Source organism: Globicephala melas, chromosome 18 (genome assembly GCF_963455315.2).
Source record: "Globicephala melas chromosome 18, mGloMel1.2, whole genome shotgun sequence".
Lineage (NCBI taxonomy): Eukaryota > Metazoa > Chordata > Mammalia > Artiodactyla > Delphinidae > Globicephala > Globicephala melas.
Genome location: NC_083331.1, coordinates 7,272,672 through 7,416,850, shown reverse-complemented (window position 1 = coordinate 7,416,850; position 144,179 = coordinate 7,272,672). Strand labels below are relative to the sequence as shown.

General features: G+C 47.5%; 1 protein-coding gene, 1 long non-coding RNA gene and 1 other non-coding gene across 3 annotated transcripts; 1 reads left to right on the top strand and 2 right to left on the bottom strand.

Annotated features, from left to right (window-relative positions):
- Positions 1-40,251: 40,251 nt before the first annotated feature.
- Positions 40,252-137,634, bottom strand: LOC138842408 (uncharacterized). The gene is made up of 4 exons (XR_011376893.1): positions 137,450-137,634; positions 134,112-134,209; positions 55,963-56,150; positions 40,252-40,346 (listed from the first exon to the last, which is right to left on the bottom strand). It is a non-coding gene; the product is annotated as an uncharacterized lncRNA (long non-coding RNA).
- Positions 64,778-95,252, bottom strand: ALOX5AP (arachidonate 5-lipoxygenase activating protein). The gene is made up of 5 exons (XM_030882566.2): positions 95,183-95,252; positions 88,121-88,220; positions 74,035-74,105; positions 70,338-70,419; positions 64,778-65,227 (listed from the first exon to the last, which is right to left on the bottom strand). Exons 1-5 carry the CDS (start codon positions 95,250-95,252, stop codon positions 65,065-65,067), a joined length of 486 nt encoding a protein of 161 aa, XP_030738426.1. The 3' UTR covers positions 64,778-65,064.
- Positions 137,635-137,804: 170 nt separating the features above from the next.
- TRNAN-GUU (transfer RNA asparagine (anticodon GUU)) lies at positions 137,805-137,878 on the top strand. The gene has a single exon. It is a non-coding gene; the product is annotated as a tRNA-Asn (tRNA).
- Positions 137,879-144,179: the final 6,301 nt, after the last annotated feature.

Below are 144,179 nucleotides of genomic sequence, written 5' to 3'. Positions count from 1 at the left end.
CCTAGGTATCTCTACCTGCACTGTACATCAGTAGAGCTCTTCCCGACACAGACACAGACACACACACACACACACACACACACACACACACACACACACACACACACACACAGAATCTACTCCTCCCACAGCCTCCCTGCCTTCACACACGACATCTCCATTAAGTTGCTTAAGTCAGAAAATTTGCTGTCATCCTTGACCCTTCTTCTCGCTCCATTCCAATCCATCACCCAACTTCATCAATTCTACCCCCAAGACATCTCTCAATTATACCGTTTCTCTCCACCTCTACTATCCTGCTCTAAGCCACCATCCTTTCTAGCCTGCACTATTTCAATGGCCTCTTCATCCATTTCTCCATACAATAATGCAAACCACCTTTTTAAACAATAAATTATACAGCCCTTGCTTTAAAGCCTTCAATTGTACAGAACAGCACAGAATAGGATATGACAGAACACATAACCCTCCCCGCACACGATCTGAGCCCTGACCACCACTTTAATCAACTCTCACCACGTTACCTCTGCCCACTTCCCTCCCTCCGCCCCACCCCCATCCTCACCCCCATTTCTGAGCTCTTTTCCCCTCTGGAATGCCCTTCTCCCCACTCTTGGCCAGAGCAGAGAGGGTGGACGTTACTAGCACTCACCAAGATTTCTCGTTCTCTCTCCTGGGCTCATGTCCCCTTGAAGTTAGGCCTGGCTGTGCTATTTGCTGTGGCCAGTGCAGTGCCGGGGAAGTGACACGCGTCACCCCCAGCAGGCGCATTAAGAGCGGGAGTGCATTCCTGCACGCTCTGCTCCCTGCCACGCTGCTCTCGGGAGACAAGTTAATGGGGAGGTGCCGTCAGATCAAAGCCTCCTGGACCTTGAGCCCCATGTGCAAGGCAGCTGTCCTAGAGCTGCGCAGACCCTCAGCTGATCTAATGTGAGTGAAGAGTAACATTTTAATGGGCTACACCACAGAGATTTGGGGGTTGCTTGTTACCACCTATTTTGCCCAGAGCAGCCTGGCTGAGAGATTGTCAACCTTCCATGAAGAAGTCTTCCTCGGCTTTGCTTACATACATACACACACACGCTCGCGCACACACACACACACACACACACACACACGCCTAAATTCAGTCCCCCTTGTTACTCTCTCACAGCCTCCTTTACTTCCTTCACCGCCCTTATCACAATTTGTAATTATATATTTAATTTGTATTTATTTGCTCCTTGTTTGCCTCACCTACCGGACTGTAAACTCCAGCTGGGTAGGGACCGTGTCTGACTTATCAGGGAACCTGCACTGAGCCTGCGCACAGAGCCTGCACTCAAGGAATACTTCTTGAATGAACGAACGCTTGAATGAATGAGTGAACACCCTGATGAAACAAACGCCACCTATGGCCTGCCCCCCCATCCCCACCTCCATCCTCCCCCTCTTCCTCTCCTGTCTCCCTTCCGCCTTTACCCTCCCGCCCCATGTCTTTCCTCCACTTTCCTTCCGCTGTCCCTGCCTAGGACGGTGATGCTCACAGCTAAGGAGCTTGCTCACCCAGGCCGTGGAGACCAAGGGCTGGGGTTGCCTACTTGCCGTCTTAACTAGCCAGAAGGGAAATTGTTGACTCCTAGATGGGTGCAAAAAGAAAAGAGCGAGCCCTCTGTGTTATCGTTATCCGCCTCGGGGCTCTGAAGGAGTTTCTCTGCATTCTGCGCGTGGGTACCACAGAGGCACAACCCAGGGCAGGCAGCCTGCTTCCCTCCACCTTCTCCATCTCACAGTGGCAGGACCATCTGTATGGTGGTCAAGCTAGAATTCTGACTGTTATCTCAGACTCTTCCCCCTTTCACGCCATGTCTCATCTGTCATCTAGTCCTGTGCTTCCCATCCCCAAAGCACGTCTGCTGTGTGTCCCTTTCTCTCCACTCCCATCGCCCCAGCTCCAGCCCACTTGTCCCTGAACTCATTGCATCCCCTCCTCTTTGGCCTCCCAGGCGCTCAACTCACCCCATCGTGACCTCTGACCCAGCCTGACTGTGCTCAGGTCCGTGGCCCCTCTGACTCCAAGAAGGAGGGTACATGTCAGATCCTGGTGTGTAGGGCCTCGCTGGGTGCCGCTCACCTTCCCAGCCTGGTCTCTTGCCTCCTTCCCCTCAGCCCCAACTCTCCGGCCATACTAGAGCCAAGCTGTTTTCAAAACTGTGTGGTGCCCATCCTGCTAAGAAACTTCTGTTAAAGCCATTCCTCTTGAGAGGAGAACTGCCTACACAGAGCAAAATACTAGAAAAATACCAGGTCAACTGCCTTGGGATAGAAGACGGGGCTCTCAGACCTGGTTAGAAGGAAATAAGCAAGAGACAGTGAACCACAGCACGTAAGAAATGAACAGGAATTTCTTTTCCTTCTCTTTTGTACGTGAGATGTCCCTATAGAAGAGTAGGTCATATATGTTCAGTTTAAAAAATAATTATAGAGAAAATACCCAAGTAACCAGCACCAAAGTTAAGACAGAGAACACGGCCAGGATCTCAGAAGCCCTGCCTCGTGAGCCCCTCCTGGCCACAGCTTCATGTGGGCAGGAGTTTAAGGTGGGGAAAAATTGGAGGAGAGGACACAGGGGCAGGGAGGTGACACGGTGGGAGGCCAGAGCAGGAGCTGGTGGCAATGGCCAAGAGGGTTTTTAAGAACAGAAGGCCTGGTATTCGTGTTTTACTTAGTTGATACGTGGCGCTAGATATAGGCCTTTTGGCCTTTAAGCCTCATTTCCAGTAGAAATTGTTCATTTATCTGATAATGGGGGGCGGGGGGAGTGCTGCAGGGAAATTGAGGGGGATAGCTCTGTCCCGTGCTAGGGCTGACCCTGGGGCAGGGATCAAGGAGTATGTACAAGATGCCGAGAGGAGAATGAAAATTCAAAGGGAAATGGGACCCAGAGTCGGAGGAGATCGGGAACACCCGATCCTGAGGCATCTCCCCACATCCACATCCTGCCCTCAGCTTCTGAATGGGTCCTGTTCTGCGTCAAGGACAGGTGAGCTCAGGGAAGAAAAGGAGCAGGAGGGAAAATGCACATCCGTCCTCCCTCCCTTCCCTCCCTCCCTCATTCATTCAGCAGGTATACGTTGCATGCCAGGCCCTGTGCAAGGGCTGAGGGTTCCATGGGGGTTTGTTCATGGGGGTTGTTCTGGGGGCATCTGTGCTCTCGCACGTCTCCCTGCTGTGTAGGGCAGAGCTCCCCAAGCCCCTCCCCTGGGGCTTTGTGGGGACGGGGTGTCGGTTACACTGCAGCAGGAACCTCCCCTTTGCCCTTTTGGGTCCTTTGAGCAGTGTGCTTGATTCCTTTGGGAATTCTTTTGTGCTAATTCCACCAGGTAACATGACACTGTCACGCTTTCATGCTTTATGATAGTACGGGGTGTGTGTGAGAGAGAGGAGAGAACTGGTGCATTAGTGAGTAATCAGAGCTCCTGCCCCCTTTCTGTATGCAGGCTGTGTATTCTCGTGCCTGCCTTGTGCGCACACGTTGTATGGGTGTTGGTTATGCGGGACCATTCACATGGACCTAAGTGCTGAGAATGTTGGGGACCCCTCGATCCGTTGTGGCCCATTGGGGGGACTAAATACAAGAGCCACATATCAAGGGCCTACAAGAAGATAAGAAAACCCCATAAAGAAATACCCAGAGCACCCCCTTCCAGTTCTGTTGGTCACAGCTCTCTCTCTCCGCTTATTCTGGGATATAGGTTGTTATGGAGACGGGGGAGAACTGAACTGGAATGAATGTGGCGGAAATATTGCAATGTAGAGAAATGCATTGGCTGCATAAACGTCTATGAAAGTTTACCCCTTTGAGTTGGGTTTGAGGCATCAGATTGGCTACTACCAGCAGTAGTCGTAGTCTAAAATTTCATGATTCTGAAAATTGGGTTAGTTTCCTTCTCCGCCCCGCCACTGTCCCAGGAGCCTTGGGGAGGACATGGCCAGCCAGTCCGGGCCTCAGTGCTGGGTGAAGCTTCTGTGATAGGAGGATGAACAGACACGGTACGGAAGAGAGGTGAGAGGCAGCTGCCCACTGGCAATTCTCTGAGGGCCAAAACACAGATGCTGGCGGAAGTCCAGCCTGCAGGGACCTCAGCACCTCGGAGACGGTCTGCAAGGCTCGAGGTGGGGTAGTGTGCCCCCCCAAAAAGGTGCCACTGACCGAGTGGAGGCCGGCAGGACCCTGCGGTCACCTGTCGCTTCATTCTCAAGTGTCTTTAGCAGAACCTGCATCAGCAGAGGTGCCTCGGGGGTCAGCCTAGGTGCCGGACACACAGGCAGGCCCCCGGGGAAACTGACTCTCCGTGAGATGCTCACTTTTCAGAGGTGTGCTTCCTGCCCCTGGGACACTGCATTTGCTGTGCACCTTCCCGGGGTGATGTAGGGACCCTGGAGGTCCCTGGAGACAGTTTCCTGCACAGGGTCTGCTGGGAGAGATGAGCACAACCTGAAAAAGATGCCAGGCTTTCATACCAGCTGCTGGAACCATGGTCACGGCAGGATGTACAATGCTAGATTCTCCTAACGTTTGGAAGGAAGGAGGAAAACAGAAAAGTACAGAAGTGTCTAATGCTTTGCAGTTTTGATTGCTTTTCTCTGAGTACCCCTCAGAGCCTTCTGCCACATCAAAACCAACTGTTTCATTGAATGAACACCTGTGCTGTGTGAGGGAGGTCCGCGCTTGGTGCCGAGGGAGATACCAAGTTGCATTCGATATGGGTGTGCCCTCAAGAAGCCGGAAGTCCCATGGGGCAGATGAAGTGGGGTCACGATTATTACAGCACCAGACAGAAAATGATAGATAGACCTCCGATGCTATGTAGTTTAGAGGCAAGAGAAGTTTACAGATAGGGTTGCCAGATAAAACACTGGATGCCCAGTTAACCTGCATGTCAGATAAACAATGAACGTTTGTTAGTATGTCACAGATATTGCTTGGGACGTTCCTATACTAAAAACATGATGTATTGTTTAGCACTGTTCGTCTGACATGCAAATTTAACTGTGTGTCCTGGGTTTTTATGTGCTAAACCTGTCTACCCTATTTTTGGAAGACTTCAGGGAGTAAACAGTATTTCATCTAAGTTTTCAAAGATGAGGGAGACGTGGGCACGTAGAGAGCCGCGGCTGCCACAGTTTCACGTGCCCCTCTGACCCCTGCAGAGACGTCCCTCTGCGTCACAAGGAGAAACTGCAGGTCCGCAAGGGGAGGGGTGGGCACTGTGTTTCCTCCTGCCTCTCACAGTGGCCAGCAAGGAGCCGGGAGGGGCGGGTCAGTGCCGCAGTCCCCACGGGCTGGGTCACACTGAGGTGGCACACAAACCCCAACGCCAGCCGCCCACATCCCCACGCCAGGACCCAGGCTGGAGGGAGGGGTGGAGAGTGGGACGGGGAGACCACTATCTTAGACATCGCCACTTAGCAAGGCAAAGGGAAAGGACGCTGCAAAGGGAAAGGACGCTGCCAAGGGAAAGGACGCTGCAAAGGGAAAGGATGCTGCAAAGCAAAGCACAGGCTCTTAAAACTTACACTCAGAAGCGACCCAGCCACTTGGACACAAATGCCCGAGTTCAACAAGACAAGAAAATGTCATCCTACCATATGCCCGGGTGGTAGGGATGGGGAGAGAAAAACACTAAGCTCCTTGGACAGCCAGAAAGAACACCTCAGTCAGCACACTCCAATTTTCAGCTGTACTGACAACCGGCTTCAAATCTTACTGCCAGTCCCACCTCAGCCCCAGGCCAGGAGCCCCCTAGTGCCAGGGTCCCAGGGCTTTTTGAGAAGGATCCCATCTAGTTCGGGGCTGTCACATCCCGACATGCTGAGTGAGCAGGTTTCACTGTCATCCCCGTTCCAAATGCGAACATGATTCCTGTCTCCCCCATGATGGAAGCCTAGGGATGGTTAAGAAAACCAGTAGTTCTGAGCAGCCTTGCATCTGCGGAGAAGGGCCAGGGCCAGTGATGGGGCAGCACCTGCTCTGGGAACAAAGGAGCTGACTTCAAGGTGACCCTCCTAAGAGGCAGGGGACCTAGAGGTTTGCACTCACGTTGGAGCCTTTGGGTGTGGTGTCGGGGGTGGGGGAGGACAGCTCGCACTGGACAGCTCTGCAGGGGGCCAGCGTGGTGACCAGTCCCCTGCAGCCAGAGCAGCAGGGAGCCGACCCAAGACTGACCCAGAGTCTCTGCTTGGCACAAAAAAGCAGACTGCCTTTAAAAACCAACATGGAAAGGAAATGAAAAACGCCCACCCAGGGCCACCCAGACCCCGAAGCAGTTTACGAGGCAGTTTCTGGAAGAGGCACGACTACTGCTGTCACTGCTGAGGGTGCCCTGGCCACGCCCAGCAGTGCTCTCCACACCTCCCCGTGCGAGTCAGGTGTGGGCACAGACACAGGGGCCTCCTGTGCGCGGCGGGGACAAGCACGTGGGGAACCAGAAGTGGCGCCTGGAGCAGGGGAAGCCTGCGGCCCCACCCTGGCCGCTGGGTGCAGTGGATGACGGGGGACACGTGGAGGGGTCCTCAGGCTGCCCAGGATCATTCATACCTAGAAAGAGAAGGCACCCAAACCCACAGGGAACAAAAGGCCCAGTGCAGGGACCCTGTGGGGCAGCCCTGCCTTTCACCCTTCCCATCTGATGCCCAAATGCACTGCCAGGTGCAGGGTCCTTCACTAAATGCACCCTGTGCCAGGCCCTGCGTTACCCACTGCATTTACACCCTATTGGTTAACTTTGCGCCCACAGCAAACCCTCCTAATAGGGCTTGGATTAGTATCCCCAGGTGACGGTGAATGAAACTAAGGCTCAGAGAGGTTAGTGACCTGTCCAAGGTCACACAGCTGAGGCTGAGATCCAAATGCAAGTCCATCCCACCACAAAGCCTGTTCCATAACTGTAAGCTGCACCCAGGAGGGTGGCAGTAAATGCCACTTCCCTTCCCCAGAGCAGGGCCAGGAGGAGGGTGAAGTGAGTCTTACTGGCTTCCGGTGCAAAATGGAACCGAGCACCAAAAACTCAATGACAATAAACAACGTTTGAATGCAATATTTAAAAAACCGAAATTAATGCAAAACATCCATGATGAACCAAATCTTAACACAGAAAGAAAGACAAGATGCAGCCTGTATCTGTGGGACCTGAGGGCGAGTCCTCCCTCAGCTCGCCCTGGACCGTCCCGCTCCAGAGACTGGTTCGCTCCCTGGCGGCACAACGTGCACCTCGGATGCAGTTTCCCAAATGCCTTCCTCCCAGCAGATGGGCATCTCCTGAGCCCGCGTCCCAGGCCAGCTGGACCACAACAAGACCTGCTGGAGGTCCCCGAATCTTCTCTACCCCAGCATGGCCAGCACTGGACAAAACTATGAAGGTCTTTAGCCACTCCCCGACCCCCGGTTTCCCCCGCAATCTACCGTCGGCCTGCACCTGGCAACAGCTTTGCTCATAGATGGCTCTGGGCACACAGACTCAACCGATGAAGGTTTCAGGCTCACGGCTCTCAGGAGGCCCTGGCTGTACACGAGGATCCAGACATGCAGCTGCCTGGGCCCCACTGGTCCATTAAACAGAGTCTCTGGGCTGGGCCCCGGCACCTGTGCCTTACAGATGTGTGTCTCGCTTGGCGATTGCCAAGCGCGGCCAGGTGGCGAAGCAAAGACTGAAGGAATGGCTTATTCGGGGTGGCGGGGAGGGGTGGAGGGGGGAGCAGGCTTGCATTTTCATTTCAGGTAAACAAAAAGGGTTTGTTTACCAAGGTGTGGGCGAGACCCAATGCAGCCAAAAATAATAAATAAAAAATAAATTTATTAAAAAAGGAAAAAAAAGAACTGCTTGGCATGTGGAAAACCCACACATCTGGTGTCAGATATGCAGTACTATCATCGTAGTGTGTTGAAAGTAGAGGCAACACACAGTAGGGCTTTTTTCCCTAGCAGACTTCAACATACGAATTTTGAACATTCAAACCATAGCCGGAACTTTGTGCTCCAGTTCCTACAATTCTGGGCTCTGCGGGGTTAGAGATCCCGGTCCCCAAAGGGGATGCCCTCTCGCCAGGGGACACCACAGGGAGGGTCCCAGCTTGTGGGTTACAGCTTGTGTCCACTGACCAGTAGGCAGGAGGGGGATTCGCACCTTGGCAGAGGTAGTTGATTCTGATCTGCAGGAGAAGATGGGGCCGCTCAGGCGGGAGTATGTTTGGAATCCAGGTGACCCCGTAGGTGTCTCTTGGTCCTTCCTGGCCCTATTACAACTGTAAACGAACACAGTGCAGCACCCATCCTGGCCTGAGAAGGGCACATCACCAAGAGCTCGGAAGCTCAGGAATCAGGGTACGGGCCACACCACCAAGACCTGTCTAGGTGACAGCCGAGGGAGAGGGGGATTTAAAAGGCAGAGCCAAGGCTTCCCTGGTGGCGCAGTGGTTGAGATCTGCCTGCCAATGCAGGGAACACGGGTTCGAGCCCTGGTCTGGGAAGATCCCACATGCTGCGGAGCAACTGGGCCCGTGAGCCACAACTACTGAGCCTGCGTATCTGGAGCCTGTGCTCCGCAACAAGAGAGGTCGCGATAGTGAGAGGCCCGCGCACCGCGATGAAGAGTGGCCCCCGCTCGCCGCAACTAGAGAAAGCCCTCGCACAGAAACGAAGACCCAAAATAAATAAATAAATAAAATTTAAAAATCCACAGTCAGTGATAAAAAATTAGTAGGTAAGAAGGTCTTGGGTTTTCAATAAACTATTAAAAAAAAAAAAGGCAGAGCCAAGAAACAAGGCAAGGGATACCAGTTGTGTCGTCCACAAGACCACCTGTGGTGACAGGGGAGGTGTTCTTCCCACCCCCTCCCTCTCCTAAGTCTCCTCTTAGGAAGAAAGGCCCAAGGGACCGTATTCCCCAAACCTGCTTGCAGGAGCAAATCGGTCCAGCACAAGGGTGGACGGTGGCGGCCGTGGAGTGTGGCGTTCAGCTCCCCTTTGGGGGTCCTGCTGCGGCCTCCAGCACTTCCAGATCCCCCCGGGCCTCCGCTGAGCTCACTCCCTGCCCCCGGGATGCATCCGGCCAATGGCTACACACCGGCCTCCTGCTACAGGAACCCTTTGCTCGAGGTCAACCCCAAAGCCTGGCGGAGACCCTCTTAACTGAAGCAGACGGAGACTCTTCGCACCCCCTTTCCTCGGTGTCCTTCTGCGGCGACAGCTCCGCCCCCTGACTGCAGCCCACCCCCCCACCCCGCACCTTCTCCTATAGTCCCTCCCCTTTGTGCCTCACCTGCACTTCCCCCAACACGCCTCTAGTGCATCTCATCCTGTGCCCTTGTCTGCTCTTTGGAAGACCTGACCTGACCAAGGCTGGAAGCGGACTGTCCCTAGAAAGGAATTAACATTCCCACAGCTTGTCATGCTGGGAGCAGCCCACCTGGGACAGAAAGGAGGCTGCGGTGCAGGAAATGTCCTTTCCTGCAGCCAGACATCCGCGGTGGCCCTGACACCGAGGCACAGAGATGCAGGGACGTTTATGATGCCCTTGGAGCCAAGTTTGGAAGAAAGCAGGAGGCCTGCCCAGTAAGAGGTGCCTGGGGTCTGGGTCTGTAAGGATCACATTCTCTGTGCCGTGCTTCCCTTCCATGTATCCCTGGACCTTCTCGAGCCCTGTGGACTCTGCTCCAACCTGGTTTCTACTTTGCGGAGGGACATTAGGGAAGGACTTGCCCTACACCCAGGAGAACAGGGTCCCCTCCCCACTCCGTGGTCACAATAAGATTCAGAACACAGGAGACCCACGCAGAGAGGATGCAGTCAGGGAGACAGAGGCAAATAGGGGAGAAGGCTGAGGCTTCAGCTCACGGAGGGGACAGAGCAGCAGGTCATCTGTGGAGAGAGCCTGAGGCTTCAAGTCCTAACTGGCCTGGTGGGGCCGCAGCACCCCCTGCTTGCCTTCCCACAAGGCTATTGACACATCCTTGTCCCCACGTCCATCACCACCCCAGACCTGGGGGTGGGGGTGACAAATGGAACTGATAGAGTAAGGCCGTCATGGAAGGCGGTTCTCAGGGTCGGTCTGGATATCGGGTCAGAATATACGGAGAAGCCCAGGTGTCGCCTTCATTTGGGGGTTCCTTTTGTAACAGGAGGTATTAAAGGGGGGAGTATACCTGGAGAAAAGAAGCCCCCAGCTTAGTAAAATGGGCTCAGCAAAGCAGAGGTGTGGCCATAAATCTCATTCTCTCCCTCTCTCTGTACACATCCATGCACACACGCACATACACACACGTATATATGCACATACACGCACATACACATGCACACATACATACACATATCCTCTCTTGGGCTGTGGTCGTCATCAGTACCTTTTGCCAAACATTTTCGGTTCTCCCGCTAGTCACACAGCTGAATTGCATTTTCTAGCCCCCTTGAAATTATGTGCGACTGTGTGACTTGATTTGAACAATGAAATGTGAACAGTGATGGTCTCACTTCTGCAAGAAAATCTCAAGAGCCAGTGAGTGATTCACTGCAGTATTTTCACCTGTGTCCCATCGACCGATAACAACCCAGATGGAAGCTTCTCCATCACTTGGGTCCCAGAAAGAGGGCAACACAGAGCAGAGGCCCAGCCAATCGGTGATAAATATTTAGACTGAGCAGTTAAAAACAAACAAAACCCGGGACTTCCCTGGCGGTACAGTGGTTAAGACTCTGCGCTTCCAATGCAGGGGGCACAGGTTTGATCCCTGGTCGGGGAACTAAGATCCCACGTGCCACATAGCACCTGCAGCCCAGACCTGAGCGTGGTACTTGTCTTCAAAAAACAAGGATGAATTAACACAGCTTCCATCCCGGGGGGCCACGGTCTGTCTGGTGGGGCTCCTGACATGTGGATGCAGAGTTGCCACACAAGTACAACTGGAGACCACAAGTCCAGATCACCACGGGGAGAGGCAGGGAAGCATCAGGAAGTGGCTGGAGGAGGCTTCATAGGAAAGGTGATGGGAGAGCTGGGCTCTGGACACAGGCAGAGCATGTCAGCAATGCAGGCCCTGGATGTCGTCTGCTGGCTGCTGTCGGCACCAGGCTAGAGAACAGCCCGTCGGCGAGAACTTCACACGCAGAACTGTTTTCAAGCTGGGGAACTAACAGGTTGTTCCTGAGACAAATTAGAGTGACCACATCCAGCAGATGCAATTCTAACACAGTCCCCACTGAGGTGTTGATTGGCTGGGCCCTCAGCTTTCAGAGTGTTCGGGAAGCCTAAAGACAAGGAACAAGCCCATAGTATGGAGGCATTACCTTAAGAATCCAGGCGAATGCTAGACTCTGAGATGTGATATGAGGACAGTATGAAGAATTGCCCGGAACTCAGGGACACAGCTTGCTGTGAGGAAACAAGTGCTAGAGAAATAGATAGACAGATAAATACTAGATAGATGATAGATAGATAAGATATAGATATAGGTACGTGATAGATAGGTGATTGATAGATTAGATAGAGATAGATAGATAGCCAAGTTGGGGGTATGTAGCCCAAGATTTCTGGTGTCTCCTAGAGTGACCCAGTTTTTAAAATAAAAATTTTCTGCACAGACTGCCATCATTTTACTTTTCTGATTTGTTTTATCATCAGGTTTTACAAAGGTTTAAAAACGAAGTCTTGGGCTTCCCTGGTGGCGCAGTGGTTAAGAATCCACCTGCCAATGCAGGGGACACGGGTTCGAGCCCTGGTCCGGGAAGACCCCACATGCCACGGAGCAACTAAGCCCGTGAGCCACAACTACTGAGCCTGCGCTCTAGAGTCCACGAGCCACAACTACTGAGCCCTCGTGCCACAACTACTGAAGCCCCCGTGCCTAGAGCACATGCTCTGCAACAAGTGAAGCCACCGCGATGAGAAGCCCGCACACTGCAACAAAGAGTAGCCCCTGCTCGCCGCAACTAGAGAAAGCCCGCGCGCGGCAACAAAGACCCGACACAGCCAAAAATTTAAATAAATAAATAAATAAGGTCTTGTTTATTTTGTCATATAATAATTGCTCTTACTGAAGATGTTCAATGACATCAAGTCAGGAAATCAGGTGTACAGAAATCAGAATAACATCAGATCAGAACTCCATGCTGGACACTGCGCGGGGACGGGTCTGACTCCTGCCTTGGTGCTATGTGGTGGCACCTCTATTCAAGGAAACCAGAAAACCGATATATTCAAATGTATTTTGAGCTTGATAGGAGAAATAATTTCCCTGCCTCTCTGAGCCTGACCTCACTCCTACCTCATGAGACAGACCATTTATTGAAACCAAATCCATTTCACTAATGCCTCAAAGTAACTACCAAAACTTCACCAAGCTACCTTTGCTGGAAAGAATGACTTGGACTCCTGGCAAAGGGAATGAGATAAAGAACCAGGTGCCCCTCCAGGGACTCAGAGGCAGCCTGAGAGCAAATGGCCCCCAACCTAGGGAAGCCAATGGGAGAGACACATCGCTGGTGTCATTTGGATAGCAACTTGCTCAGAGACAGCTACAGGGTCAAAACAACTCCTTGATCCTTTACGTGAATACCCTGGCTGTCTTCTTTGATAAACAGAAAACTGCCCCAGCCTAAGCCTCTCTCTCTTTCTCTCTACCTTTCCCCCTCATCCCTATTTGGATGAATTTCTCTCCCTCGGTTTTCTCATTCACGTCTCCGTCCCTTCCTCTCTTTTTCTGACATTCATTCCTACTTGAAAAGACACAGGACTTCGGATCAAGTGCCTGCCACAATGTCTGTAAAATCCTGTTCCCCAAAGTGACACTAATGGTCTATGGAACTTCTCTGGCCCTAATTGCCTGGCAGTAGAAATCTCTGTGGGCTGCTTCTCCCCCGATCAGTTCACTCGGTAATTACCACGAGCCAGAGCAGTGGAGCCACGTGCTGGGGAGGGGCAGCGAGTCAGGCTGAGATTCTGGGGCTGCTGACGCCCGTGTGTGCACAGAAGGACAACGCTTACAGCGGAAACAGGAGCAGAGCAGGAGACACAGATTCACCACGTTTTCAAAACCAAAATCACCTCGAACAGAAAAAGAATTTGTTTCCGCAAAACTAACACCGTTATCCCTTTAGACCCAAATCCCCAAGTCTCGGATGCTTTCAGATCAACTTGCCCACAGTGAAGTCTTGACATCTCGGCTCTAGAATTCTTCACACACAAAGAGACGACATCAGAGGACACCAATGGCCAATGGGCGAGACTCGGCCCTGTTCTGCGCATACTGCCAAAGAGCGAAACTCTTAACATAAAAAATACCAAAAACCGAAAATGAGTAACGGTGCCTTTTTTGTACAGGCCTTTATCACTCCGGAAAAGTGATGGGGAGGGCTTTGAAAGGGAAGAAATCCAGCTGTCACTGGGCTACTTCGCACAGTAATACTGCAAAATCCAATTACAGGCACTGGATTGTCATCTATGTTTCTTGGAGATAATGGTTCTTATTGAACTCATCTCTGTCCTGTTTTTCATATTTTACAGGACCTGTAGAAGCAATTTCAGAAGCTTCAAATTTACCCTCCTTCAAAAGTTAGCACTTAGTAGACAATGAGGGACATTCACTGCTGTACCCCCAGCACCTAGGACAGTGCCTGGCCCACAGGAGGTTGTTGGTTGGCTCATATCTACTAGATGCTGACTGACTGGAACAGAATGGAGCATGCTATAGGTAATTTGTTTCCAGGCTGTGGTTTTCTGACTAAATGTTCCAATGGGCATTCCATCACCAAATTCATTAATTCAACAGATATTCACGGAGCACCAGCTCCAAGCCAGTCTGGAGCTCTGGGGCCACGATGGTGAGCCAGGCAGGCTAGCAGCCTTGTTAAAACCACCGCGGACTCCGCCCTTGAGCTGCTTATAATAGGGTGAGGGAACAGAACAGATCGGAAGCAATTAGAAAACAATTAAGTGTTAAATTATATGCCTCTGACTAGCCCAGGGGGAGAAGAAGCTAATGTATGCAATGTCGTTTTCATGGAAGAGGTGGATCTCCGGCTGGGCCTTGAAGATGCTCTGGATTTGGGAAAGCAGTGCAGAGCGGACAGAGTAGAATGTTCCTTCCAGGAGGCAGCTACCCAGAGCCACCCAAGGAAAATTGAGGCCTTGGATGCCCAGGTACACACTGGACCAGAATCACCCCCAAGTAAAGAGCCTGGAAATGTTCTAAGGACTTAGAAGGGTCTGAGCTGGACTCAGAGCTACAACTCAGCTGCTGCCACAAAGGCTGCTTTCCTTCCTCTAAAACTCCACCCCGCGGTTATTTTCTTCCTTCTTCTCTTGGAATAAAGGCTGGGGCTTCTTCTAATTGTTGGCCCAGGCTGACTGCATCGGAATCTCCTGGGGACCTCTGTTCCTGTCCCCACCACCAGAGTCTCTGATTCAGTAGATCTGTGATGGGACCCGGGAATCTGTATGTTTTTAAAGCTCCCCAGGGGACCCTGTTAATCAGACTGGTTTGGGAACTACTCTCTTAGATTCATTTCAAAGACATCCCCTTTCTGCAATTAGGATGAAAGGGTAGGCATATAATGATTGAGGAAGTAGGTATGATTTCTGGCTACAAAGCCCTCTAACAGGAGACTTGGAGAACTCACAGGGGAAAGGAATCAACCTAACACCTTCTACTTCCCAGACCTCCTAAATGGGTCAAAATTTGGCCAAAATGAATTAAATTTTGCCTTTATGGCATAGGCACAGCCTGATGAATGAACATAAGAGATTTTCTTTTTATTTAGACTAGTAGGAAGCTGAAGCTTTCAGTGAATTGGAGTTAAACAAGATTAATGTACTGACTTTCCTTATTTAGCTATGTCAGTTCATGCATCCTATTCCTGAAAAATGTCCATTTGTGTGTAAGATGGTCCAAGCATAAAAATCAGGAACAGTATATTTCCTTGGTCACACACACTGCTCGGAGAGTAAGGCCACATCCATCAGCATTAAGAGGATTGAGAGGACGGTTTTGGACCAGTTTTTAACAGGCGATGCTTATTAAGGTTTCAAGATGTCTTCCTCCTCTTAGACTCACATAGTGAATCGCTGGTTCCATTTTCTTTTACGTAGCTAATTTACACTGTGCCCTGGGGATTGGTTTGCATTTTGTTCTCTTTGTCTGGATGTTCAATTCCTATTACTGTCAATGGGAGTTATGTGCTCAAACTGAAGGCTTAAAATACACCTGCAGGGCTTCCCTGGTGGCGCAGTGGTTGAGAGTCCGCCTGCCGATGCAGGGGACACGGGTTCGTGCCCCGGTCCGGGAGGATCCCACATGCCGTGGAGCGGCTGGGCCCGTGAGCCATGGCCACTGAGCCTGTGCGTCCGGAGCCTGTGCTCCACAGCGGGAGAGGTCGCAGCAGTGAGAGGCCCAAGTACCGCAAAAAAAAAAAAAAAAATATATATATATATATCTGCAAATTATTTCCTGGCCAACACACATACACACATAACACACATGTTCCTTCTCATCCCGCTGTGTTCTTGACCCTTGCTTAATCCAGGATACCAGCGTTAAATTTATTTGTGACATTTCTAAAATCTGACTGAGGTTCCCCTGAGGTCATCACAGTATGTGGAAATTAACTAGTTTCTCCCATTTGGAAGCTGTACTGGTTTCCGAGGACTTAATCGCTCAGAGGATGTACTTATTCTCCGCAGACCTAACTATATGACCTAGTTTATTATTCATTCAGGATTAGTTCTGCATCGCTGGGAGCAAATCTCCATGTTTTCATCATTCTCTGCTTAGAGCAGGTTATCACGCAATGGCACCGAATTCTCTTCTGGAATGTGGGGCTGTGTTGTTTTAACAAATAATCAGCCTAATAATTATCATGGAGATACAGTAACGCTGAACAGAAGGGACATCACAAGTGCGCACATCAAAGAGCTCAGTCGTAAATATTCCACATCATTATCACCATGATGTCATTGCAATTTCAGCATCCACTTCAATGACAGCTTAGGAGTCAAGATTTACTTCCATGAAAACTGATAGGTGCAAAAGGTAAGGTACAAACACCAGGGCTAATTATACCTACAGTCATGTTACATTAGTCATAATCCTACAGGAAAGAAAACATCAAACTCATTATTAAGCTGACAAGCTATTCATTCTAGACCCCATCTCCCTAGTATAAGTGCCTTAGAAGGTTCAGGGCATGCTTTTCTGTTAGAATTCTACTTTGCGGCATCAAATGTATACAGTACTTTTTTCCAGAGCTGCTTATTTTAGATTATTCTGGTGAGTTGGCACAGGCATCAAAGGCCCTTCCTGGAGGCGATTCAGTTGCTTTATTCACCCCCCCCATGAGCGTGGACTGGGCAGGGACATTGTGCCAGGCACCGTGCAAGTAGCTGAGGGTCCAATGGTAAAAAACAGACACAGTTCTTGGTCTGATGAAGCCCTGGGCTGGCGAGGCAGACACAGGACATGGGGTGAGGGCACGTACAGTGTATAATCCCAGGTTGGGCTGCATGTTAGCACAGGTGGAGCAGCTCTCTGAGAGCAGATGACCACACACCTGGTCTAAGCTGAAGGTCAGGGCAAGTGTGGCCGAGAAAGGGACGTCTGAGCTGAGACGTGAGGGATGCTCGGGGTCCGGAAGGCCACAGGGGCAGCGTGTTGAGGAGAGGGTGGGGTAGGGACGCGGCCTGTGATGCACAGTGAAGGACACAGGTGTGGCCTGAGCAGCAAGAGCCAGGGGAGGTGCAGACGGGACCTGACCCAATGGAGCCAGGAGTCCAAGAACCTGGTCTTCGGGACTTCCCTGGTGGTCCAGTGGCTGAGACTCCTTGCTCCCAATACAGCGGGCCCGGATTCGATCCCTGGTCAGGGAACTAGAATCCCACATACAGCAACTAAGAGTTCGCATGCCGCAACTAAAGACCCCGCGTGCAGCAACTAAGACCCGGCGCAGCCAAATAAATAAATAAAGATTTTTTAAAAAACAAGGAAGAAGAACTGGCCTTCATTCTAAAGGCAACTGGAACCTATCAGAGGTTTTAAGAAGGGGTGCACACAGAGAAATAATGTTTAGGTGGCAATGCAGAAGTTGGATTGGAGAGATGCAAAAGCAGAGGAAGTCAGGGAGACTAGTTAGGAAGCTAGTTAGCCTTGAGTGGTTGGTATTGAGACTAGGAAAGTGGGTGGAAGACAGATGGAAACAAGGAGATGGACGCAAGTGTCATACAGGAGATAAAATACATAGGCATTGGGAATAAACAGATCTCCAGGAACAAGGGGGAGGGGCGTGTCCATAAGGATTCCTACACTTTCGGTTTACGTATCTTGAAGAATGTGGTCTCACCCACCAGAACTGGACAGATTTGCAGGATGGGGTGGCAGTGAAACATCCGAGCAGCCATTGGGAGACATGCAGATAAGACATAAGGGCTAGAGATACAAACTGGGAATTAATTTATCATTGTCTAGATGGTCATGGCTGTCTTGGGCATGAATGAGACGAGAGAGAAAAGAACAGACCTCGGGTTTCTGGAAAATGATTCTGAAGTGCAGAAATGATCCGAGTGACATAACTTCACATCCAACTTCCTAAGTTTCATATCCACACTGATTCATTGTCCTAGGGAACCCATGAACAGCTAGCTTAAAGGATCACTGTTCTCTCTACACAGGAGAGACCTTAGGGTTTCCGATGTTTAAAAAATCATGTACCACAATGTTTCAGTCAAATGTACCTACATGTGCCCTGGATGGTTTGGAGAGACCAGGTTGATGCAGTGGAGTTGGGGGCAGGTTCAGTGTCTACTGTGGGCCCCGAAGTTTTATTTTGGGGGTTCGCCCATACAAAATCAAGGAAGTTTGCCCCAGGATCACTGCTCATTAATCTCACTACTTTTGTTAACCTCTATCAAGCAGGTCAAGGATATATTTGATCCTGGGGCAAAGATCTTTATTTTTATTTATCAGCCCCCCCACAAGAACATGTTGATCAAGGTTCAGTGTAATTCTCAGTCCCTTAACTCACCAGCCAACTTTTTGTTCTAGTAAACAAAGGCAAATTCAGACTTGTAAACACTCGAAAAACATTTCTTCCTTTCTCTCTCTTCCCAGACACAGTTTTCTATAATCCAATTGCTGTCTAATCTGCATATTTTTATGTTGCCTTTCGCTGGTAGGCTAGCCTTCAGAATTTCCTGGTACACCAGTCACCAGCAGATTTTGGTCCACAGTGGCTCCCACCAGGCTGGGTGGGGGAGACATGAGAAGACCCCTGAGAAACAGTCATTTCTGCCTAATGGCGGAAGCTTTGGGGCGGTGACAGCAGGCACAGGAAGGTGGCGGGACCTGAGATGTTCACGATCATGTCACAGACTTGGATTTCCAAAACCTGGTAAGCCGGACACTCCTGTGGGACTTCTAAGGAACCTACCGGCAATTCTATAACCAGACACGCTACAATTTACAGTCCTTTGGAAATCTTTGCAGTTTCCTCAATTCCCCAGGTTTCCTCCACAGCAGAGGCAGACTTACACACATGTACCCTCTCCAGACCGAGAGCTCTGAGTGAGCTCTCACCTTCCCTGGCATGTGCCTCTTGCCTAGTGCCTTTTCTTAAATAAATGAATGAAGGAATTACATAGCCAAGGGACCCTGCTGGGGCCATGCCCTGACCCTCCAGACTCTGAGGGGGAGGGGAGAATCCAGCTGAAAACAAAACGAGGAAACACCAAGAGTTGTTTCCTGACTGCAAATCCTGAACCTCATCTAATCTACCTCTCTGCTTTTCTTACCGAGAGGGTGGAGGGGGCTGAGTTTGGAGCCGTCCAGAGGGGCACTTCGGTTTGCAGGAATGGTTTACATGGGATGGGGGTGGGAGGATGAAAAAACTCTCCGTGAGGCCCACATGAGAGTTGTCCCAGGAGTGTGAAGGGCCTGGGGTATGTAGTCCCAACAGGAACCACCAGGCCAGGCCACGGAAGATGAGTGTGTGACTGAACCTTGGAGAATGGGCCCCTCCCTGAAACAAGCAACCTCCGTTCTGCTGGACAACTCCAAGTACACACCTCATGGGTCACACGACCTTTGCAGAAACATCTAGCCCATCAAGGCCACCAGGCAACTGCATTGCCATTGCCAGCAGGCACTGGCATCTTCTTCCCTTTCCCAGGTTTTGTATCTAGAAGACCCTGTGTCCAATCACCCCCTTCCAGACACCGAGGAAAGACCAGAGTGTCGGAAGCAAATGTCTTCTAAACCAAAGAATGCTGAAGCCAGCACAGGGCCACAGCTGTATCCCTCCCTCTACACGAGTGATGGTCCAACTTCAGGCAAAGCTCGCACAAACCAATGGTCTGGGGCCACCGAGGGTGAGGGGCAAACACTGCAGGGAGAGCCTTGATAGAACCGTACTTCCCAGCGCATCTGTTCCAAAAGCGTGTTGTGCCCATGGTTATAGGGGAGAGGGCCAGGGACCAGCTATGAGGTGGCCCCGTAGGAGTCGGGCTGCTTTGTCCCTGGGGAGCTGGAGCTACAGTCCACCCAGCTGGGACCTCAAGGTGCCCGAAGCCCAGCTCAGCTCAGAGCCAAGCAGATGCTGTTACCGTTTGTCTAGTTCAGGTTTCCCCGAAACAAAGGCCACACTGGGGACTTGGGTCTGGTGTGTTTATTTGGAAGGTGATCCCGGGAAGAAGGAGGGAGGGAGTCAGGAAGGAAGGGAAAACCAGTGAAAGGTGAGCTATTGAGCAGGTTACGGCTGTGACAACGGGCTCCATCTCACTGGAGGCACCCTGAGGAATAATGGGTCTCAGAGCCATGCCTCTGAAGGATGCGGGGCTCCCGTTCTCTGTGGCTGGAGGACACCCCAGGGCACGTTAACGAGCCCATACTTCTGATCTGCTGTGGAACACACCTGGCAAATTTCCATAAGCTCAAAGAAAACGTGGAGGCTGGCGGGCAGAGCCACTTGGACACAACAGACAGACGCTGTCTTGCCCAAGTGTGCCAAGGCATCCTGAGTGTGGGTCCCAGGCTACGGTCAGCTCATGTCCTATTGTGCTCAGGACACTTCAGCTCTCTTGGGCCTCAGTTTTTCCATCTACAAAGTTAGCGTGAGAATGATACCTAACTCCTAGGGCTGTTGCCAGGATAAAATAAAATATGTTGTAAGAAAACACTTAGCACGCCCTAACACGCTTTACAAATGTAAGGGATGAACCTTTAAGATGGGGAATCAGGTTCTTTTTGCCAGTAAAATGTAAAATGGTACAACCCCTGCTGAGGGGAATTTGGCAGTACCTAGCAAAATTACATATGTATTTGCCCTTTGAAGCAGCAATTCCAGTTCTAAGAATTCATTCCAAAGATAAACTGGCAAAAATAGAAAAAGAAATATGAAAAGACAAACGCACGTAGCAATTTTTAAATGCCTAAGTTTTTAAAAAGCAAAACCAAATTGAAACAAACTTCACTCTATAACCTCTTGGTGGCATAACCACACAAACAGGAATGACACCAGAAAACTTTAAAACACCATGTTCTGTTGTATATCTCTAATGGGATATACCCTAAGCACAAGGGCTAGAAAAGAGAAAAAAACAACCTAAACTGTTTTCCATAAATATATTGTTGGTGGTAACAGTGGTATTATATTCTGAGACTATTGTATGTGTACTGTGGAAAAAAGCAATTCCAAGATGGAAGAAAGGAAAACATTACAAAACCAATGGGACTAAGTGAAAACCTCACTGTTCTAAATTGAGTATATCAGTATAAATTCATGATATACTTTATCTTAAACAAATGAAATGTACAATTCCCAGCTCTGACCACTGGAAAGACAGACACGTGTATTTCAGTGGCTTCTAAACACCGTTTCCTACTAAAAGGGACTTGGACTCCTTGGATAAATGGCTGGTTATAGGTCAGAGAAAGGACACGTATAAGATGAGCCTGGACCACCTTGTCACATAAGGAAAGAAAGAAACTATCAGAAGCCGCGGGGCATGTCAGATGTCAATTGAAAAGGTCCCCCAGTGCTAAGGGGACAGTTTGAGCACCAATAAGGAAACTAAATACAATAGGATACTAAAATATATAAAATATTTTTCATAATGATAATTAAAGAAAGTATCACATAAAGATACTTTTTTCCCTAAAGGATCCATTCTTCTGAATAACCAAAGAGTTGATGAGGGGAATTTTTTAATATAGAAGTTTGTCAGCTAATAAATGAAGAAGGGATGATAGCATGTCACTATTCTGTGCCTCCTAAAAAAGAGTGGATCTGCACTAGCATGAAAATTTGAATTTGAGATTAAAAAACACAATACCATTCACGTTACACATCCAAAAATGTGATACTCAAGTAAATCCAAAATGATATGCACAAGAGCCATATGAAGAGAGCTAGAAAATTGTGATGAAAGAAATCAAAGAAAATCTAAATAAAAGGAGAGAGATTTCATGTTCATGGATAAGAAGACAATATTATTAAGTCAGTTCTTCCCAACTTGATCTGTAGACTCAGTGCTATCTCAGTCAAAATTCCAGCAAGTTATTTTGTGGATATCAAAAAAACTGATTCTCAAGTTTTTATGGAAAGGCAAAAGACCCAGGACAGCCAATAAAGTACTGAAGGAGAACAAAGTTCGAGGACTGATACTACCTGATGTCAAGACTTATTATAGGGACTTCCTTGGTGGTGCAGTGGTTAAGAATCCACCTGCCAATGCAGGGGACACAGGTTGTATCTCTGGTCAGGGAAGATCCCACATGCTGCGAAGCAACTAAGCCCATGCGCCACAACTACTGCGCCTGTGCTCTAAAGCCCGCGTGCCACACCTACTGAGCCCGCGTGCTGCAACTACTGAAGCTCACGTGCCTAGAGCCCGTGCTCCACAACAAGAGAAGCCACCACAATGAGAAGGCTGAGCACCACAATGAAGAGTAGCCCCCGCTCGCCGCAACGAGAGAAAGCCCGTGCACGGCAACGAAGACCCAACACAGCCAAAAGAAAAAAAAAGACTTATTATAAAGCTACAGTAATCAAGGCAGTGTGGTATTGGTGAGAAAACAGACAAACAGGTCCATGCAATAGAATAGAGAGCCCAGAAATAGACCCTCACAAATACAGTCAATCCATCTTTGACAAAGCAGCAAAGCAACACAAGGGAGAAAATATAGTCTTTTCAACAAATGGTGCTGGAACAACTGGACATCCACATGGCATAAAATGAATCTGGACACGGACCTTATACCCTTCACAAAACTGGCTCAAAATGGACGACAGACCTAAATGTAAAATGCCAAATATCAATATAAAACATTTTAAAAGGTAGCAAAGGAAAAAAATCTAAATGACCTTGAGTTTGGTAATGAGTTTTTAGATACAACACCAAAAACATGGCTCAAGAAAGAAAATAATCCAAATCTGGGCTTTATTAAATTAAAAACTTTTGTTCTGTGAAAGACATTATTAAGACAAACGATAGACTTGGAGGAAATGTTTGCAAAACGCAAAGCTGATAACGGACTTGTGTCTAAAGAACTCTTAAAGCTCAACAGTAAAAAAAACAATTTATAAATCGGCAAAGACACCTCACCAAAGAAGATACACAGATGGCAAACAAGGATCTGAAAAGATGCTCCACATCATGCCATTGGGGAGCTGCAAATTCAAACGAGATTCCAACGCACACCTGTGAGAATGACCAAAATCCAAAGACGTGGTCATCTCAAAAACTGGCAAGTATGTGGAACCACAGGGACTCCCATTCACTGCCGGTAGGAAGGATGTGGAACCGCAGGGACTCCCATTCACTGCTGGTAGGAAGGTAAAAATGGTGCAGCCACTTTGGAGGACAGTCGGGCAGTTTCTTAAAAGCTAAACATATTCTTACCTTACGTTACAGTAATCGTGCTCCTTGGTATTTGCCCGAGTTAAGTACTTATGCCCACACAATAATTTGTACCTGAACGTTTATAACAGTTTTACCTGTAATTGCCCCAAACTGGAACCTTTCGTAGATGAATGGATCAACAAACTGTGGTACATCTATAGAGTGGAATACTAGGCAGCACGTAAATAAAAGAAATAAAAAGAACTGAGCTCTCAAACCACAAAAAGATATAGAGGAAACTTAAATGCATGTTGTTAAGTAAAAGAAGCCGAGCTGAAAGGCTACAGACTGTATGATTCCAACTACCTGAAATTCTGGAAAAGGCAAAACTATGGAGCCCGTAAAAGGCTCACTGGTTGCCAGGGACTTAGAGATGCAGGGGTGGATGAATGGGTGGAGCGCAGCGTATTTTTAGGGCAGTAAAACTATTCTGCGTGATCGTGTGTGGTGGATACATGTCATTACACATTTGTCAAAACCATAGAATTGTACAAAACAACGAGTGAGCCTTAATGTAAACTACGGATTAAATAAGAATGTATCAATATTGGTTCATCAGTTGTAACAAAGGTACACACTAGTGCAGGATGTTACTAATAGGGGACATTGTGGGTGGCAGCGTGAGAGTCTGTGGGAACTCTCTGTAATGCCTGCTCAATTTCTTTGTAAATCTAAAACCGCTCCTAAAAATATTAACTCTATTTATTCTTTTAAAAGGAATTGATCTAGGCAACAGTCATCAACGGCTGCTAATGTACAAACAGCAAAACAACCGCAGGTTATGTGCCTCCTGATGGAAGAACAGAATACCACCCGCAGAATAATGGTACCACAGAACAAACCGAAAACAAAAGAAAACTTGAATCCCATCAAACCTTTAGCTCTAACTTCCAATCGGCAGAAAATACCATCGCATTGTAGAAAATATGCAGAACAAAGCAGTATATCCAACCACAACTCAGGGATGCAACCAGTAAAACACAGACTATTGTGAACACTGCAGAACAAAATTACAAGTTCTTTAACAAATAATTTGTAAAGAGAAACAAAAAAGATAGAAAGGGAACTCATAGATTGAAGAGACTTAGGCGACCTATCAAGCAATTACAATATGGGGACCTTCTTTAGATCCCGAGTCAAACAAACAAACTGGGCGAAAAAAACCCTCAAGACATGCAATAATAAACATTGATGAGACAGTTGGAAAAACTGAATACAAATTGGATATTTTATGATATTAAGACATTATTGTTAATATTTTTAGATGTGATCATGTTGTTGTAGTTTTATACTTAAAATTAGAGCCTCTTTTGGCGATCAATACTGAAATAAAATATGAATGAAATAATTTGTTGATTAGCGTTTGCTTCCAAGAATCCAATGGGAGGGGAAAGCATAGGGGACGAGATGAAACAAGATGGACCATAAGCTGATTTTTGCTGAAACTGAGTGATGGGTAGAGAGAACCCTTAACCATCTCAAGGGTCAGAAAACTAAGGTCTGGGGGCCAAATCTAGCCCACGAACTAGTTTTGCACTGCTCGTGAACTAAGAGTTACCTTCACATTTTTAAATGGTAGAAAAAGACGAAAAGATTATTTCATTACATGTGAAACTCAAATGTTAGTGTCCACAAATAAAATTCTACTAGAACACAGCGACATCATTTATGTACCGTCTGCTATGACAGCACAGTTGAGTAGTTGAGGCAAAGAAAAATATTGCTCTCCCTGGAACCCTCTGTCAAAGACTTCCCCGCTTTCACCATTTGGCAAAACATACCCCATGCCTTATCTATGCCCCTGGATCCCTCCTGCTCTCCAACTCAGAAGGTGTCTAGTGCATTGTGAAATAATATTTTTCACTGAGTTCATCTTGACCTGAAGTGCAGGGTGGAAATTGCAACATTGACACATATATGGCTCGGCAGCTCTGGCTGGAAATTGTCCAGCCCAAGCCATTCTTTGATGACTTGCACCCAGGCTGCTAGTCAAGCAAATGAAACTGTATATTAAAGGTACGTACGTTTTACGTGACCCGTGGCAGCTGAACCCTTGAAGGCTGGTAGGACTTTCATGAAAGCCTGCCCATTGAGACCCATTACTGGTGATTCTGAATTCTGCAGTGCAGGTGCTGGTGCAGCTCCGGGCCTCCGCTGTGGATTTCTGCCGAAATCAGGCCACCTGAGCAGAGGACCCGCTAGGAAAGAGCGCCTGGGATTCCAGCCTCGGCTCCGGGCAGCATGCTCTACAGACCCTTGTGTTGTCCGTCCTCATGACAAATCAGCCCTCAGGCCGGGTCTCTGGGGAGTTAACTGGGCGGGAAGGAGGATGGTGGAAGGAGCCTGAGCATGGAGGCTCCACACCTGCGCCGCGGCCGGCGCCTGCCCCGCTGCAGCTGCCTGTCAGAAACAGTGTGGCTTGTGTGACAAGGGCTGGTTTGGACACTGTGTGAGGAGTCCTCAAGGCAGAGCTTGGCCACTGCGGCTGGTGTCAGAGAGCGTGTCAGGCAAGCTCCCGTCATGCCTCGGCGTTGACCTCATCACCCCGCGCGGGGCCGCTCACCGGAACCACGCCCGCCGCGGGGCAGGCAGTTTCAGCCCCGCCCCTCGGTGCACCCAGGGCGGTCCCTGATCGGTTTTCTCTGTAGCTTAGTCCCCTCTGATGCTGGCTTCAGGCCAGGCCCCTGGGAGGGTGGTGCTGTGTGTGTGTGTGTTTCCCCTGATCCCAAAAGCACAGGGTGTGAAGCTTCCTGGCAGCAACAGGCTGACCTGGCTCCTCGGAGACAGGATGGAAACCTCCAGCAGCGATGACCAGGTCCAGGTCCCCACAAGCCCGGGTCCTGCCTTTCATGTGGCCGGAAGCCATGCCCCGTGTCTGGTGCTAGAGTTAGAGGAGGTGGAGAAAATGAAGCCCCCGCTGGGCTGCACTCAGTCTGGAGCAGATGGCCACCCACTCAGAAGAGGCTGGAAAGAGGTTCTCTGTAAAACTTCCAGAGTGCCTGGATGAAGGTGGAGGTGGGCCCTTTTACTTATTAATTTTTTAATCTCTTTATTTCTTTATTGAAGTATGGTTGATGTACAATATTATATAAGTTACAGGGGTACAATATAATGATTCAGAATTTCTAAAGGTTATATTCCATTTATGGTTATTATAAAATACTGGCTGTAGTCTCCGTGTTGTACAATAGATCTTTGCAGTTTATTTTCTACCTAATAGTTTGTAGGAGGTGGGCCCTTTGAAACAGAAAGGCCAGGAAGTAGTGAGAGACTGAAATGAGAATAAAAGTCAAAATTCTCACCACGGCCCAGGCCCTGTTTAATCCAGCCTCTCTGTCTCTCATTTCATGCCACCTTCCCTCACCCCGACCTGGTCTCACAGTGGTCTTTACTCAGCTGCTCAAGCATGTACAGCCGCAGCCTCAGGGCCTTTGCACGTGCTGCCCCCCCTGCCGGGAGTGCGTCTGGCTCCCCTTCTCCATCCTCCTCGCTTTCCAAGCCCTGACCTTTACCCTGCTCAGCCTGTAACCCACCCTTCTCCTCCCTTTGGCTCTGAGGGAGAGATCTCCCCTCTCCCCCTTATGCTTTCCCACAGTTGTTCTGTTTCATCCCTTTTCTGAGTCCTTCAAAGCCCCTGATACAACTCACAATTATTTCACTTATTGTTTTACATATTCATTTTTGTCTCCATCTCCCACACCTAGATTATAATTTCCTTCAGGACAGGCACCCTGTCTGACTTATTTTCCACGGCACACCCAGCACAGTGCCTGGACATAGCAGGTGGTCACTAAATGTTTACTGCATAAAGGATGACTGATTTGGCAGTCACTGTGTTAAACTTTTTTTCTTATTCACAGTTCCCTCTACAATTTGGCTAAGTGATGTTCTCAGGTTTGGTTGTTCGATCTGTGCTTTTTTTTAAGGCCTTTCATTCCTCCTGCTTTTTGTTCTCAGTCTCCTGGCCATTTTGATGCTCATTAACAATCCTTATCATGGAGTGGGTAGAAAAAGACATTTGCTTCTCTTTCACTGAGTCCACACAAGACTTGGTCAGACCAGAGCTCTAATTACTGGCTAAGCTATCATGTGGGGATTATTTGTGACTCCAATTATCCATGAGATTTCTGTCCACTCAGAGCAGGCAGTAGTATTGGTCAGAATAGGCCGACTACTTTAACAAATAACCCCTGAATCTCAGAAGCTCAAACGAATGCCCTAAAAGTTCCTTTCTCACTCATGAATGTCCTCCTCCAAGGAGTGACTCAAGGCTCCTCCTATCATGTGGCACTTCCAGCTTCAACACCTGGCCTCCCAGGTCACCTTGATGGACAAAAGATCATGGGAAGACACCTGGACACCTCACCCTCTTGGCCAGTAGTGATGCACACAGCTTGCACTGAGCTCCATTAGCCAGCTGGTCACATGGTCCCACGGAGATACAGGGACTGGGCAGAGGCATGAGAGATGGAACCTGTGGTGGGCAGCCTTGTCCAGCAATAGCTCTCACAAGGGGACCCTGAGAGTCCCTGCCATGGCAGCAGGTCACAGCCTGGAGGAAAGAAAGCTCTCGTAACTTCTTGACCTCCTGCCACTTCTCGTACCCTCTTGGGAGAGCCAGGTGCCCTACAAGTTCCAGGGCAGCATCCACACAGCTCCCGCTCCCCTGGAACTGTGTAATGTGCAGCCCTGTCTAAGAGCACGAGAGAATTTTTAGGTACCTTCTACTTCCCTTGGCCATTGTATCCCTCTTCTTGGCTTTTCTCTGGAAGGCTCTAGCGGGTAGCAGTGCCCTAACGTGGCCCCACTGGCTGCCCCGTGTCCCTCAGTATCCTGCCAGGCTTATCAGCCCCAAGAGGGCTCCGTTGGCAAATGGTCCTTTTTTCTCTCTTCTCTCATCAAATTCCCCCTTTTCAATGTGGCTTACGTCGGGTGCTTGGAAGAGAGAAGTCCTACTGGGTTTCCTCCCAGTAAGTCATAAAGGACGGAAAACGCAACACAACGCAACTCAACTCTGAGACACTTGCGTCTACGCAGGAGGTCGGTGGCAGACACAGATCCATGCAGACAGAAAGGGAAGGGCCTCAGGCTGCCAATGGTGAGGGGCATCCGTTTTGGTGGGGAGGGCTTCCTGGTGCCCCTCGAATAGCACCGGGCAATGCCCTCTGTTTTGAAATGTAAGTTGTATGACTATTCAGCTATGGTGAGGCCAGCAGATCAGGAGACAATTGCTATTGTAAAGTGAGACTCACGGTTTCCAAGGGCAGGGCCACACGGGGAAGCACCAGGTAATCAGGAGGCAGAGATGGAGGTGGGCATGAGGGGGAATGGCCTTCACTATGGTTTACCCGCTGGTGGGGATGGACAAGGCAGGGCAAGCAGGCTTGGGATTGGCTTTGGGAATGGTTCAGCAGGCTCTGGGGTATACAGGCTGGCCTCAGTTGTCCGGTTCCTGGGCCTGGGGTGATTAGGGCCGGGGACTAGTGGCCCCGAGTGTAAGAGCCCGATAGACAAGGGAGGTGGCTAGGATGTGGGTTGTGGGCTCTGGATTGGTTGGTTTGTATTTGAAAAGTGTTTTCACAGGCCAGTTGCTGCTTCTTTCTAGGAACTGCTAACCCTGGGAGGGGCAGTCCCTCCAGGAACAGCAAAGCCCATAGGTCAAAGCACCAGAAAATACAGAAACTCAAAGATGTGATAAAAATACACATCCTCCAACTAATAAGCTAATTAATGCAGTTCAATAGATGACAGTCCCGTCTAGTGGCAAGAGGCACATTTGGGGATAATGACTTGCCCTACAGTCCTTTGTGCTGACACCTCCCACCCTTCCCTACACCCCCAGCCCACCAGCAAGTCCAGTGGGCTCCAGCCCCAAAATGCCCCAGACCTACTTCACGTCTTCCGCTCCCCCTGCCCCACGGTGCTTGCCTGAACCATTGCAGAAACCCTCTACCTGGATGTCCCCTGCCCTGCAGCCCGACATAATCTGTTCACCAGAGTGGCCAGAGAAGGTATTTTGCTATCGCTTGGTTTTGTCCGTTTGCAGTTTAAAGGGTTCTTTTTTCCCACTTTTGTTTCTTCTGCAGTCTTAAGAGTTCTCCTGTAAACTTTCATTACAGCAATTTTCAAGCACACACAAAACAAACGTGAATGTAATACCCCCCCGAAACCCCACCACCCAGCTTCAATACTTAGCAACCCACGGCCAGTCTTGTTTTAACTAGACCCTGGCCCACTTCTCCCCTCTCCCCACACTATTTTGCAGCAAATCCTTGACAGCAGAGGATCTTTATAAGCAAATCAGATCTAGTCCCTTCCTAGTTGGAAAACCTACCATAGCTTTTCAAGGCATTGACAGTGAAGCCCTAACCTCACTGGGGCACTCAGGGCACTGCTTGACCACTCGGATGGCATCTTCTCACTCCGCTCCAGCCAGGAGACCCTTCTGTTCTTGGACTCGCTGAGTGGATGCCTACGTCGGTGCCTTTGCACTCGCTGTCCTGCTCCCTAGACAGCCTGCTGCCGCACATTTACGTGGCTGGCATCCACATCTCAATCCAGACACACACCCCACCGCTGAAGGAGTTGCCAGTTCATGCCTCCTGCACACCGCTACCATAACAGTCAGAAATTAGTTCACTCGCTTGAAAAATATGCTTATTCTAGAATCAAAGCTCCAGCAAAGCAGAGCCTTTGTCTATTTTGTTCAGTGCTATATCCCCATGGCTAGACCAGCGCTTGGTCTATAATAAGCACTTACGATTTGTTGAGTAAAGCCAACAGAAAAGAATAAAAATGAAAACTAAGAACTGTAGGGCAGTTTGCAGGGAGTAAGAGGCAATCTCTTATATAATCCAATCGACAGGGAGTAGAGCCACGTCAATGAATTATTTGAAGCATGTTGGGCTGATGCTTTTATTTTTTTTTTAATTTTTATTTTTTGGCCACGCCATGTGGCATGCAGGACCTTAGTTCCCCAACCAGGGATCGAACCCGTGGTCCCTGCATTGGGAGCGTGGAGTCTTAACCACTGGACCGCCAAGGAAGTCACTAGGGCAGTTTTTAAAAATAAACTTTTCTGGTGCTCTTATAATTAAATGAACTGATTTAACCAAGCATCATTTGTTAGGAAAAATATATTTATACAAATTTGTGTGGGAAAAAAACCCCCACCTCTTACTGCTATATCTGTAAAAGATGTTAAGTGACCTGAGGTTTTTCTGTTTGGTTGGTTTTTGGTTGTTTCTTTGTTTTGGCTGCACTTCACGGCTTTTGGGATCTTAGTTCCCCGCCCAGGGATCAAACCCGTGCCCCCTGCAGTAGTAGCACAGAGTCCTAACCACTGGACTGCCAGGGAAGTCCCAAAGTGACCTGAGCTCTGATGCTGCATCCAGGGAAAGAAAGTCAGGGGTGAAATGACTATTTGCAGTCCTTGCAAGTAGCTCATGCTTCCAGCTAAAGTGAGAATGGAGGAGCCTGTGACTTATAAAGTTCATTTATATGATGAGACTACACTCTCCAGCCCTTCATGCCATGCCAGGGGAAAAAAAAAGCCTCCAAGGAGACAAGAGTAATGAACTCTGAAATGAGAAGTAAAAGATTAAAATTTAGGTTCATTCAAGAAAAGCCTCCACTTGAAGGCCTTTGAGTATTTGTGGAGCCTGATTGATGGAATGCAAATTATAAAGTGAAATGGCGTCGTGTTTTTAATTATTTCATATCCTATTTTAAACAAACACCCACATAATGTATTCATCGGTGAAAATCCATTCCAAAAGCTCCTCCTTTCTTGCCAGCCCTGCGCCCCACGCTCCACACCTACACAGCCGCGCCCTCATGCACCGCCTCTCCCCGACCTCCCCTGGCTTAGAAGCGGGATTCTCTCTTCTTTCTGCCTGTAGGAACTTTTCTGAAGAGCTGGGGTTCGCTGTTCCTGAATGTGAGTGCGTATTGCTTTACACAGAGTACGTGTAGTAGAAAAGTTTCACGTTGGTTAAATTTGTATTCATCCGCGGCTTTTAAACCCCCAGAAGGGTGTCCTCTTACAAAGCAAGCCGCGCTCCCTGTAACTGCTCCTTTGTTCAAGCCACAGGCTGGCCTGATGGAAAGCAGGCGGGACCTGGGGCCCACGTGGGCGCTCCCCTTCCGGCTCAGGCCAGCCTTCAGACAGCTGGGTGGGTGACAGGGTCCCCTCAGCCTTCTCCCACACGCCCCTCGTCTCTCAGGGAAACAATAGCATTATTGATTCGGGCACTGGTAGGAATGAGCAGGGCCTGGGCAGGCTCCCAGGACATAAACCCTTTGAAGATAGAGAGCTCCAGGCAACCAGGAGGGCTTGGAGGTGGGGGGGCCCGGGCCCAGCAAGGAACCCCCGGGGAAAGATGCGCCTGGCTTCCTTAACTCCGTGCCTGCCCCAGGCCTCCTGACCTCAAGGCCCTCTGTGGCTGGGCTGGCCTGGGCCGGCCTGGGAGGTTTGGAACACAAGTTTCTTTGAAGAAGCCACTTGGAGTTCTATGGATGGCATACATCCAAGACTTCGTTATACATGCAGTGTCACTTTGAGCATTTGTCTGAGTGCCAGCAAAAGCCCTTCACAGGACTAACTCATTTAAACCTCACAGATCTCTGTGAGGTGGGATTAATGTCATTTTACACTCAGTTGAGGAAACTGAGTCACGGAGAGGTCTGAAACCTACTGACATCATACAACTTGTAAGAGGGGGAGCTGGGAATGTACTCTAAGCCATTTGACATCAAGGTCCAAGTTCTTGACCGCTGTGGAGCACAGAGCCAGCACAGATAGAGATCAAACACGTAGACCCCCGCACTGTGTGGGATCAAATCCGAGCTCTGCTGATTTTCAGCTGTGCGACTTTAGCAGGTCGCTAAACCTCTCTGTGCATCAGTGGCTTTGAGTGCAGAATGGGACTCATGATTGGACCTGTCACATGGGTTTATATGAGAACGAAATCAGGTGCTACATGTCAGTGCTTCAGTGGTGCCTGTAGATAAGGAGTGCTCTGTGTCTGCCTTCGTAAGTCCTGCAACACCACTGCCCAGCTTGCAGACTCCTGTGTCTCTGGCCCCTCCCCACCTGCTCATGGAGGACGCCTGCCCCCTGCAAACCCATGCCAGTTATTTCAGGCAGGGGGACTCCCTGGAGGAGGCACTGTTAGACGCAAGTTCCGAGCTGCACCTCTTTCTCTCCGGCTGGACGTTGTTCAGTGACGTCCACCTTCAAGGATGCTGCCTTCCAAGGTGCCTAGAACCTTTTCTCCAGGGCCTGGTAGACATGGTGGTCTCCCCAGACAACGTGGTGCCCACCCCCATCCCTGCCAGATGGGCGACCGGGCCCTTGCGCTCCAAGGCTGAGCCAGCTCTGTTCTCTGAGCCAGAGCCATATGGGACCAAGCTGGGCAGCTTGCCTGAAGGGCCTTGCAGAGCACTTAAGGGAATTGGCTTCCGATCTGTCCTCACAGAGTCCATGAGCTCATAGGAAGCTGGGCTGAGGGTCACAGCCGAGGCAGAAATTAGAATTAAGCCTTCTCTGCAAATGCCTGAAGCTCTCTTATCAACCCACACCCCCATCTCACCATCCCCCTCCCCTCCTGCGCCCACACCCTCCCCCAAACCAGGGGTTCTCAACCTGACTCAGAGCCCCCTGGGGTGGCCTGGGAGGTGTGCACTCAGTGAAACTGAGTGTGTGTGTGTACATTTCCTGGAAAAACCCCCAGAGTTACTGTCGTGCTCTCAAAAGGGTATCATGACCCCCAAAATGCCAAGGATGCTGACTTCCATAGGGTAAGTCAACCTGTTAGGTTCCTTCTCCAGGAACGACCCAGAGATGGAGTGAAGAATGCAGCTGAGAAACTCCTGTGGGAGGGGTACCATCAGGCAAGAGGGGCATCTCAGCAGGGATTCTGGAGCACAGCCCGTCCAGGAAAGGAGTCCCGTGTTGGGCAGAAACACCGGGCCTTTGGGCCACAGCCTTGCTCTGAGTTTGGCCTGGGCCGCCCGAAGAAGTGTAGAACCGGGTTCGAAAGCTGAGGCATGTCCTGGAGGAGCTGACAGCTGGAGGCTGTCAGCCAGCCGTGCTCCTTGTAACTGGGCCTCATGCCCTTTCTAGAAGGGGATCTGGGCCGTGCATCTCTGTGCCTGCTACGTGCTCTGGGCGGCCACTGCACAGTCCGTCTGACTAGCCTAGGCAGATCCGATCTGACTCCTACAAGTGGCCCGGCCTAAGCCTAGCTGGGCCCCTCACCCCTGACTTAGCATATACGGGGTCCCAGAGTCCTGGGCCCTGATCCTGACCTGGGGAAGAGAACTAGGGGGCATGAGATGCTGGGTAGGAGAGGTTATAGACAAGGGAAGCCCTTGTCTTATGATTGGATTGTATACACGCTGGTTGTTTGGAATATGGAATACATTTTCTCATGGAAATTCTATTATAAATGTTCCCCAGGGCTTTTTTTTTTTTTTTTTTTTTGCAAAAACCTATTTAATTCATAATGATGTTGAACTAGTAAGAAGGGTCATCGGTCATCCTGAGCTCCAAGACCCGGAAGACACCAAGGGCCATCTCCTCTGAGTTGCCCCGGGAACCCTGCACAGTAGAGGACAAGGAGAAATGTGCCAGAATTAGGGGGTAGAAGCAGCTGCGGTATGGAGCCAGGGGCGTCCCAGGGCTTCTGCGGCGAAGGCAGCAGAGAGACGTAGCACAGGGATGCAGAAGGACCAGGGGTCTGAGTCAAGGAGGGGGTCCCTGCAGCAAAGACACGCTGCCCTGCAGGGAGGGTACGCCGCATCGTTCTTAACCGGGTTCCTTGCCTACCATCAGCCCAGGCCCCTTTGCGACCACCATCACGGAAAGGCTCAGCCGGGCTGGAAGGAGAACGCGAGACCCAACAAGCTCTTGGTTAACCTCTGGAGTGCCGGGGCCTCTCATCCCAGAGTGCCGGGAGCCTCAGGAGCCCGCCCTTGGGGGACGTTCTGAGAGCGACCACTAGATGGCGCGTCCGCCCTTCCCTACTCCGGGAGCGCGGGAGCCCGGGCACTAGGCGAGGAAACCGGTCGTTTAATTGCCACTTAATGAGAAGGCTGATCCCGATGTGCCCTCCTCCTAGGGAAAGCTCCAGGCTTCTATCAAAGGGAACAGCTTATTTATACTCTAACATGGAGAAGCATCAATTAAACACATTTAATGTGTCCAGAGGGGGAGAGCATCTAAGGGATGGAATACAGACTTGTTACCTTTTAAAAATACCAAACCGCCCATTCTGGTCTCCGTGGCATATAGATTGGACCTGGGATGGGTCTCAAGAGTGCCTGGATCCCACGGAGCCCCGCCCCCTCCCCAGACAGGCTGAAGGTTGGGGGCTTGTCCAATACTCCACACCCATCAGGTGATCTTTGCTTCATACTCAATTTTCTTATTAGTCCCACTCGGACACTCACGTTGTCAGGACGTTCCTTGCAACGTGGAGATTGAAAAATACAGTCATTGGTGATATTTTCTGTCTACTTGATCTGTAGGGCAGATTCCGGAAGATGCCATTGTCTGGACCAAAGTACACAGTTCCAAACTGAATAAGTATGTGCCCAGGTATGTGGTATGTGGGAGCGGACTGTGCCCCAAGAAAAAAATGAAGTCCTAAGCAAGTGTCACTGTTCTAAATTTGACGCGAGGTCAGATACAGGATGCCATTAAGGTTGTGGCTTAGTACCTTACACAGATGGGCGAGGAAAAGGCCCTCAGGAGAAATGCCTGCCTTTCCTTGGTTCCAAAAATAGTGATCTCGGAAGTACCTGATCCCTTTTATGTTAAACACTCATCTGTTTCCCTTTCTTCGTTAACTCCTAGTGCCAAACTTGTGGCCAATTGGAGGGAAGTCTATAAACCTGAACAGTATATTTTCTATTTTTTCCTCGCTTCACTCCTGGCTCCATTGTATGCCAACCACCCTTATCTTTCCTTTTTCACTTGCTCCTATTTTCAGTGTATATTAAACTTATATTTCGTGTCTCCTCTGTAAACTCCCTTAAACCCTTCCTTTGTGGAACAGAGCAAAACGCAAATAAAATAAAATGGACATCAGATGCATTCCTTCTGTGGCACAGCGTTAGATCAAAGGGCTCCTGAGTATTTGTTGCCTGTACTCCTTTGTAAGAAAAGAGAATTTTAAAATTCTCTGCCAGCCTACCTGAGTGGTGACATTTTCCAATGCTATTTATTTTACTTACCAGCATCTTTAATTCTGCTTAATCTTTGATTTGGACACCTCCAGGTTGTGTCTTCTAGACTTTTCTCTCTCGTATGTGATACACAGAGCCTAATTTTTCTGATTTTCTAAACTCAGAAAGTATATTCTAACTTCTCAGAGGACTTAGGTAGCAGATTCATTTTTTAAAATTTTAGATTGGTTTACAATCCTATTATAAATGACTGCTGAACTTTTTTGCAAATTAAATTAAATTCACAATGATGTTGAAATAATAGGAAGGGTCATTCCAAGCTCCGAGGCCTGGAAGACCCACAGCAGTACCATTTCACGGGTCTGGCTGGTGCCGTGGAAACATAGGAAGAAACAGAGAGAAAGTCATGGCGGGTTGACTCGAAAACTCAGATATCCCCAAAGTAATACACTCTTTTGGCTGCTGTTGCTATGACAGATATTGAGACAGTCTTTGAAGGCCTTGATTCCTGAATCTCAAAGATTCGCCCCCAAAACCTGAACACAGTAAGCAGTCAGCACTATTGTTCAAAGAATAAATGAATTCACACAACCAAACCAAGAAGCTGGGGAAGAATGAATGAATCTCCTGGGTCAGGCCTCGGCAGTTCCGTCCCCCAGGTCCCCAAGTGGGACTGGCCAACTTTCAGAGTTATGGGGATTCGCTGAAATGATGTTACTGTGGTTTTCTCAAGGAGGAAGTAACTAGGCAGGAAAAGGCCAGCCTCTGGGAAAGGCAGCTTTGAAGGAGAAAGATCTGGTGGCCCAGGAAACTTCTCTGGGAAAGAGGGCCTGGAACGTTGCTGTTTTATCAAACGTGCCCCTCCCTGCCCTCTCCCCTGACCTCCCCTCCCTCGAGTGTCAGTAACTTGCTGTATGGATGCCAGCAACGCAGAACACCACCATCCCGATTCCCATGCCTGCTTCTGAATGCTTGTCCTGAGAGGTTTTCTATTTCCAGGGGTTTTATGTCATTGGCCAGGCCTAACCGTTTAGGAGAACAAAGGGGGTAATTAGTCTGCGGGTTTGGGCTGTGTAAACAACTGATTTCTCTAATTCAGGTCAAAAGCTGGACTTGCCAAAGACATACATTTTTACTGAAAATATGCATTTAGATTAGAAAATTTCACCCATCGGTATTTTTTCAACTCAACAGACGGGTCTCATTCTCCCTGGCTGCTGGTGCTTTTGCCTTCTCTGGGATTCCTTTTTCAGGATTGTTGAGCACCCCAGTGCTGTAGGGCCGGACTTTACAAGAAGCAGGCAGTGTCTGGTGTGGAGGCCTCTGCTGGAAACCTTCACTTTCCCGTGCAGCCTCCCTCCCTGCCGAGGAATCAGCAAGCCTGGGGGAACCGCTTTCCTTGCTGTGTTTACAAAGCACTAAATTGTCAGTCACTCATTCCCTTCCTCAAGCAGGAGCCTAATGGAGTTTTCTACTAGTCACTGAGATAGCAGTTATAACCCTGAAAGATCAAGAAAGCCAGAAGGGCCTAAAGTGAAGTGAGAGACAGGGGACGGACTTCTCCCACTTCAGAGGGAAATAGTTTGAATATCTCAGTCACTACCTCACGCACTTGTTTATTTTCCTTTCGAGAACGTTCCGAAGTGTTGTGTAGATGGAGCCCCATCCTCCCCCGCGCACGCGTTCTTTGTGCTGGGGCTGCTGGCTGACCCCTTCCCACCGTGGCGGGGAGGCTCGGGGTCTTGACCCCCCAGGGGCAGGCACCAAAGCTGGGGTGCCCAGAGCACCATACAGAAAGGGCCCTGTTTTCCCGGTGCTCAAATTACTCCTTGGAATCCAGGCTTCCAGGCAGACCCTTAACCCTCTCGGGGCCAGCGGGCTGCAGGGAGCCGTCCTGCTCTGAGCACATGCCTGTCCATCTCTGGGTGAGCCCAGACTGCCCTCTTCAGGCTCTGGGGCAGGAGAGGGACACTATTCCTGGTGGGGACACTGCTCCCCGGGCAGAGTCACAGGAGCAGCCCTGCCCCTGGGCCCCCTACAGCTCTATGATGAGCCCAGGGAAGACTCCTCTTGACTCCAGTGTGGATCAGTCTTCTAGAGAACGCCCTGAGACTCCAGGTGGCTGTAGGTGTTGCTGTGGCCAGACTGGAGGCAGTGGAAGCTGTGTTGGCAGGAAAAAGCAGCCGTGTTCAAAATACGGCCCACAGGCCTCCACATCAAAGTCACCAGGAAAATGCAGACTCTCCCTCAGCGTCACCAGCAGCCCCGCCACCTCCAGAATCAGGATCTTCCCAGGGATCGGGGTGGGGGGGGGCGGGTGACGGGGCTTCGACACAGGGCAGAGACCTAAAGGGTGTCTGCACCAGCCTCTGGGTCCCCGAAACAGGCTGCCCTCCTGGGCTCCCATGATAGTCTGAGCAGACTTTCTTCCAGGTGTAGGAATACCAGGTTCCCCGGGAGGGAACGCTGCCTGGAGGCTGCAGGGGACCTCTGAGGCGTGCCCTCCCGATGCGGCGGTCAGCAGGCTGTGCCTGCCTCCCCTCCGGAATCTGAAATCTTCTTGTGTGCGCTGGTGTTGTTTTCATCTCCATGCCCCTGGGTAGAATCCAAGAGAGAATTCGAAGCCCTCCAGAAATCCCTCGATAGCATGGACTTTGGTTACCCTGGCGATGGCCTTGGTCCCCCTGGCTGCCTGTTTGGCATTGGATCTGGCCCTATCTTGTTCGCATCCCCAGAGACACTGCCATGAACCTTCTCTGGAGGAAATTTACAGAGAGGCCTGAGAATCAGGGCTGCCTTTAGTGGAAGGAATTCCCTACCTCTGACTGCCAAATGAAGCCAGGGCCTCTTGGCCACCGGGGTAGCCCTTGAGACCCATCTCCTCAAGGAGACTTTCGAAAGGATGCTGGGACATTCTTCCTGTGTGAGCCTTTCCTCTGTGCCATGCCTGCAGAAGCAGGGAGCTGGGAGCCAAACCCTGGCCCTTCCTCTCATCCCGCGTGGTCTTCGGTCCATTACTCACCTTCTCTGAGCCAGAGATTTTCTTACCTGTAAAAGAGAAATAATAATAACAATAAAGATAATGTTCCTGCAGCTTTGAGATGATGTGAAACATGTCTGTCCCTCCCCCTCTCTGCCTATAGCATTCGCACCAGGCATCCAAGCCGGGAACTCAGGTTCTGGGACACTCAGGGAAATGGTACCAGGGAGCCATTCTAATTGCCTGCGTTTGACATCCAGTCTGTCACACCTGATATTTATTCCTGAGTCTGAGGGGAGCTAATTATTGTTTTGCGGGGAGGTGGTCTGGCTGCGCCGCGCGGCATGTGGGATCTTCGTTCCCCGACCAGGGATCGAACCCCTGCCTCCTGCAGTGGATGTGCAGAGTCTTAACCACTGGACTGCCAGGGAAGTCCCTGAGGGGAGATAATTACTGTTAGATTTTTAAAGCAACAGTGGCCCAGGCTGCTGACAATACCTCCCGTCAAGGCATATGCCCCACCAGGCTAGGGAGCGGATGATAACCAAAGCCGTCTTGCTTCTTGGATTTTCTCCTGAGCCCTGCCATGCTGGGGTGACTCTGCGCATAGTAAATATTTAAGCACGTGTCTTGTGTAACGGTCACCAATCTGGATGCAGAGGGAGCCATGGAGCAACACACTGTCACCTGCCTAAGCGTCCCGGCTTCGAGAGAGACGGTGTTGATGCCAATACCAGGAGTCTCTCGGCTACCAGCGGCTGATAGGTGGCAGAATTCTGTGGCCTGTTAATTGTCTTGGAAACAAATCCTCGAATTGGGAGAGAGAGAGAAAGGAACTGTAATTAAAGCTTCCCTTGGGCAAAATTTCCCAGTGATGGGAATTAACACATTTCTTGTGTGCCCGTTAAGCTCCAGGCTCTAAGCTGAGAACTTTACATATACAGATCTTCCTTGACGTACAGTGGGGTTACGTCCTAGTAAACCCATCATAAACTGAAAATATCTTGAGTCGGTAAATACACCTACCCCACAGAACCTCACAGCTTAGCCCAGCCTAACTTCAACGTGCTCAGAACACTTACATTAGCCTACGGCTGGGCAAAATCACCCAACGCAAAGCCTAGTTCACAATAAAGTGTTGAATATCTCGTGTCATGTATTGAATTCTGTACTGAAACTGAAAAACAGAGTCTGGGTCCAGAATGGTTGTAGGTGTATCAGCCGGTTACCTCTCGATCGCATGGCCGGCAGGGAGCTGTGCTCGCTGCCGCTGCCCAGCATCACCAGAGAGGCTCGGGCCACAGATCACTAGCCCAGGAAAAGATCCAAGTTCAAAATTTGAAGCGCTTGAAGGTTTCTACTGAATGCAGACTGCTTTTGCACAATCGTAAAGACGAAAAATCATAAGCCGAAACATCGTAAGTTGGGGACCGTCTGTATTGAATCTTTTAGTCCTTACAACAGCCAGAGAAGGGGCTCTTATTATCATCACCAAGAAATGAAGGCTCAGAGAGGTTAAACTGTCTGCTCACAGAACGAGGGGGCTAGGGGATGAGGCCAGAGTTGGGAGATCTGCTGATGGAGAGAGGGAATCAATGCTGCTCTTTTTAACCCTGCAGCCTCGTCAGTAACTTACCTTCAGAGACTTAGAGAGAAGTCCCGTGTTGGTCGGGACGCCTCCAGGTCTCTCCCAGGTCAATGCTAAGCCTCTGATGCCTCCTGGATGCCCACTGGGCAAATAGATTCTGTCTTATCTCAACGTATATATTTATTAAGACTCAAGAGAATGGAAAGACAGAGGCAAACGCAAATAGAACAATGCAGGATTAAGGGACTGGGCAGTGAACAGGACCAAGGAAGCCAAATCGTAAGAGACGTAGAGCCTGCTTCGCCCTCACCTTCCGTCACCCCGGCCCCTGTGCCTGCTCCCTCCTGAGCATCTTCTGCTCCCCACACAGACCTCAGGGTTCACCAGCCACAGCAGACCCTTCCAGCCTCTGTTCCCTGCCTCACTCACAGCCACATCTACGTCCACAGTTCCTTCTTACACAGCGTGGTGCCTGGGCTCCCTGGTCACCGCCGCCGAGGAGTACAGCCTGCTTGTTCCCTGCTGGTTGATACTCCTTTTGCGTGGCGTCGTAATCGCACAGTTACACATTTGTCCCCCTCTGTGAACTGCACGCTCTTCAGAGGGTGGATCTTGTGTTCGTCTATGCTCCGCGCGTATGTCGTCCAGGGCTTGGTGCCTGGAAGGCGCCCTGTAGATGCCGAATGGCAGAGGAATGAATGCATAGTGGCCTGGAAAGAGAAACTACATTTGCATTTCCAATCCATATTCTGTGACAGGAAGGGTCTGACCATTGCTTTTGTTGCAAACTTAATGCAGTACTTTCTCACTCAAAGATAGTCGCTATGATTTTCTTTCCTCAGGTGGTAAATAAGCTTACACTGTCTCATAGATATCTCCGAAGGAATAACCAGGAGCTAAATAATAACCTAATGTTCAAAAGATCATAGGAAAATGAGAATAAAATGACCTCTAGAATTCGAAGATAATTAAAAAAAAAAACCTGGAAAACTAAAGTTTAAAATCTTCAAGCAGGTATTTTAATAGATACTGGGACAATTCATTTCCCTTTTAAAGAATCACTTCAACTCCAAAATGTTTGTTGAATATCTCCCAAGTGCTTGATGCTATAAGGAAAATTATCAAGATCGCCTGCTTACAAAGCGCTTTGTACTTCGCAGCACACTTTCACAGAATTGCTTCTGAGTTTCCTCACTGTGGCTGGCAGAATCGTGCCCCCAAGATGCCCACGTCTTAATCCCTGGAAACTGTGAATAGGTGACCTCACGTGGTAAAAGGGACTTTGCAGCTGAGATGGAGGATTTTGAGATTGAGATTATCCTGGTTTATCCAGATGAACCCAGTGTCATCACCTAGGTCCTTATAGAATAAAGTCAAGGGGTCAGAGTCCGTCCTAAGAGATGAGGTGAGAGAAGCAGATGGTTGGAGTCATGTGGCCGTGAGCCGAGGAATACAGGCGGCCTCCAGAAGCTGAAAACGACATGGGAAGGATTCTCCCAAGAGCATCCAGGAGGACCGCAGCCCTGCCGACACCTTGACTTTAGACCTTTGACGTCCAGAACTATGAGGAAATGAATTTGTGTTGTTTCAAGCCACTGGGTTTGTGGTCATTTATGACAGGTAATTTAATACACGCATCTTTACAACGCCAATAACAATAGTCCGTACTTACCTCATAGGCTGTGCTGTTAGGTGAGACACATTACAAAGACACGGCCATTTAGTGACCTACTGTTACCAGAGAATTGTTATTTTGTTGTTATTTGGGAGATCTTATCCCGTGAGGTCAGCAGATCCACCTTATACTCATGAAATGAACCCGTATTAAGTCCTTACTAGACACCAGGTCGTGCAGTAACGCCAGGGACCCTAGAGGAATCCTGGGAGCTCCTGGCAGGAGGCGAGGCAGACACCTCAGCAAGGACAGCCAGCACGGGTGACAAGACCAGTTAGCAGTATCCCCAAGGTTGGAAGGGACCCAGAGGAAGGAGAGTGGGGCTAACTGGGAGGTTCCTCTCATGAGGAGAGCCTTGAACTCAAAAAGGCAGTCAGCAGAGACCACCAGGCAGCCCAAGGGAGGGAGCTGCAGGCAGGGGGAGCCAGGGAGCCCCCCGGGGCGGTGGGCGGCTGCCCAAGATCCCACAGCTGAGACCTAGACCTTCCGTCCCCCGCACTTTCTGCTGCTTTGGGACACTGCACGTATGACTCAGCTGCTGGCGGCCCTCAAGGAGTATATCGTCTACAAAGGGACAACCAGATGCATGCTGAGGGCACAGTTTAAATCAACCATAGAAGTCCCTGTTTGAGAGAGTTTAAAAGTAAATGGTGGGGGGCTTCCCTGGTGGCGCAGTGGTTGAGAGTCCGCCTGCCGATGCGGGGGACACGGGTTCGTGCCCCGGTCCGGGAAGATCCCACATGCCGCGGAGCGGCTGGGCCCGTGAGCCATGGCCGCTGAGCCTGCGCGTCCGGAGCCTGTGCTCCACAGCGGGAGAGGCCACAAGAGTGAAAGACCCGCGTACCGCAAAAAAAAAACCAAAAAAAAAAAAAAATGTAAATGGTGGGGAAATTCCACCAGAAAGATGTATAAGGACTGGACGCAGGGAAGAGTTCGAGAGGCAAGGGTGTGAGTCAGAACTGACGGGGGGATGGGGAGTAGATGGCTGGGGGCTGGGGGTGAAGGAGGAACCTTCTCAGTGTGGAGGCTGGCCCTCCCGGAGGCTGGAGGCTGGGCAAGTGTGGGGAGCAGCACAGCACAGAGACCCCCCAGCCTCTGGGGACGTGAGGATGACAGGCTGAGTGCAGGAGGTCCCATAGGGCCTGAAAGCTACTTCCAGCTAAGACTTTAGGCTGAGGGCATTTGGGAAGGCTTGCTGAAGGGTTTTTGAGTGACAGGATGAGATCAACGTGTTAGGGATACTTATGGGTCTGTCTGTAAGACAGGGACTTACCTTTCTGGTGCCTGCTCCGTTGTTATTTGTTGGACTGAATTAAGATTTGCAGGATGGATTGAAAGAATGGGGAAATCTGACATCTGATCTAAATCCCACGTGCTCACTCCTCATTGGAGGGGAAGCTAACGGTTGCCAGCCTCCATAAGGACCGCAAACCCTAGTAGTCACAAGAGGTTATAGTCATCTCCAGCTTATCTTTTCTTGTTGTTGCCTTTCATCTTTCCTCGTAAATACTAAATGTTTCACTAGGTGCAAAATGAAATAACACTTTTTATACTGAGTATCGGCTATTTATACCTGAGTGTAACTGAGTCTTGACCCAGTTATAAAACAGGAGCTTGAACGTGTTCGTTCAATGCCAGATTCTGATGGGAAGAAGCAAAGTCCTGCCTGTCTTCTGAGCCTTCGCTCGGGACGATCGCCGCCCAAGCCCACCCCACGTGTCGGGAGCTGCTGAAATGAATGGGTGCTCAGCTGCCAAAATGCGCCCCGACTTGTGCACCAGAAATAATAGTGACAATATGACGCTGATCACTAAGAGTCTGTTAACAAGTATAATAGCAAGAAATGCAACTTGAACTTGGACAGAAGGAAGCGCATCGGCTCCTAGACCCAAGAGACAGCAGGAGCAGCGCGGGGACCACGGGAGCAGGGATTCAAATTCCGACAGAACCTGCAGGCCGCTCTCGCCATATGCTGCTCTCCGCATTTTGGTTTCATTGTCACCAGAAGGTGGTGGACGCTTTTCTCCAGGAGATGGGGACCGTGACCACCAGCGGCCCCCAGGCTCTTCTCCCAAAAAGGAGCACCTCTTCCCCACCAGCTGTCATCCCGATGCATCTCAGGGAGGGGCTGGCTCAGACATCCTCCCCTCCAGGGGAGGCAGAGACCTAGAGAGGGACGGATGACAGCTTCCATTCGGGGACCAAAGGCAGCTCCATCAGAGAGGGGGGGACAGGCAGCAAGAGCAGGAAGGGGTCGTTCGGATCCAGGATGCAAACTTCAGTGTATACACAGCAGCTTGTGGGAAAGGAGGCCTGGGGGGGCTCTGTCATCTCCTAGATGTCGTCACCGGGGTGTCCAGGTCCTGTCCGGCTGCCTCTGATTCCTGCCAAGAGCCGCCACTTACCCTCCACTCCCCCGAGTCAGTGTTCCTCCCTCTGTGTTAGAAACTCAACCCACCCCCAACTCCTGCCGTGGAGGTGACAGCAGGCACAGCCATGAGAAAAAATGACAGAGACAAATATAGACCCAGCATTCTGGTTAGTCCAAGAATCCCGGAAACCTACAGCTTAAAAATGGCAGGTGTGGGTGAAATCAGATGCGGAAAGGATCAGTGGTACTTCAGGAGTTTGCAGACACCTCCCCTAAATGACTATGAGTTTGGCACCCATGGCAAAGGGTAAGTGATCAATCAAGTCACTGGTCTTTGCATTAAGCAGCGGTTTGAGCTTGAACGCGGACAATCCCACTTGTGGAGGAAAAGGCCTTGCCGAGGGGTAAGATGTCGATTTACTTTAGGGAGAGCACAGTTGTATCTGTGCATTCTGCATTCCACTGCTGTTACCACCAGTGCCCGCCCTGCTGTTTGCAATTGTTTTCAGTCCTCTGGCACCATTGATCCCTAATTGACCCCAGATTCCTGAGCGCCAGGAGCCTGCCCCGACTTGTGTCTGGCTGGCCCGCTGCGCACGTGTCCATTGGTGGCTTTCCACTGAGCTTAACCTGGAAGGCCACCCTCCGAGCGTGAGCCAGCCGAGCCCTCGGCCGGGAGGCCAGCCTTCTCCAGGCCTCAGCGACAACAGAACCTCCCTGTAGCTAAGACACAAATTTCCTCTTACGTGAAGCTATGCAACACACGGGCCTTAATTTCCTGGCTCTCCGGCCAATAGAAATTCCGTCTGAGCTTGATTATTGGATAGCTGTCTGGGCTGGTTGTGACCTAGAGAAATGTTGAACGTGGGTTGGCCGCACTCAGACAAACTCTGTCCCTTCACCCCAGGGCGCACCCTGAGCTTCAGCCAGCTGGCTTTCAAAGTCTCCCGTGGGTGAGCGGGTGCCTGGCTGGGCACAGCTCTCCCGCCTCTCCATCCCTGATGACAGGTGGCCCTCGTGTCATCTGGTGCACAGAGCAGAGTGGGTTCCTGCATTGAGAGCGCGCCCCGCACACGAAGGGCAAACTGGAGCTTCCTCTGCTCCCAGCTGGCTCTGCTGGAGTGGCCTGGGGCCTCAGGGCGTCATGTTTGCTGGGGACGGCAACCAGCGGTGTGCTCAAAGGTGCCTTGGCAGCCTGAAGGAGCCTGCATTTAAGCCCTGCACTGAAACAACAGAGGCTTGAGGCCCGTGGTTTATTGGGTGTTTCCAATAAAGACGCAGGGCCCAACGTTCCCTGGGGAATCCACACAGCACACATTCATCTGGCCACATCTGCACTTTTAAGATCTTAGGCAGATCCAGACTGGGGGCCCCCGTGCCCTTGCAAGCATCCTCCTGGTCTGTCTTTGAAATCAAAGCTAGATGGTCCGATCCAGACAGGAGGAGGTGTGGTACTGAACCTCAGCGAAGCATTAAACGCTCAGAGAGGAATGGCTCCTTGATTGTAGACAAAAGTTTGTTTTCCTCTTAAACCACGAACCTGGAATGTGCTCTCTGATGATGATTGCAGGATGAATCAGCACTCAGGTGATGGAAACCAGGCCCGCGCTCTGCTCACGGTATCCAGGCTGCGGGGCAGCTGCGGCCTAATGAGATCCAGCAGCCCTGCTCAGCTTTCCAGCGGGCGCTTGGGGGAAGGGTGTGCAGGCGCTGTTCTGAGGGGCTCCCTGCCCGGCTTGGGGGCTCAACACTCCCACTGCCTGACCCCAGGGCCCTGCAGGTGTGCACCAGGGTCAGCCACTCGCACACATGGACGCCTGGCTCAGGCGATAGGACGAGTGCAGTACCGAGGCCAGAGCTTTCCCAGCTCAAACCATGACCTGATCGTCTGAATCTCTCATCGTCACACTAACTGTGTCTGCAAAATGCAGGTAAAATGTGCTCCTTTTGCACCTGGTGGAAATGATGCCTTCATTCCATACAGAATGAAGTCCCAAGATAGCTCACCTACAACAACGTAAGATCGGGTGGCTAGAAAGTGAGGGGTGATGGACGTCCTGCCCTCTGCACCGAGCTCACCTGGTCATTGCACCGACCCCATTGTAACACAAGCCCACATTTTATGAGACTGAATTTGGGGGGCCCTGCTTAGGAATTTACTATATTTATTAGAACCCAAAGTATGCAGAGACAAAGGCAAAGCACGCAATACCACCCTCCACCTTCTGCCAGGGCCACTCCGGTGAGATGCTACCATCAAGGACGTTTCCACCCGAAAGGGCTCAGATTTGAAACGCCCGTGGTCATTGTCTCTAATCAGTGGTCCCCCAGGTAGAGGGTCAACAGGTGAAGGGGATGCACGTGGCCCTGGGGATGACATCTAGCCATCAGAGGTGCACAGGTGAGGGGTGGAAAGACGGCTCAGTGGAGAAGTCGAGGCAGAAGGCTCTTCTGGTCCTCACGGGAGAGTAGACCCAGACCTGGCCTTGTTAATAAGCTGCCTCATCGCACAGCTCCGGGAGGGAAATGTGGCCAGTGACGAATTCTCCGCCGTTTTAGATGGCAGGTGAGCAAAGCCACCAGGCCTAGCCGTTCCTTCCAGCCTCATCTTCCCCATCACCATTATTGGAGCCATTGGTCCTGAGACAAGGGGCAGCCTCGGGAGGCCGGACACCTTCTCATCACTAACCTTGCTTCCTGTCACTGTAGATGCCGTGCTTAAAGGAGCTCTGGCTCCTGAACGAGAAAGAAAAGTGCCTTCTCTGCAGCTTCAGCACAAAAGACGACCTTCAAGAGGAGACATCCAAGGCTTCCCTGCTGGCGCAGTGGTTGAGAGTCCACCTGGCGATGCAGGGGACACGGGTTCGTGCCCCGGTCTGGGAAGATCCCACATGCCGCAGAGCGGCTGGGCCCGTGAGCCATGGCCGCTGAGCCTGCGCGTCCGTAGCCTGTGCTCCGCAACGGGAGAGGCCACAACAGTGAGAGGCCCGCGTACCGCAAAAAAAAAATGAGGAGACATCCAGCTTTTCTGGGAAAGAAATCACAGTACAGTTTTGACCTGGCCACTCTCTTGGAGGAAGTTTGCTTCACTGTCCAGAGTGTTGACCTCTCCAGAGGGGCAGCCGTCTCCAGATGTGGCCACACGGCTGCTGTGGTCCTCCTGGAGACATCCTCGAGCAGACAAGTCAGCAAACTCAACCTCTTCCTCAAAAGCAGCATCTTCTCACAAACAGAATGTGAATTTCTCCCTGCCCCCTGGCTTCGCCCACAGGGAGTGCATGCCAGGATATACTAGAATGTTCCAGAGCTCCCTGGGATTCTGGAATGCCTATGCCCTCCAGCTAGGCAACCCAGCTCTCTGCTCCAGGCACCTGCAGGCTTCAGAATCTCCCCCTGCGTGTCCTTCCCCGACATGCACGAAACTCAAGCTCAGAGACTGGGTGTGTTTTGTGTGCGCAAGCTTCTGCGCTCAAATTTTCTTGCTACTCGCTACCTCCTCCCTGCACGGCACTTGCTTTCCTCTAACTTCTATCACAGTCCACAGTGGCTGTGTGCAAGGCAGGAGAGCCCCACCTGCGAGTCTGGTCAGCAACTGGAAGCAACTGCAAGTTATATGCATCTCCTTTACCTCCTCAACATTCTATAGAAAAGCTCGACACAGCTTGTACCACGTTATATGGTGACTGTTGCTCTGCCTTCGCCTGGAAAATATGAACTGTCATTTACTGAGCACATCCTACGTGTCAGTGTTTAACGTACATTACTACCAGACCCATAAGATAGGTATTCTATTTTCCCTATAACAGATGAGAAAACAAAGGATCCAAAAGGTGAAGTAACTTGTCTAAGATCACTCAGCTAAGCAGAGAGACCAAGCATCACCTGGGCAGGCCTGGCTTCGAAGCCAACCTTCTCTCTATGACCCCACCTGCCCGGCAGCGTCTTAGAAGCCTGAGGTCTGGGCTGAGTCTTTCCTTTCTGTCCTGGAGGTTTGCCCCGGGACTGAGGGGTTTCCTGGGATGAGGGACTCTGGGTGCTGAAACCGGGACAGTTGGTCACCCCACGTGGGAATGTGGATGCCTGGACATTACCGTGGCCTCAAGCATAGATGCCGGGCTGCGTGGACCAAGGGGAAAGATCACGGCCCACAAGACGCCCCCTGCAGGGCAGGGACCACAGTGTAAAGTTCTCCAACTTTTGAGAAAAGTTCCAGCGGGTCTCCAGGCCAGAATATAATAATCTTGATCATTTGGGGGTGCACACAGGACTTGCCAGTCAGTGGACAAGGTTTGCCAAACATTAGAGAAACATCCTGGGGGTTTTCTCTCTCTCTTTTTTTAACGAATCCAAGAAATCTAGATCTAGGTAAAAATTTTGACAGTATTCATGTATCCTTTGGACTCATCGCCCTCAAGTGCTCATCTCTGAGCAGGCTTCAGGGTCCACAGCCACCTGGAGCTTGACCGAGAGTCCTTAGGTGGTCCTGCTAGGCCACCAGCAGTCCCTGTGCCACCCCCCACACACACACACACTCACCCTGCACATGACCTTGTCAAAGCCTCTGCAGCTTCGCTTTGAGCCTCTGCAGGTGCTGTTGAGACCAAACCTTTCCCCTTCCTCCTGAAACCCTACTCATCCTCCGGCCTCTCCTCCCAGAGCCTTCCCACCACCTCCTTCCTGCCTGGGTCCCACGGGCACTGCCCCTCTGTGTGGATGTTTATTTCATTCCCCCTCCAGGCTGAGAGCCCTGCCGGGCAAGAGCCAGTGACCATCTTCTTCTGGGGTTCCCAGCATCCACTACGGTGTTTGGCATACAGATGCTCAGCAAATGTTTCTTCCAGTGAGACAGAAACAGAGCTCTCCGGGGCCTGCTGGTGATGGAAGCAGCCCAGCTTGAAAGGCGGTCTGCTCCGCGTTGCATCCACAGGTGGCTCCAGGCTTACTTACAAGCACAGAACTTACTGTCAGCTTCGAGCCAGGGCCACCGGTTGCTGGCTGTTGTGGAGGCCACCCCACGGTTGCCATGGGAACCAGCCACTCACAAAGCCTCCAGGGAGCCCTGAACTCCGCCCCCAACTCCCTGCGGATGCTGCCATGGGAACTTCCCAGGTTCCAGCGCCTCCCTCCAGCCCATCCCTGAGGCCAGAAGATGAGGGGCTGGGCTTCGGTGGGGCTCGGACCACGCCACCTACAGCTGCTTTCATGGAAAAAGGCATTCAAAGTTCCAAAGAGACCAGCCAGTAAGTGCACTGCTGGGGCACATCCTGTCAGATGAAGTGTCTTCACACCTGGCAGTGAGCTGAAAAGGGCGAGAACCAAGAAACAGGCAGGATGGGGAAATCGAAGAGGGATCAGTTCTCCTTTACCCACAGGGTGGCTTTTGGGGTGTGTGGGGAGGTCTGATGCCGGGAAAGGGGCACCAGGGAATGTTGTCAGACCTGCCGATGGTGGATCCCAGCAGAGGTTTTACCAATTGACTTTGAGAAGCATCTGTGGAGTATCTCACAGATGAAGAAGCTGAGGCTCAGAGACGTTAACCAAATCCATGTCCTTAACGTCTTGGGCCTCTTCCAGGTGTGGTCTTATAAGTCTCCCACGCATGCCTCCCTGCTCTCCTGGCTGGCTGCAATGATGATGACTCTGGGCAACGTTGGAAGTGCCCAGTGACCTGGTGAAGAGGACAGAGCCTCTGCCAATCCAAGCCCCTGAAGAGCTGTGCTGAATCGGGCTGCCCACCAATTTCCGCCCCTGCTCCGGAGTATTACCTGGAGAAGACATAAACCTCTCGTGTGACTACACATGGGGTCTGTTTGTTACAACAAGTAGCTTTCCTTAACTGAACGATGGGACAGGAAGATTTCGGCTTCCTTGTACTCCATTTCACAGGACTAGTTCCAGGACAACTGGTGGCGTCTGAGGTATGTAGGCTCAGTTGGAAAGGTCCAAAGATGCTGGTATGTTCGTCACGATAGCTTCTTCCTGTGCTCTGGAGGGTTTCCAAGAAGTTGGCTCCAAGACAGAGCAATAATTGTTCACATAACGTGTTGCCAGAGAGATTATGGCTTTGCTGCATGGTAGCTGGTACTTAAAAGGTGTTCTATAAATGCTTATTGAATGGATGGATAGATGGATGGATGGATGGATAATGGCTTCTACTGCAGGGCAGGGGAAGGAGGGAATGTCCTAAATATAGACATGGGAGTCTAACTGAGACACAAGAAAGAAGGTAAAGAGAGAGAGCTGGTCACTGCAGTGACAGCACCCTCTTAGGGTGTGTTGCAAGTCCAGCTGGGTAAAGAAGAACAGGTGACCAGAGATGGACAGGTCCAAGGAGGCAGCAGATGTGTGGCGTGAGCGAGCAGCTCCTGCTGCTGGAAATGCTTCCCACCCAGCCCCAGCCAGGGCTCGGGATACCACTTCATCAAATAAAACCACAGACAGTGTGCCCACTTAAATTTGAATTTCCAATAAACAACTCTTATTTGTCCTTGTGATGCTTGGGACATTCTTATACTAAAATGCTATTCACTTTTTAAAATCTGAAATTCAAATGGAAATGGGTGTTCTGTATTTGATCTGGCAACCCTAATCCAGGCTGCCCAATAAGTGATCTTGTTGGACAAACGGGGGAACATCTGACATAGGCTGATCAAAGACCACTGTTTCAGGGATCAGCAGTTGTTTGCTTCTTCTGAATAGCCAGGAGGTAGAAGACCTCTAACAACTTCACTGGGCCTCTTCTCTGCATTTTGGAAAGTATTCTAAGTACAGAAAATGGCAGGTTTGTAAATAGTGGTGTAACTTAGAACAGAAAAAAAAAAAAAAAAAAACCTCAAAAAACCCAAAACAAAACAAAACAAAACCAAAAAACCCTTTGGCCTTCAGTCTATTAGATCCAGAGAAGAAATTCTTCCAACCCGGTGACAGTTTATTAAATGTGAAACATACAGCCTCATTTAGAATAGAATTTATAGAATGGGGAGAACAAGGGGCCTTTCTGCTTTTAAGCTTTGGAAGAAGTCTCTGTGTGTTTTTTTCAAAATTCTTAAAACAAACATTTTCCACATGTAGGTATTTTCCCTATGAAAAACTTGCTGTTTAATAAATAAATCCATTGTCAGCGCAGAATTCTTGGTCAGCGTTTGTGAAGATGCTTTTTTTCTCCCTTTAGATTCATTATTTTAGTTTATTTTCTTAATATTCCTGGGAGCCATGGGAGAAAGTTCTAGAAGTAAAGGGAGTCTAGCCTCACCCTCTTCCCCCATACTGATCACGTTACAATTTTACATTAAAATCTCCTTGGGGAGAAAAAAGGCAAGAGGCCTGAAGGGCTAAGCCAACCACTTTCCAGGGTCGGGAGGATGGGTCGTGTGCCTGGACCACATCCTCGCTGCGTGCTGATGCTTCTCGTCCACGACAGGATGGACAGCTGCATCTGAGCATCACATCGTGAGAGAATCTCCACCATCATCATCCCACTGGTCACGTGCTTTACTTGTCATTGTCCCTCCGCGGGAGTCCTGATTTTCATGCGTGCCTCTCTGCAGTCTGTTCCCCACCCAGCAGCCACAGAGGGCTTTGGAAAACACCATTCCCCTGCTTTAAACCTTCTGATGAGTCCCCAGCCTTGAACAAAATAGCCAAACCCTTCACTGTGGTCTCCAGTGCCCCTAGTTCCACGCCCGCTTAGGGCTCCCGATGAGCTGGTAACTGTGCTTGAAAAATCCTTTCCCCGGGTGTTGGCCTGACTGCTGCCTTGTTGTCACTCAGGTAACAGCCTAAAAGCTGCCTCTCTGGGCAAATTGCCCAGATCATGAAACCTAAGGCAACCCCCCCCCACCCCCGTCTCATTGTGCTGTTTGATTCTTATCATAGCACTTACTACTATCTGATCAGTTTTTGTTTATTTGCTTATTGGCTGTATCCTCCAAGTAGAATGTAAACTCCAGAAAGCCAGCGACCCTGTTTCTCCTCTTCAAGCCATATTCCCAGCACCTAGAGCAGCACAGCACAGAGTAGGCCATCAATACCTGTGGACCAACTGAACGAATGACTTGCAGAAACTTTCAAAGACCCATCTTTTCACCAGGCACCAAATCCTCATGAAGGCAAAACACACACAGACTAATGACATTAGCAAATATTCATCCAGGGCTCGCTACCTCCCTAAGCACTTCACATGTATAATTAACTCTCTTAATCCTCACAACAGCCCTGGGAATTCCGTCATGTTATTATCCCATGTCACAGGTAAGGGCCTGGGGCACAGGTAGGAAACGTCCTTGCCTGTGACCACGTGGGTCAGAGGATGCCTGGATGGACCCAGGCAATCCAACCCCAACTCCAAGCACAGTCCCTAAGCTGTGCTGCTAACCCTAAATAAAGCCCAAATCCTGGGACATAAAGCGGCCGGGTTTCCGGAAGGTATTCCCTGTGAGGCTTTTGGTTGAATACGTTGGTTTCTTTTACACCATTTGTTGAGTTCTGGTCCTATTTCAGCGTTAGGAGGATACAGAACCAGTGTGTGATTTGGCAAGACTTAGGAGGGAGCCAAAGACAGAGGGTGAAGGAGGACCCACGATAGAACCACTGTTGCCCGTGTCTACCCACCCATCCCCTGGCCGTTCACCCAACACGCAATCACCACCAGGCGCCGTGCCATTCTGGGCACATCTGTCTATCAAGAGGCGGTAAGTACTGCAAAGGCACAGAGCAAGGTAGTGGGTGGGATGCTGAGGATAGAAGAGGATGCTGCTGTATAGGTTCCATGTGAGAGACCGTGGAGCAGGGTGTTCCAGGCAGTGGGACGGCGAGAGGCGAGGCCCCGAGGCAGAACGTGCTTGGTGTGTCCAGAGGACCAGCAACAGTGGGCCTGAGACGGGCGAGCAGTGGGCAGGGACGGGGTCAGGGAAGGGAGAGGACTTACGGGTGCTGTAAGGTATTAGGATTTTGCTCTGAGTCAACAGGAAGCCATGGTTTGACTTACAGGTTTGGAGAGTCACTCTGGCCGCTCAGACACTGAGTGGCATGAGCACGAAAGGGGGGGGACGGGCCGTGGCCGTGGTTCTGCTTCCTAGCGGACACCCGACAGTGCCTGGACACACGTTTGGTTCTCACAACCTGGGGAGTCAGGGAGTGTGCTCCTGGCATCGGTGAGTCTCAGCGGGTATGCTGTCAAGCATCCTGCCCTGCACACAAACCCCCCCGACAGAGAATTATCCAGCCCCAAAGGTCAGTCTTGCCAGGGTTGAGAAATCCGGAGCTAGCGGATTACTGCCATCATCTAGGCAAGAGGTATACTCATTAAAGAGCAACTGAGCACCTACTGTGTGCCGGGCAACGTTCCGGGAACTGAAGATACAGCGACGAACAACACAGACCAGGTCTGTGCCTTCCTGAGTTTACAGTGCGATGACAGTGGAAGCTTAGAACAGGGTGGAGGCGGCAGAGGGGTGAAAATGGTCGGGTTTTTGTATCTTTTGAAGGTAAAACCAATAGGATTTTCTAAGGATTGGGTAGAATGAAAGAGGAGCCGAAGTTGACCCCAAGGCTTCGTCCTGAGCAGTGAGTACAGAGTTGCTGTTTACTGAGCTGAGGACCACAGGGAAGGTGGGAGAAAGTGATTTTGGGGTTGGGCAAATCGGGGGTTTTGTTGTGGACATATTAAGTGGAGATGAGGGAAATTGGAGATTTAATCTGGAGGTTAAAAAAAAAGAGGTCTTGGGCTTCCCTGGTGGCGCAGTGGTTGAGAGTCCGCCTGCCGATGCAGGGGACACGGGTTCGTGCCCCGGTCCGGGAAGATCCCACATGCCGCGGAGCGGCTGCGCCTGTGAGCCATGGCCGCTGAGCCTGCGCGTCCGGAGCCTGTGCTCCGCAACGGGAGAGGCCACAGCAGTGAGAGGCCCGCGTACTGCAAAAAAAAAAAAAAAAAAAGAGGTCTTTTTTTTGTAGGAAAAAAATTTTAGAAATTGGCAAATGTAGAGAAGAGCACTGAAGAATTCAGTGTAGGTGTAAGAGTACATCCAGGAGATCATCCCTGCAAGCTGAGCTCTGCTGCCTGAGAGCTCTGACCTCTAACCCTGCAGAGGATGGGGAGAAGCGGAATGCGGTGAGAAGAAAGCCAAATGAAGAAAGTGTTCCAAGAGATGAGAGCCATCAGCCGTGCCAGGGAAGTGCTTCCACGCCAGGAAGAAAAACTGAATACCACCTCCTCTCCATCTTCCAATGCTATAAATTGTTCCAGGGAAGCATCATCACAAAACTCATCGCTGCCTTACCTATTTCAGTCTCTCCATTTACTCTGATCAGTAATTAAATTAGATGTTGCACAAGTGTTTAATACATATACTCCCTGTCCTCATGAAGCTTTCCATCTACTAAAGAAAATACAACATCAACGAAAGCTTCTGCCACATTAAAGAAGGAATTAATCTATCAGTATTCACCAGGTGTCCGCTATATTCACAGCCCTCAGCTTGTGGTTGAAAATACACAAGAGAAAGGCAAGACAAAGGTTTTCGTCTCGTGGAATTTACAATCTAGTCGTGGAGATTTAGAGGAGACATATAGTGGAGAGTGGAGATGCTCTAGGTGTTTGAAGAAGGAGGAAGCTATTCATTATTAAAAGGTCTTCTTACCGGCCTCCAGCCTGAAATGTCTCCCTTCTACTGTGGTTCACATATGTATTGGGAGTGGGAGTCCCAAGGAAGTTGGGATCAGGCCAGAGGATGTGAGTAAATCAGCATGACCATGACAACCTCTGAAAAATGACCCCAATGCCCACTGGCCATGGACGGACAGTAGGAGGAGACTTCTCCTAGGAGCTCAGGCTCAGAGCTAGCAACCCCTAGGATTGGTGGTGGAAGGGGAATTAGGGCCAACACGAAACTAAGATATCTTGGCGTCTCTTCCCATTCATTAGCTCCCAGCTGTGATTTCCCCAGAAGTAACCAGATAAAAGAGGTTTTGCATTTGCAATGTGGAGGCTTTGGAAAAATCAATTTCCACACCAATTTCTCTCTCAGGTCTGATATTCTAACCCGAAATAGGTTCTCAATTCTGCATACCCCAGCATTATAATGGGAAATTCATGAATTTCTGCATTAATGTAACCAAATCCTCGTATTATAAGGAGCAAAGCTTCAGTGCTCACAGGAACTCTTTGTATAAGGGGCAGATGAGCCTCAAAGGACAATCAGGCATTTACTTGTTTTAGCCTCATTTCTAGAGTGTAAGAAAGGCAGTAAAGTGGTGGATGGCTGGGCATGTGTAAGTAGAACATGGTTCAAGGTTTTGCAAAATTTATACACCTCTTTCTATAAAAATCTCAGGCAATTCTTAAGATAAATGTGTTTGGCTTGAGAAGGGATCAAAGAAACCGTCTATTTTCTTTTTTGTACGAATTCCTGAAGTACTCTCCCGTGAAGACTCAAGATACCTCAGAAGGAAGATGGAAGGACAAAATATTTCCAAAAAAATGTCTACTTCCTCTATCTCTCCTCATCTTCTTTTTCAAGTCAGTTTGCTTTACCGACAGTAAGATGTTTCAATTATCCGTTCTGTCAACACCTCACCAAAGCCAAGGTAAATATGATCATTTTGCTTTGGTATAAATAAATATGGGAGTAGTAGATTATTTTTTCAAACAGCCAAGGACCATAGGGTTAGAAATCACCTGTAAAGTCTGGAAGGCTTGCAAGGCCATTATCAGGAAAATTCCCTCAAGTCACATTTCTTTAACAAACAAACAGTAAGCAAAAGACCTGGATTTTTCTTTTTCACCAGTGTGAAGCCATCCTGTTCTTTGAGCCCAGTCCTAAATTGGCAAATACAAAGGGTCCATTGATTTCTTATGAATGTGATTTTTCTTACCTGACATGTTTTCCATAAATTAGTACAATGATGCTAGGTTTTTAGATTAAAAGACCCAGTTCAAGATGTCTGTCCGCGGAAGAGGACATGAACTATTTGCTTTGTGTCTCCATTAAGAAGATGACTTTCAATGGGCTGCTGTCAGACGAGGCGTCTGGATTCTGGCTGAGCTGATTTAGACCCCCAGGCTGAAAGCCTTCGAGGACCCTTAGCAAGTCCCTTCCCACCCCCCATCCTCAGAAACAACATGAACAACACGGAGACCCACACATGCATGTTTTGAGGATAATTTCAGGGTTTTCAAGCATCCCCACCCCAGAGGTCCAGACCCCAAAACCGCATCTGAGCTCTGTGATACAGGATACTTACTTGCTCTCTCTCAGGCTCACTCTCCTCCTTCGTAAGTGGGCATGTGATAACAATACCTCGATCATCAGTTGACTTTCATGATTAAGTGAGCAGATGTATCTGAAGCTGTCAGCACAATTCCTTGCCCATAATGAAAGCTGGTCATCGTTAGCTGTATTTTCATGCCTGGGCCGTGAGTTTAAGATTCCCTGGTCAAAAAGAATAATATAGGTACTTTATCTGTATCAATATATATTTTTATTTATTTATTATTTATTTTTGGCTGCGTTGGGTCTTCATTGCTGCGCACGGGCTTTCTCTAGTTGCGGCGAGTGGGGGCTACTTTTCTTTGCGGTGCGCGGGCTTCTCATTGCGGTGGCTTCTCTTGTTGCGGAGCACGGGCTCTAGGTGAGTGCGGGCTTCGGTAGTTGTGGCTCATGGACTTTGTTGTTCCACGGCATGTGGGATCTTCCCAGACCAGAGATCGAACCCGTGTCCCCTACATTGGTAGGTGGCTTCTTAACCACTGGGCCACCAGGGAAGTCCCTGTATCAATTTTTAAAAATCTATATGGCAGGTTTTATGGAGTAACAGTTAAGAGCATTAGTTTACTTTAATGTCCATAGTTTACTTGAGAATAGCTTGACATCGAGAATGGAAACATGAGTTTGTATTATCTGAAGCCTTAACTCTTGGGGCATTGAGTTGCTGTAAGAGAAAATTCAGCCTCCGAGAGTGGTCAGCTGGCAATGTACCAGAAAGATGTCGGCTCTTCAAATTTCAAGCACCACCTGAGGCTTTGCGTATTAAGATAATGCATGTCAGAAATGAGTTTTTATCGGCAGAATGAGAGACTTGTTAGTCTACATGATGAGTATCAGAAATAGACTCTCAATGGTAGAATGAAAGGTATTCAAGTTTGGAAGCCTGGGTAAAATACTGTAAAAATGCTCCCCAATGCATGCCGTGGGAGCCAGTGCCGCTGGGGTCCTGTGCGTAGGGATGGCGCTGAGGCCAAAGACAGTCCTGTGAGCTGCCATTGGTTAAAATTTCTGGTTGCCTGATGCCAGTTCTAGGGCCCTACCTCTGGAATACTGTGGCTTGTGCCTCAGGGGAAATTTTTAGTCAAGAGCTAGAATCCACCAAGCTCACAGTTGTACGAATTGTCCTGGGCCTGCTTTCTAAAGGAACCCTCGTTTAATAAAAGTTCTGTATTTGTGTCCAAATTTGGTCTGAGAATTGCTTTCCTAATAACATGATAATGAACACTTTCAATGTCTCAGTGACGTCATAAACCCAAATTACCCAAGAGTTGTGCTCAGCCCCATTGGATTAAGTCAGTTCACGGTAGCTTTTTTTTTTTTTTTTTCCTCCTGTGACCCCACCGCGCAGCCTGCAGGATCTTAGTTCCCTGACCAGGGATGGAACCTGGGCCCCCAGCAGTGAAAGCACGGAGTCCTAACCACTGGATCACCAGGGAAGTCCCCACAATAGCTTTAAGATAAGATAGACCTGAATTTGACTCCCAAATGTGTTACCTCCTAGCCCTTTGACCTTGGGCAGATGTCCTTGCCTGTGGGCCATTAAAGGATTAAATAAGGCATACAGAGCACATGCACAGTACCGGGCACACAGCGAGACGGTAATAAAGGCATCACCGTGGTTATGATCAAGTGTTTAGGGATTCTCATCTCTCCTAATCGTAAGGGGCTTCCCAACGTCTTTAGATGTTTATCTTACATGACAGTTTTACGCAGAACTGTGCGTCGAAAGTGCCCATTCTTGGGCTCTTGTGATCTACTTTGCTCAGGTGATCCTTTTACCTCTTGGAGTCTTTAAGGTCCCCCTTGGGATGAACATTCCTTGTGGGCATGGATCTTGTCTCTTAGTCACTCTTGATGCCCGGCACCTGGACCCAGGCCTGGAACGTGGCAGGGGAATGATGGGGACCTAACTGAACTGTGCGTCTTCTCTTACCCAAGCTCAAAACCAGGAGTCCTTTCTTCTCCCTCTTCTCTCCCTGCTCTCATGCCACCAGCCATGCTTCCCGTTTGTTGTTTATTCATAACGTTACGTCTTCTAGCCTCTCAGCCACCATCTTGCATTTGGACCATTGACATCTTCACCTACTGGTTATATCCAGCTTGTTTCCCCTCCCGCGTCTGGCTAGTTCTTTCTTCAAACTGTCTTCTACAGAGCAGCCAGATTACTCTATTAGAACTCTGCACAAATCATCATTCTCTCAACAAACAAAAAAAACCCACTTTCAACAACTCTCTACTGAGAGCATGCAGGTCCCACAGGCTGGCTGGCAACTGGAGTCTCCACGACCTAAACCCATGGACCTTCCTTTCAGGAAATCCTTCACTCCAGTCACAGTGGTTTCCTCATTATCTCTGCTGACCCCTGTGTTCACAGACCAGTGTCTCTCAAACATCTCCACCAAAGCCTCCCTAAACTACAGAGGAGGGTGGGTCAAGTACAGAGAGGGAGATGTTGCTTTCAAGTCTTGTGTTTTATATAAAAAACTCATGAATTTTGCATTCCTAGCACATAATACATCCATCTGTGTTTGTATTAATATATAAACATCTTAGATGATAGCCACTCTGTAACATTGGATGAGTCCAATCTCCAGGGTCCAAGAAGATGTGCCCAGGTAAGCCGATGGTTTGTGTATCCTCTGGCTTACCACAAAGCACCGTTTTCCCCACCGTCACAAGCCCACCGTCTGTTCTCCTGGCCTCCCTCCTCCCTATCCTGACTATTTCGGGCAGCAGTCACCGCCTCCTCTGAGATCCTACTCACTGTAGCTTGAACCGGGGACCATCTTTTCATAAACAATTCTGTTCCCCCAAATAAAAGGTAGGCACTTGGAGACAAATACCCTCTGTCACACCAGTGTTTTTCCCCTGGGTGTGGCACGGAGCTCTGAGCGCAAACAGCCCTCAGCAACACCTTCTGTATTCCTCGTGTGCTTTAAAGTGTCTCTTTAACGTTTCCATTTTACATTGATTTCTTTCTTTCTTGTCTTTTCTCCTCTTTCTTTCCCATCCCTTCAATGGCCTTTCTTTCTCCTTCTCTCCTATTTCGGGTCTGAGTGAACTGAACACTGAGTTATCTCTCAGCGGTAGGAGATTTTCAGATGCTATGCTTTAAAATGCTTCCAACAGAACAATATAAAGAGTGATAAGAGCAAAAATGAATGGTTTATTTGTTTGTTTGTTTGTTTTGGGCATTTTATCAAAGACAGGCCCTGTACTCAGAGATTTATTTGACTTGTTTGTTTCATGATAACACACCAGTGGAGAATCCCTCACTAAAGTAAAGTGGAACATTTCAGAAAAGTACACAAGCAACTCTCAGCTTCCTGGAGACCCACTTCCTTTCTCTGCCCAGCCTCTCCCATTTCATGTTTCAGTAACAGCCCCATAGAACGGAAGAATGAAGGCAGGGAACTCATGGAAGGAAGAGCTTTGAAACACAAGGTTAAACTGAGATGAGCTTCAGTCATTAGCTCTGCTTTCTGTGGTCCCCATTAACCCAGGTGATTGAAAGGGCAATGGAAGGATGTGTCAGCTGAATCACAGAATGCTATTGAGGTTTTCTTCCACTCAGTGGGCACGAACTATACACACACACACACACACACACACACACACACACCCCTTTCCCTCCGGCCCCTCCCCCAGGCTTTTTCAGAGGCTGGAAATAACAAGCCTCATCCAGCCGCATGGCGTCAGTCACACCGGCCAGCACTCTTTTCATCTGTCACTGGCCGGTGCATCCACAAGTGTAAACATAATTGGGGTGAGGGAGGGAGGCAGTGTGCCCAGTGGGCGTGGCCTCCTGGCTCCAGGTGAGAATCGACCTTTCCGGACAGTGCTGTGGCCATAGCACTGACGATGAAAACCGAGCATATACGCGCGGCAGCAAGAAATCACGCACCAAGTGTTCATTCTTTCGCTCTCTCGTGGACTGGGTGAGCAGATGTTTAGTCGTTGGATTCTGAGAAGGCTTATGTTTCATTATGTTTATGCAGTGGTTTCCACTCTATTAATAGCACGTCCATTTTTGCAGCAAACTTCCTCAACCATTAAGGCCAATTTCCATTAAAAATTGTTTTCAAAAATTATCCAGAGAGAGACAGAGTTGTTGCTTTTCTCTAGATAGAATTTCTGATTTCCTTGAAGCCTATGCTGACATCTTTCAGGCAAGCAGGAGTGTGCCAATTTGCGGAGCTGCAGGAAATGTTAATACGTAGGCTGGTGACAATCTGTACTACCTATCGGCACAGCATCTAAGTGCATAGGCCAGGGTAACAAGAAGAAAGGAGGATAAACTTCTCCTGGGACTCTGGTCGATTTGTGTGCCAAGTGGAATTTTTAATTTGGAGAGCAATTCTGCAGAAATGAACAGAAACTGCTATCTAAACATTTTAATAAGAATAAGTCCCTGAGCCAATATGCAATTGAGTGCAGTGCTTTCTAGTAATTTCATTTATACAACAGCTCCACAAGCTGTTTCTCTCTCCATATTCAGATAACCCTCGCCTCTAGGGTGACCAGAAAAATGATATTTTAATAATGGGCCACATCTGTGATCAGAAATACTTAATGAAACACTCTCATGATCATATGGGTAACAAGCTTCAAAGAACTCTTTTCTAGATTTAGACAGGACCTGTTCGCTTCTTGTGGTAATTTTTCAATATCGTCTGCAAGGAATCGTTACCCAAAGACACGTGCTTAGCCTGAGGTCCAGCGTTTTTTTCAGCTAGGAGACCTTGCTGGCTCCCACAGAACTTCTGGACCGGTGCTGTCCAATAGAAATATCGATACAACGCAAGCTGCATATGGAATTTAAAATTTTCTAGTCATCACATTAAGGAACGTAGAAAGAAACAGGTGCAATTAATTCTAATTAATGAATGAATGCATTTTGTTTAACACAACGTATCCGCAAGATTATCATTTGGATGTGTAATCAATATAAAAACATTCTTAATGGGATATTTTACATTTTTTATATTACGTCTTCAAACTCCGGTGTACGTTTTCCATTTACAGCCCATCTCCATTCCGACAAGCCAAATTCAAGGGCTCCATAGCCACGTGTGGCTATCGTATTGGGTGATGCAGCTCTAGAGCAAAGGGTTCCTGAAAAGGTAGTCTGCAACCACTCACATCAGGAAAACCCTGAGAATCTGAATAAGAAGGTGAATTCCTGGGCCCTGTTCATGACCTACCAAATCATATCTCTGGGGGTGGCACTGAGGGATTTGCATCTTTTAACAGCTCCGTAGCTGGAGCTTTGCTTAGTAAAACTTGAGAACATCCGTTAGGCTCCCTGTCCCAACTTATAGTCCTTCAGATATCACCACCACAGCCCTCACTGTTCCCGACCCAGGCTCCTCGCCTTGCGCAGTCAATAGAAATTGACTAGAGGCCAGACAAGAAATTCAGGCAAGGCTTTACCGGGGCCCCTGCTGCAGCAGCGGGGAGGGAGAACAAACAACAGGTTCCCTTGCTTGTTCGTTCCCGAGGCGGGGCAGGCTTGTTTCTTACAGGGGGTGAGAGTGAGGTGTGTCCAGGGGTCGGGCCGGAAGGGTGGCTTAGGGAGTTTGCCCACCCCTTAGGTGGTGGTGTGTGCAGGGGGAAGGCTCAATACCCTGCTTTTGCTCCGGGCTCTTCAAAAGTGGCGGTTGAGTTTGTTTTTTTTTTTGGTCTCTGTATCTTCTGGGTCCAGAATTTGCCCCAACTGCGCATGCACACAGTTATTTTTAGTCCCATACAGTTTCTCTCTATTTTGTAGCTGGAGGAGAGGTGTGTCCACGTGCAAGCACTGCAGCACCGCAGCAAAGGGTCCAGGTCCCAGGCCTGTCTCACCACCACACATCATATAAACCAGGAGATACAACCTCACCACCCAGTCTATTCTGTTATTGGCTCACAAGCGTCTCTTGAGCACTGATCATGCTCCAGCACTGTTCTCGGCAATAAACAATGGGGGGGGGGGCGCACTTCCCTGGTGGCGCAGTGGTTGAGCGTCCGCCTGCCGATGCAGGGGACACGGGTTCGTGCCCCGGTCCGGGAAGATCCCACATGCCGCGGAGCGGCTGGGCCCGTGAGCCATGGCCGCTGAGCCTGCGCATCCAGAGCCTGTGCTCCGCAATGGGAGAGGCCACAACAGCGAGAGGCCTGCGTACAGCAAAGAAAAAACAGAAACAAAACCAAAAAACAATAGGGGTGTTGCTCTGGGGTATTTATTGCTCTGGGGTAGAGCAATAAACAATAGAGGCAGTGTCCCTGCCCTTTGGAAGCTTACATTCCAGTGTAGGAGGCAAAGAATAAACCAGGGAAGGGGTAAGTAAGTGGTCTGATTTCTGGTGGTGATGGGTACGGACAAGAAAAGCGGGAAGGCAGGAGGACAGGGGGTGAGGCGGAGGAAGGATGGGCTTCTATGCAGGCGCAGGGCGGCGGTCTTGGGGGCTCTGGGAAGAGATGACCACAGACACTGAATGAAAGGATGAAGGGAGCCCCGGAGCAGTCTGGGAGGAGCGCACTGCATTAGAGCCGGCAGCGCGACGCCTGTGATAGTCAATGCACTTGACTTTAAATGTCGAAGTGCGTGGGATTTCATTCTGCAGCAACAGAAAACGAATGTAGCAATAATGAATATAATAAATATAGCAATAATAATCTTCAGCACTTATTATATGGTAAACTTATTCAGTTGCTTTATCTCATTATTCCTCGCAACACCCCGTAAAGCTGGCACTGTTATTAGCCCAGTTTAGCACATGGGAAGACGGCACAGAACTGAGGACGTGACAGAGCAGGGGTCCAGCCGAGGCCGGAACTCTGCAGAGAGTTTGGTCACTGTGCACCGCTGCCTCCTATTAGGGGCGGGGTCCCTCACGCAGGAGCTCTGCGCCTGAGCGCCCCTTCTTCACAGTGTGGAGGAAGGCTGCTCTACCCACGTCTCATCCCCCTGGTGCCTCTGCCCTGCCCAGGCCACGGCCTGCAGAGCCTCCTCTGATGGGCCACCACATTGCTTCCTCTCCTGCCCGCTGCAGGCCCCATGGCCAGTTTGGCCTCTGGGAGCTAAGGTGCCCCCAGGCTCCACGGGGCATATTCTGGCCTAGCCCACCCTTAGGGTGACCGACTCTTCTTGGTTTCCCAGGACTGCCCCAGTTTTAAAAACAAAAGCCCCACCTTCCAGGAAAGCCCTTGGTCCCAGGCAAACTGGGATGATTTCTCACCCTACCATCCTCTGAACCAGCCGAGGCTGAGGTAGGCGCAGGGGCCACTTGCATCCTGCAGCTTGCCGTGACCTTTCCTGTCACCAAGATGCAAAGAAAGGCCCGGCTAGGATACTGAGTCCTGCTCCCGCCCCGAGAGCTGAGAGCAGAAGCAACTCCACTGAGGCAACTGGCTCCTGCTGGATGTGGGGTCTTCAGCCCGGACCCTCAGACAGGCCAGGAAACCGTGACCCCGTGAGGACTGTTCCCGTGAACTGAGAGACCTGCTTGCCTGGAGCATCACGCATGCAACACGTTGATGCAGACATCACTGAGGCCAGACTCCACGTGCCCGTCCACTCTGCTCCCAACAGGAGAGAGCCGGGGGGAGAGTTGGCCCCCATCCAGCCCCATCCTCCCTGTGATGGTGACCATGATGCAACTCGGCTGGGGGTAAAGGGGGCTCATCTACTGCTGGTCACCTCAACTGAGAGCTCAGTCCCGATGAGCTGGGTTCTCTCCATTGGGTGTCCTAGACTCCTGAGCACACCCTGCTGTCTTCCAAATTGTGCTTTTTCTGTCAAGGGACAGCAGGTGTGACAGTGGTTGGACAATTACGAATCTGTACCTGATACGGGAAATGGCTCCACACACATACTTTATGAAGTATTACCAGCCAGTGACCATGAACTCATGCACTTACTTATTCATTTGTTCTGCTAATATTTGGGGACCCCCACGATGGGTCTGGCATCATCCTAGGCTCTGACACTGAGTTACAGCACATTTTAAACTGAATGATACAAAGAGTGCTGGGCACGAGGCTAGCACATAAAGGTACCAACCTAGTTCTCATGGGGTGTGGGTAGGGGGCACACATTCAACAAAAGATTCTCAAGGAAACAAAAGGTTCTTAAGGAAGTCTGTTTGTCCATAGGAAGGATTGTTTGTTTGTTTTTGCATTTATCCCCAATTTATTTATCTCATTAAAACTGTTAGAAGAAAGTCTTGATCTCATACGACTCACGCCTACTGTCCCCTACAATATGTCACTGTACAGGACTTTTTCTGAGTTCCCAAATAGTCTGAGCCATTGGGTGCCTGCTATGTGCCAGCCTCTAAGCTTGGCACAGGAAAAGCAAAATAAACAGGGACATTCAAGAGCTGACGATTTAGTGGGGATGGGCGGCACATACTATAAACACCTTGACGTTGCGATATGGATTTGCTGCGGTTGAGACGTGCACAGGGTGCTATGCTGGGGGTCAGGGGCAACACCAGACCAACCTGGAAAAGGCAGTCTTCAGTTGTGTCCTGTCTCTTTCTTTGTTTCGTGGTATTTTTTTGCCACTTAAAAATTTTCAAATAATACATGAAAATATAAATAAGAGATTAACACTTACTCCAAATCTCTTCACCCAGAGATAATCACACTTGACCACTGGTGACCTTCCAGGTGTGTGTGTGTGTGTGTGTGTGTGTGTCTGTGTGTGTGAAGACAGCGTATTTTTTTATCATCATCATTAAGGTCAAGGAAAACAACGCAGTTATTCAACTGTAGCAATTTACCCACGTAAAACTCAACCACCAGCCTCGCATATGTGTCTGCATTTTATTTTAGGAAAACATAAATCGGGTCACAACACATCTTCGGAAAGCAGGATAAGGAAGAAACACACAGACGGGATCTGAAGAGCAAATCTGGTGCCACCGTCACGTTCCAGGGCGGAGCTGACATGAAGATATTCTCTTCCAGGAAAAGTGAGGTTCGCTCAAGCTGCAAAGCCCAGAGGGTCAGCAGATTTACAGCGTCGTTTAAAGGGTTGAGTTAGGACGGCTTCTAGGGACTGATTAGCTGAGCACACCCACCCGGAATTCAGTTAGGGGATGAGGAGGAAGGGGGAGATGGTGGTGGCGATCGTCTTCATGTAGTTTTCAAAGTCACTTCCGAAAAGGAGGACGAGGAAATAGTTGAGTATCCCAGCCAGGGACATGAGGAACAGGAACAGGATGATGCGTTTCCCAAATATGTAGCCACGTGTGCTGGAAAAAAAGGGAGAGAAACTGTAGAGGCAGCACAAATGATACCAAGTTAACAAGAAACGCCATCACGTTGAGGTACACGGGCTTTAAATACAGCTCCTTTTACTCAAGAATGCTCCATTTACTTTCTATGAAGGATGGAAGTGTCTTAGCTACTATTAGTCATTGAATCTATTTCAAAACCGAGCTAAGAGAGCCTCACGCCCATCACCATTAGGGCTCTGCTCTCCGGCTTCTCAGTGCCATCGGCACGCCAGCTCCTGGACGGCGTGAGGGTGGTGGCTTCTGCTGGTCAGCGGGGTTCTGACCGGGGACTAGGAACCCATGGGCTGCCTGAGACCCTCTCCAGGAGCGCCTGTGGGAGCTGTGCTGGCCAGCGTGTAGCATGCAGGGCTTTCAGGGCCTCTGTGTGAGAAGATGGTTTAAATGAGCCAAGAAGCCTGGTGGCATCTAAGCGGTGCGTTGGCATCCGAGGGCTCGATCTAGTCTCCTGAGCTGCCTGGGAATAACTCATGTTCGCACTAATGAAAGCCAACCCCCAGCACTGGAAGGCAGGCCCTTACAATTGAAGTGAATCAGGGGAGGGAGACGTTTCCTCGCCTTCTCTCAGAGGCTCAAAATCCTAAGCCGCTTGGACAGAGCATCAGCTGGGGTCAGGAGGCGTCTCCCCAGTGACATGTGACCACCTAGCTGTGCATAGGGGCTGCCCTGGCTTCCTCTCTCCCCTGCAGCATCCTCCTGTGACGGCTGTGGCTGGTCCATCTGTGCAGCACCGGCACATGTGGAAAGTCCAGCCAAGTGAGTCTCTAAGGCTGTTAGTAAAGACCCCGGCGAGGGGCCCCTTGGCAATCAGGAGTGCTCCCCGAGATCAGCCAGCTCAGCTAAACAGACGCCTTAATGCTGCTTGGCCCTCGTTTGCTACAATCAGAGAACAGAATGTGGCATCCACAGGCTCGACGTTAGAAATTTTATCGTTTTGAAAGGGACCCCAAAGGTTTATAATGCATCTCCTAATATTCCTGTGTCGAGCATTTGAAAATCATTCCACAGTTGAGCATGAACGTCCTCGCTGCCCACAGTGTCCCGTGCACCAGCAGCACAGACACCTGTTGGAAATGCAGAATCCCAGGTCCCTCCCCAGATCCACTGGGTCAGAACCTGCGCCACTGACGAGCTCCCTCTGTGACTCCCGGGCCCAGTAAAGTCTGGGAGGCACCGCCCGCTGCCAGCACCCTGCTCCTTTTTAGCCGGCTGTGTTCCCCTGTCTTTGGTTTCCTGTTCACGGTCCTGCTCAGGAAGGGACACATTCTAGCTCTTTGTTGGGGAAAAAAAAGTTTGGTCCCAAAAGAAAAGCGAGCTGAACTGTATCTCCCGCATTCACGTCATACCGCAGAATGACTATTTAGAAAGAGGGTCTTTAAAGAGAGGAAATTAAGGTCAAACGAGGTCACTGGGGTGGACCCTAACTCACCATAACTGGTGTTCTTATAAAAAGAGGTGAAGACACAGACATGCACAGAGGGAAGGCCACTGAGGACAAAGGGAGAAGACAGCCGTCTGCAAGCCAAGGAGAGAGGCCTCAGAGGAAACCAACGCCCCTGACATCTTCGTCTTGGACTTCCAGCCTCCAGAACTGTGAGAAAACGCGTATCTGTTGTTTAAGCCCCCCAGTCTGTGGCACTGTGTTATGGCGGTCCTCAAAGACAAATACAGAGAATTACCTGCTAATGCTGATAAGGAACTGAAAATAAAGCAAACGAGTCTATTTTTCAGCCAGAGAACAGAGGCTTCAGAGAAATTAAATTGTTAAAAGTCAACTATTGTGACTCAGATTTCTCACACGAATGAGGCCACCATATGCTCATTACAGAAACAAGGAAAAGTGATTTGTGAAGCTATTTCAGAACCTGCTGAAGATAAATCTGTGGTGAAGGATGAAACGGGAGCACCTCCTGATGAAACAGTGGTGTTCTTGATTTGGGTAGGAAGTTTCTAAGGATTCGAGGCATAGCTCCCCTAAGGAGATGGGCCTATGGTGCTTTAACTCTTCCCAGACAAGAACTCAGCACGCTGTCACGTGCAGGGCTACGTGTGAACGGGGGGCCCCCCCGTCCAGCCCTTCATTCACTGCATTTTTAAGTCTCAAGCTTGGAGATGGGCTTTTGAAAACTGTGTCCATTATCATTTCTGTAAGCTCAATATTTGGGGTCTTGCACGGTGCCCCTGACTCTGGGAGATTCCCAGGTCTCTGCCATGCTTACTGTTATCACCTCACAACTGACACAGTACCTGCTCAGAGCAGGTGGTCAGTAAAGGTCCTGAATGATGCTGAGTGAACGAGGGGGGCGTAGGCAATGAGGAGAAGGTGGGCTTGGGTAACCGAACTCACAGGCCTCGAGTCGCAGCCAATCTTTGCCCAACCAGCTCTGAGCTGAGAACTTCAAATTGCAAAGAGGAACGTAGTGGGAGCTCCACCAGGGAACAGGGCTCTGAGGGACAAGCAGACAGAGCAGCCTAGATGCCAGGCAGGTGGTAAAAGGCACATAGTCTTGTAACATCAGGCCAACTGCCATTGAGTTTGGGCCCAGATAGTAGCTCAGAAGGAAAGGGGAAGAAACTAAAATTCACCCTACACTGCAGTGTCGTTAAGGATGCTACTGACGACCTAATCAGGACAGGGAGAAAGGGGTCACCGTGTAAGGAGAAGGACTGAGAATAAGAGCCATAACTTCTAGGAGGAGTAAAGGAGACAGATGTAAAATTCTTGCAGGGCAGCCTGAAGCCGGAAGGCGAGGAGTGACTTACCCACCCACTGGACCAAAAATGACACTGGAACTTCTGCAGGGGTCAGAGCCAAAAGATGATCTAGAGCCCAAGGGAGAAGGTTCTGGGGAAGGATCTCACTGAGCAGTAACCTCCATGTGCTGGTGAGGCCAAGAACTAAAGCAGGTCTGGAGGGTATTAAGGCATCTGCAGAGTCCAAGGGTGACACAGCCCAGGGACAGAAGGACGGGGGAAGAAGAGGAGTCTACAGCAGAAGAGGGATTAGCAAGTAGTTTCTAGAAGGCAGAATTAAAAATCCCCTTGACCTGGGGACTTCCCTGGCAGCCCAGCGGTTAAGACTCTGCGCTCCCAATGCAGGGGGCATGGGTTCGATCGCTGGTCGGGAAACTAAGATCCTGCATGCCCCACGGCACAGCAAAAAAAAAAAAAAAATCCCCTTGACATGACCACAGAGGCCCTCAGGCTATATTTTGGTCTAAATTAGGATCAGACACTTCATCTAGTGTGTCTCGTTTCTGCTGATGACAACTGCCCAGAACACTGTGTTGAGAAAGTATTGTGAGGCCGTGCTAGGTCTCGGCGGGAAGGAGCACGATGATGACTAGTAACGCATATGCAGGGGTGGTGAGAAGGGTCCAGCGCTGGCACAGACAGTGAGCTAAGGGGCGATGGGATCTTCTTCCCACCACCTGATGGGAGGGATGTAAGCGCACAGGCCTCATTTCAATGAGGTCCAGAGACGCGTCCATTTTTAATTCTGTTATCCTGCTGTTTATTCTTGTTCATTCCCTAGTAGTGACTACCTTTGAAATGAAAAGAGCCTGTGGGTAAGTGGACATATTTTGTCATGTCCCACAGAGTGTCTTGGAATTAAAGCAACTTTAAGGGAATTCCCTGGTGGTCCAGTGGTTAGGGCTCCATGCTTTCACTGCCGTGGCCCCGGGTTCAATCCCTGGTCGGGGAACTAAGATCCCGCAAGCCACGTGGCATGGCCAAAAAAATTTAAAAATTAAAGCAACTTTAAGATCTCAGGCAAGTGGTGACGGATAAAGAGGAGACCAGTGACTGGGCTGAATTCCTGGGACTTTGGGGGAGGAAGACGGGGCTTCGGGGGGAGCCAGCCGGGAGAGCAGAGCCCCTCATTTCATTGATAGTTACTCTGCCCCCTTCGACTCTGGACGACAGGTAAACCTCTGGGGAAAGGCAGAATAGCGGTTTTCCAGGATAAAGAAGAATAAAGAATATCACTGAGGACAGCGTTGATAAGGATGTGCGAGGTAATGGAGTTGTGGTTTTAGAGGATAAACAAAAACGCCGCTAGAGAGGAATGAGGGGGAGGTGAGCTTGGAGGAGACTTGCTGGGGGTACCACCATTCCTCTCCAGCTGCAGCTGACCATCCAACCACCGGAAGTCACTCAGCTTCGCAGGCCCCCGGGTTCCCCAGAAGCAGTGCTTTCACCTGGTGACCTTCTGGGATGGCACTGCCTTTGTCACCGCTGAAGGAGGCTTTCTGAACGGAGAGTCCCTTATCCACTAGAGGGGGCGCTATTGTGAGAGACAGAGAGAAGTGAAGCCAGACAAGGGAGAGACATGGAGCCGGAGGCTGGGGTCAGCGTGTGGGCGGAGCTCCCAGAGCATCTTCCCAGCCTTCAGAGCCCATCAGGAATTCTGATCGCTCAGGAACTGGTGGAAATTGTAACTCAAACATTTCTTCTTCAAGCATTATCATTTATTTTACTAAAATCCAGCCTTCCCAACCCAGGTCTAGGGAAAGTACAATTGCCGCTTTGGGCGACATCTGTAAGCAGCGCAGTGGTGACTCTATCCACTGGCTCCGTCTGATGCCTGCTAGTGCATCTTACTTTCTCAACATTCTTTCCGCTGGTCCCCGGATGATCTGTTACTCAAGGGAACTCATCACAAGGTGCAAGCTTTAGTTCTCGTTTCTCTAGGCAAACAATGAAATGTTTCACTCACTGGAGGCTTTGGGAAGCCAGACAGAGACCGTCATTCAAGCCCCAGACTCTGCAGGGTGGGAGTAGAGGGTGTGGGGTTGCAAAGAATGCGTTAAAGCATCCTTTGTGAGCCCAGCACCGTGTGGGGGAATTTTTAAATGGGAAAACTAGTCGAGGGCCCCAGCTGTATTTCAGAACCAGCAAAGCTCAAGGAGAAAAGGACGAGGGGTCCTAGTCGGCCTCCGCCCTCCCACCCTGAGTGGTCCCACAGGGCCTTAAATGGTAGACGGAATACTGTTGTGAATGACCACTCTTCCAGCTGGAAAAGTACGACTCCCTGCACGGTTCTTAAACAGTCCCAATGGCCTACCTCTGCGTTCTCTCCCCCAGGTAGCCAACAAAGTACTTTTGCCTCACAACCAGGTACATCAGTCCAGCAAAAGCCGCAGGAACTAAGTGGAGAAAGGAAAACACCTTGCGTTAGCGTCGCTGACACCAAAGCATGCTAAGTTAACCCAGTATTAATACAGTCATTATGCAATCAATGTTGGTCACGAAACTGAGCAGAGGCCTCAGCTTCTGCCAGTTGGGGCCGATGTGAAGTTCAGCAAAGAGCCTGCAGCTGGAAGAAACCTGAGATCTTTAATAATAGTCATGTTGCAAAGTAAGTCAGAAACAGAAAAACAAATACCGCATGCTAACACGTGTATATGGAATAAAAAAAAAAAGGTTCTGAAGAACCTAGGGGCAGGACAGGAATAAAGATGCAGATGTAGAGAATGGACTTGAGGACATGGGGAGGGGGAAGGGTAAGCTGGGACGAAGTGAGAGAGTGGCATGGACATATATACACTACCAAACGTAAAACAGATAGCTAGTGGGAAGCAGCCGCATAGCACCGGGACATCAGTTCAGTGCTTTGTGACCACCTAGAGGGGTGGGATAGGGAGGGTGGGAGGGAGACACAAGAGGGAGGGGACATGGGGATGTATGTATATGTATAGCTGATTCACTTTGTTATAAAGCAGAAACTAACACACCATTGTAAAGCAATTATACTCCAATAAAGATGTTAAAAAAAAAACTCAACAGAAAAAATAAAACAAAACAATCTAGTTAGAAATTTAACAAAAGACATGAAAGGTATTTCAGCAAAGGGGATGTACAAATGGCAAAAAAAAAAAAAAAAAGCACATGAAGATTACTCTCATTAGACATTATAAGGAAGCACAAATTAAAACGATAATGAGACATCACTACACACCTATCAGAATGGCTAACAAAAAATAACGATGACACCAAACACTGATGAGGCTACATATTGCTGGTGGGAATGTGAAATGTTACAGTCTGGTAAAGACTTCAAGAATTTCCTACAAAACTAAACATGGAATTACCATATGGTACAGCAACTGTACACTTGGGCATTTATCTCAGAGAAATAAAAAATTATGTTCACATAAAAATAATAAGAATAATAGTCATGTTACCCTGTATTGGCATCACGGTGTAGTTTACAAAGTCTTTTCAAACCCTTCATCTAATTTGAATCCTTTTCACATGATTGATACCATCTTTTCTATTTCCAGATGTGGAAACATGGGCTCCATTGGCCAAGGGGCTTGTGTAAGACTGTCAGCTTGTAAGTGTGTGTGTGTGTGTGTGTGTGTGTGTGTGTGTGTGTGTGTGTTTGGGAGGAGAGCTGGACTTGAACCCAGAGCCCTGCTCTGAAGCTGGTTCTCTTCAAAGTACGCCCTTCACCTGTGGGCCTCCAGGAATTGCAACGTGCAACCTTTTCTGAACAATTGCTACAGTTCAGGAAAGATCTCTGGGGAAAGAAATGCCCTTTGCATTCCAGCCAAATAACCCCATGGAGTCCTGAACGCTTGGAGCTGAGAGTTAGGAAACCCAGCCCCACCAGGACTATTACGATCTGGAGCTAATGCTTAACTCATTCCACATCTGGACAAAGGGCTGATTACAGCTTTCCTACCTATCAGGAATTAATATGCAGGTGAAACAGAAGTATGGGTATAAAAGCTCTGTGAAAACCCCCCAGCGTTATTCAAATACCAAATTAAGTGCATTAACCAAGCACTTTTTATGCGTCACGTACTGCCCGAGGCATACCGGGTACTCTGGTCTCCGATCCTCTCCTCTCTGAAGGTCACAAAATTGTCACAATTCACAATTTGCCTTGGACAAAGTCTTTCCTGGTTGGTCCCTTCCGGGTCGCTCTGCTCTAACTCACCGACCCATCTCTCTTTCACTGGGAGCTAAGGTGAATATAACCTAAAAGAAACCAGGGTGCAAAGTGGCTGAACTCCTTGCCCATATGCAGGGAACGGCGCCCACCTCTGGTGTGGACCTGGGCTGCTTGGAACACCAGGAGAGGTGTCGTGGATTCAAATCCAGGGTCTAAAATTCTCAGGTTTGAGCAAGTTCCCCTGGGGTTTGGGTTCCTGCTCTGTAAAGTGATGGGTTTGGGCTGGGGCTCCTTTCACCTAAAAAATTCTACAATCTACCATATTCATAGGAAGTGATGATTATTGAACAGGGGTGACTGACACTTCTGTCTCCCAGCAATGCCAACACTTGCCTTGGCAGAAAATGCATATTTCCAGCACCCTGAAACCCCTTCCAACTCCCTTTGTATTTAACTAACCAGAACAACTCCAGATTCACCTGTATCAAGTATCGTCTAAGACATAAAAGGAAGCATCTCTCCTACTCTAAGTGTAGTTTGACGTGACTTTTCAAGTGATGCCAGACATGTTTCTTATTTAACTGAGGACAGAAAGTGGGAAATAAAGAGTGAGCTTACTGACAGCCTTACAGCGCACATGATATTCCTGAAGTGGTTTCTGCTACCATCCCTCACCTCTCTTCTCTCTCACTGCACCTTATTCTTTTCCTTCATGGCATGTCTCACTCTTGGCAAAAATTTATCCATTCATTTATTTTCTATGGTCCATCTCGCCAACTGCTGTGTGCTTCACCACCATCTCTGTTTTATTTATCGCTGTGTATCCAGGGACAGGGCTTGGCACATAGTAGGTGTTCAATGTATATTTTTATGGAAATAAATAAAGTAAGAGGATACTTGTGAAAAATCCAGGATTTAGCCTGAAAGAGCTGGGCTCCCATCCTGGCTCTGTTATTCACCAGCTAAGCAACCTTGAAAAAGTCACTTTATGTCCCTGAACCTGTCATAAAGTCACTTTATGTCCCTGAGGGTCCTCAAAGGTAACAGGGGGAAATAATATCTACTTTACCTACTTTATAGAATGAGTGAAGGCAATAAGGATGAAATCATTTATCAGAGGACGCTAGTGGCCTTTTGTCATGCACTGCTGGGCCACAGCATGGAAGCCGGCCAGGTCATGCCGAGCCTTCACCAGACACAGGGCCAGTCTCCAAAGGGGACCAAAAATACCACACAGGGACTTCCCTGGCGGTCCAGTGGAAGACTCTGTGCTTCCAATGAAGGGGGCGCGGGTTCGATCCCTGGTCTGGGAACTAGAGCCCACATGCCGCGTGGCACGGCCAAAAAGAAAAAAAAAAAAAAACCACCACTCAGGTTTCCATTTAATTTTAAATCAACTCTGGGGGTCAACGTGCTGAAGTCAAGACGGTGGGCTGCTAAGAACCGGGGAGGCTGGAGACCTGGACAGAAGAAGGATCACCATGCAGAAGCCGACTGGCAGGACAGCCAAGTGACAGCTGGCCCAGAATAGACCCCTCGGGCGCTCTCATTTAGAATGCCCTTGCATCTGAGCTAACGCGGCTTAAGGATTCTGAGTCACATTTAGCCATAAACCACCCTTGTCAGCGCAGCCACTCTCCACCAGCCACCAGGGGGCCAGCATTAGCGATGCATTACCGCAGGGCTCCGCGCGGGCGCCCCGCCCGCTGAAACACAGCCTCCGGAGGGTCTCGCCTCTCCAGGGCTTCATGGATTGGAGCTGGAGGTCAGGCGAAGCCTTTTCAGCAAAAAGCCTGCCCTCGAAGCTCCTGGTGATGCATCACGTTTCAGAAAGAGAACACGCAGGAGAAGCCTGGGTTACCTTGGCTGCAGAGAAGCCCGGCGCTCCAGAGCGTGACGAGGAAGGTGGGGTACGCATCCACACAGTTCTGGCTGTAGGATAAACACACAAGGGGAACCGTCAGAAGACACGCTACTGCAGCGCAGTCTGAAAATTACCCGAAACCCCGAATTAATCATCACTGTCGCGCACAGCACAAACCCCATTGATAATTCCACTGACCTTTACCTGATAAGACGTCAGAAACAGACAGCGGTGAGTGTAAAGCGGACACGTGTTCGGAAACCATCCACTCCCCTCCTCGGTGGAGCCGCTCGGAGACCCACTTTCTTCATGGATTCGCCTTGGCAGGATTCCTGTTCCCGGTTACGCCAAAGCGCTTCTTGGAATCGAAAAGTGAGCGCTGCGGACAGCAGGTTGCTGGAGCAATGGCCTTGTGCAGGGCTCAGTCCTCACGCCCGTGCTGGTGTCTTACACCCTTGGTTTCCTTTAAACTCAAGCAATCCTGTGAGCACACATGGTGACTGCATGCGTTTCCTGGGGCTGCTGGGACAACTCGCCACAAGCTCAGTGGCTTAAAACAAGACAAATTGATTATCTGGAGGTCAGAAGTCTGGGATCGGTCTCATTGGGCCAAAATGAAGGTGTCCACATGGCTGCATTCCTTCTGGAGATGCATCGCTTCTGTCTCCTTGCTTTTCCCAGCTTCTAGAGATCGCCTGCATTCCTTGGCTTGTGGACCCTTCCAACCTCAAAACCAGCAATGTCTGATCATGTCTTCTTTGCGACACCAACTCTTCTGCCTCCTTCTTCCACATTTGAAGGATCCTTGTGATTACGTTGGGTCCCACCCAGATAATCCAGAATCATCTCTTAAATTGAACTTAAATTCAGCTGGTTAGCAACCTTGATTCCTCCTTGCCACGTAACATAACCCATTCACATGTTCCCGAGATTAGGATGTGAACACCTTTGGAGGTCATTATTCGACCTACCACAATTAGTCTCATGTTTCAGATGAGAAACTGAATCTTGGAGAAGTTGAATAACTTGCCCAGGGTCACCCAGCTACAGAGTAGCAAAGCCAGGATTCACAGCCTGGTCAGTACGACTCTAAAACCAGGTGTATTACCTCTCCGACTCTACAGGCATACCTCAGAAATAGCGTGGCTTCAGTTCCGCACCACCACGATGAAGCAAATACCAGATAAAGCAACTCACAGGAATGTTTTTGTTTCCCAGTACACATAAAAGTGATGTTTATGCTATACTGTAGTCCACTGTATGTGCAATAGCATTATGTCGAAAAAACAAGGTACCTACCTTAATTTAAAAATATGTTATTGCTAAAAAATGCTAACCATCATCCGACAATGCAGGGCTGCTGCAAACCTTCAATTTGTAAAACAAAGAAAAACAAAAAACCCCACAGTGTCTGTGAAGCACAATAAAAAGAGAGATGCCTGCATTAAAGCAAACAGCAAGTGTTCTCAAGTTTACAGCCTAGATCAGAACAATCAACATGTACATCCATGGAAACACAACACAAGAAGACCCAAAAGAGGAGAGCAATGCAATAGAGCAGGAAGGATTTCGTCCCCCACCTGACATTAACCTGCTGTTTGTCACTGGCAAAGTCAGTTAAACTAAGAGACTAATACAGAGTAACTGAGATCCACTTAAGCTCTAAGAGTCCACGGTCTAATGTACTGGTTCTCAAGGTGTGGCCCCTGGACCGGGGGTCACATCAGAATCACCAAGGAACTTGTTGAAAATGCAAATGTTAATGCCTTCCTTGGACCTAAGGAATTAAAAACGCTGAGGGCGGGCCCAGCAAGAGTTTTAACAGCCCCCCAGGTGATTCTGATACGTACTCAAGTTTGAGAACCACTGGCCTAAGGTAATTCGAACTGTATAGGTAAAAGCAAAGATGCAATTTTCAAATTACATTTGGCCTTTTATCCAAATTCCTTCCTTGGATTCTTCATCTGGATCCTTCCTGATCTGGTTCTCATAGAGTTCCTACTAAAAATCAGCCTTGAAGCCTCGTTCAAACCAATAGGATCTCACGATTCAGCTGGTACCACTGAGAACCCTGGAATGACCAGCCTTTGGTCTGTCCCCTGCAGAGAACCCAGAGGTTGGGTCACGGGGACCTTCAGATCTTTCTGATGGTCAAAAAATCCTTTACTGGAGAAGTCAACAAATGGAAAAGGTAAGAAACCAATGTACCCTGTCCTGGATAGACACAGATAGAGAGCCAGAAGAGCCCTGATGACACTGCTGGGGGCTCTGGATACCCAGGATTTCCATTGATCTATGGACACAGTAAGAACTCCAAAGGGCGGGAGTCCCTTACAAATCTGCCATTTGCGGTGAAGCACCTAGTGAGTAAACAAGCCCCAAAGTGATAACTGTAGCAGCCGCTAAGCAACTGCATCACATCCATTCTTACACCTCATTAGAGACACGAAACTGCAGCCTCAGGACTGAGAGAAGATCCATCTCCCAGTTCCAGAAAACTAGAGAGAACATTCCCTTTTATTTAGTTGAATAATGTTCCATGTCTGATGGGATCTAATACCTGACGCTCCAACAGTTTGAAAATCTATTAATATCAAAGCTCTCCCCTGCTTCCTCTCATTCTCATGCTTCTGTTTTGTTTGTTTTGAAGTTGTGATTTTGTCTGGGTGATGCAAAATTTTAAAAAATTCTTTATTGTCCAAGGGATGTGCTCATAGAAGTGTCTAGTGACGTGGCATTAGATCAGCCATTCAATCATTCCTGCCTCTTCTATCAAGTCACCATGGGCCCTGGTACAACACAGTCTGCCTGGAATTGAACGAAATTCTCCCAACTCTAAGAAAACGGGCTCTTCTCTGGATTTCCAGAATACGTCCAGAAACCTAACCCCCACTCTGGCTCAGGCCTGTCGCTCTCCCCATGCAGGACCTCTGACACACCTTCCATCCACAGCTGCGTGCACACACACCCCTCCTCGCCAGAGGGCTGCTGCTGCGCTGAGCTCAAGCAGCTTGTGTCCTTTGGTCAGTGATACAGCTGCCTTTAGAGACCTTAGAGGTCACTCGTGTGGTCCCTAAAGTCACAAAGCCTGGGTCCCACTCGGGGCTGCCACTTTTTTTTTTTTCAGTATTAAAATGTTTAATTTTATATTGTCTTTACCACCTTTAATCTTCTTTTTTTAACATCTTTATTAGAGTATAATTGCTTTACAATGGTCTGTTAGTTTCTGCTTTATAACAAAGTGAATCAGCTATACATATACATATATCCCCATATCTCCTCCCTCTTGCATCTCCCTCTCACCCTCCCTATCCCACCCCGCTAAGTCATCACAAAGCACCGAGCTGATCTCCCTGTGCTATGCGGCTGCTTCCCACTAGCTATCTATTTTACATTTGGTAGTGTATACATGTCCATGCCACTCTCTCATTCGTCCCAGCTTACCCTTCCCACACCCCATGTCCTCAAGTCCATTCTCTATGTCTGCATCTTTATTCCTGTCCTGCCCCTAGGTTCTTCATAACCATTTTTTTTTTTTTTTAGATTCCACATATATGTGTTAGCATACAGTATTTGTTTTTCTCTTTCTGACTTACTTCACTCTGTATGACAGACTCTAGGTCCATCCACTTCACTACAAATAACTCAATTTCGTTTCATTTTATGGCTGAGTAATATTCCACTGTTATATGTGCCACATCTTCTTTATCCATTCATCTGTTGATGGACACTTAGGTTGCTTCCACGTCCTGGCTATTGTAAATAAAGCTGCAATGAACACTGTGGTCCATGACTCTTTTTGAATTATCGTGTTCTCAGGGTATATGCCCAGTAGTGGGATACCTGTGTCGTATGGTAGTTCTATTTTTAGTACTTTAAGGAAGCTCCATACTGTTCTCCATAGTGGCTGTATCAATTTACGTTCCCACCAACAATGCAAGAGTGTTCCCTTTTCTCCACACTCTCTCCAGCATTTATTGTTTGTAGATTTTTTGATGATGGCCATTCTGACTGGTGTGAGGTGATACCTCATTGTAGTTTTGATTTGCATTTCTCTAATGATTAGTGATGTTGAGCATCCTTTCATGTGTTTGTTGGCAATCTGTGTATCTTCTTTGGAGAAATGTCTATTTAGGTCTCCTGCTCATTTTTGGATTGGGCTGTTTGTTTTTTTGATATTCAGCTGCATGGGCTGCTTGTAAATTTTGGAGATTAATCCTTTGTCGGTTGCTTCAAAATATAGGCAAATATTTTCTCCCATTCTGAGGGCTGTCTTTTCATCTTGTTTATGGTTTCCTTTGCTGTGCAAAAGCTTTTAAGTTTCATTAGGTCCCATTTGTTTATTTTAGTTTTCATTTCCATTTCTCTAGGAGTTGGGTCAAAAAGGATCTTGCTGTGATTTATGTCAGAGTGTTCTGCTTATGTTTTCCCCTTAGAGTTTTATAGTGTCTGGCCTTACATTTAGGTCTTTAATCCATTTTGAGCTTATTTTTGTGTATGGTGTTAGGGAGTGTTCTAATTTCATTCTTTTACATGTAGCTGTCCAGTTTTCCCAGCACCACTTATTGAAGAGGCTGTCTTTTCTCCATTGTATGTTCTTGCCTCCTTTATCAAAAATAAGGTTACCATACGTGCGTGGGTTTATCTCTGGGCTTTCTATCCTGTCCCATTGATCTATATTTCTGTTTTTGTGCCAGTACCATACTATCTTAATTACTGTAGCTTTGTAGTATAGTCTGAAGTCTGGGAGCCTGATTCTACCAGCTCCATTTTTCTTTCTCAAGATTGCTTTGGCTATTCGTGGTCTTTTGTGTTTCCATATAAATTGTGAAATTTTTTGTTCTAGTTCTGTGAAAAATGCCATTGGTAGTTTGATAGGGATTGCATTGAATCTGTAGACTGCTTTGGGTAGTAGAGTCATTTTCACAATGTTGATTCTTCCAATCCAAGAACATGTATATCTCTCCATCTGTTTGTATTGTCTTTAATTTCTTTCATCAGTATCTTATAGTTTTCTGCATACAGGTCTTTTGTCTCCTTAGATAGGTTTATTCCTAGGTATTTTATTCTTTTTGTTGCAATGGTAAATGGGAGCATTTCCTTAATTTCTTGTTCAGATTTTTCATCATTAGTGTATAGGAATGCAAGAGATTTCTGTGCATTAATTTTGTATCCTGCTACTTTACCAAATTCATTGATTAGCTCTAGTAGTTTTCTGGTAGCGTCTTTAGGATTCTCTATGTATAGTATCAAGTCATCTGCAAACAGTGACAGTTTACTTCTTTGCTGATTTGGATTCCTTTTATTTCTTTTTATTCTCTCATTGCTGTGGCTAAAACTTCCAAAACTATGTTGAATAATAGTGCTGAGAGTGGGCAACCTTGTCTTGTTCCTGATCTTAGTGGAAATGGTTTCAGTTTTTCACCACTGAGAATGATGTTGGCTGTGGATTTGTCATAATGGCCTTTATTATGTTGAGATAAGTTCCCTCTATGCCTGCTTTCTGGGTTTTATCATAAATGGGTGTTGAATTTTGTAAAAACCTTTTTCTGCATCTATTGAGATGATCATATGGTTTTTCTCTGTCAATTTGCTAATATGGTTTATCACATTGATTTGTGTATATTGAAGAATCCTTGCATTCCTGGGATAAACCCCACTTGATCATGGTGTATGATCCTTTTAATGTGCTGTTGTATTCTGTTTGCTAGTACTTTGTTGAGGATTTTTGCATCTATGTTCATCAGTGATACTGGCCTGTAGTCTTCTTTCTTTGTGACATCTTTGTCTGGTTGTATCAGGGGGTGATGGTGGCCTCGTAGAATGAATTTGGGAGTGTTCCTCCCTCTGCTATATTTTGGAAGAGTTTGAGAAGGATAGGTGTTAGCTCTTCTCTAAATGTTTGATAGAATTCACCTGTGAAGGCATCTGGTCCTGGGCTTTTGTTTGTTGGAAGATTTTTAATCACAGTCTCAATTTCAGTGCTTGTGATTGGTCTGTTTATATTTTCTACTTCTTCCTGGTTCAGTCTCAGAAGGTTGTGCTTTTCTAAGAATCTGTCCATTTCTTCCAGGTTGTCCATTTTATTGGCATATAGTTGCTTGTAGTAATCTCTCATTATCCTTTGTGTTTCTGCAGTGTCAGTTGTTACTTTGTCTTTTTCATTTCTAATTCGATTGATTTGAGTCTTCTTTTCTTTCTTGATGAGTCTAGCTAATGGTTTATCAATTTTGTTTATCTTCTCAAAGAAACAGCTTTTAGTTTTATTGATCTTTGCCACTGTTTCCTGCATTTCTTTTTCATTTATTTCTGATCTGATCTTTTATGATTTCTTTCCTTCTGCTAACTTCGGAGGTTTTTTGTTCTTTCTCTAATTGCTTTAGGCATAAGGTTAGGCTGTTTATTTGAGACGTTTCTTGTTTCTTGAGGTAGGATTGCTATAAACTTCCCTCTTAGAACTGCTTTTGCTGCATCCCATAGGTTTTGGGTCGTTGTGTTTTCATTGTCATTTGTTTCTGGGTATTTTTTGATTTCCTCTTTGATTTCTTCAGTGATCCCTTGGTTATTAAGTAGTGTATTGTTTAGCCTCCATGTGTTTGCATTTTTTACAGACTGTTTTCCTGTAATTGATATCTAGTCTCATAGCATGTGGTCGGAAAAGATACTTGATACAATTTCAATTTTCTTAAATTTACCAAGACTTGATTTGTGACCCAAGATATGATCTATCCTGGAGAATGTCCCTTGAGCACTTGAGAAGAAAGTGTATTCTGTTGTTTTTGTATGGAATGTCCTATAAATATCAATTAAGTCCATCTGGTTTAATGTGTCATTTAAAGCTTCTGTTTCCTTGTTTATTATCATTTTGGATGATCTGTTCATTGGTGAAAGTGGGGTATTAAATTCCCCTACTATGATTGTGTTACTGTCGATTTCCCCTTTTATGGCTGTTAGCATTTGCCTTATGTATTGAGGTGCTCCTATGTTGGCTGCATAAATATTTAGAATTGTTATATCATCTTCTTGGATTAATCCCTTGTTCATTATGTAGTGTCTTTCTTTGTCTCTTGTAATAGGCTTTATTTTAAAGTCTATTTTGTCTGATATGAGAATTGCTACTCCAGCTTTCTTTTGATTTCCATTTGCATGGAATATCTTTTTCCATCCCCTCACTTTCAGTCTGTATGTGTCTCTAGGTCTGAAGTGGATCTCTGGTAGACAGCATATGTACAGGTCTTGTTTTTGTATCCATTCAGCCAGTCTATGTCTTTTAGTTGGAGCATTTAATCCATTTACATTTAAGGTAATTATCAATATGTATGATCCTATTACCATTTTCTTAATTGTTTTGGGCTTGTTATTGTACATCTTTTCCTTCTCTTGTGTTTCCTGCCTAGAGAAGTTCCTTTAGCATTTGTTGTAAAGCCGGTTTGGTGGTGCTGAGTTCTCTTAGCTTTTGCTTGTCTGTAAAGTTTTAATTTCTCCATCGAATCTGAATGAGATCCTTGCTGGGTAGAGTAATCTTGGATGTAGGTTTTTCCCTTTCATCACTTTAAATATGTCCTGCCACTCCCTTCTCACTTGCAGAGTTTCTGCTGAAAGATCAGCTGTTAACCTTATAGGGATTCCCTTGTATGTTATTTGTTGTTTTTTCCTTGCTGCTTTTAATATTTTTTCTTTTATTTAATTTTTGATGGGTTGACTAATATGTGTCTTGGTGTGTTTCTCCTTGGATTTATCCTGTATGGGACTCTCTGTGCTTCCTGGACTTGACTATTTCCTCTCCCATATTAGGGAAGTTTTCAGCTATAATCTCTTCAAATATTTTCTCAGTCCCTTTCTTTTTCTATTCTTCTGGGAGCCCTATAATTCGAATGTTGGTGTGTTTAGTGTTGTCCCAGAGGTCTCTGAGACTGTCCTCAATTCTTTTCATTCTTTTTTCTTTATTCTGCTCTGTGATAGTTATTTCCACGATTTTATCTTCCAGCTCACTTATCTGTTTTTCTGCCTCAGTTGTTCTGCTATTGATTCCTTCTAGAGAATTTCAAATTTCATTTATTGTGTTGTTCATCATTGTTTGTTTGCTCTTTAGTTCTTCTTGGTCCTTGTTAAACGTTTCTTGTATTTTCTCCATTCTATTTCCAAGATTTTGGATCATCTTTACTATCATTACTCTGAATTCTTTTTCAGGTAGACTGCCTATTTCCTCTTCATTTGTTTGGTCTGGTGGGTTTTTTCCTTGCTCCTTCATCTGTGTGTTTCTCTGTCTTCTCATTTTGCTTAACTTACTGTGTTTATGGTCTTCTCTTCACAGTCTGCAGGTTTGTAGTTCCTGTTGTTTTTGGTGTCTGTCCCCAGTGGCTAAGTTTGGTTCAGTGGGTTGTGTAGGCTTCCTGGTGGAGGGGACTGGTGACTGTGTTCTGGTGGATGAGGCTGGATCTTGTTTTTCTGGTGGGCAGGGCTGCATCCGGTGGTGTGTTTTGGGGTGCCTGTGACCTTATTATGATTTTAGGCAGCCTCTCTGCTAATGGGTGGAGTTGTGTTTCTGTGTTGCTAGTTGTTTGGCCTAGGGTGTCCAGCCCTGTAGCTTGCTGGTCATTAAGTGGAGCTGGGTCTTAGCCTTGAGATGTTGATCTCTGGGAGAGCTTTCACCATTTGATATTACATGGAGCTGGGAGGTCTCTGGTGGACCAATGTCCTGAACTCGGCTCTCCCACCTCAGAGGCACAGGCCTGACACCCGGCCAGAGCACCAAGACCCTGTCAGCCACACAGCTCAGAAGAAAAGGAAGAAATAAATAAATAAATAAAGTTATTAAAATAAAAAATAAGACATTATTATTTAAAAAAATTTTAAATTATAAAGTAATGAAAAATGAAAAAGAAAAGAAGAGAGCAATCAAACCAAAAAAAAAAAATCCACCAATGATAGCAAGTGCTAAATCTATACCAAAAAAACCCATAAAAAATGGACAGACAGAACCCTAGGACATATGGTAAAAGCAAAGCTATACAGATAAAACCACACAAAGAAGCATACACACACATATTTACAAAAAGAGAAAAAGGAAAAAAATATATATATATCGTTGCTCCCAAAGTCATCTCCTCAATTTGGGATGATTCGTTGTCTATTCAGGTATTCCACAGATGCAGGTACATCAAGTTGATTGTGGAGATTTAATCCGCTGCTCCTGAGGCTGCTGGGAAGGATTTCCCTTTCTCTTCTTTGTTGGCACAGCTCCTCGGGTTCAGCTTTGGATTTGGCCCCGCGCCTGCGTGTAGGTCACCTGAGGGCGTCTGTTATTCGCTCAGACAGGATGGGGTTAAAGGAGCAGCTGATTTGGGGGCTCCGGCTCACTCAGGCTGGGGGGGAGGGAGGGAGGTGTATGGATGCTGGGCGAGCCTGCGGTGGCAGAGGCTGGCATGACATTGCACCAGCCTGAGGTGTGCCATGTGTTCTCTTGGGGAAGTTGTCCCTGGATCATGGGACCCTGTCAGTGGTGGGCTGCACAGGCTCCCGGGAGGCGAGGTGTGGAGAGTGACCTGTGCTCGCACACAGGCTTCTTGGCGGTGGCAGCAGCATCCTTAGCGTCTCATGCCTGCCTCTGGGGTCCGTGCTGATAACCGCGGCTCGCGCCTGTCTCTGGAGCTCCTTTAAGCGGCGCTCTGAATCCCCTCTCCTCGCGCACCCCAAAACAGTGGCCCCTTCCCTCTCAGGCAGGTCCAGACTTTTTCCCGGACTCCCTCCCAGCTAGCCGTGGCGCACTAGCCCCCTTCAGGCTGTGTTCACGCCACCAACCCCCATCCTCTCCCTGCAATCCGACCGAAGCCCGAGCCTCAGCTCCCAGCCCCGCCCGCCCCGGCGGGGGAGCAGACAAGCCTCTCGGGCTGGTGAGTGCCGGTCGGCACCGATCCTCTGTGCGGGAATCTCTCCGCTTTGCCCCCCGCACCCCTGTTGCTGTGCTCTCCTCCGTGGCTCCGAAGCGTCCCGCCTCCACCACCCGCAGTCTCTGCCCGCGAAGGGGCTCCTAGTGTGTGGAAACCTTTCCTCCTTCACAGCTCCCTCCCACTGGTGCGGTCCCGTCCCTATTCTTTTGTCTCTGTTTTTTCTTTTTTCTTTTGCCCTACCCAGGTACGTGGGGGGAGTTTCTTGCCTTTTGGGAGGTCTGAGGTCTTCTGCCAGCGTTCAGTAGGTGTTCTGTAGGAGTTGTTCCACGTGTAGATGTATTTCTGATGTATTTGTGGGGAGGAAGGTGATGCCCACGTCTTACGCTTCCACCATCTTGAAGGTCTCCCGGCTGCCACTTTTTGACTGTGCGATTGTGGGTGCATTTCCTAGCCTCACTGAGTTTCAGTCTCCTCATCAATTGAAGGTGAATGGAGACATGAGTATTTATGGATACCTCCTTGGCTGTTGTGAGAATAAAATGAGAGAAAGCAGCGCCAGGCTCACAGTAAGCATTCAATAAATGGTGGCTATTATTCCTCCAACCTCTTCCTTCTTATAACCCCCAATGGAAATGTCTTTCCTACTGACAAATTATTGTTACTCCAAATATCCTTTTGTGCCATTTTTTCTGCAGGACAAAACTGACAAACCCACTTTGTCTGTCATTTCTTGAGGTCTTAACTACGAGCTACTCAGCAGATCTCTCAACAATTCACTGTGCTGTGTTCAATTGGATGCACCGCACTGCCAGTGTTTTTATGGAGAAAAGGATTCATTGCAATTTTCCCTTTCATTTTTCTCCACCTTTAGGAATGAGATATAGAAGCACTTAATGTTTTGCTAGTTAATTTGGGTTTATTTAAAATAAGTAAATATGGGAGGGATAAATTAGGAGTTTGGGATTAAAATGTACACACTACTATATATAAAATAGATAACCAACAAGGACCTACTGTATAGCACAGGGAACTATACTCAATATCTTGCAATAACCTATAATGGAAAAGAATCTAAATAAGAATATATGTGTGTGTGTGTATATATACATATATATATATATAACTGAATCACTTTGCTCTACACCTGAAACTAACACAACATTGTAAATCAACTGTATTGCAATAGAACTTTAAATAAATATGTAAATAAGTAAATATCAATAATAACAGTAATAGTATCAATACTAATGAATAGAACCAACGTAGATGTACCACCTTCAAACCATTCACAAGTCCCTGCTACTTGGAAGTGGGTCCAGAGTGGATTCTGAGAAGTGTGGGGGGAGAAGCGACCTCAGGGTGTCATTTACCAAAATGCATCTTGTGAAACACTAAACCTTTGATATACTCTAGAAAAAAAAAAAGGAGGGGTGTCTGTAGTTAAATAAGACCTCCCCTTCTTGTAGAACCAAGAATCACAGTGTCTTAGTACTTTAAAGTTTCTCAAAAGTCTTGCTGTACAGAACTTGTTCTTTTCTTTAACACCTGTTAACAGCCCATGAACTTGTAATCTATGGGTCACATTTTGGAAAATGACACATCTGCAGAGACCCATCTTCTCTCCACAACCTGTGCTCACCCACACTCATGGAGAAGAATCTTAGGTCAGTTAACTGAGACTTTTCTCCAAAAATCAAACTTTGACGGCTCTGGCTGCACTCATCAACTGGCAACAGGGCTTTGACCTATGCTTTAGACACATGAAGAGAGAGTCAAGGTCGAGATCCTTTTAACTCTCAAACCCTGACTCAGCCCTGCCCTCGACGGAGATGGGTGGTAGAGCAGCCCATTAACCGAGGCTGAGTCTGAGCTGAAGGCCTCACCTGGCTGGGACGTCTGTTTACCAACAGCCCCCAAATCTTGAACTCTCTGTATCACTCAACAGTCATACTTTATGCTGAAAAACATGCATCAGCCATTTCAATCCACCAGCATCATTTATTCTTTCTGCTATTTTTCCCTTTATGCAGTCTCTAAACATGTATGATCCCACACCCCATCAACCAAGAGTTTCGATCATGCAACCCTATGACGGGTGTATTTATGTACAAATTATATACACATCCTACTCTCAATCTGTATATTAAAACTGAGTAAAGTTCAATTTCCTATTTTTTAGATAGCAACATAAGATACATGTTCTTTTCTTCTCAAACCCCTACGGCTCTTCTTGTACCCCTCTTTGGTGCTTTTGGACGCCCCTGGAGAAGCTATCACTGGGGATGACTTTCTACCGGGCTAACAGGTAAGGCCCTTCCTGGTAGCTTCCTGGCTGGGGCACACAGACTGGGGGCTCCTGGCGTCGCCAGCAGGCGGCAGCCTCTGTGTTGACCTCAGCACCTTCCACAACCCACCTCAGGCACACACAGGGCGCTGCCAGCTGGGTCAGGGAGGAAGTAGTCTTTGTAACAGAACCACAGCAGTGTCTGGGCAACCTTTTAATTACAGAAAATTCCCCTCCGCTCCCCCCTCCCCCCCCCAAAAGCTCCGACCTCTCCACAGCTCTCTCCCCTCCCCTCCTTCTTCTGGCCCTCTCTCGGGGGTGGGTAAGTGGGAAAGTCACGTGGGTTTGGGAGCTGGGCGGCAGCACCCATGCGGTGGGGACCCCCAGGAGGCACCAATCACCCACCACTCTCCTCTAGCGCCTTCGGACGTCAGGGACGCCATCTGGAGGCTGGCAGCGGGGGCCAGGCGCCAGCGAGGCGTCTTCTGAGACGCAGAGCTAGTTCACTCCTGGGGGAAATGGCAGGCACCGGCGGCCTGGCCTGCCCCTGTTCTTCATTTTCGGCAGGATGGAAACTTAGCTTCTCACCCGGTACCGAGAAATTCCGCTGCATGCAGCCCTGCGCCACTTCTCCAGACGAGCCCAGCTGTGCCCCTGAGAACACGGGGCAGCCGGTGAGAATGTAGTGATCTGGGCGGGAAGAAGCTTCTCTTTCCGAACAGGTAGAATGGTATTCACGTTCTTTTGGATTCCACGTGGGGGGAGGTTCTGGCGTTACCCCTGACGGAGGACACTGTCCTTGCCCCTCTTGCACTCTTGCACGTGGGTGTGTCTGAGGGGACCTCTTCCATCTCCCCTGCAAACAGCACAGAGGGGCTGACGGCACCGCACACACTCTCCTCCACGTCCTGTAAATGTGAACATCTAATATGGCTTAAATCACATCCTTACGCTTCTTCGATGGATTCTGAGAATTAACACACCGAAGGTCCGAATCTTAAGATGGAAATCTCCCTGTAAGTAGTTCAGGAAGGGATTTCCTCGGAATCTGACTGCGCAGGAGTGCTGGGTCTGAGGGGCTGGGGCCGACGGGAGACAGAGGGGCCTCGAGGGGCTGCATTTGCTTGTGCTATTCCTGCCGTTGCTTGTGTGGCCACGACTCCCACTTTGGAAGGATCTCTGGAGACATCCAAGTCACCTCCAAGCCGAGACTGAAGGCCAGCTCAGAGCTGCAGCCTCCCTTTCTCACAGGCCAATCACAGGCTCAGAGAAGCAGGTGACAGGCCGCTGGCTGAACCCTCTGTCTGAATGCGCTCAGCAGAGAGGGAAATGAATGTTGGATTTGCATCCCACATAGCGCCCGCCTCCTTCACCGAGTTCTTCAGGTGTTTTCAAACAGCCTTTCCATTCGGAAGGCAAGCAGCAGAGGTGGGGAAGCCATTGCATAATTCCCCCATTCTTTCCGTTCTGGTTGCACCAGGAGACCTGGCTTAGGAAACGCACTAGAGTCCCCTCCAGACCCCATCGAGGGGACCAGAGGGGCTGCAGGCAGCTGCTAGCTGGTCCTACCTGCTGCTTCCGAAGCTGGCTGGTGAGCGATGGCTGGTTTTCCCGGCAGCCCCTCTGGACTAACGCCCCAGAAAATCGGTCAACTCCACGACTGAATGACTGGCTGAGAGGTCCCCGAACAGGCGGAGCTCCATCCCGCCACGTCACAGCCCCGCTTCCTCTCTTTACACACCAGCACTTGCTAAGATGATGAAAAGTGCCCCCAAAGTCTCCCAGGTGAAGTTCAAGCTTCCCTGGGAACCTCGCCTCCCCGGCCTTTGGAAGGTTAGCCCGGACAGACATGCAGCCCTGTGCCCATTGCCCCTCTCTGTCAGTTAGCAGTGTCAGGGTTTGGACTCACTTGGCAGTGTAGACCCGTTCAAAGGCAAGTGTCCCCGTCCTCTGGAAGCTCCACCCATTATGGGTCTTGCTCTCGTGCTCCAACTTGTGGGCAAAGAACCCTGCCAGGGGGAGAGGTTTGGATTTGGTTTATAACGGGGAACATGCACGAGCCTCGTATCCCATTATTTTACTAGAATGTTAGACGGTTCCTTAGCTTGACATCTAAAGAGCCCTAAATGTCCTCCATCAAATGCAACTGAGCAAACATTCATTCAGCAGCTACCCTCCATTAATCACTGCATCTGGTGTTGGTGACTCAATGGTGAGTAAGACACGACCCTCACTTTCAAGGATCCGACAGTCGGAAGAAATAGACAACCAAGTAAAGAAATTACACTACAGAGTGACTCGTGCTAAGATCAGACTGAGTGAGAATACAGAGCCATCGAGGGTCCAAGGGGGCAACTTAATTCAATGTTTGGGACACAGAAGGATTCCTAGAGGAAGTGATATTTAAGATAAAATCTGAAGAACAAGTGTGGCAAGCAGAGGAGACCACTCCACTCTAGTGTAATGGCACGTGCAAAGGTCCAGAGGCAAGAACCTCTGGGGTTCAGTACATCCAGCTTATTGGTGGTGGGGAAGTAGAACCTGGTACAATTACAAATGAGACTGAAGAGGTAGGTGGTGAATTGTGCTTTCAATGACATTGCTCTGTTATCACTTGCCATGTGCCAGACACTCAGCTTACGTCTGAGAACAAAACACACAAAGAGCCTTGGCCTGAGGAGCTTACGTTCTGGCGAGGATACAAGAAGAGAAGACAGACCACACACAGTAAACAAAATGCAAAAATTAAAACGACACAGTGTGCCAAGCTGTGGACAAAAGAGAAGGCACAGCACGACAGGGGCCGCTGCGGGTGCAGACAGGGTGGCCGGAGGGAGCCCCAGGGAGAAAGCAGTAAGTGAACCAAGGCTGAAGAAGACGGTGGCTGAGAAGTGCCTGCCGGACTTAGCAGCATGACCGTGACCTTGATGACAGCCACGTTAAGAGCTTCTGAATTTATTTCCATCTTGAGAGCAACAAGGAGTTACTGACAGATGTAAGTTGAGGAGTGGCATTGCCAGAAAGCCACTCTGTCTTTAGCATGGTGAGTGTTTAAAGGGGTGAGACCCAGGACAGGGGAAAGACAGAAGGGAGCTGGTTAGGGTGATGCTTGTGGGGTTAAGAGATGCTGAGGGGACAGAGTCTGTAGGCTGGATGGTGGGGATGGCGGGATAAAGGTCTCTCCCTCCCTCTCTCTCTCTCTCTCTCTCACCCCTCCTATTTTATTCCTTTCCTCCTATTTCAAGAGTGAGAAAGGGAAAAGTGTGATTGTCAGGGACCCACTCACAGGGTTTCTTTCCATCAACTTCCTCTTAGGCTCCTCAAAAAGACATGAAAAGGATGCCTTATCCATTGTGTACATGAATAAAAGTCTTCACGTTTTCCTTTTTGTCAAAAGTACATTCCTCTCCTAGAACTGTGCCCGTTTTGAGCAGAGCTGCAGGGCTGGCTTGTCTGAAGGCCCTCTGTTAGGCACTGGACATATGCTCCTTTATTGGGCCTGGCACCAGCTCTGTGAAGTGGGTGGTACTGTCCCCACTTTGTAGACAAGGGCCCTACGGCTCAGGGAGGTTAAATAACTTTCTCAGAGTCACTCCACTGGGGAGGAGGGAGGTTGGGATTCAACTCCAGCTGGGCATTCGAGGGTGTGTTTTTCCTCCTACTGTCCAATAGAAGCTCACTTCAGGGATTCCATCAACTACACAGGGTTTAAGTATCCAACTGTCCACTCTGGACGTCCCTTCTTACCATAGAATACAGTGGAAAATTCTGATCATTGTCTTTCCAGAACCCAAGGTGACACCCCTTGCCCCTGAACATGTAAACAGAGACCGTTTAAGAAAGTCTGAGGTTATTTCTGCAACCAACTGCACAGCGTGGCCGTCCCTCTCCGAGTCTGCCTCTCTTCTTCCTCTCCTTGCCTGAGAACAAACCCCTTCCTCTTTTCCAAGCCTTAGCCCTCCACCTGCAACCCTGACACTGCTTCTGCCACCCTCTTCGGGTCTTTGTTCATCAGTGTTTGCCCCATTTCCTGAACCTTCAATCTCTGTTTTCCTCCTAATCCTTACCATTGAAACACACTCAGATCTTTCCTACCCTCAAAACAAAAGAGAAACAAGCCTGCCTTTAGGGTCTACCTCCCCCTCCTTCTAAGCTACACTTGAAAGAGTTGGGCCACCTCTGTCCACTCCTCCAAACACTGACACTCCAACTCTTATCTTCCTTGACCACGTTACAGAAACTGTGCACGCAAAGACCACTCACACACTTCTCTTGGCTGGCTGCTAACATCAGGCCAAACCAGAGAGACAGAGAGAGACACGGAGAGAGAAGCTGCAACGGTACCCCATGCTGGGCTCTGCTGGCTACTCTATCTATGGTAATTATCCCAGGCAATACCTTCAACCATCACACATAGAAGATATTAGTAACTCCATCTCTCTGTTGAGGAAACTGGTGGTCAGAGAAGGTAAATAACTTTCTCAGGATCACATAAAAAGCTCTTGAGAGTTTCATTAAGTTAGTATGAGCCAGCAGCGTGATACGAAAGAACAATTCACACATCCATTATTCTAACAGAACTGCTGTCTGAATCTCGGGAACGGTTTCCCTCCATGGAAAACACCCACCTGCATCTTAGAAAGAACATGGCAAGTCGGGGAGTGGGGTAGGAGGGGGAACCCAATGACAAGGGACTCTGGAAACCAAGTCATATGAGGAATGATACATTGAAGAAGGGATGTTACAGGTGACTTCGTAAACACAGAAGCAGCAGGCACAGTCTAAGCTTTTCCAAAGAACAGACACACCAGTGGATAGAAATTATAAGGCAGCAGATTTCAGTTCCATATAAGAGAGAACTTCCTGAGTAGTGAGAGTTTGAATGAATGAATTCGAGACAAAATACACTGTGTAAAGGTCTACCCTTTGGAGCAGGTTTGAGTCCCAGTTTCACCATTACTGGCTCTGGAACCTCCAACCAATGGTCTAACCTCTCCAAGCTCCACTTTGCTTACCTGTGAAGTAAGCCAGGACATGGAAGCAACCACTGACAGGTGAATGGATAAACAAGATGTGGCACATATATACAATGAATATTACTCAGCCATAAAAAGAAACGAAATTGAGTTATTTGTAGTGAGGTGGATGGACCTAGAGTCTGTCATACAGAGTGAAGTAAGTCAGAAAGAAAAAAACAAATACCGTATGTTAACACATATATATGGAATCTAAAAAAAAAAAATGGTTCTGAGGAACCTAGGGGCAGGACAGGAATAAAGATGCAGACGTAGAGAATGGACTTGAGGACACAGGGAGTGGGAAGGGTAAGCTGGGATGAAGTGAGAGAGTGGCATGGACGTATATACACTACCAAATGTAAAATAGATAGGTAGTGGGAAACAGCCGCATAGCACAGGGAGATCAGCTCGGTGCTTTGTGACCACCTAGAGGGGTGGGATAGGGAGGGTGGGAGGGAGACACAAGAGAGAGGAGATATGGGGATATATGTTTATGTATAGCTGATTCACTTTGTTATACAGCAGAAACTAACACACCATCGTAAAGCAATTATACTCCAATAAAGATGTTTTAAAAAAATTAAAAATAAAAACAAAGAAATATAATACTATATATTTCATAGGGTGCAAGGATTAAATGAGATAATATTATGCCCAGCACCATACTTGACACAAAGCAGATTCTCAATACACTTAACAATGGGAAGGGCAAGGCCAGTGCGTTGTGAGCCCTCCGTCAGGGGAGTGTTCAGTAGGGGCTCTTGAGGATGCTGTAAAGAAGATTTCTGCTGTCACCATTCAGGCCTCTGCGCACGAGGCCTGGGTCCCTCCCCGCAGCTCACCCTCTCCTCCCAGTCTAATTAGTTTGGCTTCCTATGGAAATCACTCTCTCTAAATCTGTGTTTCCCAGGTTTGCTTCATGGCCAAGCTGCTGGCACCTTGGCCAAGAAGTTGGAGGCCCTCTGGGTGCTACGCATAGGAAATCCATCTCTCTACACTCCCTGGGAAGCCAGGTTTTGGCAGTTCTGGTCCAGGTCTCTTGGAACGAGGTACTCTAAACTTGGTCTGCATTTCCAAACGTGGGTTCTGCTGGATCAAGCTGGAAGAGGGCCACGAGCTCAAAGATCCTGATGACTAACGAGCGTCTGGGAGGCAGAGGAGGAGGTTCCACCAGGCGGGTGGGCTCTGGCCCTTCCCCCGCCAGAGGGAATCGGGCTCACACAGTGTACCAAGAGCGCAGAGCTCTCCAACACTGTCACAGACACGGGGACTGACCTCCTTGTCTTGGGACAAAGACAGAGTGTGCCATGCCTGGCAGCAGCATGTGAATAGTTCCTAAAGCTAACAGAAAGGGCATCCAATGTAACTGGGGTGGGACAGAGTTTTTGCATATTTTCCGCACTCAATAAGGTAGACCCGTGGCTGCAACATCGAGGTTAATTAGAATTGCAAAGAGAAGTTCTGGACCTACATTTGGACCTTTGTGTTTGCCTAAAAACTCAACGGTTAAAACAGGTAGAGGTGTTACCTTCCAAGTCATTTGCATTGTTCTTGTTTCCCTGCACGGGCACATTTAACAGTTAGAAACAAAAAGTCCTCACAGGGTGATCTCAGCATCACATGGGAGCCCTGGTCTCTGCCTCAGAGGGGAGCAGGGCTGATCCTAAGCCTCTGAGCGGGAGGCAAGGGCTCCTTCTGTGGCTTCAAAAGGGCAGCAGCATGTCTTCTCCCCCGAGCACGGGTGGGACAACGCTGTGAAAGGGAATTGGGGGGATTGGATGGGGAGGGACAGAGGCTGTGATGCTGGGGCCGTGCTGTCCACACCGCTACACGTGCACTCCAATCATCTGTGTGCCCAGGATGAAAAGTCTCCAGCCCAAAGCAGTAGCTCGTCCACACTTGTCTCTCCCCCACCAGGAAGCCTCTTCAGTTCACGGGACTGTGTCAGGGAGAACACTGTGCCCTGTCGTTATCTATCTGAAATGGCTGGCCGAAAGACTGCGGTTCAAACTCAGACATGTGGCCATCTGTAATCTCTCCTCCCCCTTTGCACCGAAGAAGAAGACTTAATCTCACCTGCCAAAAATAATTAGAAATCTCACCGTCCACCTCAAGTCTGCTCCGGGTTTGCTGTGCTTCTATGGAAAAGCCCGGGACCCCCTGGACAGACCAGGGCCAGGTCCTGGGGCATCTCAGGAGAGATGAAGAGTCTGTTCTCACGGGAGGAGACCCTCTAGCTTCCCCCGACTCAGCCTGGACCAACAGGGAGCAGCTCAGGGTGCACTCGAACCTCTGCTCAGCCCCATCTGCACAGGCGGCCGAGGGGACCCTGGCTCCCGTCCACTGTCACCGAGATTGACAGGTATCCGGGGGAGGGCCGGAAGGGGAGAGCTGAACAAGCAGCGCCCGCCTGCACCCATACAACTGCCTCCACGGGCACCGGAAGCATCACTGCAGGCTTCCTGCTTACCGCCTGCCCATCTTTTCCTGCCAGCCTTTCCTTTCCTGGGAGGCAGGAACCTAGCGTTCTTGTTCACTGCTACATCCTCCTGGATGCGGGACCCTTCCTGGACAGAGCAGGGTCCCTGTGGGTGTATGCAGGTCGAATGAATGAATCCCTCGGTGACTGACAAGACTAAGGGAGCCCCAACATGAAACAGCAATGGCCTGAGACTGTGGCAGCCTCAGCCTGCCCCTCGTCCCCTCTCTGTGTGAGATTTAGAATGAAAATGTTTGGGTCAGAAAACTGCCAAGTGCTGTTCCGGACACCAAGGGGGGAAAGTGGCGGGAGGGCTGGTGGTGGTGGGATGAATTGGGAGATTGGGATTGACATATATACACTGATATGGATAAAATAGATAACTAACAAGAAGCTTCTGTATAAAAAATAAATAAAATAAAATTCAAAAACGAAAAACAAAACGTGTTGTTCCACGGAGGAAGCATACTCGGAGTATGCAGAGTTGGCCACTCTCTGGTGCGGGGAGACCACGGGCAGCCTTCCCCATCACCAGCCTCTGTCCACACTCGAGTTGGGGGAAAATATCCGAATATGCCCAATTGATTGAACACCCAAGTTTCCAAAGTGTGCCAGGGTGTGAACATTCAGTAATTACCATTAAGTTACAGCGCCGCCCTTCGTCATTCCTCTCCTTTTTTCTCTGTCTTCGTAAACTGCAAAGCCCAAAGACACTGGCCGTACTGATAGAGAGAGCCTGAGGCAGTCCTAGCTCAGAACTTTAAAGAGAAAGTTCTACCCAGTCCTGGCATTTTCAGTTCTAGGTCTCTTGCTTGGTTTAAGTGATAGCAGAGTTAATGGAAATGCAAACCCCAAACAAGAAAATCCTCCCCGGTCTGTCTCTCCCTTTATGTAAGTACGTAATGCCTACCAAAAAATGCTTCAATTACGCATTGCTAGAGAAAAAGAAAGTATTGCAAAGGACATGTTTCTTCAAAAGAAAAAAGAAAAAGCAATACTGAGGTAAAATAATGTTAAGGTGAAATCCCCCTCACACCACACAAATTTCCTTTTTTTTAGCCTACAGGTGACAGGTGAAGAGCGCCCAGCTGCAATTAGTAGAACCCAGCGTCTGGGTGAACATATATCTGATTGTCCCTTTCCAGCCTTCCTGCCCTCCAACTGGTCTCTGGCCACAGTAATTCATAGTTAAAATGCTGATTGCAGACACTCCGGTGACGGTTTTTTATACAGTTTGCTGCCCTGGCTCTACAGACATGATTAATCATCCCCATTAAAGCGAAAGAACGATTGGGAGAAGGAAAAACCTAAATTCATGCAGAAAGGCACAAACCCCTATACATTCAAATAAAGATACAAATACACATAAAGACAAAAGTGTACACACACACACACACACACACACACAACTGTGTAAGCCTGACTTTCAAACAACTACAAACAAACTCTACCCTGAGGGAGGGGATTCCCTTACCGTTCTGGACTACACTGATGAGGGTGACGATGGCCAGCAGGACAATATTGCCCAGGGTTTCGTAATCCATGTTCGTTTCAGGCTCCCAGCAAGGACTGATCAGCTCTGTGGCACCCCAGGCCCGCACTGTGCAGGAAGGGGAAGTGAGGGCTGGACTCTGCCTTTCATCATTAGAATTTCCAAAGGTCCCAGCGCTTCTTCTTTTTTTTTTTTTTTTTAAATAGCCACCAAAGTACCCTGGCTCAGCGTGTCCTGCCAGAAGAAGCAGGGCTCAGGAGACAGGCAGGAAGGGAAGAAAAAGTGAAGCATGTTTTTTATTTATTGAGCACCTAAAAGGTCTGTGTCCAGAGTACTGTCTTTCTTTCTTTCCTTGAATCCCTCGGAAAAAAATAACTACTTGACACGTGGCGGGGTGCAGAGTAGCGACCAAGTAATAAGCCCTGGATGAACGAATGAATGATGATGAGGTGGACGGCTGATGCCTCTGTTTCCACAGGAAACAAGCAACAAGAGAATTAAAACTAAACCAAAGAACTTAGATAAAGAGCAGAAAGACGGTCACCTAGGAAAACTTCCACACAGGAAGGATTGTTAACCACTGGCTTCTCTGAGGTAATTACTGAGCTACTTCCCTGGAATCTTCTCAGCATAATAATAAGAGTAGAGAGAAGGTGTAAGAGGGAACCTGCTGAGTGAGGTAGGTGGTGGCCTGGCATCTTATAGGACAGTTTTCTGCCCTCGGAAGTTACACAGAAAATGCAAGATTCTGCAAACTTCATCCCAGCCTCAACATCTATTTGGCAGTGATGAAGAAGAGCTTTTATCAAAACCTCACTTCGAAAGAAAACATTGGGGGACTTCCCTGGCAGTCCCGTGGTGAAGATTCCACGATCCCGATGCAGGGGGCACGGGTTCGATCCCTGGTCGGGGAACTAAGATCCCCGCATGCCACACAGCCAGAAACAACAACAACAAAAAGACAGAAAGTAGAAAGAAAGAGAACATGGGCCACTCTAGTTAGTGGCAGCAGGATTTGCATCTTGCTGTGGGAGAGGCCAGCGTGGGGAAGAGATCACACAGTCCTCATACCTAAGGCAGCTGAGGCCAGCTTGAGTGAAAGAGGTCCATGGGGGTCCATGGAGGACCAAAGCATTTGGAGCTTGGATGCACAGAGGCCAGTAGCGAGGGCAGCCCTGGCTGGTCATGATGCTCTTGAGAACTCTGGCTGAGTGCCTGGGGCACTTCACAACGTGTGGAATCTTTACAAGGTGGCTTAGGGGCTGGGCGCTGGCAAGATTTGTGTGCTCACCTCAACGAGATCTCATTTGTAAGTGTCAGGGAATGCTTAGGTCCCAGTAGACAAGGGGTCTGGTCCCCATAAAGTGTTAGCCCTTCTAAGACCCCTGCTGTCTTAGTGACAGTGCATCAGAAGTGAAGGCCAGGCTCCTTGAAAAGTACTCTAGTTGCACACAATAGAAACTTAGCTCAAGCTAGCTTGGGCAAAAAAGGGAAATTTATTGACTCAAAGAATCCAAGGAACTGAACAACCAAACACTGAAAAGAGCAGAGATGAGGTTGGGCCTCTCAAACGGAGTTCTCTGTCTCAATCTCTCTCTTTCTCTCTCCACTTTCTCACAACTCAGCAGCCATGTTCTCTCTGCAGACCAGTTTTCTCCACACAGTGGAAAATACCTCCACCTCCAACTCTGGAGTTTTATGTCTTACAGCTCTGTCACCTGTAAAGGCCTGACTCTTCTCAGTGAACTATTAGGACAACCCCATTGGCCCCAGGCTGGTCAGATATCTACTCCTAGGACCACCAGACAGCAGGAAAATGAAAGGACCTGGTGCTTTCCACAGTTGTCACGTGGTTGATGGACACTGTTCCATAAAGAAAGACTGGGGCAGGGTAGGGGTGGGGTGAGGAGTGCCCAATGCGTCTGCTGCCGTGTTGTGACTGTTCACCACTTATAATCCCAGATTGTAAACGCCCAGCTTTAAAGAATTCTCTGTATCTTACAGCCTGATGTCTTTAAGGCTCATCCTGACCTCCTTCTGCTCCAGTGTTAATGTCTGTGGCGTCTGAGTTTGCGCAGGCACACAGAAAACAGCATCAACAGAATCCTACGCGGTCAGCCCAGGGCGTCTGTGGCGATCTTGCCAGGTGTCAGGAACGCAGGAAAGCAGGAAGGAGCAGCCTCTCCGGCTTGTTCCCCGAGCCTCAGGAGCCCCGCAAACAGGATGGGGCGCGGGGGCGCGGAGCGGAATGCCCAGCCAGCTCCACTTTATAGAAAGCTGAGAAGGCGCCTGGGAAGAGGGTCACTCTTCGCGTGGTGGGACCTACACGTCTGAGCTCCCGGAGACACGCCGCCCGGGCGGGGCGCGCGTACCGGTGGAGCGAGTCCACTTCACCCAGGAGGAGAGCGTTTTAACAGTCAGCCGAGCTGGCCATTAAATTACAGCGTGCACATTAAGATTCTGGCTGCGGCTACAGAGGAGCACTTATCAGAGGTGAAGCCTCTGGGAATGCCATTCATCTCAACAGAGAGCTGCTGAGACAGAACAGAAAGAGAGGGACGCCAGGGGCACGGGGGAGGAGCGCGCAGGGGGCGCGAGGGGCGCAGCGGCCCGCGCCGGATGCCGAATTCCTAAGAGAACGGTCTCCTGGCCTGGAGCCGGCCCTGGTCCGGCCAACACCAGACCAGACCCATCCTGGACCCAAAGCCCTGAGCAGCTGTGTCCTGGGGACCTGGCTTGTGCATGTGCTGTTCAACACACCGCTCTGGGGACAGATAATCCCTCCCATTGCCCAAAAGAGGAGACTGCGCTGCAGAGCGGTTAAACCACAGGAAGCAAGGGGCAGACCTAGGATTCAAAACCAGGCCTGTCTAGCTTCAAAGTCTGGGGTTTTAACCACCCCGAATGCTGCTTCTGGAATAGTTTTCAGAGCTTGGGGCCCCTGGTCCTTCTGCATCCAAATCTGGCAATCCCCTCAGGGGCTAGTGAAATGACCAATGGCCGCTCAGCCCCTAAAGAGATTTTTTTTTTTTTTAAGAAAAGAAAGAAATTAACATATTTCCGGACACCTGACCGTTAGTAAAGGTAGTTGAACGAGAAAGAGCCCACAGGTCCCGGCTGTAGGCCCAACACCCTCTCCTCCCGGACCCCTGCTCCCAGCGTCCTCGGTGCTGACACAGACACTGCACTTATCCATGTGTGACAGGTTAGTTGGACAAATGCGCTGGGAGTAGGGAAGAATAATTAGCACGTTCATTAATTAGAGTGCAGTTAGTAGCTTGACTGTAAAGACAACCATTTGTCAACAGAGATCAGGACAGCCGGGGCCAAGCAGCGACTTGGAGGCAGCAATTCACGGAAGGTGGTGGCACTGACCAGCTGCTATTAAAATCCATGGGAGCTGCGGCTCATCCACTTAGCGTCAGCGCGCCTCCATCACCGTGGCAACACGGGCCCACTTCAGGCAACAACATTCATGCATCCTTCATCTCACCACGGGTGGGTGGCGTGTTGCCGTTTCATGACGTCTCTCGCCTTCACTTTCTGGCCAAGGAGGATTTCCCCGCACATAAACGTTGGGAGTGAGGGAGAGGGCGCAGAATGCCCCCAGGCTGCGGGTCAACTCTAGAGGGGCATGCAGATATAGCCCAGGTCTGTAGGCACACACTGGAGGTGGCTACACAGCAGTTCCTTTTAAGTTCAGTTAATCTAAAGAATATTCAGACCTGGGATTTCCCTGGCGGTCCAGTGGTTAGGACTCTGCTCTTCCACTGCAGCGGGCAGGGGTTCGATCCCTGGTTGGGGAGCTAAGATTCCGCAAACTGCACGGCGTGGCCAAAAAAAAAAAAAAAAAAAAAAAAAAGAATATTCAGACCAGTATTGATCTGAATGAGAAGTGATAGGAGCAAAGATCAGGCCACAGTTTGTTCCAGATGTCATACATCGGTAGTCTCCAAGAGAACCAATCAGCCTGGTTAAAGTGTCCTGTCTTCTTCCCCGACCACAATCAGATGGCCTTTCTTTATACGAACAGCCCGCAGTTCCGAACCGAATTGAGTTAGATAGAGATGAGTCCTCGTGCCTTATACAGATGAGGAAATTGAGGGGTAGTGAGTACGCTACAACCTCAATGCTACCGATAAAAGTCCACGCATGCCCGGGGCACTGAGCTAGATGCCTCACAAGTCAAAATGACATGTACAGATATGACCTCAGTTCTCTAGAAGCTCAAGTTACAGGCTGATAATACCAGTGCAAGGAAACAAATAGAAGCAGAAATCCGTGGGCTGCAAGAAACGAAGATAGTATATCCGGAAAGCTGCTTTCTCTCTTGTCACAAACACGCAACACAGTGTACTGTTATGAGCTTAAGAGGAAAGTTAAGCAAGTAAGCCACAAGTGCAGAAGACATCATGTTGTGTTCTATGTACAAAAACAGAGGTTAGACATAGATTCCTTCGCCCAACTATCAGCGTCATCTGCCTTATAGACTCAGCAAGGAAAGGAGATCAGAAATGGTATGACCTGACTTGGGAAAGTTCAGTTCTAATAGTATTAAAAATTGCGATGCTCATATATGCTCAGCTGATTTTTGACAAAGTGATTCAATGAGGAAAGGAAAGTCTCTTCAATAAAGGGCACTAGAACAACTGGATATTCATATGGGGGGGAAATGAATCTTGACCCCGCCCCCAAATCACACAAAATATAACTAGAAATGAGTCTTTAACCTAAACATAAAAACTAAAATTATAAAGCTTCTAGAAGAAAATATAGGAGAAAGTCTTTGTGACTATGAGGAAGGCAAAGATTTTTTAGATAAGACACAAAAAGTGTGAGCTATGTAAGGGAAAAAAATCAATAAATTCGACTTCATCAAAATTGAAAACTTCTGCACTTCAGAAGACCATTAAGAAAATAAAAATGCAAGCCACAGACAGGGAGAAAATATGTGTAATATATAAATCTGATGAAGGACTTAAAACCAGAATATATAAGGAACTTATTTTCAGCCAACGATAAGAATATAAACAACTCATTTTAAAAATGGGTAAATGACTTGAACAGATATTTCAAAAAAAGAAGATAGATAAATAGCCCAGAAGTGCATGAAGAGATGCTCAACGTCATTAGCCATCAGGGAAACGCAAATTAAAACCACAATGAGATCCTACTATAAAGCTCTTAGAATGCTTAGCAAGGATGTGGAGCAGGTGAAATTCTAACTGTAACTGGCGAGAGTGTAAAATGCTAAATGTAAAAATGGCAAAATATAAATAAAACACATTGGAAAAGCTTGGCAGCTTCTTAAAAAGCTAGATACACACTCACTATTACCTAGCAATTCTTAGGTATTTTTCCAAAAGAAGTAAAAACATATGTCCTATATCAGCAGGGGTTCAACCAGAGAAGCAGAACCACTAGAGACTATATATGTGTGTGTGTGTGTATGTGTGTGTGTGTGTGTGTGTGTGTGAGATAGGGGTATGACCTAACACAATTGTGTGGTTAAATAGTCTATGTGCACGTATGTATTTGCTTCTAGGGCAGATGTAACAAAGTACCGCAACTGGGTGCCTTAAAACCACAGAAGTTTATTGTCTCACAGTCGTGGAGAGCAGAAGTCCAAAATTAAGTTGTTGGCAGGGCCACGTTGCCTCTGAAACCCACTTGCTCACGCAATTTACTTGTGGCTTCAGGCACTGCTTGAGCCCACTCTCTCATACGTATACCCCTTGCATTTGATGATGGAATGTGGCTCTGTGAGCCCAACTTTCTGGCTTGGGTCAGATGACACTCAGTTCACTATGGACAACTCGGTTCACAAGCTACCATGATGCCCCATGGTGAAGAGTCAGCATTTATTACCAAGAGCAAGCCAGGTGTTTCTTAAAAGGAGAATAGTTATCTTTGGAGGATAACATAGCTTGGCTCCAACATCCTAAGGAGCTATGCTAGGATTCACCCGTAGAGTGAAAGACTCTAAACCGCATCTTCCTACCCACCACCACCAGCGACCTGCCAACAGTACTTCAACCGCCACTGAATCGCACTGTATCAGCAGGGTCTTTAGGCTCAGGTGACACAGCAGCTTTCACAGCAGGCTGCATTTGTATGCAAAGGGAAGATCACGATGCACTTGATGAGCTGAAATGTTTTTCGTTTTGCTGGAAACCAGACTGAAGAGGTGGTGTGAGAGGGGCCTGGGGAACCCCGTCACAAAGGGCCCTACCAGCGCCATCAGCAAGTGTCAAGGGAACTCTCTGGTGGTCCAGTGGTTAGGACTCCACGCTCCTGCTGCCAAGGGCCTGGGTTCAATCCCTCGTCAGGGAACTAGAAGCCCACAAGCTGCGCGGGGTGGCCAAAAATGACATAAAATAAAATAAGAAGTTTTGAAATGATCCCAGAGGCAAAGAGAAGCCACTCGAGGATATTAAGAGGATTGTCTCCCAGCTGTATTTGCAGTTTGGAAGATCACGCTGGCTACAGTACGGAGAGCAAGTTGGAGGAGCCAGCATGGAGACGGGAGAGCAGTTGGGGGTCCGTTCCAGAGATCTATGGAGAAAAATGGCTTCGGGCACGAGATGGTGGATATGAGCGCTATTAAATAGTAACTATGAGGTTTAGTGAGGGACGGGGGATAAGGAAGAGAAGACAAGTGTGATTCTCAGACTTCTGACAACATTCTGGGTCTGGATGAGTGTGGGCGCAATTCCCTGAGAAGTTCCTCTCGAGACCCTTTCACTATCATCATTCTTATGGTACCTCATCAGGGGTCATTTGGGCACGTAGCTGAAGGCCCCAGTGCTTGGTTGACTTTGGCTCTTCTTGAGTGAATTTTGATAAGCATCATAGCTCCCAAATGATCCACTTGACCGTACTATTGAGATATAGCAAATTTAAACTTGATGGCAGAGGTACGTGTATTAAACACGAATGCCCATTTCCTATGGTCTCCTGACAGGAGTAGAGGGAGGTGTGCCCGGCTATCAGAAGGAAGGCGTAAGGGGTAGACTCAACAAAGAGTCCATGAACCCCGTGTGATGACTGGAGAACTGAATTACAAGCTTAGTTTCCCCCCAGATACACGGCCACAGGGGGTTCCCAGCTCGAGATTAGAGGTGCAGCATCCACACTGAAGTTCAACTCCTGCAACCGAAGAGCATCTGTGCCCACAGAGAAGTGGGGAGAGAAATGAGAATGGCGGTTGTGTTCGCTGGAGGATTCCCTCAGGGTGCAGACACCCCATTCTCTTAGGGATCAGTAGGCAGAAGAGAGAAGAACTCCTTTGTTTGTTGTTCTGTCTTTATTGACAGAAATTATGCAACAAGCGAGTACACAGAACTCAAACCAAATGACTGGGCATTCAAAGATTCAAAAGTTAAGATTCTTCCTCTGGCAAAATTACCCTGACCACATTAACAGAGTATATACAGCATTAAAGTGTTTTTGTTCCTGTTTTCCTTTCAAATAAACTCGCTGAAAACATTACTGTTTGTGGTGTTAAATGGATTTCATAACTAATATAGGATGTGGCTAAATCCCTATGACTGTGATAATTTTAATTGAATTTCCTGACTCTTACATGCTTAATTGTCAACTTTTAACACTGCATTACATGAGGTTCCAATGTTATTAATATGAAATGCTCACATTCCCCACGACTGTGATTATATTTTGCTTATCATTCCTGAATGTTGTATTAAGTCTATTTAAAAGATATGTTTACTGCATTAGAAGAAAAACAGATGTTCTCACATATCCTGAGAGATATTATAATTTACACTGTATACGAAGGGTGTTGAGAACCACTTAGAGATCTTCTTAGGTGGCTAAGTTTTCAGTAATCCACAGCATCTGATTTTCTCTGTCATATTATAAAGTTAGAAAAAAAGTCTGTGATATTATAAAGTTAGAAAAAAATGCCAATCACATTTTCCAAATGCAAACATATTTTTAAAGCAACTATGGGACTTCCCTGGTGGCGCAATGGTTAAGAATCCGCCTGCCGATGCAGGGGACATGGGTTCGATCCCTGGTCCGGGAAGATCCCACATGACACAGAGCAACTAAGCCATGCAACGCAACTACTGAGCCCACGCGCTGCAACTACTGAAGCCCACATGACTAGAGCCCGTGCTCCACAACAAGAGAAGCCACCGCAATGAGAAGCCCGCGCACCACAATGAAGAGCAGCCCCCGCTCGCCACAACTAGAGAAAGTCTATGCGCAGCAACGAAGACCCAACACAGCCATAAATAAATAAATATACTTTTTAAAATCCCTTTTAAAAAAAAGTATCTTTAAAAAGAAGAAAAACAAAGCATTTGAACCACAGCCCTATTGTTCTCTGTGTTTGAATCACATTCACCAGTTAGAACTGACACAGTTTTATCAACAAAACATCCCAAACAGTCACTCCTCACTCGACCTGGAGCTTGTCCGTTAACGGCACCATGAACTATGACACGGCAAAGACAACCGTAAGCAATTCAAGCAAGTTTAACAGAGAATATTCACTAAACACCATCTGATTCTTTGAAATGCCCTAAAAAGCCTGGTCATTGTATGCAGGATTGTAACAAGACTTGTTCTCTGAAGTGTACACAAACAGGAAGAGATAAGGAGGAATGAGGGTGAGGCTTGAGGAACGTTTGTTGAATGCAACTAAGTGCAAGCAACCGCAGCACATTATTTAATCTTGATAACAACCCTCTGAAGAGGCACTGTTGTCCCATTTTACAGCTGTTCCTGTTTTCCTTTCAAATAAACTCGCTGAAAACATTACTGTTTGTGGTGTTAAATGGATTTCATAACTAATATAGGATGTGGCTAAATCCGTATTACTGTGAAGCTGATGCACAATTAACTGAAGACATGAAACACAATAAAATATATATTCTGGAAGTTTCTCTTTGTCCTCACTCCTCAGTTTTATCCCCAGAATACATGTGGGAACAGGAAGGGTGATGGAGGCTGTCTAACTCTTCCCCACCCTGTAGCAGCCTCACTGTGTACGGGAGATCGACCCACCTCCAGCTCCAAGGGGGGCTCTGATTTGCCAAAACTAGTAGGTATAATCCCTCCCCCTTTGCTGTGGTCCCTGGTTCACAAATGCAACCAGTGCAGAGCGTGAAAGCATTCATCTTCCCAGTCTCCACTGCCACTAGGAGGTAGCCATGTGGTCAGTTCTGACCAATGAGATGTAAACAGAATTATAGATGGGACCTCAAGAAGGTCTTTATGATGGTTTGGATTTTTTGTCTTCTTCTTCTGATAAAAAAAGGACAAACTCAGCTGGCCTTTAGCCTGTCTGTCCCCTTCTTCCCACTAGGAGCTAGAATGTGATGCCAAAGAAGTAGCCATCTGGCTACTGGAAAACAAAAATCCACTTGCTGAAGATGATGGAGCAGGAAGCTGGAGAGAGGCTGCTCTGAACACACAACTCCCCGGTACAGCTTCACCCTGGTCCCTCTATCTCTGGGAACAAGATAATAACCTTACCTGAATCAAGAAAGTGGAAACTGGCTTAAGAGTAGACAAATAGATCAACAGAACAAAATAAAGAGCCCAGAAATAGATCCACACTGACCGTAAAATTAAAACCTGATTTACTGAACTTCATCAAAATTTCACGTTTCCACTCAGCAAAAGACATGAAGAATATGAAAAGGCAAACCAAAAACTGGGAGAAAATATTCACAATACAATTATCTGACAAAGGGCTTGTGTCCAGAGTATACACACTGCTGTAAATTTTAAAAATTAAAAAAAAAATAAAGAAAATGATAACTCAATATTTTTAAAGACTGAGCAAACGACTTTAATGAACATGTCATGGAAGAAGCTAGAAATGGCCGATAAGCACTTGAAAAGATGCTCAACAACATTAGTCATCAGAGAAATGTAATTACAACCCCAGTGAAATTTCACATCCACTAGAAGGGTTAAAATGTTTTTAACTGGCAACACTGAATGTCAGGGCGTACATGGAGCAACTGGAATTCTTGAACATTGTTATTGGGAGTGTAAATTAGTGTAAATTAGTGCGGCCACTTTGAAAAACTGCTGGACAGTTTCTGATAACTTAAATACGCATGCCTTTATTACCCAACAACTTTACCTCTGGTTATTCACCCCAGAAAAATAAAAAGATATAAATAAAAGACTTGTACAAGAATATTTTTAACCACCTTATTTGTAATGAGCAAAATTTGAAAAAAAAAAGTCCAAACATTTACCAAGTGAATGGATAAACAAATAGTAGTGAATTTATTCAACAGAATACTACTTGGCAATAAGAAGGAAAAACGGATACATTCAACAACAGGGATGAATCTCACAAATGTTACTTTGAACAAATGAAGCCAGCACAGAAGAATGCATTCGGTATTACTCTATTCATATGAGGTGCTAGAAACAGGCAAAACTTAGCTATGGTGACAAAAATCCAAACTGTTTTTGCCTGGGGACAGGGGACCCAGATTGACAAGGAAGGGACATGAGGTCATTTTCTCGGGTGATACAAATGTTTTCTATTCTGAGGAGGTTAGATAGCTACCTTACACTTGTGAAAACTCATTGAACTGTGCACTTAAAATGTGTGGAATTTACATCATGCAAACAACACCTCCGAAAAACAAATTACCCTATTTGGTTAAGCGCTGTGGTCAGGTTTTTATTAATGCTTCCAAATGTAATCCGTCATTGATTCAGGAAGGAAGAACCAGAGCAAAAATAAAGATAATAAAGGTGAAATGAAGAGAGGACAGAGGCAGTGTGGTATACAGTGTGACCTCCTTTCATGAGTCCTTCAACCTTCACAAGCACAGTCAAATTAACTGCATTGATCCCATAGTTTAATTGGATTTTCTTGTGCGGGTGGGTGGCAAGACTACTGAAAAGACGGAGCTCTGTGTACAGGGTGGAAATAGATCACGTGTGCCTCTTCCTGAGGGGACACTCAAGGGACAAGGGGAGGTAGGCTTTCCGGTATTCCAGGCATCATGGGACGAGCTTTGGAAACTCACAGCCAGGAAACTGGGTGTGTGAAAAAACGTACCTAAATCTTTGAAGTTCTAAGAGGCCCAAATTAATGTATGAGTTGGGTCTGCTAAGGGGAGAGGAGGGGTTATACCTGGTGCCTTGACTCCATTTGAGGTCTCGTTGTGTTGGTGTCCCCATCCTAGTTTCCAGCCGCTACGTACTGCAGGGGTATGGTTTCACCTCGAAGCAGTTTTCACAGCAGTATAGGACCTTCTTATGGAAGGCCACTGCCCTTGCCCATTTATTACCACCCAACACATATAGTCTCGTCCTCTGGCCCCTTTACCCCAAGCCCAGCCCAGCTGGGGCTCCAGGAACAAAATTCCACAGCTGTGCCTCTGCCCCTCACCATCTGGGGTGGACGTATGTGGGGCTTTCACAGCATTAGCAATAAGACCTTGTGTTCTGATCCCAAAGCATCCATGTAGTTTCCACTGAAAAACAACACCACCACGTGCTATCACTAATACCTACTGCAGTTCTGAGGGCAGATGCCAAGCACTGATAAATGCTTTGACGATGATGACGGTGCTGGCGGTGATTTTGTTGATTATGTTCCCCACAATAGTGGCTCTTTCTTCTTTGGGTGGAGTCACACATCTCCTAGAAAAACTTTGCTTTAGAAAGTAAAAGAAATTGTGCTCATCAGGCTGCAGCTCAGCAGGAACAGTGACTGTGGTATTTCTCGGGGATTCTCCCAGAAAGCCAGGGAGAACTGGGCACGCGGAGCTCAGGGCCTTGAGGGGACTGTTCTCCGAGCACATTTCACCTGCATTTTCTGCCACCTGACCAGCTGCAAATTAAATGCAAAAAGCTTCCAAACCCTAAAATTCCAGGGAACCACGTTAGTTCAGAGCGACAGATGTTATTGTTTTGCTGAACCCTAATTCCATCAAACCACAGAGGTGGCCCTGCCTGTCAGGCAACTTCCTTGGCTTCTTGGTGTGACCTGCTGCTATGTCTTCACTCATGCCAGGCACTGAGATGTCTCTTGTCCTTCCCTTGACGCAAATACTTTGTTTCGTATGAAATCCATCTCTTGTCTTTTCCATTAATCTGCAACTACTTTTAAAAATGCCACTTGGCATCAAAATGATTATAAACCCATTTATGGATACGGGTCCTGACGTGGCAAAGTAGTACTCCTAACTGAGGGAGTCATTGGAGAGCACAGAATAGGCTTATCTCCATCTGTTTAGATGACCATAAACATGAAAACACACGGTTTTAACACACGATCCCTTGCAGAGGACTCTCACAACTCCGGGTGTATCCTCCCACCCCCCCGGCTGTGGCCGGGGACTGCAGACCCCGTCTGAGACACTCTGCACTGTTTCTCAAGTTTCCCTCGGTGCTTTCTTGCTTTGCTCCAAATCAGACTCTATTTGTTGCAAGGAAGCATGTTACGAATCCCACAGTGCTTTGGTTCAGGCCTGTTCTAGAATCTTTAAAAGCAATGTTTATGTCCTGGTGGTTTCCTAACGTTATCTTGCCAAGTATTACGTCCAGGCTTGATGTCACTGTCATATAAGGCAATTCCATGAGAAGCTCCCTTCCATTTGGGATTTATGGACAGGCCTTTTTATTTTTCAGCCTCTGATTTGCATTGAACTTGGAACCCTACAAGGGAGGGAGACGGAGGCTTTCTGTAAAACTCGGGGTCTGGCCTCCTCTTTCCCACACACACTGGCGCTGCCACAGACTCTGGCCGGTCAAGCCCCGGCAGCTCCCTCCTCTGAGGGTCACTGACTGTCTGCTGGAGAACAAGTTCCAGGAAGGCGATGCTGCTCTTCAGGCTGGGAAAGGTCACACGCTAAAAATCTCCACGGCACTGTCACCGGGGAACATTTGGCCTCGAGGAAGAGACGTTCTGACGTGGAAAGCCCCATCCTTCCGGGAGAAGTTTCTCAACCAGTCTGGTCTGTGAACGAGCCTGGGAGCCAGTCCCCGCTGCTGGACGTCTACGCTGCTTCTCTCCTACCCGCCAGGCCTCCACACAGGTGCTCACTCCTGTTTCCTCTTGAAGTAAATGAGATCCTGGCCCTCCCGCGTCCCCAGGCTCCCAACCAAGGAGTCACCCTCCTCTGCTCCTTCACACTCCTCCCCATGTCGAGGGTCTCGTGGACCTGCCCCTGAGGTGTCTCTTTCCATCCCCCAACAGTGTCTGCGTTCAGACTGTCATCACGACTTGTCTGGACTACAGCAGTGGCCTCTGAAATTACCTTCCCACCTCCGGTCACTCCTTTTGACAACCGACACTGTGCACATCATCAGAATCATCATTCTTTGTGTTTGTTTTCTTTTCATTATTTTTTAATTTATTATTTTGGCTGTGCTGGGTCTTCGTTGTGGCACGCAAGCTTTAGAGTCCGTGGGCCCAGTAGTTGCAGCGCATGGGCTTAGCTGCGGTATGTGGGATCTCAGCTCCCCAACCAGGGATCAAACCTGGGCCCCCTGCGTGAGAAGCGCGGAGTCTTAACCACCGGACCACCAGGGAAGTCCCCTTTGTGTGTTTTTTTAAAAAACAAAGCAAACCAACCAACCAAACAAAAAACATTGCTCCCGTTGCACACAACACCATGGCAAAGCCTTGAAACTCAAGGCTTTTCCCGAACGATTCCCCTAGCCTTCATTTCTGTATCTTTTGCTGCATAAAAAGTTACCCCCCAAATGAGTGGCTTAAAGCAACAAAGAGAACATTTACTATCTCTCCCTCTCTGTGAGTCAGAAATCCAGGCATGTCCTAGCGGGGCAGCGCTGGCTTGGGTCTCTCAGGAGGTTTCAGCCAAGTTGCCAGCAGGGGCTGAAGTCGTCTGAAAGCTGGATCTCGGGCTGCCAGATCCACTTCCAAGGTGGCTCGCTCATGGGGACAGGAAGTGGGTGCTGGCTGTTGGCAGGAGACCTGAGCTCCTCCCCGACGTGGGTCTCTCCCTACGCTGCGTGAGTGTCCCATGACAGGATGGCTGGCTTCCCCAGAGCAGGCGATCCAAAATCCAGTAAGGGAAGTGGAAACAGTTTCTATGACCTAGTCTTAGAAGCCACAAACCATCACTTCCACTATATTGAGTTGGTTGCACAGAGCAACCTTCTTACAGTGTTGGAAGGACTGTGAAAGAGCATGAATGCCACAAGGCAAGGATCACTGGGCACCAGCTTGGAGGCTGGCTACCGTGATTTTCCATCGTGACCCTCACCCTCCCATCCTGTGCACCCTGCGTGGTAGCCACTCAAAATGACCCTCCTCCCACCCCTAGCTGCCCAAATCTTCCCATTTCTGCCAGAGCTCACCCTTCCATGAAGGCATCTCAGATCCCATAAGCTTTAATAAACTGCTGGTTCACTTAGCACTTTTACTTCCGTTGCAGTACTTATCACTCTCTGCCTTGTATTATAGTTGGGTGCAAATGTATCTACCTCCAAAAGACTGAAACTCCTAAGGAGAAAATCCCTGACATTCACATTTTCACCCAGCCCTTGGCAAAATACTTGAAGAAGATGCTCTATAAAAAAATTGATTAAATTGAGGACTTCCCTGGTGGCGCAGTGGTTAAGAATCTGCCTGCCAGTGCAGGGGACATGGTTTCGAGCCCTGGTCCGGGAAGATCCCACATGCTGCGGAGCAACTAAGCCCGAGCACCACAACTACTGAGCCCGCGTGCCACAACTACTGAAGCCTGCATGCCTAGAGCCCGTGCTCCGCAACAAGAGAAGCCACTGCAATGAGAAGCCCGCGCACCGCAACGAAGAGTAGCCCCCGCTCGCCGCAACTAGAGAAAGCCCGCGCGCAGCAACGAAGACCCAACGCAGCCAAAAATAAAAAGTAAATACATTTATAAAAAAATTAATTGAATTGAATGTGTCTTTCTCCCTGCCAGATGGGGAAGAGACTATTTCATTTAATATCCTACTATGGGTCTACTACATGCTAGCTGTTGGGGACAGACATGGTTCTTGCTTCCACGGAGTTTCCAGCCCAGCAAAACATCGATAACTTCTCACAAATGACTGGACATAATGCCGCCACATTTAAAAATCTCTATTCTGTCAACTCAGTGCATTAGAATATTACTGAAAGTATTTTAAAATAAGATTTTATAAAGATTTTATGGACCAATCCTTCCACTTTCTTCTCAGCTTTCTTGTGATGGTTCCTATTCATGCATTCATTCATTCACTCGTTCACGCAACCTACTGTGGGGATTCAAAGATGAACAAGAGAGTTTCTCCTTTTAAGACCTTTGTAATCCAGTGGAGGAGACAAATGAGCACACAGATGACTACAACGCAGCTGGTAGCCCGGCAGCAGCAGCAAATTCTGAGAGTGATTCAGGAGATGGTCCTCTGCAAGCGTGCGAGGGGCAGGACCCTCGCTTCTGCTACAGGAGCTGCTGAGAGCGCAGGAACCACCACAGACTACACCAGAGATTAAAAAGCTGTGTCTTTTTTGTCCAGCAAGATGTGGACACCATCCCCTGATCCCCAGAACAAAACATCCTTGCCAATCTCTCCCTCTTTCTATGCAGGGAACTGAGAGCAAAGAAAGGAAATAGGAACAAGGATGCATTGAAATTCTCTAGGTGAAAAGTCTCGGCAGTGTGCTTCCCTCAGAAAGGAAATGGGCCAGTCCTCACCTCGGACTGCCCAGTGCTGGCTGTCCCCTCTCTGGACCACGGTGGCCGGCCTGGAGGGGACAGGGACACCAGTGACTCAACACTAGGGACTCCAAGGAATCTAGCACCTGCCAGTCTTCCAAAAAGAAGGGAAAAAATGAAGACAGGCTCAGCTATTAATTCCCAGGAATCAGGACTATTCTTACCATTACCGTAGTTTTTGATCCATGAATGAGAACACCTGGCTAGTCCCATTGTTTGGCACGTGGGTCTAGTAATAAGGTGGAATATTTTCCTTCACTGCTGTCCTGGAACCCTGGGACCTACGACTGCTAAAGCAAACTTCATGAATGCTCATTTTTTTAAATAGATCTTTATTGGAGTATAATTGCTTCACAGTACTGTATTTGTTAGTTCCTGCTGTACAACAAAGTGAATCAACCACGTGCATACATATGTCCCCATATCTCCTCGCTCTTGCGTCTCCCTCCCACCCTCCCTATCCCACCCCTCTAGGTGGTGACAAAGCACCGAGCTGATCTCCCTGTGCTATACGGCTGCTTCCCACTACCTATCTATTTTACATTCGGTAGTGTATATAAGTCCATGCTATTCTCACTTCGCCCCAGCTTCCCCCTCCCACCCCATGTCCTCAAGTCCATTCTCTATGTCTACATCTTTATTCCTGCCCTGCAACTAGGTTCATCAGTACCAATTTCTTTTTTTAGATTCCATATATATGCGTTAGCACACGGTATTTCTTTTTCTCTTTCTGACTTACTTCACTCTGTATGACAGGCTCTAGGTCCATCCACCTCACTACAAATAACTCAGTTTCGTTTCTTTTTATGGCTGAGTAATATTCCACTGTATATATGTGCCACATCTTCTTTATCCACTCATCTGTCAATGGGCATTTAGGTTGGTTCCATGTCCTGGCTATGGTAAATAATGCTGCAATGAACATTGCGGTACGTGTCTCTTTTTGAATTATGGTTTTCTCAGGGTATATGCCCAGTAGTGGGATTGCTGGGTCATATGGTGGTTCTATTTTTAGTTTTTTAAGGAACCTCCATACTGTTCTCCATAGTGGTTGCATCAATTTACATTCCCACCAACAGTGCAGGTGGGTTCCCTTTTCACCACACCCTTTCCAGCGCTTAGTGTTTCTAGATTTTTTGATAATGGCCATTCTGACCAGCGTGAGGTGATACCTCACTGTAGTTTTGATTTGCATTTCTCTGATAATTAGTGACGTTGAGCATCTTTTCATGTGCCTCTTGGCCATCTGTATGTCTTCCTTGGTGAAATGTCTGTTTAGGTCATCTGCCCATTTTTTAACTGGGTTGTTTGTTTGTTTGATATTGAGCCCCATGAGCTGTATGTATATTTTGGAGATTAATCCTTTGTCTGTTGCTTCATTTGCAAATATTTTCTCCCATTCTGAGGGTTGTCTTTTTGTCTTGTTTATGGTTTCCTTTGCTGTGCAAAAGCTTTGAAGTTTAATTAAGACCCATTTGTTTATTTTTGGTTTTATTTCTGTTACTCTAGGAGGTGGGTCAAAAAAGATCTTGCAGTGGTTTATGTCAAAGAGTGTTTTTCCTGTGTTTTCCTCTAAGAGTTTTATAGTGCTTGGTCTTACATTTAAGTCTTTAATCCATTTGGAGTTTATTTTTGTGTATGGTGTTAGGGAATGTTCTAATTTCATTCTTTATGTGTAGTTGTCCAGTTTTCCCAGCACCACTCATTGAACAGGCTGTTTTTTCTCCATTGTATGTTCTTGCCTCCTTTGTCATAAATTAGGTGCCCATATGTGCACGGGTTTATCACTGGGCATTCTATGCGGTACCATTGATCTATATTTGTTTTTGTGCCAGTACCATACTGTCTTGATTACTGTAGCTTTGTAGTATAGTTTGAAGTTGAGGAGCCTGATTGCTCCAACTCCATTTTCCTTTCTCAAAATTGCTTTGGCTATTCGGGGTCTTTTGTGTTTCCATACAAATTGTAAAATTTTTTGTTCTAATTCTGTGAAGAATGCCACTGGTAGTTTGATAGGGATTGCATTGAATCTGTAGATTGCTTTGGGTAGTACAGTCATTTTCACAATATTGATTCTTCCAATCCAAGAACATGGTATATTTCTCCATCTGTTTATGTCATCTTTGATTTCTTTCATCAGTGTTTTATAGTTTTCTGCATACAGGTCTTTTGTCTCCTTAGATAGGCTTATTCCTAGGTATTTTATTCTTTTTGTTGTAATGGTAAATGGGAGTGTTTCCTTAATTTCTCTTTTTGATTTTTCAGTGTTGGTTATAGGAATGACAGAGATTTCTGTGCATTAATTTTGTATCCTGAAACCTTACCAAATTAATTGATTAGTTCTAGCAGTTTTCTGGTGGCATCTTTAGGACATTCTATGTATAGTACCATGTCATCGGCAAATAGTGACAGTTCTACTCCTTCTTTTCCAATTTGTATTCCTTTTATTTCTTTTTCTTCTCTGACTGCCATGGCTAGGACTTCCAAAACTATGTAGAATAAGAGTGGTGAGTGTGAACATCCCTGTCTCGTTCCTGATCTTAGTGGAAATGATTTCAGTTTTTCACCATTGAGTATGATGCTTGCTGTGGGTTTGTCATATATGGCCTTTATTATGTTGAGGTAGGTTCCCTCTATGCCCATTTTCTGGAGAGTTTTTATCATAAATGGGTGTTGAATGTTGCCAAAAGCTTTTTCTGCATCTATTGAGACAATCATATGGTTTTTATTCTTTAATTTGTTAATATGGTGTATCACATTGATTGATTTGCATATATTGAAGAATCCTTGCATCCCTGGGATAAATCCCACTTGATCATGGTGTATGATCCTTTTAATGTGTTGTTGGATTCTGTTTGCTAGTATTCTGTTGAGGATTTTTGCGTCAATGTTCATCAGTGATACTGGTCTATAATTTTCTTTTTTTGTGATATCTTCTTCTGGTTTTGGTATCAGGCTGATGGTGGCTTTGTAGAATGAATTTGGGAGTGTTTCTCCCTCTGCAATTTTTTGGAAGAGTTTGAGAAGGATCGGTGTTAGCTCTTCTCTAAATGTTTGATAGAATTCGCCTGTGAAGCCATCTGGTCCTGGACTTTTGTTTCTTGGAAGATTTTTAATTACGGTTTCAATTTCATTAGTTGTGATAGGTCTGTTTATATTTTCTAATTCTTCCTGGTTCAGTCCTGGAAAATTGTACCTTTCTGAGAATTTGTCCATTTCTTGATTGTTGTCCATTTTATTGGCATATAGTTGTTTGTAGTAGTCTTATAATCCTTTGTATTTCTGCAGTTTCAGTTGTGATTTCTCCTTTTTCATTTCTAATTTTATTGATTTGTGTCCTCTCCCTTGTTTTCTTGATGAGTCTGGCTAAAGGTTTATCAATTTTGTTTATCTTCTCAAAGAACCAGCTTTTAGTTTTATTGATTTTTGCTATTGTTTTCTTCATTTCTATTTCATTTATTTCTGCTCTGATCTTTATTTCTTTCCTTCTACTGACTTTGGGTTTTCTTTGTTCTTCTTTCTCTAGGTGTTTTAAGTGTAGGGTTAGATTGTTTGAGATGTTTCTTGTTTCTTGAGGTGACACTGAATTTCTATAAACTTCTCTCTTAGAAAGGCTTTTGCTGTGTCCCATAGGTGTTGGGTCATCATGTTTTCATTGTCATTTGTTTCCATGTATTTTTTTATTTCTTCTTTGATTTCTTCAGCGATCTCTTTGTTATTTAGTAGCACACTGTTTAGCCTCCATGTATTTGTGTTTTTTACAGTTTTTTTCCTGTAAGCAATTTCCAGTCTCATAGCGTTGTGGTCAGAAAAGATGCTTGATACGATTTCAATTTTCTTAAAGTTTCCGAGGCTTGATTTTTGACCCAAGATGTGATCTATCCTGGAGAATGTTCCGTGTGCACTTGAGAAGAAAGTGTATTCTGCCACTTTTGGGTGGAATGTTCTATAAATATCAATTAGATCTATTTGGTCTATTGTGTCATTTAAAGCTTGTGTTTCCTTATTTATTTTCTGTTTGGATGATCTGTCCGTTGGTGAAAGTGGGGTGTTAAAGTTCCCTATTATTATTATGTTACTGTCAATTTCTCCTTTATGGTTGTTAGCATTTGCCTTATGCATTGAGGTGCTCCTATGTTGGGTGCATAAACATTTATAATTGTTATATCTTCCTCTTGGATTAATCCTTTGATCATTATGTAGTGTCCCTCCTTATCCCTTGTAACAGTCTTTATTTTAAAATCTCTTTTATCTGATATGAGTATTGCTACTCCAGCTTTCTTATGATTTCCATTTGCATGGAATATCTTTTTCCATCCCTTCACTTTCAGTCTGTATGTGTCCCTAGATCTGAAGTGGGTCTCTTGTAGACAGCATATATATGGGTCTTGTTTTTGCATCCATTCAGCCAGTCTGTGTCTTTTGGTTGGGGCATTTAATCCATTTACATTCAAGGTTATTATTGATATGTATGTTCCTATTACCATTTTCTTAATTGTTTTGGATGTTTTTGTGGGTCTTTTTCTTCTCATGTGTTTCCCTCCTGGAGAAGTTTCTTTAGCATTTGTTGTAAAGCTGGTTTGGTGGTGCTGAATTCTCTTAACTTTTGCTTGTCTGAAAAGTTTTTGACTTCTCCTTCGAATCTGAATGAGATCCTTACTGGGTAGAGTAATCTTGGTTGTAGGTTTTTCTCTTTCATCACTTTAAGTATAGCCTGCCACTCCCTTCTGGCCTGCAGAGTTTCTGCTGAATAATCAGCTGATAACCTTAAGGGGATTCCTTTGCATGTTATTTTTTGTTTTTCCCTTGCTGCTTTTAATATTTTTTCTTAGGAGTTAATTTTTGTTAGTTTGATTAATATGTGTCTTGGTGTGATTTTGCTAGGGTTTATCCTGTATGGGACTCTCTGTGCTTCCTGGACTTGGATGACTATTTCCTTTCCCGTGTTAGGGAAGTTTTCGACTATAACCTCTTCAAATATTTTCTCAGACCCTTTCTTTTTCTCTTCTTCTTCTGGGAAGAGCTGGGTCTTGGTGCTGAGATGAGGACCTCCGTGAGCCCTCACTCCGATGACTATTCCCTGGGATCTGAGGTTTTCTGCTAGTCCAGTGGTTTGGACTCAGAGCTCCACTGCAGGAGTTTCACCCCCATCCCCGACTCGGGAACCAAGATCCCGCAAGCCGCATGGGGTGGCAGAAGAAAAAAGAGAACAATAATAAAGTAAAAAATAAAACCAGACTAGGAAACTAACAGATATGTTAGAAAGAATATAAAAATAAAAATATAGATGAATCAACAACTGGAAGGTACATCAATACTACAACAGTAAAACAGAGGAGGGAAAAGAAAGAAAACAAAGGGGGAAAGGCCTTGGCTGTGGAGGGCGGGGACTAAGCAGCGCGAGGTTTGGGCAGTGGGCAGGGCCAATGCTCAGGACCCACAGGGCTGGAAAAGGCCCTGGGGGCCATGGGGGGTGGGGTTTAGGCTCAAGGAACAGAAGGGGCCCAGGCGTGCCCCCCACCCCTGGTCTCAGAGGGCAGGGGACCTCACCTGGGAGCCCAGCAGGCTTCCTGGGCTCAAGTGGGCGGGGCTAACCCATGCGCTCCTCTCCCTCTCCTCCAGGAGCTCCCCTCCCTCCTGCCTCTTCTGATCTCCCTGGCCTCCCTCCTATGCCCCCAGGACCCACACGGCCGGCCTGGAGGGGGCTTTGGAGGGGGGGGATACTGGCCTGGGAGCTCAGCAGACCCCCCGGCCCGAGTGGGCTAGGCAATCGCCCTCCGCTCCTCCCAGAGGGTCCCTCCCACCTGCCTTTCCTGATCTCCCCGGCCTCAGGGGCCCCGATCCTGTATGGCCTCCACTTCTCTTCCCCCCTCAGCCCCCCACGTCCTACCAGTTCATTTGGGGGTTCCTCCCGTCTCCTTGGGCGTCAGGGTCCCCCATCTTCATTTATTTTTAAGGCGTGTATTTTAATGCATGTGAAGTATATGATACACATAAAAAGGATTTATAAGATATATGCACAGTTTAAAGCTTAGTAAAACGAACGACATGGACCCACTACCCCGCTCAAGAAATATATGTCAGATTATTAGTAATAAGAAGTTAACATTTTCTGAGCACTTATCATGTGCCAGGCACTGTTCTAAGCACCTCACATATTATGGGATGGATCCTCACAACAGCCTTATCAGTCAGGTGGAGGGAGCGAGAGGGAGGATGGGCAGGAGGCTGTGTACAGAGGAAACGCTCATTTCAGACTCTGCAGCCGACAGACAGAGGGATTTGGAGAAGAGTGGACACTTTGGTGACTCTTTCTCCCTTTCCTTTCATTGTCCCTCTATTGACGTCCCAGTTGTTTAGTGACTATGTCCTGTTTCCCATAAAAAGATAAGACCAACGTTTACTAGTTTGAAAAGCCTATGAAAATTATCCCTGGAGCTTTCTGACTACTTCACCCTTCTGCCCACAGAAATGCTCCACAACACCCTCCTCTTTGCAAATGATGAGAATATCGTGCTCTCCTTCCAGCAGACATAAGAACAAGGGGATTTCCATAGCCACAAGGTGAATGGAAGGGAAACGAACTTTTGGCAGCGTGGCCCATTCACCTCCGTACACTGGCTCACATATTGTAGCACACAACAGTTCAATAAAACCTCCATGCCCACATTTCTTCTTTAACGTGTTCCCTTCCAATAATTGAGCACAAAGATTTATTTCAGGGAACTTGGTCCTCTCCGTTCCCCTCCTTGCAGAAATCACCTTCATGGAAAAAGTCAACTTCAGTTCCTGGAAGAGTCAACAGCATCCTCAGAATTAATGTCCAGGCCACACTGCAGCGTGGCAATGGGTTGTGAGAGAAGAGACTCCCCCCCAGGGTCACTGGAGCAGCCCCAGGCAGGGGACCGGGGAGAGAGCTTGCCACTGAGCCCCCGTCCAGTCTTCACGACAATGATTGGGAGGGAGAGTTGCAACATCTTGAGAATTCAGCGTCCAGCGGGAAGCCTTTGCCCAGGAAAGTGATGTCCTCCCTGTTACCAGGAGGCGGGACCCAGACTGGGTCTCGGTCACGAGCTGCACCCTTCTGGACATGCAGAAGCCACCGACTGTCCCCAGGGAGGAGGAGCCCAGCACAAGAGGGAAGCTCTCCTCTGAAACAGGGTGCTGGAGAACAGGAATGGCCGGCCAGACAACCGGGGGGGGGGCGGGGGGGGGGCGGGGGGGGCCTGGAAAAGGGGGTGGCGTGGCCCTGAGGCTTCCTGCCAGCATCCAGGGGGTCGCGAAGAACTGTGTGTCTAGGCAGCTGGGTCATCTTTAGGAGAACTCAACTCACCTGCACATCCGATGGGGAAGGAGAGAGCAGCTACCTGGGCCACTGAGGGTGGCCACACACTTTCTGTGGGTTCCTGAGAAGATGAGCTTATGGACTGGTTTCACTTTCAAAGAAACTTCCTTGGGACACATTTTGACAAATGAGGATCAGTGACTTTATAAAACGTCAAAGGAAATCTTTAGGTTTCTTGATGGCGCTCAAGCCGAGGGAAGAGCAAGTGGTGGCAGTTCACGCCCCAGGCACCTCTGGCCCAGAGGTTACGGCAATGGTCTCCCAGTAAGCCAGCCCAGGGCCCTATCACAGAGCCAAGAGCAGTTCATTTCTACCAAAAACTGGGAAACCAGATCCAGGCTGTGGTTGTCAAACAGCAGCAAATTTAAAGGATGTGAAGCAGAAACACAGGGCAGGAGAAGATGTAATGATGAAAAAACAAAAAAGAAAACTCATCACCCACACGCCTGGCTAGGCAGCGAGACACGTACAGACATATGCATGTGGTTATTTTGCATCAAATTACAAACCTTACCCCTAAGAGGCAAGAACGACGTTAGAGCCAGAACGATCATGGGAGTTTGTAATACTACAAAAAACTTTCAAGAAATAAAAATTGTTTATATTGAGGTATTTATTTTCCTCTTAGTAGGATGGCATGGCGTGCCATGGCCATGACCTCTTATTGCCAAATGTCCAAAATCAGAGTATTGGTGGAAATTAAGCCAAAGATCTTTTTCAATGACCCAGCATTAGAATGAGAGACAAAGAAAGGGCAGGAAGGTCTGAGGCTGAGGTTTTGGGCGTCTACAGCAAGCAAGCTCTGGCGGGCAGGGCTGAGCCTGGAGCCTGCACTGCCCTGTGGGCTGTGTCTCCGCTTCCTTCCTACTTCTCTGCTCACTCACTCTCCGCCCCTTCTCTTCCACTTCCACTTTCTTTCCTCCCACTCACTCTCCACTCCACCAGCTATATTTGTCTTTCCTGCCACACCCGTTCTTAGAATAACCTTCCATTTCCGGCACCCAAATCCCTCTTCTTTCCACCCTTCAGAACTCTTGGAGAGCTCATGGCAAATGTTCCAGCTTGGACAGCTGGTTTCAAACTCCAAAGCATCCCATATTTGTGCACTGACAGAGGTGGGCGATGCACAGGTATGAACGAGACGGGGACCTCCTGGCCTTGGAGAATGTCCAATCCAGAGAAGGAAGCAGACAGAGGTCCACATAACTGAGATCCAGGCTGAGCCGGCTCAGGTACTAGAAAGGTACTATAAAAAATACTAGAAAGGTAGAGTTAAAAATACCAGTGAGCAGGAACAATGGGAAGCCAAGATGAACTCCGCAGACAGGAAGAGTGTCCCCGGAGGAGGTGGAAACAGAGCAGAAGGCAGGGGCCTGCATCTCTTATCTCCGAGGTCTCTCTGTGAGGATGCTAAATATTAGATTGGTCAAACGTTTTGTACGGGTTTTTCCATAAGATCTTACTGAAATAGAAAAGATGCGCGTATCTTCAAAGAGTGCTGACGGAGACTTTCAGCACCTGCGTTCACAGCTGCGGGGGTCCCCAGCTCTGCACACAACCCCAGCTCACAGCCAGCTTTATATCCTCCGGGACCCCAGCTACAGTTCTGAAGGGTGTTGCCAGCAGGGGGGCAGAGATCTCAAAGATCTCCCTTTCCTGACCTGGAATCAAGACTCAAACCTCACCCAGGAGCCTCCTGTGCTTTACGGCTGCCCCACGCCTGTCCGTGTAGGGCTTCCAAGCAGCCTGTCTGCCAGTACTGCCTCACCACAGAAGGGGAGGTGAGCAAGGGAAGAGAGCGAGAGAGCAGATGATTCCTTCCAGGCCCTGCCCTTGTGCAAACCACTTCCCCTCTCCGGGCCTCAGTTTCCTCGTCTGTAGAATGAGAAAGGTGGTCCTTGCCAGTGCCCACCCGACAGGCTGATTTCTGTTTCCTGCTCGCTCTCCTTCAGTACATCCTTCTCTTCCAGTAAGACGGGCTCTTTCCCAGCTTCTGGAGCCACTTCTCCCCCCCTGCTTGTCCCCCCCCCTTCCCTCCCCGGGGGCCCTGCTCATGCACTTTTCAATGTTTCCCCTCCTTTGCTCATTCCGTCTCAAAACGCTGGCTTTTCTCCCCCTGCCTGGGTTTTACTGGGGAAGCAGCCAGACAGGACGGTCCACGCGGCTCCTACTTTGGGGCCGACCCTTCTGAGGTTTCCCTCCTCCCTCCCGTGGCCTCCAGTGGCCACTCACACATGCAGGAGACAGGAAGTGAGCCTTCAAAGTGTCTGCTCAGCACTGGCAGGAGAGCCCTCGGATTTCTCAGTGGCGGCAAGAAAGAGCCGTTAACCCCGGCCTGACGTGCAAAAGGGAATTTAGAATCTCTGAAAGGCCAGCGGACCCAGGTTGAGGCAATTGCCTCCTTTTTTAAAATAAAATCATGGTTGAGACTTCAGGGAAGAGTTAGGCACGCTTGTTGAGAGACAGAAGCCAGGTGGCACCTAGAACAGGGTCTGACACTCAGTGGATGAGGAATGAGAGATGCATGCGTCTGTTGCGAAGGACGGTTCCTCCTTTTAGAGCCGTTGTCAGAGAAATGGGCTTTTTTAGGAGACACTCCATCTGGAAAGACAGCAAAACAATGCTCTGCATATAAAGCACATTTCCCTTTGGATCTTTTTGCTGGAAGCTTCCTTCCTGCCTTCTTTCTCCTGGAGTGGCTCCTAAAAGGACGCTGACTGAACAGACCCGTCGTAAGGGCTTGTAAAGGAGAGGAAGCAGCCTAAGGTGGCCATTTCCCCCCTTCACTGCCCACGACCTCATCTTCCTCCGCCTCCCTGGGAACCAGCCTGAGAAGCCGCTGCCAGTGCCCCACCCCCAAAGTCATACCCCACCACACAAGGGTGGATTCTAAATGCATGCGATCGATTTATCTATTCTTACCACCTGTGTTAGTCGCGCTCTCTCCCTGCATGCAACTCCTTCGGCATTTGTGTCCTGTGGCCCTCACCCAGCACTTAATAAACACTTTTATTACTTTAATCCTTTTAACGTGCATGCCCAGTCTCCCAACCAAACTGCAAGTTGCTCAAGTACAGGGACCGCATCTCATTCACCTCTGTCATCCTGGTACCTATCAGTAAGTCTAATTCATAGTCAGCGCATTCTTTATTTTCTATTTTGGTTTATTACACAAATAAAACATGCTCACGGGAGGACTGCACGTTTACTGGCAGAGTAAATCACCACACAACACAATGCACAGCCTCCGAAGCAATGAAGGAAACGCAAATATTTCAAAAGGGAAGATATTCTCATACGTGTATTATATTAAGACTAATCAAGAAAGGTGATAAAATGCTCTGTGGGAATGATTACAGGGAAAGAGTGTGCTTAGACAGCACTGGAGGGGTGCTGTCATCCGGTTCAGGACTTTGGGTCACCACCCGGTGACATCTAACAGGAAGTATAAAGATCCTCGTGGCCTTTAATCTGGGGTGTGAAAGTTGAACCTGGCATGGGGGCGTCCTGACGCGGCTCCTCTGTTCTATATTCTGGAATGACTGTCATTCCAGCCCTTCTCCTGCTGCCCTCTCTGTAACCTCCCTCTCTCCTGCCACCTCCCTGTGCTGTGTGTTTCCTTCTGCTCCTGTGTCTGGCCTCAACTGCATTGCCAAGAGCCAGTCCTCATTCTGCTCCAAAGGAGACTCTTCCCTGAGCTAGACTTTGACCGTCTGTCCTCTCAGCATCCTCTCCAACGTCAGATAAGTCCTGATCTCATTTACATTCCTCCTACCAGGGTCTTTTTTTTTTTTAATTTCTGGCCGCGAGGCATGCAGGATCTTAGTTCCCTGACCAGGGATCGAACCCGCACCCCCTGCAGTGGAAGCGCAGAGTCTTAACCACTGGACCGCCAGGGGAGTCCCGTACCAGGTTTTTCATCGAGCCCTCCAGGGTGAAAGCGGCCACGCTCTGTGAGTCATCACCCATGTCCAAGGCAAGGCGGCCGTCCTTTCCTCCTGGAAGTGACGTTTGCCCCAAAACCCAAGAGCAGAGAGTCAGGGGCTGCCCAGGGAGGCCCCACAGGCCGAGGTCAGCATCCGGGCTGTGGACTACACCCCCTGCACGGTGGGATGGTTCCAGGGAGAGCAGCCAGGGACAGCCCGAAGGGTGTGGCTTTGGGAAGCAAGACTTGGGCTCAGTTTTTTCAATCAAAACTAATGTTTGGGGCTTCCCTGGTGGCGCAGTGGTTGGGAGTCTGCCTGCCGATGCAGGGGACGCAGGTTCGTGCCCCGGTCCGGGAAGATCCCCCATGCCGCGGAGCGGCTGGGCCCGTGAGCCATGGCCGCTGAGCCTGTGTGCCCGGAGCCTGTGCTCTGTGACGAGAGAGGCCACAGCAGTGAGAGGCCCGCGTACCGCAAAAAAAAACAAAACTAATGTTTGCAGTTTATCTTTCTGATAATGAAATTGTACATGTTTATTATAGTAAAATTGGAAAATAGATGTAATCAATAAATAAACAAACGGACAAACACCTATCATCACCCCTTGATTACCTCTATTATCACCTCAGCACGGAGCCTTCCAGGATTTCTTCTATGTTTAAACATGTCGGGCGTGCGTGTCATACAATTCTACTAATCTGTACGTTTAAAAATGGTTAAGGGCTTCCCTGGTGGAAGAGTGGTTAAGAATCTGCCCGCCAGTGCAGGGGACCTGGGATGGAGCCCTGGGCTGGGAAGGTCCCACATGCCGTGGAGCAACTAAGCCCGTGCGCCACAACTACTGAGCCTGTACTCTAGAGCCCGCGAGCCACAATTACTGAGCCTGCGAGCCACAACTACTGAAGCCCGCGCACCTAGAGCCTGTGCTCCACAACAGGAGAAGCCACCGCAATGAGAAGCCCGCGCACCACAACGAAGAGTAGCCCCTGCTCACCGCAACTAGAGAAAGCCCCCACACAGCCACAAAGACCCAACACAGCCAAAAATAAATAAATAAATAAATTTATTATTATTTTTTTTTTAAAAAAAGGTTAAGATGGTGAAGTTTATGGTATGTGGGTTTTGGGGGTTCTTTTTGGTTTGTGTGTGTGTGTGTGTGTGTGTGTGTGTGTGTTTTAACCACAACTTAACAAATAAGAAAGAGATGCACAGCGTTTTCCCCAATAGGCGCAGTGGAAGGCAGCTGCTGTGAGCCTGAAAGGGTCCCTGCCCAGAGGACTGCCTGAAGTCGAGAAACCCAAGCAGACAGAGGCAGGAGCTATCCTGCTTCCAGAAACAGGACCGACTGGAGTTGTAGGAGGTCATCTGGAGAGGGACCACCCACTCGAAGGGACAGACACACAAACTCCCCAGCAGAGGGGTCACTTCCGAGCCGTATCAGGGGGACAGGGCCTGGCCATTTCTGCCCCATGTGCTGCTCCTCTAATGCGCCATCTTTGGTCCAGGGCTCCCCACTGGGCTGGCCAGTGCTCTGTCAGATCTCCATCATAGTCTGAGGTTCCCCGTCCACTCCTGCAACCTCCATCATCTTTTATAGCCATCGCCCCACGATAAACCTCTTGTACTCATAACTCAATGTCTGTTCCCCAGAGGATCCAAACTGTAGCGGTAATGGAGAATTTCAGAACTAGTTTCCCTAAATCAAGTAAATGCGGCAGGTTGAGCCAGCATCTCTCTTTAGAACGTGTGAGCACATTTGACCCTTTTCCCTCAGCTTTGAAACACCAACACTTAATATCCTGTTCCACATATTTATTTATCCTATTACATATTGTATAAGTCAACTTTCACTAGACAATACTGTGGTAACCTAAAATCTCTGTAGCTTACAGCAACAAAGGTTTATTTCTAACTCACTTTGTATGTTACTGGTCTCCTCTAGATGTCTTCTCATCACAGAATCCAGGCTGAAATAACAGCCTCTATCCTGGACATGCCTTCCTAATAGCAAAGGGAAGAGAACAAAAACGCTGGTAGAAACATGCTGGTAGAAACATTCAAGTTTCTCCCACTCACATTTTATAGGCCAAAGCAAGTCACGTGGCCAAACCCTACAATGAGGCAGGGAAGCATACTCCTCCTACAGTCCCAAAGCAACAGGCAAAAATATCTAACACTCCTATAGGGGAGCAAATATTTGGAAATATACAGAAATGCCAGGGCTAAGGTTTCTGAGGGTTTCTTGTCCTTTCCCACATTGTGCCAAGATGACTGCTGTAGCTCCAGGCATCACAGCCCTATTCCACACAGGAAGGAGAAGGAAGGGGCAAAGATAAACAGAAAGACCAGCTAGCTGAGTCTGTCTCTTCTAAGAATTTTCTTGGCAGTCTCTCCCATGACTTCCATTGACATGGGATGTATTATTAAGCTGCCACTCTCAACAATACAGGGGTTCTGTTAGTAAGGAAGCACAATAATATGAATATTAGGTGGTCAACTAGTAGTTTCTGCCACTCCCACATAAGAGAGATTATCTATACATTTTTGGAAGATGCAAGATCAATAAAGCAAGTTGACCGACAAAGCCTGAAGAGAAAACACAGTCTAGAATTTTCTGTAGTTGTTGCAGAGATGCTGGCAGCTGATCTATCTAACAGAACCCTGGCATGTTTCTGGGCTTGGAGTCAGCAGCTGGGTTAGAGGGCAGAAGCAGGACGTGGGCTGGAAGAGAGAGATTATGTGAATGCTTCATATGGACAACTAGCTTTTAGACACCGTCTTCCCCACCGCTGCCCAGAGAGCCAGGATTTACTGGCAGACAGAACAGAACAAAACCCAAAGATACTGAACAAAATATTCAAGGAGAGCTCACCCCAAAATTCAGCCTCTTTGGGCCCTTATTTGGAGGTCCCTGCAGCCCGACATCCCTCTTTTTGCCCACCTCACCCAGAGCTCTGAGTCTGAAATCCTAATTGGTGGAGACACTTTGCCTGAAAATAGACAACGGCCGAGGAAGCTCACATCAGGCACTCACTTTTCCTTTCATATGCAGGCAGACCACTGGGGCTCTCCAGGCAAATGAGGGGCTCCACTTCAGGGCCAGGCACAGCTGCAGCTGGTGATACCATACTGAGAGCCAGGCATTAAGTGAAAAGTCCTGCAGGCGGACCCATGAGACCTCCCAGCCTGCCTGTACCCATGCAACAATAACAGGTTGCTATAAAAATGGAACATTCAGAGAACCACAAAAGAGTGCTTATAAATTTTAAAAGTCTGCCTACCACAAATATGAATATTAATACTGGGAAGGGGGTGGTGGACTGGGACATTGCAAAGGAAATCTTCATATTGAAATGTTAAAAGTTAATGTCAAAGCCTTCTAACTAGGTCAGTACAGGTGACAACACACATATAGTCTTGAGTTATCAGCGTAACCAGAAGCAGAGGTGAATAAAGAAACATTTTCTAAAAAAAAAAGAAAGAAAGGGAGGGAGGGAGAAAGGGAGAAAGAACCTTGTCTCTGAGTTGTGAATCCATGGCGGGGAAGGAAAGGTGGGAGACCATGACTTTCCACTATAACCTGCCCTGTATTATTAGCTCTGTCATCACACACATGCGCTACTGTAACAAAAATAAATGGATGTGACCACCAAGAGGGGTGGGATAGGGAGGATGGGAGGGAGATGCAAGAGGGAGGGGATATGGGGATATATGTATATGTATAGCTGATTCACTTCGTTATACAGCAGAAACAAACACAACGTTGCAAAGCAATTATATTCCAATAAAGATGTTAAAAAAAATAAATGGAAAAAATCAAATAGGAGAATTGTGTCTCGAGTAATGAGGTTTGGTAATTCAGTCACAACGTAGGCATCAAACACCTGCTTATTAAGACTCAGCAGCGTTTGTCAGTTACTAGGAGACAGGAGCTACCTGGTCAGAAAGTGTCCAGAAGATGCTATAAGACGGGACCACTTCAAGTAATTGTAACAATAAGAGCAAATACTTATTGATGCTTACTGGATGCCAGGACTCTGCTGAGAGTTTTACTTGCCTATTTCTTTTAATTCTCATAACAATTCTAAGGTCTAGGTGTTTTTTTAATCATCATCCCCATTTTACAGATGAGAAAACTAAGGCAGGGAAGTAAAGAAACATGCCCTGGTGCCCAGGGTAGTAAGTGGTGATAGAATTTGAATAGCCTGCTAGCAAGGGCACAACCTTAACCACTGCTCTGTTGCCTGTAAGCTAGTGCCCCAAATACTGTCTGAAAAAATACTGGGCCATTACAATACTGGCAGACGAGCCCTACATTCTATCATTACAGTTAAATTCACATAATGGGCACTGACTTTTTTTTTGCCTCATTGCTTTCGCATGGCTGTTATAAGAAATGTATGTTAAAAGGCCTTGGAGACTGTAAACCATTCACTGCAAAATGAAAGATGTTAAAATGCTATTTTCTTTAGCTCACTGTCAGGGTTGGGACTCTTCGTTGGACCCCTTGTAAGTCCCACATAAAGCCCCAGCCCACCGAGCACACCGGTCCTCCCCACTCACGCTGTTGTATCTCCCACTCAGTCTCCTTCTCGTCCCCAGAACTCCTCTTCATTCCTCCCTCCTCTCCACCCAACGTAAGCTCTCAACCCTCAGCATTTTCTGCCATGTTCCTCGTATGTATCACTTAAACCATCACCTCAATTTTATCATTGAACTCGAGAGGCCCCAACCAAGAGAGGCAAATGTCTGGGAACCTGCGCTTCCCACAAATGGGAGAGACTTGTAGCAGATTATGTTTCCCAAAGAATGTAAACCCGGGCTAGAGCAACAGGCCCCAGTGAGACCATCCAGCATCAGGCCAGTTTCACCCACTCGCCTGAGGAACTCTCTTCCATTACCAGAGAGCAATGCCCAGTACAAATCATGGCCCTTCCTGGACTCTTGGCAACGGTCGAAACCCTGATGCATCCCCACTCCCCAAAGGTAGCTATTAAGTGGTTTAGTGTGTCTCTTTCAAGATCTTCTTGTACAAATACACGTATATGTACGTGTATATATATTATACTACACCTAGAGACTTCCCCTAATAGCACTGAATGTATGGATTAATTTTAAGAAAATTTACATCTTGTAGTATTTTAAATCTTCCCATTTACATACAAACTCATACAAACTCTCAACTTGTACGATCAAGTCAAACATGAAACTCCCAAGAAAGAAAGACAGAATTAGAATAAGGCATTATATCTGCAACAACCGTGTCTTCGATGGTTTTGATAAGGAATTCTCGCCTGCCGTTTAAAATATTGTTATGAAATATTTCAGACACAAAAATCAGTTACGATAATAACAAGCTACAGAACGGGAGAAAATATTTGCAAGTCATATATCTGATAAAGGGTTAACGTCCAGAATTTTTAAGGAACTCGTACAACTCAACCACAACAACAACAAAAGTAACACATTTAAAAAGGGGGCAAAGGACTTGAAGAGACAGTTCTCCCAAGAAGATATACAAATGGCCAAAACGCATCTGAAAAGATGCTCAACATCATTAATTATCAGAGAAATGCAAATAAAAATCACAGTGAGGTATCACCTCATACTCATTAGGACGGTCACTAACAAAAGAACAAAAGCTAACAAGCGTTTGCCGAGATGTAAAGAAATTGGAACCCCTGCGCATTGTTGGTGGGAATGTAAAACGGCCATTATGGAAAGCAGTAAGGAGCTTCCACAGAAAATTAAAAATAAAATTACTGTACACCCAGCAATCCCACTCCTGGGTATATATCCAAAAGAATTCAAAGCAGGATCTCAAAAAGATATTTACACACGCATTGCAAATTATTCATTGCAGCGTTATTCACAACGACCAAGAGGTGGAAGTAACCCAAATATCCATTGACAGATGAATGGATGGAGAAAATGTGGTCTAGACAGATATATAGTCACATGTACATACATATATACATATTATATACATATAATGCAGCCTTAAAAAAGAAGGAAATTCTGACATATGCTACAACATGGATGAATCTTGAGGACATTATGCTAAGTGAAAGAAGACAGTCACAGAAGGACAAATACTGTTATGATTCCACTCATATGAAGAGTCGGAAGCAAATTCATATAAACAGAAAGCAGAGTGGTGGTTGCCAGGGGCTGGGAGGACGGGGAATAAAGAGTTGTTGTTTGATGTCTATAGAGTTTCTGTTTTGCAAGATGAAAAAGTTCTGGAGCTCTTCACACAACAATGAGAATATACTTAACACTACTGAACTGTATACTTAGAAATGGTTCAGATGGTAAATTTTTTATGTGGTTTTTTCCCACAGTAAAAAAAAAAAAAAAAATAACAAAAATCTGTGTACCCACCCTGGAACACTATCAAATCCTAAGATTTCACTATACCTCCTTCAGTTTTTTTCCAGGAACAAAAGGTGGCAGACAATGGGAGAGCCTTCTGTCTCCATGACCCTACTCTCCTGTTTCCCTCTTCAGAGGTATCTGCCTCCCTGAATTTGGTTTTTATCATTCCTATGCATGTTTCACATTATGACCGCATGTACATGTATCCATAAATAATACATAGCATTGCTTTGTCTATTGACTACTTTTATAGAAATGGTAACGTACTGTACCTATCCTTTGTGCAACATCACATTAGAAAATTTATACACACTGGTAAGTAAAGACCCAATTCATTATTAGAACTGCTATATAGTATTGCAATGTTTAAATATACCATGTTTATTTATCCACCATCCTTTTGATGAAGTTGAGTCATTTCAAATGCTTCACTATTATGACAACTCAACAACAACAAAAAACAAACAACCCAATTGAAAAATGGACACAGGGTCTTCTGAATAGACATTTTCCCAAAGTAGGCATATAGATGGCCAACAGGCACATGAAAAGATGTCCAACAACGCTAATTATCAGGGAAATGTAAATCAAAACCACAGTGAGATATCACCTCACACCTGTTAGAATGACTGTTATCAAAAAGACAAGGAATAACAAATGCTGGAGAGGGTGTGGAGAAAAGGGAATCCTCGTGCACTGTTGGTGGGAATGTAAATTGGTGCAGCCACTGTGGAAAACACTATGGAGATTTCTCAAAAAATTAAAAATAGAACTACCATGTGATCCAGATATTCCACTTCTGAGTATTTATTCAAAGAACACGAAAACACTGATTTGAAAAGATACATGCACCCCTATGTTCATTACTGCATTATTCACAATAGTCAAGTTATAGAAACAACCTAAGTGTCCACTGATGGACGAATGGATAAAGACGATTTGAGATATATATATATATACGTGTGTACACACACACACATACACACACATATACAATACAGTGGAATACTACTCGGCCAAAAAAAAGAAATACTGCCATTTGTGATAATACAGATGGACCTTGACGGCACAATACTAAGTGAAATAAGTCAGATGGAGAAGATAAATACCTTATAAACTCTCATATGTGGATTCCACTCATATGTAGACTCTAAAAGAAAATGAACAAATGAAATAAAATAAAAATAAACCCCATAGATTTGGGGTTACCGGGGGGAAAGGAGTTATGGGGTGGGAAAATGGTTGAAGGGGACCGAGTGCATGGTGGTGGATGGTAACTAGACTTGTCTTGTTATCACTCTGAAGTGTATATAGATGTTGAACTGTAATGCTGTACACCTAGGACTTATAAAAATATTTAAATAAAAAATAAAGAAAATATTTCACTACTGTGAACAATACTGGATCGAACCATCTCGTACATATCCTTGTCTATGTATATCTCAAGGCGAAACCCGTGCATTGGAGGGAATGAGTCTCTCCAATGTCACCAGGATACTGACAAATCGTTCTCCAGGGCATGTGTCCTGATTTCCATCCACAGCAGATGAAAGTGAGGGCCAAATGCTCCAAACAGCACCAACTGAGTTTGTCAGGCTTCCTCAATTCTGCCAATCTGCTGGGTGTGAAATAACATCTCATTATGATTCTATGTTTCCCAGATTATTAGACGAGTGTAGTGTCTTCTCATGAGTGTATTGACAATATGGATTTCCTCTCCATTAATGTTCTGCCTTTTTTTCTGTTTTGTTGTTTGTCTTCCGCTAATTGGTAGGCATTCTTTATAAATTCTGCATGCTAAGGCTTTGCTGGTTACGTGCATTACAAATTCCTCACTCAGTCTATGGTTTTGTCTTTTAAATTTATTTTTTGCTTATTCGTTTAACAAAAGTTTTACTACATTTTAAATATAATCAAATACATCAACCCTTTATTTCACGTTTCCACTTATTATGGTGTGTTTACGAAATCATTTCTTACCCCGGGGACATTGTTCTGTCTTCTTTGGGGAACAGAGTAATGATTCAGTAAATATGTGCTGAATAAATGAATTATTTCTAGTTTGTTGGTCTCCAGAAAATTGCACAAATTCAATTTTTATTTTGTATAAGCCCCATGCTCATATAAGCAATTTTTTATTGCAAAATTGGACTTAAATATAAAAGGGGGTGCTATCATTTATCCTAATTAGGCCAAGGTGAAGCATGCCTTTGGTAACACACCAGCGAGAATAACTATTATTCTTCACAAAAGATTCAGTTGAGAAACAGGCTTTTAAAATATAGCAATATTTAGATTAGAAAGCAGAAAGTAAGCCTTGTTAGTGAGGGCTACAGCAGTAGAACAGAGCACCTAGAACAGCCTACAGCATCAAAAATTCTATTGAGCATCTGTTATGTAAGGAGAGTTGTAGAACTTCTTTCTTCAAAAACTCAATCATGGGGCTTCCCTGGTGGCACAGTGGTTAAGAATCCGCCTGCCAATGCAGGGGACACGGGTTCAAGCCCTGGCCCAGGAAGATCCCACGTGCCGCGGAGCAACTAAGCCTGTGCACCACAACTACTGAGCCTGTGCTCTAGAGCCCGCGAGCCACAGCTACTGAGCCCGCATGCTGCAACTCCTGAAGCCCGTGCGCCTAGAGCCCTTGCTCCGCAACGAGAAAAGCCACCGCAATGAGAAGCCCGCGCATCGCAACGAAGAGTAGCCCCCGCTCGCCGCAACTAGAGAGAGCCCGCGCGCAGCAACGAAGACCCAACGCAGCCAAAAATAAAAAATATAAATAAATAAATTTAAAAAAAATTTTAAAAAGTCACCTAAAATCTCAGATACCAGTTCTTTTTTTAAAAAAATTATTTATTTAATTAATTTATTTTTGGCTGTGTTGGGTCCCCGCTGCTGTGCGCGGGCTCTCTCAAGTTGAGGTGAGCGGGGGCTACTCTTCATTGTGGCGTGCGGGCCTCTCATTGCAGTGGCCTCTCGTTGCGGAGCACAGGATCCAGGCACGTGGGCTTCAGCAGTTGTGGCTCATGGGCCCAGCAGCTGTGGCTCGCGGACTCTAGAGCGCAGGCTCAGTAGTTGTGGCACATGGGCTTAGTTTCTCCACAGCATATGGGATCTTCCCGGACCAGGGCTTGAATCCGTGTCCCCTGCACTGGCAGGCGGACTCTTAACCACTGTGCCACCAGGGAAGCCCAGATACCAGTTCTTAAATGAAAGCACATTCATTACTGAAGAGTAGCACATCATAAAATTCCCCTTAGGAGTGGTCTCCATGTCCCTCAGACACCTTTTCTCAGGCGGGTAAAAGAGTTGGAGAAGGGAAAGCAGCGTGACGGGTACACCATGCTTGACAGGGACCCACGTGTGCAGGCACGGGACTGCCCTGAGTTACCACCTCACAAACTGGCACTCCTCTGCCCCCAGACAGAGAAGATCGGCGGAGCCTAACCACCTACCACCCTCTACCTGCAATTTAGGGAAACTGCTTCTGCTGCCTTTCATTGCTGGCCCCTTACAAGGACAGCATGCTGCAGATGCTTGAGAAACTAGTGGAAAGGGGGAAGGAAGAAAATTATAATCACCACTCAGAGGTAACCATACGCATTACTCATGTGTAGACACACACACAATTTGTGCTCATATGCAATGTGAGAGGCTGTGTGGGTCAAGGTTACAAGCGTAGCTGCTGGAGCCTGACTCTAGGTGTGGAGCCCGGCCGCACACTCACAGGCTCTGCAACCTGAACAGATGCTCCGTCTCTGCTCCCATTCCCCCACCCTCCAAATTAGAATAAGAGTAATATGGATGGTATCTGCCCCACAGGCTTGTTATGGGCTTAAATGAGACGTTATGTATAAAGTGTGTAATAACATGGGATACACGGAAAGAAGATGCAGCTATGAGCTATCATGATGGCACAGTTCTCCATCTGACCTTTTAACTTAACATTTCATCATAACCCTGTTGTCAAATATTCTTTGAAAATACTATTTTTAGAATTATAGTGTTCTGCAGCCTACCTTTTTTTACTTAACACTTTATCCTGACTATATGTTTTAAACTATTATTCTTGATGTCTATATTTTAATACTCTATTTTCTAAATATACCACAATTTATCATTTTCCCCTGTTGCTGGATATTTAAGTTGTTTCCTATTTATCACTATTATAAATAATACTGTGATGATATACTTAAAACTTGGGCCACATCCCTGGTCCCTCTCTTAGGAGAGATTTCTAACATCGAATTTCTAGAATGAACATCATTTAATGTTCGTGTTACCAAACTGCTATCCAGAAATAATAGGCCAGGTTTACCCTCATCAGTCCTGTGTGACAATGACCTGTAACTATGCCACTGATAGAATTTTAGTAGTATCTCTTTTTCTTCTTTGCTATTTGAGAAGAGGAAGCTTTTTACTTCATTTCATTTTGATTTCGATAACTCGTGAGGTTAAACTTTTATAATTATATTGGTCGTGGGTATTTCTTCTTTTGGGAATCTTCTGTTCATGTCCCCATTTTTGTTTGTCTGATTTTTTTTAGTTGAGTTGTAAAGAGGTACTTTTCCATATTAATTGATAGATGCACTTTATATATTAGGAATTTAATTTTTCCACCACACTTTATTTTTTCCCAGTTTCCTTTACGGTTTATGTTTTACTCTACTCAACTATTCAGCATGGAGTTACTGAGTGCCTTCTATGTGCTGAGCACTGTGGTAGGTGCTGGGGATTCAGCAGGGAACAAAGCTGACTAAAATCTCTGTCCCTGGAGGGCCTACATTTTAGCGGGAGCTTCTAGTTGAGGGTGTCATTTCAGTGGACACAATCATCTGGTTCCTGGAATGACCTATAATTGAGAAGGACCTATAATTACTTAAACATAATTGGTCCATTAATGCCATGTTCCTTTCAGAAAAGCACTGTACCCACATGAATACGGAGCAAGAGAGACCCCAGAGCTCAGCCTAACAGAGAAAATTTGATAATATTTTCAAACAAGTATGACTAAAAAGACACCCTTAGACTTTCAGCTGGGACTCAAGCACACTCAGTGTTTATTTCTTTTTCTCCCTTCCACACAGTTGCCTCTTAAAATTTTACAGCCTGACTTTCCCAGTGGCGCAGTGATTAAGAATCCGCCTGCCAATGCAGGGGACAGAGGTTCAAGCCCTGGTCCGGGAAGATCCCACATGCCACGGAGCAACTGAGCCCGCGTGCCACAACTACTGAAGCCCGCCTGCTTAGAGCCCGTGCTCCGCAACCAGAGAAACCACCACAATGAGAAGCCCACGCACTGCAAAGAAGAGTAGCCCCCACTCGCTGTAACTAGAGAAAGCCCGTGAGCAGTAACGAAGACCCAATGCAGCCAAAAATAAATAAATAAGTTTATAAAAAAAATTTGTTTTTGCAACCACTTGTATACCTCACCATCTGGGGCTCGAGAAATGGGGGTGTCCAGGTGGGGTTGATGAGAAGAGGAAAGTTTGGGGTCTTAGCTCAGGCTACTATACCAAAGTACCATAAACTGGGTGACTCATAGATAACAGAAATTTATTTCTCACAGTTCTGGAGGCTGGAAGTCCTACATCAGGGTGCCAGCTGGGTCAGGCTTCGGCGAGAGCCTCTTCCGTGTTGCAGACTGCTGACCTCGTGTTCTGTCCTAATGTGGAGGAAAAAGATGGAGCTAGCTCTCCAGCCTCTTCTTAAAAGGGCACTAATCCCATGCCCAAATACCTCCCAAAGGCCCCACCTCCAAACACCATCACATTGGCGAACAGATTTCAACATGTGAATTTTGAGGGGATACGAACATTCAGTCCATAACAGGTCCCATAAGTAGAGAAGACTGCGCCAGGAATGACTTTATGGAATGACGGATGCAACAGCCAATTTCACAAGAGATTCCTTTCCCTCAGTGGGGAAAGGAATGGGACCTGCAATAGGAGCAAAACTACCTCTTCAGCAAACTGTGTGCACATGTGACTCAAGGACCAGATGAGTGGCCACCCTCCAAAGCTTCAGCACTTGGAAACAACTCCAGGGAAGGGGACAGAGGGAATCCTGAATTGACAGAGATTGCGTTTGGGGCAGCAGCAGAACAGGAAATCAAAACAGAAGTTGAATGGAGTGATAGAAAGATAAGGTTCTATTTCTTATACATCTGAAAGATATCACTGTGTTTTTAAGAGGAATCACAAGAAGAAAGAGAAAGAGGGAGAGAGAGAGGTCATCATTTAAACACTTAAATTAGAATTTCCCACAATCCTGGGAATTCCCTGGCAGTCTAGCGGTTAGGACTCTGCCCTTCCACTGCAGGGGGGATGGGTTCGATCCCTGATGGGGGAACTAAGATCCTGCAGTCCACATGGCCAAAAAAAAAAAAAGAATTTCCCACAGTCCTTAAGAAGAAACTGAAAATGCAATTGAAAAATTCCATTAAATTAGTATAAATTTAAGCTAACTTTTTTTTTTTTTTTTTTTTTTTTTTTGCGGTACGCGGGCGTCTCACTGCTGTGGCCTCTCCCGTTGCGGAGCACAGGCTCCGGACGCGCAGGCTCAGTGGCCATGGCTCACGGGCCCAGCCGCTTCGCGGCATGTGGGATCTTCCCGCACCGGGGGGGATACCCTTGCCTCGGCAGGCGTACTCTCAACCACTGCGCCACCAGGGAAGCCCTAAGCTAACTTTTAAAGGTGCAGTTTGGAAAACCTTATCTGTTCCAGGAATTCCAAGGTGGAATTCCTCCAAGGAATTCCAAGGAGGTCATCAATTCCTTCTTCACCTGTTCGCCACTCATAAGCACCACGTGCATAAATAACTCCACAAAACCAGATTAAACATAACTGACTCCAAAAGTTGCCCAGCACAGACGGGCAAGAACCTCCTGACAACAGGATCTCTAGATAGTCCTACTCAGAAGATTCCTCCTTCATCCCCTCTCCTTGAACGGCACAGGCTCAACTCTGCAGCTCCACTTAGCTCTTTCCCTTCCCCCCTTTATCAGAAGCTGGCCTCCATCACTCAGCTTTCTCCTCAGTGAAGCAGAGCTGGCTCTTGCTAGGAGAAAGCAAGTAGAAGGGTCGGAGAACCCAGATCCAAAAGAAATTGAAAAAAATATGTTCAACAGCAGTAATCACTAGGGAAATGCAAACCATAGGGAAATGTTAACCATAATGAGGTTAACACTTCACACGCATCAGGATGGCTATTACAGACAAGAAGGAAGGAAGGAAGGAAGGAAGGAAGGAAGGAAGGAAGGAAGGAAGGGAGGGAGGGAGGGAGGGGGAGGGAGGGAGGGAGGGGGAGGGAGGGGGAGGGAGGGAGGGAGGGGGAGGGAGGGGGGAGGGAGGGAGGGGGAGGGAGGAGGGAGGCAGAGGGAGGGAGGGAGGGAGGGAGGGGGAGGGAGGGAGGGAGGGGGAAGGAAGGAAAGAAGAGAGAAAGAGAAGGGAGGGAGGGAGGGCAGAAGTAAAGAAGGAAGAAGGGAAGAGGGAAAGAAAATAGCAAGTGTTGGCAGGATGTGGAGAAATAGAAACCTTTGCGCACTGTTGGTGGGAATGTGAAACGGTGCAGCTGCTGTGGAAAGTGGTATGAAAAATTAAAAACAGAATTACCATATGATTCATCAGTTGTATTTCTGGAAATGTACCCAAAAGAACTGAGAGTAAGGTCTCAAAGAGATATTTACACATCCATATTCACTGCAGCATTATTCACAATAACCAAAATGTGGAAGCCACCCAAGTGTCCATCAACTGATAAAGGGGTAAAGAAAATGTGGTGCATACACACAATGGAATATGATTCAGCCTTAAAAAGGGATGCAATTCTGACACATGCAACAATGTGGACGAACTTTGAAGACATGCTAAGTGAAACAAGATAGGACAACTACTGTACAATTCCACTACATGAGGTCCCGAGAGTCATCAAGCTCATAGAGAAAGAAAGTAGAACTGTGGTTGCCAGGTCGGGGGGATGGGGTGGATGTGGAAAGGAGGAAGTAATGTTTAACGGATGCAGAGTTTCAGGTTGGGAGGATGAAAACGTTTTGGAGATGGATGGTGGTGATGGCTGCAGAGCAGTGTGGATGTACTTAATGCCCCTGAACTGTGCGCTTAAAAGAAAAAAAAAAAGGTTAAAATGATGAGAAAAGAACCAGGAGGAAGGGGACAGGAAGGGGTGCGGGAAGGAGAAGAAGGTGGAGGAGGGTCCCTCACAGGTAAATTGAACGGAAACAGGGAACACACAGGACTGGATTTAGCACGTGGAGAGCTGGGGTGAATTTCCTATTCTGTGGGCGGAGAAGACAAGGGGAGCGATCCCAAAGGAGCTCAAGAGATCTGGCTTCGCAAAAGTAAACTGAAAGCCAGTAAGTTCTAAGGGTGTGGCACTAATGCTAAGGCCCCCACTCCCCACCTTTGGGGAGACAGGTCATTCCAGATCTCAAAGGCCTCAGTGCAGAAGTCAGGGAACGCGGAGGGGGGGACCCTGCAGAGGCCATTTCAAACTTAAAGGCATATCTTAACTGCCATAGGGCTCTTCTGATGTCCCAAACCAGGCATTCTCAACGCTGGCCCTATCCTCGCCAAGGGGGCAAAAATTGTCTCTCTGAGGTGAAAAAATCTTATTCTTTCTATGCACCTAGCACAGAAGTGCACAGGGCAAATTCACACATACGCGGTGTGTCTATGGTACCAAAATTTTATGGGGGTTGGTGATTAGGGGGGAAATATCCAAAGGAGAGGGAGAGGGGCAATAACAACCACGCAAAGGCTGAGACCACTGCCCTAAAGCTGGGGGGGCTCCGGGATGTGGCTCCATCCTCCAGGCCCGCACAGCCCTCTGGGCTTCTCGCACAGCTCGAGCGCGTGTGGTCCGGCAGGAGAGCACGCGCGACCTCACCCCTTCCAGCTTCCGCGGCCGGGCACCCAGTCGGCCGGGTCGTCGTCACGCTCACTGTCACTGCGCGCGGCCGCCCGGGACAACCGTTCCAGCGCGCAAGGAAGGTGAGGGTCCCCTACGGGCCCCCGGAGCCGGGGGCGGGGCCGGCTCTCACGTCGGGGGCGGGGCCCGCGCGACGCGCGCCGGCCCCGAGGAGCCCCGCGGCTCCGCCCGAGCTTCCGCCCGCAGCCCGGCTCCTCCCGCCGCCTCCTCGGCGTGCTCCTCCGAGGTGTCAGCGCGGCTACGCCCAGGTCGGCGAGAGAGCCGCCGCGGCCGCGGAAATCTGTACACACCGCAGCGCGATCTCAGCAAGCGGGTCTCTGTGGCGCAATCGGTTAGCGCGTTCGGCTGTTAACCGAAAGGTTGGTGGTTCGAGCCCACCCAGGGACGAGGAAGCTTGTTTTCCTGTACGGGGATTCATTTTAAAACTACAACTCCGAGATTTTTAATCAAATAGGAGTACGACACTGATACGTTTCTAGGATAGAGGAAGACAACGTCCTCCTAATAGTATTCGGTGCCCAACGCAGTGAATCCACGAGCGACACTGCTGCAGAACTGGGAGCCGGTGGATTGCTATAGAGTCCTACCGAATATCCGGGGGAAGTGTGCATATATGCTTCAGGAGACCTGCCCAACATTGTTCATCAACAGCAGACACTGTAATGGCAAAAACAAACAAACAAACAAAAAACACTGAATTGCCCATTGACAGGTGAATGAATAAATACCATTGGTTTCTCTCAGAAAATCTGATACCACCAAAAAGCAAATGTAGTTATTCAATTTTGCCATATCTGCGGCCAAAAGCATTTGAGAAGCAAATGCAGATGCAAACATGCAAGAGGAGACATCTCAGAGTCAAAAGTATGTGGAGGCACCGTTATACCAAGAAACTATTTGCTGAATTAAGCTGTGTTACAGCTTTGGGATCAAGGACTTGAATCTACACAAAGCCTTAACGTTTTCTTTAGATTGCTGGCAGATTTTTTTCTGAAATTAAACTCAAGCAGAAATTGTTTGTATGGGTTCCTGTTCAAACGTCTCAAGTGACGTATTTTCAACTCGTCTCACAGAAGACACAAATATTTTTCAAGCAGATGATTTGCATATGACTTTCTTTTTTTCTGATTTTATTGAGAAATAATTGACATGTATATCACTGTATACATACGAGTTTCTATAAAGATAGAGAACCACATGATAATGTGATAGCATGAAGATGTAATTCATTTCTGCCAAGATTGAGGTCATGTGGTAGGTGCTTTTTCTCTGGGTTGTTCTTACCAGGGATAGAATTTTGAGACCTAGAAGAAGGAATAGTTGACTGTCTCACTAGGGTGTCTCCTAGGGAATGGCTTGGCAAATGCTGGCTGACAATTATTTATCCAATTATGGTTGATAATAAAATATCCTCTACTGTCTCGTTAGGACCCCTCAGGAAGGAGACACAATATTGCACTTATGGTGGAATTCCAGGCAGAATGACAGGTAGCTACCCCCAAAAAATGTTCTTAGGTAGGGGCCTTTCTGATGCTTCTCAAAATTCCAAACTTGCCACCTACACTTAAGGGTAGCTTACAGTGACATGGAGAACTATATTCAATATCCTATGATAAACCATGATGGAAAAGAATATTTTAAAATAGTATAAAAAGAAGAATGTATATATGTATAACTGAATCACTTTGCTGTACAGCAGTAATTAAGACAACATTGTAAATCAACTATACTTCAATTTAAAAAAAGGATAGCTTACAGTGGAAGTAAGAAACGGGGAGGGGGTGGCAGTGGAATTATGTCATAAGATCATTTATACACTGTTGAAATTGAGTCTCACATTTCAAGATGAAGAAGGCGTAATATTTGCTATTACTGAAATGATGGGGACTTAGCATGTCCTTCCACCTTGAAGCTGAGTATATTTACACTAGGTTATAAGCTCCTTGAGGGAAGAGACCATTTTCTGTTATTAATGATCAATTTAGGGTCCAAAGGATTTCCTTCAGGACACAGTTCAAATTCTTGAACTTAGCGCACAAGGGCTTTCATGATCCGCAGCTGTGTCTCCTGCCGTTTCCGCATGAGACCTTTTAGAGGTTATAAGCACTTACCAGGAGTTCCTTGAATGGCCCAGGCTGACTTACACCCCCTTCCCGCCCAGACACCTGTCCCTACACCCCGATGTGCCCCTCCCCCCCATTCTGCTTACCTGGGTAACATCTCCTGAGGAGTTACCCCCTCAGGAAGCCTCCCCTGACACTGCCTCCATCTGATTTAGAGGTCCATCCTCCACGCATGCATCACAGTACCCTGAAACCAGGGAGTTACTTGTCTCCTGCACAGGAATATGACCTCTTCAGAGTAGAAACCATGTCTCCGTTCATCTAGCACAGGCCTGTCCCATGGCACACGCTCAGGACCAGAGCAATCCCTGCCTTCTCGGGGTATGTGGTTAACAGAGACCGACAGTCAGATAAAAATGCATATGATGAAGGGTCAGCATGAGAAACACAGAAAAATGTTCCCAGGCCTTGAAAGAGGAAGTCAACTTAGATGGGCTGGATGGTGTCTTCATGAGGATCTGAAATGACCCTGAAAGATCTGGACAGGCCAGAGGCAGAGGAGGGGTATCTAAGGCTGGGGAAATTTCAGGACAAGATGAGGGCATGATGGGGGTGATGGACAAAGTGAACTTAAATAGGGAGCAGTGAAAACGAACTTAGCTTGTGGAAGGGCCCTGAAGACCAAGAGAAGAGGCTGTCTGAGAACAGTATGGAGGTTCCTTAGAAAACTAAACACAGGGCTTCCCCGGTGGTGCAGTGGTTGAGAATCTGCCTGCCAATGCAGGGGACACGGGTTCGAGCCCTGGCCTGGGAGGATCCCACATGCCGCGTAGCAGCTGGGGCCGTGAGCCACAACTACTGAGCCTGCCCATCTGGAACCTGTGCTCTGCAACAAGAGAGGCCGCAATAGTGAGAAGCCTGTGCACCGCGCTGAAGAGTGGCCCCCGCTTGCCGCAACTAGAGAAAGCCCTCGCACAGAAACAAAGACCCGACACAGCCATAAATAAATTAGTTAATTAAAAAAAAAAGAGTTATCGTTTCAAAAAAAACTAAAAACAGAACTACGATATGACCCTGCAATCCCACTCCTGGGTGTGTACCCAGAAAAAAACATAGTCCAAAAGGATACATGCACCCCAATGTTCATTGCAGCATGGTTTGCAATAGCCAAGACATGGAAGCAACCTAAGTGTCCATCGACAGAGGAATGAGTAAGGAAGATGTGGCCCATATATACAGTGGAATATTAGTCATAAAGAAGAATGAAATAATGCCATTTGCAGTAACATGGATGGACCTAGAGATTGTCATACTGAGTGAAGTAAGAGGAAGAGAAATATCGTATAATATAGCTTATTTGCAGAATCTAAAAGAAATGATACAAATGAATGTATTTACAAAACAGAAATGAACTCACAGACTTCGAGAATGAACGTATGGTTACCGGGGGGGAAGGTGGAGGGAAGGGATAGTTACGGAGTTTGGGATTGACATGTACACACTGCTGTATTTAAAAAGGATAACCAACAAGGACCTACGGTATAGCACAGGGAGCTCTGCTCGATGTTATGTGGCAGCCTGGATGGGAGGGGAGTCTGGGGGAGAATGGATACATGTATGTGTATAGCTGAGTCGCTTTGCTGTGCACCTGAAACTATCACAACATTGTTAATCGGCTATACTCCAGTATAAAATAAAAAGTTAAAAAAAAAAGAGAGAGAGAGAAGAGGCTGCACTTTACCCTGTAGAGTAAGAGAGTCACTATTAAAGGTTTCTGTTTCAGGACAGAATGAAATCTATTTTAGGTGGTTGGGTTGGCAACAACGTCAATAAGAAATAAGAGATCAGAGGACAGTTTAGACGCAATTATATTTCAAAGGAGAGGCAGTGACACTCTGGGCTAAGGTAGGTAGAGGAAAGAAGGCATGGATTGATTCAAGGGAAGCCTGGTCAAGATTTAGGGACTGAAACAGGAGGGAAGTTTGAGGGTGAAGCCCACATTTAGAGCCTGGGAGACCCAGAAAATGGTGACACCATTGCTTGATGTGGGACTTTGGAGGGGTCTTAAAGAAACCTTGAAATCAGAAAACTTATACATTGTCCATACTCTTAGCTTTCCTAACTTGTGGCCTGTTCTCCACCGTGGAGTTTATCTAGAACCTAGTCTCAGAAACAATCTTCATTTTAAGTTAAACTTCATTTATTTAAGATAAACTTCCCAAGAGACTACTTAGGGGTCCACAGAGCCCTATGAAAATCTGAATGGGAAGCTAAGGACCCTCTCCCCAGAATGTACACATTCACAGAGAAAATCTTATTGACAATGTCCAAGAGTCACAGAGGCTCTGGAGCAGAGTTCTTGGCCCCCAGATTTTGAAGGCCAGGCTTTGTATTTTATTTATTGGATTTGTATTCTCATTACTGATAAAGGTCATAAAGCATGTCAAATCCAAAGTGTTTAGGTATGGAAAAATTACTAAACTGAAGATTTTAAGGTAACACAAAGAACTAGAAGAGTCTAATAGTATTGACAAGTCACAAAGAGAAGCCAGTAGCCAGTTTCTTTTCTTTCTTTCTTTTTTTTCTGATCAATTAATTACATATGTAAAATTAGTAATAAAGGACGTGAGACAAAAAAAACTGCCTTGAGGTTTTAACATTTAATGCTTTATTGTTACAGTCTGGAGCGACTGGAGGCACTGGCTGTGAAGGGCCTTAATATAGTGATCCTTCCAGGGTCCCTTCTATAGGGATTTACACCATCACCAGATACCAATTTGTATTTCTTTCCTTGGGAGTTACTTTAATGACATCCAGCAAACTATCATATTTTAGTCACCCCCTCATAGGAATTGAGCCTTTTTTTTTTCTTTTTAGTAAAAACAAACCAAAAATTATTGTCTGTCAAAGATGACTCAAACTAGTTATTCCTAAACAAGTAAATCAAATACACACTTTAAAATAAGGAGATCTTCAACCACCTTAGTAATAAACTGCAAAGTTGATCATAGATTATTATATGCATGTGTGGGCATAATGATAGTTTATTTATATGTAATTATCCAATATATTCACTGGTATAAGAACATAGGCTGGCTTGATAATTGGAATTCTAGTGAGGTGGATGGACCTAGAGTCTGTCATACAGAGTGAAGTAAGTCAGAAAGAGAAAAACAAATACCGTATGCTAACACATATATATGGCATCTAAGAAAACAAAAAAAAGGTCATGAAGAACCTAGGGGTTAGACGGGAATAAAGACACAGACCTACTAGAGAATGGACTTGAGGATATGGGGAGGGGGAAGGGTAAGCTGGGACAAAGTGAGAAGGTGGCATGGACATATATACACTACCAAGCGTAAGATAGATAGCTAGTGGGAAGCAGCCGCGTAGCACAGGGAGATCAGCTCGGTGCTTTGTGACCACCTAGAGGGGTGGGATAGGGAGGGTGGGTGGGAGGGAGACGCAAGAGGGAAGAGATATGGGAACATATGTATATGTATAACTGATTCACTTTGTTATAAAGCAGAAACTAACACACTATTGTAAAGCAATTATACTCCAATAAAGATGTTAAAAAAAAAAGGAATTCACTATAATACTACTACAGAGGTGAAAATCTGCAATGGATAAGAACCAAATATAGAACTGAAGTTTTAAATATAGAATTTCCCTATTAGTTACCAAGCACAGCGATGCTTTACAGTAACCACAAGGTCCATATCACTGGGACTCCAGTTTACAACTCAAACATCTCGACATCCTGCTGAACAGGCCCCGTTTACGTTGCCTTGGGGCTGGGGGAGTTTTAAGTATCAGGTGAGTTGTAGACACACTTGAACTTCTCAGCATACTTAGATCATCTCTGCCTCCAAAGGCGGTGGGAAGGTTATAATAACGAGAAAGCTGGCAAGAAGGGTGCTTGATCAAGCTATTAAGTGCCTGCAATAACTAAACAGAAAATGCATTTTCATTTTGAGATTTGAAGTATTTCATAGGAGCTCCTTTTCTCCTGATGACCTCTCGCTTCTGTGATTACATTTAATCTCCTGATTAAACTTCTCCGGTACCAGATTTATTGTCGCTTTGGCACTTTGCTGTCTTGCAGAAGTTAATAAGCGCCTTTTGTGGGTCTGCTTCACTCAGAAGCATCCTGTAGTGCCTGTCAGCCGCCTTTGCCTCTTCTGTGGCTTCCTGAGGGAGCACGGGTGCGGAGAAAGGGGTGAGGATCTCCTGGAGGTGAAAAGCAAAGGAGGGCCAGAAAGACAGTCACAGATAAGCTCACTGAACAGGCCTGTTTCAGAGCCACCAACTGTATGGGGCTCTTTACCTGCGGCAGGAGCGCCCACAGGAGGAGATGCCTCTGGAAATGGCTCAGAAGAAGTCATTAGTTTAAGGTCACTCCTTTGGGATGCTCCCTCTAACCTGCCAGCTCGATTCCACCCTTCCTCCCCTGCCATTACACATATGGACACAGATCACCGTCTTTGGCCCCAGATTCTGAGTTTGGAAGAACTAGTCCATTTTGTGTTGTTTGCATTTGCGGTACCCAGGAAAACACTAAGATAACTAAACTTACTGCAGTAATCATTTCACAATATATGTAACTCAAACCATTATGC

Excerpts from the sequence above, each read along its gene's own strand:
- ALOX5AP (XM_030882566.2), bottom strand. The coding sequence starts at position 95,252 with ATGGATTACGAAACCCTGGGCAATATTGTCCTGCTGGCCATCGTCACC. Across the intron at positions 74,106-88,120 it reads GAACGGGTCTACACTGCCAA|CCAGAACTGTGTGGATGCGT; the intron begins GTGAGTCCAAAC and ends TTTATCCTACAG. Across the intron at positions 65,228-70,337 it reads CTGGGGGAGAGAACGCAGAG|CACACGTGGCTACATATTTG; the intron begins GTAGGCCATTGG and ends CTTTTTTTCCAG.